Raw genomic sequence first — 134,475 nt, forward strand, 5'->3', positions numbered from 1 at the left:
CTCCTCTAGAAAGCTAAAGAGCAAAGTCTATCCTCCAGGGATGGAAATACATGATTCCAAAGAGGTTAGCCATTTAAAGCTAAGACGGTGCTGTGGAGGACTGGTAAGTGTAAAGAGATGGACTCCTTTTACTTGAGAGTTCTGGGGGATGTTCTTCCCTTTCCCACTTCCTTTAAGAGCCTGTGAATGGAGCCTGACAGATGAACGTGGATGTTAAGAGGTTAGATGCTTCCGATGATGCACTTGCTGAGCTTCCATTAACACTTCAGGGAATTATGTGCAACTATCAGTGGGAGAATATACCCCTAATACTCCATTTAAATTTTTTTCAATTAACAATTATGTTTAGTCAATCCCCAGCAGGATCTGTGAGTGAGATTGCTGGCTCCCTGATGCAAGCTTCTTTGCAGTTAGCCGAGCTAATGCTGATGACCTGCTTTCACTCGACGGCGCGCTGTGAGATGTATCCAGTCTACCTAAATGCATTTGTGAATTAAATCTTGTCTGGGAACGCTGGCTCCTTCATCCTGGGGATTAGAAATTATATTGATCCGAGGAGCGAGACTTGCTATATTTAGTCTGGGATCAGTGCCAAACATGCACAGCCAGACCAAGGAATTAGGGGACCCGGACATCGTTTTTTATTCCAATGATATATAAGGCATCTAAGGTTAACAATTATGCCCCATCATTTGAACAATACAATTCCCAGGTTTCAAATTATTTAACTTTTTTTGTGGGGAACCTCATTTTCACATCAATGGTATTCAGTGCCGAAAGGGAAAGGAAGAGGCTAAAAGGGGAAAGAATCAGCTTTTTGCAAGAGCCAACTGATATTTTAGTCCCATTTTGTAATGGGGAAACCAGTCCACAAAGAGGCTAATTATGGAAATTACGGAACAGTACAGTTGCATTGGTAGCAGGATTAGCACCCTAGCCCAACCCTGACTCCAGAAACCATGCTCTTATCTTGTTACTATGCATCCATCTTGGTGGGAGAGAAAAGGGGTGTATATGTTTCATTTCAGTTGGAGAAGTGAGACCATTTTAATAATGAAATGAGTTCAGACTCTCCCAAGAAAAACCTGAATAATAGCTTCTGACTCAAGCTTCCATCCCTTTTTAGACAATCATTTTCCTCCTCTCTGCCTATTCTTCCTAATAAAAGCACGAATGAAATTAAACATTAAAACTCCAAGAGGAAAAAATCTCCAGGAGGGCACAGATGGTCATTTATCTTTGTACCTCCAGTGCCTTGTGCATTACCTGGCTCAGATTAGGTGCTTGTCACTGATTTGTCATAGGTACTAAAGAATGAATTAAGATTGTTTTATTTATAATGCTTATTGAAGCTGCTGTTTCACTTTCAAAGGTAGGAAAGTATTTTGTTATTATTTTAATCCAGCTGTTTTGATTATGTTAAATATTCCAAATTTCTGAAATGTGTTACTAAAGACTGATTCTGGACATGGATCTATTTTTCTCTCTTACTGTACACACACACACACATATACATATATATATTTAGTATTATATTCTTATCATGCTTCTAAAAATGATTTGAAACAGCTTATATTCAGAGTTGTACGCACTCTGAGATCCCCAGTAGCAATCTTGGGAAGGGCCTTCTAAATTTTCATTAATTAAAAATAAGATCGCTAAAAATTAGGGCATTCATAGGTCTCTCTAAAATTAGGCAACTCTTGGATAGGGTTTATAAATTGTCCAACTGTAATGTAAAATAGTTACAGAAGCTTGGTACATAGGGATGGTGTTACCATTAACAAGAAAATGGGGGGGGGGGGGGGAACAATAGTTCATATGTAAAATCTGGCTACATTTGAAGCAGTGGTTATAACTAGTGTCTATACAACCTCAGCAGCAGCCAAAATTTTCTGAAAGTAATATGTAATGATCCTCTGAGAATTCTTCTCAAGATGTATACCTAATGTTTCCCACATTAGACTTTACGTTAGAAGAAAGTGTAGCATTGTAAATGTCTTTCCAGCAAAAAAGCAAATTTTAGAAATGTTCTTATATAGCATTTCATGAAATGCCTTGTTTCCAAGTGAAAAATATCCTAAGAACTTGTAATTAAGTATGTTTTGCTACATTTCCAGAGCTTTATTTCTATTAAAAGTGGGATATTTTTTTATGAAAGACCGTAGTTCATATCCTAAAGAATAAAGGTGTTTTTTTTTTCATAATATCACCTTTGGAGGATGAATTGATATAATGAAAATATCAATACACTTAGGTCATACATGAGCTGTGTTTGGATTGATTATGTGTTCTAATAGCCTGAAATCTAAATGAAGAGGTTTTTTAATAAGTAGGTTATAAGACTATATAGAGATCCTTGTATGGCATAAAAATACATAGGGAGGTGTGTTGTAATGTGAATAAGACTAATTGATCATCCTATTGGAGAAACACTTATCTCAAGATGAAAAATGGCCACATTGTTATTTGACATTTGGCTTGTCGATGGCTTGACCAAAAGAAACCTTAGTCAAACACTCCAGAGACATAAGCAGTTCAAGAGAGCAGTTGCTTGCCAAAGGTCACTGATAGAATAATAAGGTTTTTCTTTGCAATCTTAAGAAAGTCATTTGATTCTGCTATATCCCAGTGTGTGTGTGTGTGTGTGTGTGTGTGTGTGTGTGTGTGTGTGTGTGTGGGGGGGAGGAGTAATTTAGGGACAAAAGTCACACTTTTATTAAAAATAATACCATTCATGTAACAACCAATATGACAGGACAAACTCCAAAATCTTTCCATAATAGAATCCCTAAATGGCATAGTTAGGCATATAACCTATATTTTGCTCATTTGATATACATCAAAAGTAAAGCCTTTAATTCTTTTTGAGAAAACATAAGCTAAGGAAATATCCAAGTTGAATCACTAGTTTTCCTTGAAAATCATCCAAATGAATAGAATTCTCAAGATAAGGTTTTACCCTAGCTGGTTTGGCTCAGTGGATCGAGTGTAGGCCTGGGGACTGAAGGGTCCCAGGTTTGATTCCAGTCAAGGGCACATACCCAGGTTGTGGGCTTGATCCCCAGTAGGGTGCGTGCAGGAGGCAGCCAATCAATGATTCTCTTTCATCATTGATGTTTCTATCTCTCCCTTCCTCTCTGAAATCAATAAAAATATATATTTTAACAAATACACACTCCTTCCTTCCTATCTTGTTCACTCTAACAAACAAACAAAAAAAGACTCTCCAAGCAACATTACCCAATTCATGCTGCGTCTGTGGACTGTTCTGAAAATTATCTGCTGGTGCTTGTGAGTACCTAAATTGACCACCAATTTTTTTTTCTGCTCACAGCAATGTGAAATAAATTTTGAGTTCTCTAAGAACAGCCTTATCTTTCCTATAATGGAATTATTTATTAGTAGGCTATAACAAGCAGTGCGGTTTGAATCAAAGGTTGAACTAATAACAAAACACTGTGAGACTCAAATTCTCACTAGCATTTTCTTCATCCACGTGTGTAGGTCATCCCCACATAGCCCGAAGAGCATGGAAGAAGTTCAAAAACATCTCATTTGTCTTCTTCAGGAGACCATGCTTTTAAGTCCCAGAGGAAAATGCATGACCTCTGAAATACCCTTTCTTACATAGCTACCTGTTCCATGAATTCAGTATAATTAGTTTTTTGCCAACATTGTTTTTACAAGATTCTCTGCAGATCAAGATTTTATTTGCAGCCAGAGATTGTCAAAACCTCATAGCTTCTTACAGTCCATATATGGGAGATAGCCACAGGGTCCTCTGCCACTCCAGAAAGAGTCCAGGCAGCCTGCAATGTTTGGGAAGCTGAAATTCAACTTGAAACCAAAGTATCATGAAGTACCAAGCTCAATTACTGATCTATAGAAAGATTGTAGCATCCAATCCTCTGAGTTTGAAGTTGAGTTGTATCCCAATAGAACCACTCAAGTGCTTGAACAGTTTTATCATTGTCCCCTCTGAATCGTAAGCCTTAAGCTAAAAATGGCAAACCAGAAGGCACCCTGTCCACCAGTGTGACCTTTGTCACTGACTTCTGTGATGTTTCTGACTACTCTTTAGATGTCCTTAGAAAGAAGTCCATGTATATCGTTCTAAAGAGCGCTCTCTCTTTCTCTTTCTCTTGTTTCCTACTTTTTAAGGTTCATAATAGTCACATTACTTAATAACTGAGTCTTCAATAATGGATATCTTATTAGAAAAAAAGACATGCTTAAATTTGTCTCAGATCTTTATGCTGCTGAATAAGGTAAAAATCCTGAACCTATCATGTCCTAGCTATGTGATCTGAAAAATTATTTAACCTCTCTCAACCTATTTTTTGATCATTTGTAAATGGAGCCAATAAAACATGCCTCACTGAATATACTACTAGGATTAAAGAACATATAGAGTAACTAGACTGTCAAAGGCAGTGAGAGATGTTAAATTCTTTTTTAAACATCTAAATTTATTTTATTTATTTAAATCTATTACTTAAAAATATCTAATTTTATTTAAAAACATCTAGAAACTTGTAGATAGATGTATTTTTCTTTCTTTTTTTTCTTCTTTCTTAACCCTCACCTGAGGATATTTCTTCCAGTGCTTTTCAGAGAGTGGAAGAGAGGGAGGAAGAGGAAGAGAGAGGGAAACATCGATGTGAGAGAGACACATTGACGGGTTACTTCCTGCACTCACCTCAACCGGAGAAGGGGGGAAGGGGGAAGGGGGGAGGGGGAGGGGGGGAGGCAGGGAGAGAACCCACAACCCAGGCAAGTGCCCTTGACTGGAATCAAACCCTCCACCCTTTGATGTGTGGGTTGACGCTCCAACCACGGAGCTGCACGAGCCAGGTTGATGTGTTTTTCTTTTGTCAGTGAAGTCTTTTAGTGTTAAATCATCTCTCTTTTTTTTTTTTTTTTTTTTTTTACCATTTAAAAAAAAAAGAATTGATCAAGCTTGTTTAAAATTTTCATATTAAGGCTTGATTTAAAACATTCATATACATACAACATTTCATCCTGCTTCTCCTGTTTAGTTAGCTTTGTATTTTAAAGAAACATTTCACATAATTACATAGTCTTTATAATATCCATGTGTGCACATGAAATTTCCATAGAGTGATATATAATTATTTAGTTTTCTTATTAGATATATCATTTGTTTCCAGTTCTTCAATATTATCATCAATAATGCTGTGTAGGAGAGAAAACTTTGTGCCCAGGAGCTTTTTCTAATTTGTTAAGCATTAATTTCTTAAGCTATAGGTCTAAAGATGGTATTAGTGAGTCAAAGAAAGTAGACACAATTTTATGATTTTGAACTGTTTTTATTGGTTTTAAGTGGAGGAGGAAAGTTACTCTAAGGTCCAGTTATCTGTAGTCAAAATGTGGAGATTTGGACAGTGAGAAAAGGAATCTTTTAGGAAGAAAAAAAAATGCCTTAAAAATAAACAGAAGCAAGTAAGAGCTTTATAAGACTAAAAGACAAAAGGAAGCTAATCTAACTGAAGTACAAGTAGAGGTGTTTGGGGCAATAGTGGGAAACCAGGCAGGATGAGTTAAGTAGATTTTTTTTAAGGTGGCTCTTAAAAGTGAGATAAAATAGTTTTTCCAGAGCCCAGGCCAATAGCACAATTTGGGGAGTGGGGGGAAAAGGGGCGGAGATGGTTTGTGAAGTATCACTGGTGACAGGATTGAGGCTGAATTAGATGGAAAAGACACTGGAGTCATGGGAAATAGCTATAATCAATCGAAAGCGAATCCAAACACCTGAAGAGAAAAATGAATGAAGAGATTTACAAAGAGGTTAGTGCAGGAAAAGAAAGAAAATTGCATTTCCCAAGAGCTTTCACCTGAGAGCCTGGAAGTGAAGAGAGCTGGGTGTCACTAAAGCAGTCAGGTCACTGGAAAGGGGATATTGATTTCAAGTTGAGAGCAAGAGGGACATTCAGGTAGAAAGTCCAAGAACAGGCAATTGGGAGCCCTTACATTCTTCAGGACTTTAGAGGATTAAGTTGGATACATATAAAACAAGGAGTTCAGCACGGCAGGAATGGCTAAGTGGTTGAACGCTGACCCATGAACCAAGCGGTCACCAGTTCAATTCCTGGTCCGTACACATCCCGGGGTTGCAGGCTTAATCCCCAGTAGGGAGCATGCTGGAGGCAGCTGATACATGTTTCTCTCACGGATGCTTCTGTCTCTCTAAAATCAATTTAGAAAACATATTTAAAAGGCACAGTGGAGACCCTGAAACTCAGAAAATCTCTGAAGAGCAGTATGAATAGCTTTCAAGAAATAACACAATAGTGAAAGCTTGGTAGACTTCACACCTGCAAAAACTTACTTACAGATGAGCTCCAATGTCCACACCAAACAGTCAGAATTCCGGATTCATCTTTTAACTACAGAAAATTCCACAAGAAGAATCTAATAATCCCCTGTGTTATCCAGAACCACTGAGCACATACCCTATAGTCTAAATATAACTCTTTGCATTTTTCCTTAGAGAAACATTAATCACATGTGTGGGCCATATGTTATAGTCTAATATCTCCCCAATCAGCAAGGAATTTCCTTGGATTTTTCATGGGATCCCCGAGGAACCAGAAATAGACAGCAGGAGGATCCAGTTTGAAGTAATCAACTTCGATTGAATTAAATATAATCATATAAGTAATGGTACCAGAATCTAATAGATAAATTTGGGATGTATTAAATATCCTTGAATTTGTGGGTTTTGTCTTTATTGTTTTACTCTCACCCAAAGATATATTCATTGATTTTAAAGATGGGGGGGAGACAGACAAACAGACAGACAGATAGTCAGAGAGAAATATCCATGTGAGAGAGTAACATCGATTGACTATTTCCAGTCTGCACTTCAATGGGGGATCAAACCTGCAACCTTTTGGTGTATGAGATGATGTTCCAATCAATTAAGCCACCTGTCTAGGGCTTATCTATTTTCAATTATTTCTTTTAAACTTATGGGGGAAATCTCTTATCAGAATATTTTATAATTCAAGAATCATAAATAAGACCATTGGTGTAAGGCCATAATTAGTCACCTCAAAAATACTCTATTTTCACAATGGAATACTATGTGCTATAACAAAGGAATTCTTTAAGACAGCATGGATGGCCCTGGAGATTATTATGCTAACTGAAATAAGCAAGACAAAGATAAATATCAAATGATCTCTCTTATATGTGAAATCTAACAAACAAAACAGGTCCACAGGCATGGATGCATAGAACAGACTGACATACCTCAGAGGGGAGTGGATGGGAAGAGATTAACCAAAGAAAATATATGCATATATGCATAGCCCATGGACACAGAGAACAATGTTCTTGAAGGACTGGGAAGAAGGGGGGTCTGGCTAGAAGCAGGCAAAGAGGGGGTGTCTTTAATACTCTCAACAATAAATTTTTTTTATAAAAATATTTTATTGATTTTGTACAGAGAGGAAGGGAGAGAGATACAGAGTTAGAAACATCAATGAGAGAGTCATCGATCAGCTGCCTCTTGCACACCCCCTACTGGGGACATGCCCGCAACCAAGGTACATGCCCTTGACCGGAATCGAACCCGGGACCTTTCAGTCCCCAAGCCGACGCTCCATCCATTGAGCCAAACCGGTCTCGGCTCAACAATGATTTTTTTTAAAAAAAACCAACACTTTATCTTCAAGGTGAGTAGGGAATGCACCAGAATAACTCATAGAGAGTGGGACCACTTGTGGCTCAAAGGTCCCCCAGGGCAATCTGTCTGCTGAGCATTCGTAGAGGAGGAAAGCTTTGGAAGTGGCAGTTGTTGAGTCCAAGCCCTGCATCAGAATCAAACAAGGAGCGCGCAGGGTGCATCCATCTCCCTGAGTTCTAAGCCACAAGTTTTTAGCTTCAAGGCCTTTGGAGCATAGAAAATATCCCGGCCCAGGGCCTCCTTCTGTCTCAAGGTCAGTGGAACTGGAGTGAAAGGTGGCGGAAGGGAGAGGGGTGAGGGAGCATACAAGGAAGCACTTTCTTGCCTATTACCAGAGGTTATTTTGATTCTTTTAAATTGATAGTTGACAGAATTATATTTTGTGTTCTTTTCTGTAACTCCAGAAAATATGTTCGTTGCAATTAAATAAGATTTTGCAGTCCATTACCTTATAATGGATGTAGCCTTTGGGTATTTTTGAAAACTAAAATAAAAATAAAAATGAGCAAGTAAATATGTTGATTAATGCATCTATGAGGATCTTCCTACTATCTTTTAAACAGACTAATGAACATTTTGAAGCAAAATAATAACATGAAAATAAGTATACTATGTCTTTGTAATGATAAACCTGTTTTTCAAAACAACCACCAATGAGTGAATAGTCAAATCCATTCCAAAGCTGAAGACAGTGAGACAGGAACAGACCAACTTGCTGTCTCACACAGCTGGTAGCAGCTGCTATCAAAAACTGCTGACTTCGCCAGGTGACAGGGATTACCAGGATATTTGTCGAAAGTGTCAAAGTTGTAGTCAATTTGCTTTAAAAAGGAATGGCTTTGCCAGAACCGGTTTGGCTCAGTAGATAGAGGGTCAGCCTGCGGACTGAAGGGTCCCAGGTTAGATTCCGGTCAAGGGCATGTACTATGGTTGCTGGCACATCCTCAGGAGGCAGTGTGCAAGAGGCAGCTGGTCAATGTTTCTAACTCTCTATCCCTCTCCCTTCCTCTCTGTAAAAAATAAATTATATATATATATATATATATATATATATATATATATATATATATAAAGGAATGGCTTTATTTCTTTTTACCAGTCTGTACCTTCTCCAGAGGTGTGCCTTGCTGATTCAGGATGCTTTTCAAGCCCTCTGTTAGGGCCAGGAAAGGCAGGCGAAGCTTGCTTGCGTGTCTTCCTGCTCGCCCGCTCAGGGCCTGTTTAAGGCCTTTCTCTAGTTCCCATGTTTCTCCATGTTTCTCCTTGCTCACAACTTGAATTGCAGCTCAAGAGGGGTATGGCAGCCAGCCTCTGAGATCCTCACTGCCTGGTCCTCAGCCTCGCATACTGTGTGAGAAATGGCCAAGTGTTCGAATTTCAAATGATGGATTAGGAAGCAGAAGCATGCTGAAAATGAGACTTAATAACACTCGAGAGAGCTATTTATTTAGACCCTCCTCCAGTTCCTCACTGGCTGAGTACTATTTCATCACCTATTTCCTAATAGGTTGCCTAGGTCTCACTGTCTCCCATTGGGTTATTTTTTTTTTTAAGTATATTTTATTGATTTTTTTACAGCGAAGAAGAGAGAGGGATAGAGAGTTAGAAACATCAGTAAGAGAGAAACATTAATTAGCTGCCTCCTGCATACTCCCCACTGGGGATGTGCCCGCAAAAAAGGTATATGCCCTTGACCAGAATCGAACCTGGGACCCTTCAGTCCGCAGGCAGACGCTCTTTCCACTGAGCCAAACCGGTCTTGGCTCCCATTGGGTTATTTTTTTAAAAAGTGAGGTGGGGCCTTTTCTAGTCTCCTCCGGAATCCTCCTAGGACATGAGCTATCAGCCACGTGTACGGCTCTCATCCTCTCTCCCCACCCTCTCCTCCTGTTTGTTCTGGGAACTTCAGCAGCAGCCTCCTGGCCACATGCTGTTTCTTTTCTAAGAAGATAAACCAGAGTCATATTTCTTACAACTGAATCGTGATTGGTGTCATTTCAGAGGTTAGATCAGAAAGGCATTGTGGCTTCCACTTGTGTTTTCTTTATTATTATTTCTTGTTTTGGAGGACTCAGTAGCTATGTCGTGAGGGCATTCAAGCAGCTGCACAGAGAAGCCCACTTGGAGGGGAGTGAGCCATGTCAGTGAGCCCCCTTGGGAGTGACTCCCCAGGCCCAGTCAAGCCATCAGACTGCTGCAGCCTGGGTGACATCTGGCTCAGCAACTACCTACCCAGCGCTACCCAGCCCAAGCCACTCCAGAATTCCAGGCCCATGAAACTGTGAAGTTTAGTAAGTGATTATTGTTGTTTTGAGCCACTAAGTCTGGGGGTGATTTGTTACATTGCAATGGGTAACTAATGCAGGAAGTTAATCTATAACCCCTCCTGAGGGGCATTTATACTTTAACCAGAGTCTTTTACTAAAGGAGAAAAAAATGGTGAAATGACAGCCCCTCCATCACCAGGCAGCCCCTCCCCTGCTCTGCCTTCCCAGGGAGCCTGTCCTTCTTTCTCTTGTGAGAAAATAAAATGTAGGGGTTTGGGTATCAAGTTACATTTTCCCCCTCAGGCCTGGGCAGAGAGATTCTTGATTGTAACCTAGTGTTCTCCCTTCATCCTGGTTTCAAGAAAACCAGAGAGCTAATGGGCATATAAAGGATCTGATTATTATAGCTCCAACCCTGGCTCTACAATTGAGCCCTCAGTGCATATCTCTGGGCCTCAGTTGTTTAAGAGTAGAATGAGGGATAGCAAACTTAGGGTTAGCGCTTACTACATACCAAAAAGCACCCTTAAATACTTTGATGTTTTATTTAATCCTTACAACAGGTAATACCATTTTGCTCATTTCCCTGTAAGGAAACTGAAACACAAAAGAGATCAAATGATTTGCCCAAGGTCAAACAGTAAGTACTAGAGTCAGAATTTGAATCCAGGACCGATGATTTCCCAAGCCCAAACAGGAATCTGTGCTGTGAAAAGCTAGCTGCTCCTAAACCACTATCCCCCTTTAGCCAGATTGCTGGAGCCATAGAGCCATCTTAGGCCTCACCTGTCCTGGCCACAAGGCTCACCTCCTCCATCTGCTTGCTGCTCTCTTGAAGTTTCTATTTTCACATTGACTCGGACTCCTTAGGGTTTATATAAAATAATCCCTGGCTAAAATGTAAACATGTTATCTGGGATGTGCACAACCTTTTGTCATCAACCCTGGCCTAGGAGCAAATAACAGGGCCCAAAAGGAACAGGAAACAGGGCAGATACGTTTGAATCCGTCTGGAATTTGGAAAAGACCTAAACATGTAGCATTTCTGGGTGTTGGAAGGTCACTTGAACAGTGGAGGAGTGTGAAGTAGGTGAGCGGAGCGTACCACCCCTGCACACCCCGCCCCCCAGCCGCACTTACACCCCAGACACGGAGAGAAAACGTTAACTTCAATTATCCAGAAGCGTACAATCAGAAAACCCAGAAATATGCTTTTTTAATTTAAGCATATACATAATTTAGTGTCATTTTGAACAATACAATTTTATCATAAATTACTTACAATGAAGGTGAGGTACAGAAAAATCATTTATATTGAAAACATTATGCTAATGAACTAAGCCATATACAAATATTATATTATTTCATTTACTTGAAGTATTTAGAATAGTTCAATTTATAGAGCTAGAAAGTGGAAGAATGGTTACCAGTGTCTGAGCCGGGGGGAATGGGTGTTTAATGTGTGCATAATTTCAGTTTGGGAAGATGAATGTGTTTCACACCACTGAGTTGTACATTTAACAATAGGTGAAATGGTAAACTTGAATTTATGTACATTTTACCATTTCTCTTTCTAGAGCTCTAACGTCTATATCTGGTCTTACATCATCTCTTTTGCATTAGTTACTAACCCCTTCACATTTTTCCTCCAAAGTGTCTGTTTGATGTTTGATGTTTCTTCACTGCCTCCAGCCTTCGTCATCTCTCATCAAGTCTATTGAAACGAATCCTTAAGTGGCCTCTCTGACTGCCTCTTTTCATCTAATCCATCTTACAACACTGCTTTTAGGTCATCTCAGTGTTTAATACTTTCAGTGTCTCTCATTCTTGCCTCTAGAAGAAGCTTAAGATACATTAAAACAGGCTTATCTCCTGTTCAGAGGGAAACCCAGTACTAGATGTAGTGGTGGACACATGTTTTTAACATGCATTGTTTCACTTTTTTATTGTGAAATACAGTGTATATCCAGAGCAGTACATGGACTTTTGGGTGGGGCTTTAAAAAAAACCATCATAGGAGACCACTTGTGCAACCAGGTTAAGATAGAACATTGCCAGTTAGTACATTAGAGCTGACTTAATCCACTCCTGACTGGAAGGTGTGGGTTGACCTACAGGGTGGGCAATGGCAGAAAACCTTCAGAAGAAGAAAATACAGAGACAAACGTCTCTTCCTTTATCATTTAACCCAAGCAAGGGAGGCAGCACCTTCTAGAAGAATCAGAGTGAGGCACATAAGCAACTCTTCTTTTTTTATTTTTTAATCTCTTCAAAAATTACGGCATATATTGCCAAAACTGGTTTGACTCAGTGGATAAAGCGTCGGCTTGAGGACTAAAGGTCCCAGGTTTGATTCCGGTCAAGGGCATGTACCTTTGTTTCAGACACGTCCCCAGTAGGGAGTATGCAGGAGGCAGCTGGTCAATGTTTCTCTCTCATCGATGTTTCTAGCTTTCTATCCCTTTCCCTTCTTCTCTGTAAAAAATCAATAAAAAATATTTTTTAAAGAAAAGAACTATGGCATATAAAATCAGCACAACACTAAACATGGCAAAATGGATATGGTAGGGAACCCAGAGTTAGGGAGATGGTATATCCTGCTCCTGCCCTGGAGGAAACAGACACGGGTGCAGATCATTGCAATAAACAGCAGCCATCCTATAAGCAAGATGTGAACCGAGTGCAATGTAGAGCACAAAAAAGGACTTGGAAACAGAAGGAAATCAAAGTAACCCAACTATGAAACAAAGCAAGAAGCAACTGGTCATGGTTTCATGGTTCATCCTTTAGTCCAAAATGTCCACTTTGAGCTGAGAAAGTTCTTGGAAACCAAAAGACCTGCAGGAAAAAAACCGACTCCACTTCTTCAGTGCCAGAGTCTGTGGAGCAACTTAGAGTGAATTACCAGTGGAAGTTTTGGAGTCCCCTTCTCCGGAGATCTTTTGATTGACTCTGAAGGCTTATGCAGCCAACGGGCTGCCAAGTTTGTTAAAGCAACTGGGTGTGCGCCAGACTGCCACTTCGTTTTGTGCTGTGCAGACACAGTCCTGAGCACGTGAAGCTCCCATTAAGCACTTAACGTTATTTTTGGACTTGTCCAATCTCCCTTACTACTGAGTTTATAAGTTCCTTGAAGGCAGTGCATCACACAGGGTTTGAGAGACAATCACTGTTCCCCTCAAGCTAGTTTAAACAGGGAAGAAAAGGTTAACTTCAGTTATCTTCAGGGATGTGGAGCCACCTAGGCTTGGCAGTGTAAGCCAGGTACGTTGGCAGTGTAAGCCAGGTACGTTGGCATCCCCACCATGGGCACAAGACTCAGAAAAAAAGTGTGGAGAAGGGCTGTTAGAGGAAGGAGCTGATACAGGACAAGCCAAAACAAGAAAACAGCCCTGTAGTAGATGCTCCACAGAGTTTTAATAATTTCAGCTAAATGAAGATATATAATACAGTTACAAAAAATATACCCATTTATTTTAAGGTTTGTTTGTTTTTCCACACAGACCTAAAAGTATCAAGTTGCTAATGAAATAAAACCAGTAAAAGAATTAACACTTTCTCACTGTGTTTATCTAACTCTTAATTAGCCTCTAAGAGGCTGAATTAAACCTGTCTTGTATTGTTGTTTTTCTTTTTTCTTTTTTTTTTTTTTTTTTTTTTTTTTTTTTTTTTTTTTTTTTTTTTTTTTTTTTTTTTTTTTTTGGTGTGTTTATTTCACAGACCACTGAAATTTTATGTCTTCCACAACTGAAAGATAGAAATCAAAGAATGTTTTGGTGTTGCTCTCCAGAAAAAATGCAAAGCTTATTAAGAATGCACATTCTTGCCTGGCCAGTGTGGCCCAGTGGTTGAGCACTGACCTATGAACCTGGAGGTCAGGATTCAATTCCAGATCAGGGCACATGCTGGGGTTGTGGGCTTAATCCCCAGTAGGGGGCATGCAGGAGGTATCCAATCAATGATTCTCTCTCATTGATGTTTCTATTTCTCTCTGAAATTAATAAAAATATTTAAAAAGAATACACGGTCATATAAAAAGTTTGATTGTATCTGTATAAACTTGCTTTCACCATTAAAAGCAGCATTTCTTTTGTTTTATAAGTATTGCAAAAAATGGTACTCAGAAGTCTAGTTTTCCATGTTTCATGGCTCTCCACTTCACTTAAGCAAAAGGTATTCTTTTCTTATTCTTTTGCTAATCGTGAATTCTGCTTCTATCAGCACTATTTGGAGCTTGTTTCCAACTGGTAGGATGAAAATTGAACATATGTGGCAACCAAGTGCTAAATTCCCTGTTGAAGAAATGAATGATAGACCTTATCTATCATTTATTTGACTCATGTGTACATCCATGTATATTATAGACATTTTTATTTAATTATTCAAGAATTGGCACATGAGATGCATTATCTAATTCCTCTGAGGTCTCCAACTTGCAAAAATAAATGCAATGATTGTGACTACCAAATATATTTTTTCCTTTTTCACATATTTTAAGATAATGACTTTATTACCTCTACATTTAATGTTTTATTGTTTAAATATTTTTAAACAATGTAGAAGAAAAGCACTACAATAAAAAAAATCAACAAAATCTTATTATGTAGAAATAATCATCATCAACATTAAGTGAACATCTCAGTGTAGTCACAGATATGAAGAGTGATGAATAATACATGGAGAGATAGTTTGGTACCCAACAATAATTTTTAAATGGTACATTCCATGCATATTATTTTTAAAATAAAAATATTAAATTTAATAAATGAGAAAAACAGATGAAACTAACAGACAACAGTTTTTTCTTCACCAAGAGAGTAGCTTTTAACAGAGCCTTTTAACATTAAAAGGGAAAAATATTTTAAAAGTTTGAACTTTTTAGCAACCCAAATGTGATTTTGAATTTTATTAAAATGTCTCTAATAGTACATAATCTTAATTAAGAAAGCTGTAAGCTAACTCTACTTATTCTGAATTCAAAATGATAATTGTTTTATAACTAAAATTGGAAGGGGCAGAAATGGAAAACATGAACTTTTATTTACAAACTAGAGACCTGGTGCATGAATTCATGCATGGGTGGGGTCCCTCAGGGTGGCCTGTGGGGATCAGGTCCCAGCTGGCACCCCCAGCCTCACAGCCCTAAAGCCCCACCTGGCACCCTGCAGTGGCCTGGTGCTGCCCCCCTCACCTGCTCCACCATCCCACCTGCAGGGCAATTGATCAGTCTGGTCCCTTAGCCCCCACTTGCACTTGCCTTGGCCTGGCACCACCCACTCATCTGCACCACCATCCTGCTGTGGTCCCACTCTCATTGGGGCCGGCAGTGCCTCCATTGCTGCCTGCTGCCAGAGCTGCGTTGCCCATGTTCTGTGCCACTAGAGGCCTAGTGCACAGAATCTGTGCGTGGGGGGGGGGGGATGTCCCTCAGTCCAGCGTACACCCTCTCCAATCTGGGACCCCTCGGGGGATCCCTGTGGGATTGAGCCTAAACCGGCAGATAGACATCCCTCTAACAATCCAGGACTGCTGGCTCCTAACCACTCACCAGCCTGCCTGATTGACCTTAACCACTCTGCCTACCAGCCTGATAACCCCCTAACCAATCCCCTGCCAGCCTGATTGACGCCTAACTGCTTCCCTGCCAGCATGATCTGCTCTCCCCTGCCAGCCCAATCACCTCCAACTGCCCTCCCCTGCCAGCTTGATGATCCCCAACCGCCTTCCCCTGCAGGGCTGAGGAGACTGGGGGACCCCAGCTGGATAAGGTGGGGCTGAGGGGACTGGGCACCACCATCTTCTGGCTGTGAGAGCCACCATCTTTGTGAGGGTGTGGCAGTCAATTAGCATATTCCCTCTTTATTGGAAGGATATCTTTGTCTTTGATCATCCAGAATGAAATTTCTTCAGAATATGATGTATTAAAATATGTAACATACAATAGTTTGAGTTTATATGGGACCAGTTAAAAATCCTATGGCGTTTTCTTATAAAATATATAAATTTTCAAAATCCAGGGCCAAGCCAAAAATCACAAACCTTCGATAAAAGTGGTCTTAGACAGTTCTTGGATAGCATCACCACGTGACAAATTCCAAAGCATATTCAGAGATTCAAACACAACTGTTTTTGACGTTTACAAAGAAACCATATGCTGGTAGGAAGAAAAAAAAAAAGATTATTCTGATTGCATGTGGTATTTTATTCACAGTCAAAACAGAAGAATAAATTGGGCCTTTTGTCAGGTTAACCCAAGAAAGATTATATTGCTTTTAAAGTCAATTGAAGAGTGTTAGGAATAAGTAGTATGCTACTTTTGTCTGAAGGATAAATATTATAGTTTTAATTTGTCCATTGAAGCTTATTTTATTTATTTACATTGACTCTATCTTTTCTATAATTCTTTCACAGTAAAGCCAACACATTTCATGAATTTGAATTTTAGATCCAGTTTAAAATGTAAGAGGAGAAATGAACGTTTATATTTGATAGAATAATCACTCACTCAAGCAAGTAAATACTATTTGAACAATTGCTCATAGGCATTGAAGACAAATAAAATACTTTCTATTTTATTTAGGACTATCCTTTAGCAATTAATTATACCTCAAAGTGTCCTCTTTGTGGTAAGCCCTCCTCCCCCCAAATACACACACACACACACACACACACAATTTAACAATAGTTTTCATAAAACTACAATGAATATAGTTACAGATTATGCACATTGGGAAAATTCAGGATTCCCCACTTCCAGAGTCAGTAAAGGGGAAATTTTCTTCTTTCCACAGCAATAGAATCAAGACCATGGTTGATCCTATTTTAACTTTGATGTTAACAGAACACAGCAACCAGAGTCTCTGTTTTTGAGAATGATAAATTCAACCCGGGGAAGCACCACAATGTAGGAAACTCGTGGAAATCATCACTGCATTCTAATTTATGACATCTGACCCTCAAAATACCATGCATGCAAATTCACATGTCCTTTAGCATAGGGGGAAAAATGAGCAGAAGTACGATGAATTTCAGTTTTCTGCATTTCCCAAAATAATCCAGTAAACCAGAAGCAGTGTGTAAGGATCTGATGCCCCTCCTGTCCTTTATTTCTCCCCGGCTTCTTCTAAAGTCTTGGGCTCTTTTTTTATTTTTTTTAATATATTTTATTAATTTTTTACAGAGAGGAAGAGAGAGGGATAGAGAATTAGAAACGTCGATCAGCTGCCTTTCAGTTCGCAGGCCGACGCTCTATCCACTGTTGGGCTCTTTCTTAATTCAGTGAGTGCTCAACCATCAACTGCCATTTTATTTTCCAATGGCTTGCAAATTCTATCCATAATCCCAGGCCTTTACTTATTTTCTCCAACCTGATTTCCTGTGATTCTTGTTCCTTTCTCGGTATCTCTTTAATTCTAATAGTCTATACCTGGCACTTGGGAAATCAATAAATATTCGTTGTATATATAGTAAATACTTTTCTCCCTCAGCCCATATTTCCATCCTAGCTGCCTATTACAACACTTATAATCTATTCTGTCTTAACAGTAAATTTTTATTAAGCATCAGATATTGCACTATGCAACCTACATATATTATCTCTGTTTATCCTTGGATGTCAATGAAGTAAGGACATTATTACTCCCATTTTGAGAGAGGAATTTAGAGCTAAGTAACATGGTGTCCCTTGTCCCAGGATGTGCTCCCTAACCTACCAGCCACCTAGGCGCATGGCTATAACCACTACATTTAATTGTCTCCAGACCTTTCTTGAGAAACCCCACATTGGACCTTGTTTGGTTTCAACAGTCCTCCTCCTGTGATTTTTGTTCCATAAGGTACGTAAGTGACAGTAGCAAGTAGCAAATGCAACATATTAAAAAGCCTCAAACAACAACTAAAGAGCATTATAAATTATATTCTGTAAGGATAAAAGGGATCTTTTAGTTAGCATTCACACTCTTTGTTGGTTTACACTGTATTCAATCAAAAGAATGTGCCTTAAAGCTTAGGAGGGAAGTCTAGTTTTCCCTCCTGTATTTCTAGCCTTCGATTCATATTTTATTGTGTGATCAAGAATAGCTATGTTCCACTGTAAATAACGGAATCCAAAGAATACTTAGCAGTAAGTCACTATAACACTCTGCACCTAGTGGAAGAGGTGCTTGATGAGTAGCACTGTACCCTTTAATCTAATAAAACTATATTCAACATTCGGCAAATAGCGCTATATACAAGGTACTCAATGAGAGATAAAATATATACGGTACCCGTGGAGAGAGAACTAATGGGAAGGAGGAGAAGGAGACAGCAGCAAAGAGGGGGAGAGAGAGAGGGAGAGGAAGAGAGAAAGGAAAAAAAGAGATAATTTAATATGGCAGAAGATCGTAAGTGCTGAGTGAGTATTACAAACACTCACTATGCTATAGCAACTCAGAGGCGTTTGCTTTAGAATTGGATGGTGCAAAAAAATTCACAGAGGTGGTAGGACTTGAGATGTGCTATTAAAGAATGACTTTGAATAGGTAGGGGAAATGTACAAGATAATTGTGAGAGAGCAGAATGGCATGAGAAAAAGTTCCAATGCAAAAAGTATAAATTTCCTTGGGAGAGAATGAACAGACTATTCTAACTGGGGTGAAGTTTTTGTCAATAAATGGTATGAGCCCTGGCTTGTGTGTTCAATGGTTAGAACATCAGCCCAAACTAAAAAGAGTCCTGAGTTCAATTCCCAGTTAATGGCAGGGGCCTGGGTTGTAGGTTCAATCCCTGGCCCTGGTCGGGGTGCATGCAGGAGGCAACCAAATCAATCTGTCTCTCCCACATCAATGTTTCTCATTCTCCCTTTTTCTCTCTCCCCACCCCTCCCCCCCATTTTCCCTTTCTCCCTCCCTCCCTTCTACTCTATCTAAAATCAATGGGGAAATATCCTTGAGTGAGGATTATAAAAAGAGAGAAAGAAATGGTATGAGATTAACATGGAAAATACAGAGGTTGGGAAACTTGAATTTCAGGCTAAAAACATTTCAATTGCTCCCACTGGCAACCAGGAACTACAGAAAATTTAAAGTGGAACACGAACCAAAGCCGGTTTGGCTCAGTGGTAGAGCGTCGGTCTGCGGACTGAAGGGTCCCAGGTTCGATTCCGGTCAAGAGCATGTACATTGGTTGCGGGCACATCCCCGGTAGGGGGTGTGCAGGAGGCAGCCGGTCGATGTTTCTCTCTCATCGACGTTTCTAGCTCTCTATCCCTCTCTCTTCCTCTCTGTAAAAAATCAATAAAATATATATATTTTTTAAAAATAATAAATAAAGTGGAACACGATGAAGACAGGGCTTTACAATGGAATAGCTGGGAAGGATACCATAGGCAAGGAGACCAGTGAGGCACCCACTACATATCTGAATGAGAGAAGATAAAGCTGAAGCCCATGGAGAAGGGGGGAAAAGGCAGCACTTGGGAAAGGAGGAGTAATTTGGTTGTTTTTTTATCTCTTTTCTTCAACAAAAGAGAGGATTTATTTTGCAATTCTACATATTTTAAAGGAATAAAAATTCAAAATTATTTCTCTATTTTGAAAGTTGACAACTTTGAGGTATGGAATTAAGGACAAGGAGACTGAGAATCTGAACATGAAGTACTGACACCTATTTAAAAGGTTTCTTATTAGACCCTAATGTATCTGGTCAAGGAGAAGTGGTAACTTTGGGGTTGGTGGGATGGGGCAAGAGCATTGTTAGATTTTTTTTGTTGTTGTTGTTGTTGTTCATCAAGTCAAGACCAATGAGAAACATTACCTACCTCACATACACACACATACACTTCCTAAAGCTGGAGAGATGGAATTTTAAAGACCTCAGATATTACTCCAATCACAACAGTCTCTCATTGATGATAATCTTACAAAGCTTCAATATTGTTAAAAACACTTTTCAGTAATAAACAGCAGAGTAAAGGATTGAAAAAACAGAAGAATACTAAAGTGATAAGAAAACTTAGTGAACATCCAGACCAACTCCCCCTTCTTTATAGGAGAAACTGAGACCAGGAAAGTTATTTTTCCTTTTAATCAGAAAACACAGCTGGTGTGAAAAATCCATGTTTCCTAACTTAAGAGCAATTTTCTTAGTTACACAGTTCTTTACTTCAGTCTCAGTGATTCCATCCTTCTGAGAAATTTTTAGAAGCTAAGAGTGGGCTCTCTAACCCTATATCTCGCTTCTGCTTGTACCACTGAGAAGGAAACACACAGAAAAAGGCCCCCGAGGATGGGAAAGGGCTCCCATTCCAAGGAGTGAAGTACAGTAATTCAGCCAGACAGTAGCCCAAAGCAGAGGGGGATTGCGATGCTCAGATTATAGAACAAAGCTCCAACCTGCCCTTGTCCTCGCAACATATATTATTGAATGCACTTGATCGTTCAAACAGTAATTCTGGCTGGAAAGCAATTGTTGTTACCGTCTTATAGGCAGTGGCTGGATGGTGGGCAGTGGATGGAGCAATGGTTTCAGAAAGGGGCAGAGATGGATTTGCCATAAACCCACAAAAACTTAAGCTTCACTAACTTGGGCCCTTCTAGATCCTGGGATGTGGCCTAACAATTTTGTATTTATGATTTTGTGTGGGGTTTTTTTTTTCCTTAAAGAGGACCCCTCAAATTATAGGTTAGCTTCTACACAACCCATAAGAATGGGATGTGCTAATAGTCTAGCGCCCTCTAGAAAATGCCTCCAAAGTGTCTGCAACCTGCTTTATTAGCTATTATATGATACGTCCAAATGTCCACTCTCTGGCCACCCTGTCCAAATTATATCAATAACACTATTAGAAATGGAAGAGGTCGCCGAAACCGGTTTGGCTCAGCGGTAGAGCGTCGGTCTGCGGACTGAAAGGTCCCAGGTTCCATTCCGGTCAAGGGCATGTACATTGGTTGTGGGCACATCCCCCATAGGCGGTGTGCAAGAGGCAGATAGTCGATGTTTCTCTCTCATCGATGTTTCTGCCTCTCTATCTCTCTCCCTTCCTCTCTGTAAGAAAAATAAATAAAATAAAAATAAATAAATAAATAAATAATAAAGAAATGAAAGAGGTGATGTTTTAAATCTTTACAATCTAAGTCAGGGGTGGGGAACCTTTTCTCTGCCAAGGACCTTTTGGATATTTATAACATCATTCGTGGGCCATTCAAAATTATCAAGTTAAAAATTAGCCTGCTATATTTGGCCAAACATTAATTAACTAAACCCTAATGCCTTGGCAGAGCCAGGCCAAAAGATTCTGTGGGCCTTATCTGGCCCAAGGGCTGGACGTTCCCTGTTCCTGATCTAAGTAATAGAATTCCCTTTCATTCGATATTTAGGGTTTCTTTCTTCTTAATTCATTATGGAACTTAGCTGAACAGTTTCTATTGAGATTATATTTCTGAATAACAAGTATAACCTAAGCAGATATTTTAGATGTTTAATAGAACTCTTTTGTATATTTATTGCATGTTTATGCCCTGGAAATATGCTATAGAAGTCACAACCATGAAAATCTTGATTTCTAGTTAGGTGGAGATTTGTCATTATTTGTGAGATATGTCTAGTATGGTTTCACTTTAAAACCACAAATAAAGTTTTAACAATGGGCATTTTTCTTGTTGAGAGGTCTGTGGTCAGACTAAACACCTCACTGAAACTGATTAGGTGCTGAGGTTTTCAAATTCAATATTCAGCAAATATAGAGCATTTGTTTGTCCATAAGACATACCGTATTTTTCGGACCATAAGACGCACTTTTTTTCCCCCAGAAGTGGGGGGGAAAAGTCCCTGCGTCTTATGGTCCAAATATAGCCTACACATATACTTTAAAAAAAAAGTTTCTTTACTTGCCCGGCTCTGTGTGGTCTCTGTGTGCTTGCCCGGCTCTAAAATGGTTCTAAATGCTGCTGTTTACTTTACAGGGTTGATTACATGTGTTTATGACTGTGATGTTGGGTTTTAATGCACATAAAATATTTTAGGACACTATTTGTTTCAGAATCTTTTTTTCTTCATTTCCCTTCTCTAAAAACTGGTGCGTCTTATGGTCCAGTGCGTCTTATGGTCCGAAAAATACGGTAATTAAGAACATCAGAGCTAATGCAACTCTCCTGCCCTTCCTTTCTAATGACATGCTAATCGGACATAACCTCTTCTGGTCTTGGGCCTAGCCATATATGAGATTGAGGCAGAGTAAATTGTGTACAATTAATCTTTTGAGAAGCTAGGCGACATAGCTTTAGGATTTTACATCAGCAAGGCCTTCATTTGCTAGTATTCAAGCAATGGAAATTTTATATGCTATTCAATGCTTTATTTCTCTTTCCTCACTCCCAACTATCATGAATGCACAAAAACAGATACATGGTCATTCTGTGAAAACTAGCATTGAATATTTAATTATACAACAGCCAGACTGTCCATTGTGTATTCCTTCCTGTAATGGGTCACTGAAAGATGAATTAGCACATTTAATTTGAAATCTTGTTAAATAGAAATAGGATTGTTTTAGCAGTTGCACAATTTGAGTAGTAACTATCACACTTCATGGAAGATCTGACTCAAAATAATACAAGGTTCTGAATAATGAGAAGGGAACTGTTCTATAAATAATCCACATGGGCTAGTTACCTCCACTGATGAGATGTATTTGATAATTTCTAAAAATTCACTTTCCTTTTATAAACACAGTCTCATCATAATTCTGGAAAAGGTATTTGCTTTTTTAGAACTGAATTCTCTTTCATCCAGTGATAGACCTAAAATAAATAATGCAGAAGTCATTGAATTGTTTCTGTAGCATTTTCATGCTGAAAGGAACCTCCAGGACCTGGAGAATATTATGCTAAGCGAAATAAGCCAGTCAGGGAAAGGCAATTATCACATGACCTCACTTATATGTGGAACCTAATGAACAAAATAAACAAAAAAGATCTAGAGACATTAAAGCATTCAGAGGAAAGGAGGATTTGCAGGAAGAGATTAAGCAATGAATTTATATGCATAGCCCATGAAAATACTATATATATATATATATATATATATATATATATATATATATATATATATTTTGCAGGGAAGGCCTGGGGAGGGGACAGGAGCAGGGTGGAGGGGGTCAATAGAGGTGGAAAGGGGCATCTGTAATACTTTCAACCATAAATATATATATATATATATTTTTTTTTTTTTTTAAAGAAACAAACATTTTATTTTAGAATAAAAAAAGAAAGGGACCTTCAAAGGTCATATAGTTTGTCTCAATCTTCAGCCAGAGTTCTCTCTAATACTGAATATCCTTATAGTGATCTGCATTAAGAAAGTTTTTAAAGATCCCTCTGGTTGGTCAAAAAATAGCTGATATGGGCCTGATTCATAGAAGAGCATTATACATATGTCAAAATAGGCACCTTCATCAAGGGAGACATCTATCAGGGTTAAGTGCTAGTAGTGGCTAAAAACAAACAACAACAACAACAAAGTTTTATTTTCTCAAAGAAAAGGGTAGTAGATTAAGGAAATGACCAAGCCTCTTGGCGCTCTTTTGTTTAGGTGTACATTTGAACGCTTATCAAAAAGGAAACATTGTCTTGTCAAAGACCACTGTAGGGGAAACCGGAGGTGGCTGTAAGCAAGCTGATCACGACTCCTTTAACAAGTCCTTTCAAACAGCTTCAGAGCTCAGAGGGGAGGATGTTGTTTCAAACAAGATCTGATTCCATCAAGTTAGTGAAGGGCAGATGGCAAAACATAAGAATAATATTGACAGACCTGCTTTTTAAGTGATATCTTTTCCCGCTTATCAGCTGCGTTTGTTAGAGCTGACAATCTTATTTCTTCAACTCCGTTAAACTGTGAAAGAGTACAAAGGACAGGAATTTCATTATAATTTCAATATTCTGAGGCAATCACATTGCTGTTTTATAAGGAAAGTAATCCTCTACAATCATTAGTTCTCTGAATTATTGGATTTGAGGCGCTACTCTAAGAATCTAGAAATCCTAGGTAAAAAAGAAGAGCTTAAGTTCTTATCTGGATTATGTGGGCCTTTAAGCCTTTCAGTTGAATTACACAGAGAACTTAAAGATACAGCTACAGCTATCTATCCAGTGAGGGAAATGACCGGCCCTGACAATTGTCCTAAGTATCTACTGGATTTTGTGTATTAAAATTACATTTTTTTTCAAACAATATTTCCGTAAGGTTACATAAAAACTTGTGCCTTCAGGATTGGGAACTGGATGGAAATAAGGTTAGAGAGTTTGTTGTTGTTGTTGTTTACCACAGACCCTCTTGCCAAATTTCAAATTGTGCTTGTTCTTTTTCCTATGACTTCATTTGAAAGTATTTAATTTCAAAACCAGAAAGCACCTCTGTGCTATCTCTTGGAAGGCCAGATGCTCAGTCTGGGTTACAGAGAGTGGAAAGCTCTGACTACTGGCTTCTCCAAGCCTCTTTCTAATACTTGACTTTGGAAATGGCAATTTAGACATTGAGAACTTCTGATGAGCAGCTGGGTACACTAATCAACTAGCAAAGTCTTCATGTCACTTCTCCTCTTCCTTCTGTAAGACCAGGAGACGAAAGTACAGTAACCGCCCTGCCGTGTCTCCTTGGCTTTAGAACATTCCCATCGCGAGCACCTACTCTACAGGTTAATGTGCAGTCTACATGTCTGCCATCAATCTAAGGCATTTGAGGTAAGGAATTCCGAGGTTGGTTGATATTTGGCAGAGTAGTTTTTTTTTTCTCCCTTAACCTGTTCAGATAATTATCCCAAACTTGTTTGTGTACACAACCTTTAAGAAATGGGTTTTTTTTTTTTTTAATTATCAACCTAAACAAAATTCCATAGCAGAATCAAGAAATTCCAAATAGAAGAAACCGAATCAGCTTGAAAGAAAAGAAAAATGAGAGTAAGGAAAAGCAGAGAGCAGTATATTCTGTAATTTTTATTATAAAACAGTTCAAACCTTTTCACATGCTATGACGTTAAATGTCATATATGTTCGTTTCAAGCAAACCTTTTTAAAAATATACATATTGTATATATTTACATTCAAGTTTGAGTAACTGGAATCAAGGTTTAGTTCAGGTTCTGATCTTTACCCACCTTGTGGCTTTTTGTTCAGCTACTATCTAAACAGCGATTGTATCTTCACTCAGGCACATGGAGAGGTAGAAACTGCTTCTTAAAGAAAAGCAAACTGGAGTGCAAATGTCAAGATCATCATTGAAGCAGCTTAGCTATTTACATCAGGGAAGCTCTAACTAGCTTTGGTCATCTCAAGAAGCTGAATACAAGTAGCTCGTCTTTAAATTAAAACCAGAAAAACTTTGGGTGAACGCTCTTTGGAGCACATAGCGGGTTGCCAGAGCTCTGCACCCAGGAATTGCATATGACTAAGGCAACATAGCAGCAGGGTTGGGCTGGCAAGCTAGGCACCTTTTCCCTGATAAGACACAGATAAAACACATATGAGTGGCTTAAAGAGACCTCAAATTAGTATCTGTACACCCACAGCCTGGAACTCAGAAGTCAACTAAGATACTTCCTTTCCCAAATGAAACCTCTCTTCCCGCCCAGGCCCACTTCCATCCCCCAAACTGAGCCAGTTAAGTCTAGACAAGGATGGGCTGGCCTGTGACTCCTGCAGGCCAAGTTTCCTCAGCCTCAAGACTCAATCTCATGAGGGCTCTTGGGCCTGAGAAGGGCTCCCCAGGTTCTTGCGCGAGAGGGTAAGCTGGAGGGAAGCCACAGAGGTGGCCGCAGAGGGCAAAAGCCCTTCTCTTTCTCTTTTCTTCTGCTTCATCCTGCGGTTCTGGAACCAGATTTTGACTTGGGTGTCGTTCAGCTGCAAGGAGTTGGCTATCTCGATGCGTCTGGCTCGGGTCAAGTACTTATTGAAATGAAACTCCTTCTCCAGTTCTGTCAGCTGCTTGGTGCTGAAATTCGTGCGGATCGCGCTGGAGGGGCTAGCGGCTCCACACTCGGTGAGCTTGCCTGCAACATAAAGACAGATCAGATCGTCAGCAGGGGCTAGAGGACGTGGAGACCCAACACCAGGGCGCAGTGGGGCTACTGTTAGAATGAACGCACAGTTAGAATCAAAGTCCCAGCGCAGCCTTCCTGGGTCTGTGCGGACAGAGGGAGTTGTGCCCGGGGAAATGCCCCATGGAGAGAGCCTTCCTGCACTTTTCCCCAAGCCTGGCACACTCTGTGCTCAGAGCGCGCTCCTTAGGATGCTCCTGCTTTGGTAACACCTAGGAACGCGTTCCCTCCCTAGAACCCAAACCGCCGTCTAGAGGACCAGCTGCAAGGTGCTCCCAAGAGCAATTGCGCGGAGGGGGGCTCTGTCCCCACCCCAGGAGCGTCCATCCAAGACTCCAGTTAGTACTCACTTTTCTTGGGGGCGTTCCTCTTCACTTTCATCCACTCGAAGGTGCTGAGCGCGGCGGGGAGGCCGGACGCCGGGGAGGCGGACGTGGGGTAGGCGCCGGAGGCCGGGGACGCGATCTGGAAGGCCCCGGAGAGGCCGTCGGCGGGCTCCCGGAGACCCGCCGGGAAGGGGCCGGGCTCGCCGAAGGCCGCGCAGTCCACCTGGCCGCTGAGCAGCACGGAGCCGCCGCCCGAGAACACGGCCGAGGTGGCGTAGTGGACGCGCGCCCCGCCGTCGTCGGCCGGCCGCCCGAGCGCGCCCGGGAAGTCGAAGGCGGGCCCGGGCCCCAGGAAGGCGAGGTCGGCGGCCCCCGCGGCGGCAGGTGCGGCGCCCGGCTCGTAGGCCCCCTCCAGGCGGCACGGCGCGAACGGCGGGGCGGCGGGCGGCGGCGCGGGGGTGGCGGGCGGCGAAGGCGCGGGGCGGCGGGCGGCGGCCAGGGGCAGGCAGCCCACGAAAGCGCCGTCGCCGCTGCCCAGGGGGAAGGCGGGCTGCAGGGCCCCCGGCCGGGCGTCGGCGCGGCGGAACGTGGGCGCCAGGCTGAGCAGGTCGCCCCCGACCCCGGCGCGGCCGCAGGACACGTAGTCCAGGTAGGAGCTCATGGTGCCGGCGCTCCCCTCCGGAGCTGGGCTGCAGGCCCACCGGACCGGCCGCCGGGCTCCTGCCGCTCCTCCAGTGCACTCACTCTACTCGGGATGCCCTCGCGGAGCCATGGCGAGCGCGCCCGGGGCAAATAGTGGCTCATATAGCGGCCCGGGGGGCCACGTGGCGCCGGCCGGCCAATGGGCGCCCGCCCCGCACGGCCCGCCTGCCCCGCTGCCAACTTGGCCCCGAACCTGCGGGAGGCCGCCACCCAGTGGCCCCCCTCGGGGAGGGGGGGGAGAGCCGCACGGCCCGGGGGGAGGGCTGGGTGGGGCAGGCGGGACTGGCCTCTCGGGTGAGGGAGAGAGGATGGAGGGAGGAGGGGGCGAGAGCTTTTCTGGGTCCATGGGTGGCTGGTCGCTCAGGTGCAGATTGGACCATCTCGGAGCGGATGGGGTTAAAAGGGAGTGTGGGGCTTGGCCGGTGGGGACTGCTCTTAGCCTTTCTCCAGGGAAGGTAGTGATTCCTCCTACTCCTCCTCTTCTCTGAGACCTCTGCGTTTTTTGTTTTTCTTGGCACTATGTTATTTCTTTCCTAAACCTGGAGGGAAAGTTTAATTCCCTGTCCTCCCCCACTTTTCTGCGACTTAATGAAGGAACTACTACATGTTGTGCTGTGAGTGCTGGATACCTGGGCAGGCACAGCCTTTTCACGATCAGGCTAGATTCTCACGTTACTGCGCAGCTGTCCCTCCAGTGTCCTCACCCCTTCCATTCGGCGGGGGCCTGGGTGCGGCTGTTGGAGTGAGTGACACGTTTTGACTCGGACAGAAGATAAAGTTTCTGCCCTGTTCAGAAGTTTGGCTGCTTCTCCCCTCTGACTGGGTTGTCAAAATAAAGAATCCGCCCTTGTGATGGAGCGGCGGCGGCTGTGCTCCTAACGGAGAGGTTGGCGCTCGCAGGAGCGCTGGGCACGCTCTCTCCCGGCGCTTGGCTCAAGGGCGCAGAGGCTTCCCAGGGACCGGTCAGATCTCAAAGGTTTGGACGGGCTTGTACCTCGAAGCAATTAAAGCTTCTGTTCCATCAGATAAGTGCTGCGTCGTCTCTTGCGAGTGAAATCTGAGGGCTTACAATGTTAATGGGCTCACGTCTTTCCCTTGATAATATGGTTTTGTTTACTGAGTGTGGAGAGACGGGAAATAAAAGTGCAGTTGGCACAGGAAATGAAGAGTAGAAGGGCTTCAGAGACGCGATTTACATTGACAAACTTTCCGACTCCCTTGAATATTTCTTTTTAATATTCCCCTCTTTGTGGCTGTAGGAAAATAACCAATTAAACAAATAGATGTTATTTACACGCAGCAGTCATGAAAGAGAGTGGTTTCCTAAAAAAAACTCTGTGAATAAAGAGTCTACTCTTGGCTTCTCAAGTGCCCTTGAGCACTTGATCTATTACAGCCTCTGAGTTATGGTGACGGAGGTTTTATTATTGTTTTACTGATCCACTTGTCATGAAAGAGCCATTGAGCCCTTGCCTAAAATTGCACTCTGAGGAAGTCTGGAATATAGGAGCCACCAGCGTCTAGGGAGCCAGTTCCTTACAGGGATGTGAACTTGCGAATAAACAAAGCCACACCAGAAGTGTTACTGCTGGTGAGGCTGAAGTTGAGCCAAGAGGGGGGAGGGTTGAGCTGTGGTGCAGAGGGGGTAAATCGAGAGGAACCAGCACAAAGCTGAAGGAGCCTGGGATCCTGCACTGCTGGAGTGCTTGGATTTCATTGGGAAATAGAATCCTATGCTGAACTTGATCCCTTCAAACTTCCTTTCAAACTTGGTGTTGCTACTTCAGTTTTCTCGTGTAGCCAATCAAATGACAAAGGTCCTAACTAGTTTTTTATAAAAAGAAAAATAGGAGCTTTTCTCTAGCACCTGGGTCAAGAAATGATAGAGCTCTTCAGAGCTAGCTCAGGCTTCAAATGCAAATGTATTTTTTCACCGTTCTCCCTCTGCACCTTTAATGCAAAAGTATCAGCGAGTCACATGTTGCTGAGTTCATAGAGGCTCCTCTGGCTGGGCTCTTAACAGCCAGTTTTCAGCAACATAACGTCCCAGCTCTTACACTCCTATCTCAACACCAAAAGGCCCTCTCTCAAAAGGTACTCACCCAATGACAACACATAGGCCTAGAGGCCCCAGGGGGCCAAAAATGAAGAGTGGCCTCATAAACCTCTTTGAAGATGTCTAGCTGGCTGCAACCCAGGATGTAGGACAGAAAACCTGCCCTGACTGTCTGGCAAGTCTGACCAAAATCTATCAAATATAGGGCCCTTTCTCTGAGGTTTCAGAAAAAACAAATAGCCTAGATCCGAGGTCTGCAAACTGCAGCTTGCAAGCCATATGCGGCTCTTTGGCCCCTTGAGTGTGGCTCTTCCACAAAATACCACGGCCTGGGCGAGTCTATTTTGAAGAAGTGGCATTAGAAGAAGCTTAAGTATAAAAAATTTGGCTCTCAAAAGAAATTTCAATCGTTGTACTGTTGATATTTGGCTCTGGTGACTAATGAGTTTGCCGACCACTGGCCTAGCTGCTTTAGCAACCTTCACTGCAATGAGGACCAGGTTTTTGCTGCTAAGAACTTGGGGCAAAAGTTGGGTCCTTCCTATCACAATTAAACATTGAGTTTGATGCACTAATGAGCTGTCCACACTATTTCACTGAAGCAAAGTTTTGGAGATTGAACTTTTGCTGAGAGAAACGAGTATCCTAAAATCAGAATGAGATTTTTTAAATTGAGTTGTTTTGTTTTCACAGCTGTGGGTGAGGTTGTTCACTATTTGTTCAGACTCCCTGCTAATTGCATACAGGGGGATACATTTTGTTCATCCTTCCTTCTACCCCTTTCATCTCCCAGTCTTTGGCATACCTACACTTTGGGGTTCAGAATTGTCATCCCCACTCCTGAGATGCTCAGGTCAGCAGTCAAGACTCTGATCATCTCAGCCTCAAATTCAACAAACATTTGCCAAGGACGTACTATGTTAGAATATTTTGTTAGGGGAAGGTTAGGCTGCGGAGGCGGGGGAGGAAATATTCACAAACCAAAGGACCAAAGGATTCATCCCTGGCACAGGTCTACTCCAGAAGAATCTGTGTCTACAGTTCCTAAGGATAAATTGGGAGGGAATATTGAGGGCAGTGTATGTAGAAAGATGTGAATATAGGATATGGTTTGTGTTTTGTTTTGTTTAGAGCAGTTGTTCTCAACCTTTCTAATGCCACGACCCTCTAATACAGTTCCTCATGTTGTGGTGACCCCCAACCATAAAATTATTTTGTTGCTACTTCATAACTGTAATTTTGCTACTGTTATGAATTGTAATATAAACATCTGTGTTTTCTGATGGTCTTAGGCTCTACAGCAGTGGTTCTCAACCTGTGGGTCACATGATTCATAACAGTAGCAAAATTACAGTTATGAAGTAGCAACAAAAATAATTTTACGGTTGGAGGTCACCACAACATGAGGAACTGTATTAAAGGGTCGTGGCATTAGAAAGGTTGAGAACCACTCTTTTAGAGAGACAGAGGGGGAGAAAGGAAAGGAGACAGAGAGAGAGAAAGAGAGAGAGAGAAAGAGAGAGAGAGAGAGAGAGAGAGAGAGAGAGAGAGAGAGAGAGAGAGAGAGAGAGAGAGAATGAATGGGAGAAGAGGAGAGGAAGGGCTGGGAGGGCAGGGGAGAGATACATCAATCAGTTACCCAGACTGGGATCGAACCCACAACTCAGGTGTGTGCCCTGACTGGGAATGGAACCTTCAACTTCCTGATGCATGAGATAACACTCCAACCAACTGAGCCATACTGGCCAGGGAAATAGGGGTAATTTGAGTAACTTTTAAAGTTTGTTTCCTAGATGTTTTCAGGGTATGGGAGAAATGTCTTACAAATTTTATTGTTTGCTCAAGTCATGAATTCCCTAGGGTCACTTGCCCTCTGGGGTCCTGGTGCTGAGTTCTCAGCAGGAGGTATGGCAGAGGGTCCTGATGGCCAGGTTCTGTTCGATGTAGGAATGCTTTGAAATCTTTCCCATCTCACCACAGCAGCCACCCCTGCCCAACACACATGACTACTTTTCTCTCCCATTTGAACAAAGGACAAGCTTTTTCTCTGCAGACAGAAGTGATGGAGGGTGGCAGTCTGGTCTTCTGTGTGTTTACAGTTGTTTCTGAGAAACCTCTTGGCAAGCCCCACCATGTTATTCCTTGGAGACACTTGAGCACATGCAAACTGTTGGCTCCATAGCCCCAAAGCATAGGAAGACTCTTGCTTTAGGGGTAAAAGGATGGGGGCTTTTCCTAATGTGGAGATAGGGATGACAAAGATCCTAAGGACAGAAGTTCTAAATCTATCAGGAGTCTGGTAACATGCCCCTCCCCCTGGAAAACAGTATTGAGTTCTGTGCCATTCCCTAAGAGCTTTGTGAGTGAAAGGCTCATGGGTCAAACTTGTGCCTAGCACACAGTAGGACTTCAGTAAGTGTTTGTTGGACAGAAATGAAGAATAGACAGAATGGTATGCCTTCACAATGACTAATACTAGCTAAAATAGCCTTGGATTATTTGCTTTCAAAACCACTTCAGATGGTTAGGAATCACCATAGAAGCTTGTTTAAAAATGCAGGCCCCTTGGCCCACCCCTGGAGATTTTATTCTAATTTTTTAAATAAACCTTTTGGGTGGTTCTAAGGTAAGGTTTTTTGGAACCACATTTGGGAGAATTTCTGCTTTAGGAGCTGGGTTGAGGGAGCAGTGTGGGGAGAGAAAGTTTATTCTGTGAGAGGAGTTCTAGAACCAGCAAGGTGAGAACTCATGGCTAGTTGGAGTCAGTGAAGCTGAAAAGTGTCCAGTAGCATGTTGGACAGGTTCTAAGTGGAGGCGGCCAGGGATTGAGAAATAATAGAAATAAAGAGAGAAGACACAGAGATGGATTTAAAGCTGGGAACTGGGTGGGCCACCATCTTGTCCGCTGGAGAGCCACGAAGGGGAAGGGCGTTTATTTTTATATGCCTAGATTTACATATCTAGTCCCGCCCCTGCCAACACCTGGGCTGCTATGAAGTCAGAACTGATTAACATGTCCAGCCTTATTGGGGAAGCATGTTCCCAGGACATGGCTCTGCCTACTCCCTGAGTTCAGCTGATAATTTAAAAAAAAATTGCCCATGTGCTTTCCCAGGCGGCCCTCAACAGTTAATTTTCAATCTTTTGCTGTAACAAATACATGTTTAAGTTTTTGTCTATTAGAAAAATTCCTGGGTGTGAAATTAGTCAAAAGTTTGTATGCTGGCAGTTTTGATACGTATTGCCAAGCCTCTCTCCATAGAGATGAATCAGTTTACCCTTCTACCATCAACAAATGAGAATTCCTGTTTCCTCACACTTTTGCCAAGTCACTGGGAATTAGTCTTTTAATTTTGCCCATCTGATAAGTGAAAAATAATACTTTACTTACCCTTATAGCATTCCCAGAAATATCATTCTACTTGTCTTATTTGATCTTTTCATCCTTCTATTTTATAAATGGTACTACTGACACAGAGAAGATTGCTATAGTCACACCCCATGTAAAGGGCCAAGATCAGATGTTCAACTCTCCTTCATATACTATGCTGTGCCATAGGAAGCTTGAGGTGCAAAAAGAGTGGGTGGTTTCAAGCATTTCCTGAAAGATACATGATGTAAAAATAAAAATGTAGAAACTTTCCAGCATCTGCTAAGAGGACTCCTCTTTAAGTGGTCTAATAACAAGACCCTATTTCTGCATGTCTCCCCTGGAGAGTACCATTCCGAAGCAGTGGGGCTCTGATTAGCAATCTGATCTGACCTAGTCTTTTTTTATTTTATTTTTTTATTTTATTGATTTTTTTACAGAGAGGAAGAGAGAGGGATAGAGAGTTAGAAACATCGATGAAAGAGAAACATCGATCAGCTGCCTCTTGCACACCCCCTACTAGGTATGTGCCCGCAACCAGGGTACATGCCCTTGACCAGAAACGAACCCAGGACCCTTAAGTTCGCAGGCCAACGCTCTGTCCATTAAGCCAAACCGGTTTCGGCTGATCTGACCTAGTCTTAAATATTAGCTTGAATTCAATATCTGGGAAGCAGTAGGCTATGTCTTTAATTTTCCTGAGACTTCTCACTGGCCACCCAGGACCTAAATATTAATTAGCATGGATGGGAAAGAAAATCTTTCCTTAGGTTTTAGCTTTATATAATAGGACAGTCACTTAGACCTGATGAAGATCATAAAACACATACACACTCTGCTCTAGTTTTATCTACAGATAAACTTATGAGGTATCTTTATTGACTGTTTCATTGAAGGCCAGAAAGATTAAGTAAATTACTTAGGGTCATGCAATGTATCAGTTAACAAAGCAGAAAACACAATATAAACCTAAACTTGAACTAATTAGTTTCCCCTGCAAAGCCTTCTCTTCTCCCTCCTCTACTCATGTTGGTGAAATGACCTGACTACCCATGCAGATTCAAAATAGAATAAACTTAAGCATTAACACCCACCACTCTTTCAACTAGGTGATCACCAAGTCCTATGAATTCTTCCTCCTAAGTGACTCCCCTCTTCATCCTATTGCATTAGTTCCTCTCCAGGCTGGGTATTCTAGCAGCCTCCTTTTTTCTTCTTCCCTCCTTTCTCTCCTTTCTCTAATCAGACACAGTACCCCCAAGAGTTAGCTTTCCCCAGGCCAACATGGCTCAGTGGTTGAGCATCAACCTATGAACCAGGAGGTCAGGGTTCCATTCCAGGTTGTGGGCTCTATCCCAGGTAGAGACCCTGCAAGAGGCAGCCAATTAATTCTCTCTCATCATTGATGTTTCTATTTCTCTCTCCCTCTCCCTTCCTCTCTGAAATATATATACAATTTTTTTTAAAGAGTTAGCTTTCCGAACAGATGACCTCCCATTCTAGCTTATAACCTTCAGTGGCTCTCCATTGCCTATAGATTAAGTCTACATTCATTTCCATGGATCTTCTACAGCGTCTTTCCAGCCAGGTGGCCCACTCCAAACCACTCTCCTCATTCCAGGTCCAGACTTTGCACTTTCTTCTCTCCCTCCTTTTGTATGTGCTGCTCTTTCCACCTGATATGTCCCTCCTTCCTGGGCCCAAAAAGCTTCTATACTTTAAGGACCTAAATTCACTTCCTCTGAGAAGTTTCCCCATCCCCACCCCCCCCCCTATTTTTTTTTTTTTTTTTTGACACTATAGTACTGTTAGTGGTGCCTTCTCTTTATTCTAGGAACATTTTGGCCACACTCCAATGACAGCATTTGTCACTGTTTTAGGATTTGTTGTTGTGTGTTTTTTTCTCTCCCCCAGGAGATAGAAGAGTACTCAGCATTAATGGCTCATTTTTGTATCTCAGAGCCCAGGGCAGTGCATACAGGAACTGTTCAGTCAGTATTGGTGGGAAGACAAGGAGATGGGCAGGTTCTGAACAGAGAACATCAGGACCAAGTACTTTAATTGCTCAATGAGTTCAGGAAACTGCAAGGCTTAACATTTCAGCTTATATCTGAAGCAAAATGACAGTAGAACATTTCTCTAAAGCAAGTTAATTTCCACCCACAAGGATGAGGAGAGAGGTGAGGACTGAGGGGAGGGGAAAGCAAGCTGGGATTTTATGTCCTTCAGAGGCTCCTTGATGTAGGCTGAGGCAACACATTTAACTAACTTTAGAAAATTCTTACCTGATGTCACTCAGAAAAAAGGTAAAAGAGACGGTAGCCTGGAACTTTCTTTGAATTTACAAACTGGACATTATGTACCACTCAAGACTGGATAGAAGAATGCTTTGTCACCCACTCACCTAAGCCTCCTGCTGGGAGCAGCTCTAATGGCAGTGACTTGGAGTCTGTTCCTTTCTGGTGTTTCTAAAATGAACTAAAAGAGCTGAAATAAAAATACTCATGCAGCATGGTAACCATAGTTAACAGTGCTGTATTGTGTTGCTAAGAGAATAAATCTTAAAAGTTATCATCACAAGAAAAATGTGTAACTATATATGATGACATGTTAGCTAAACTTATTTGGTGATGATTTTGTGGTACATACAAATATCAAATCATTAAGTTGTACTCCTGAAACTAATACTAATATATAATACCTCCCTTAAAAATATTTTTAAATACTCAAATTCTGCACACACACACACACACACACACACACACACACAGGAGAGGCATATCATTGTGTTTGTTGTTTTAAGAATATTTTTATTGTTATTTTAAATGGCATTAAAGTTTAGTTCCAAGTTCAATAGGAGTCTTATTCTTCTTCCTCCCACATACACTGAGTGGCCAGATTATTATGCCACTCAGTATATATATATTATATATATATATTAGAGGCCCGGTGCATGAATTCATGCATGGGTAGGGTCTGGCCAACCTGGCCAGGGAGGTGGGGACATGGGCAGTTGGCCTGCCTGCCTGGTCTAATGCCTCATCAAGGGGACAATTTGCATATTATCCTTTTATTATATAGGATATACACTGAGTGGCCAGATTATTATGTGTTCAGAGATCATAATCTAGCCACTCGGTGTAAATACTCCTGCAGGTAAATATAACTAAACTAGTTCAGGCTTTCTCTTGAATTCTAGTCCCTGGGGACATCTTTCTTAAAACTCTTAAATGAAAAGTATCTGCAAGAACTTTCAGACCCATTGATTTTTGTTGTTGTTGTTGTTGTTTTGTCTATTATCTGAGATGGGTTTGGTCCTTCTGGGGATAGAGCCAGTGTTTAAGAGTGTCACTTGAACAAGCAGGAGGTCTGGGGGGAGAAGGGGATGAAGAATCACTGAGAGGCAGGTGTAGGGGCAGGCATGTTGGGCAGGTGCTGGGTACCCTGAGTGGTCCGCGGACAGAGCTGATGGGAAGCAGTGCTGGGCCTGTGGGAAGAGGTAAATGGCCAGTGCTTCCCTCCGCCCTGACCTAGCAGAGTGCTGGCCAGGCAGTGCTTGCTGCTCGGGTGCCCTGGTGACCGGTCTTGCCCTCCTTTGGCGCTCAATCGCAGTGTCTGTGTGCCTGCGTCTCATCCGCTTGCGGTTTATGGTCAGCTCCCAGCTGGCCCAGACTTGCTCTGAAGGAGGAGGAACCGCTGTCTGGCGGAAAAAGTGCACACCAGGTGATTGATGAACTCTTAATAGGACTAACCTCTCCCGCTTCCCCCACCCCACACTAGACACACACGGAGAAATCGTTCACCCCAGCCCCCTCCCCAGACCTCCTCGATGCTCTCGAGAGGGGGCTTGGCCACCAGCGGGTTGGGTGATTAACTCACCGTTTGTCTTTCCAAAGTGCTCCAGGTGGATTGGGGAACACCCATCCTCCCCCCAGCCGCAGCACCCTGCCGCGCCTGGTGGAAAGCTGGGAGAAGCGTCGCTTGGAGGCGCAGCCCAAACTGGCCTTTGTGCTGCCGAATGACTGGCCGCCTTGGCCGCCCAGGGGAGGCGGGGAGGCGGGGGCTATTGTTACCCACGCGGGAGGGAGGTGCTCAGACTCGCGGTCCACGCCAGCCTCCTCCCCAGAGTGTCTCGGGCTCCCAGGACGAGCGGGGGGCTTCCTTTGTGCGTTCTCTGCCTGCGTGGGGAAGGCGTCCTTGCTGCTCTAAGGGGCAACAGACTGGGGGAGGGGGAGGAGGTGCCAGCTCTGCCGCTGCCTGGAGCTCAGCTCCTGGGACCCAGCTGTTTGTAGGGCAACACTTTGAACAATAGATTCATAAGAAGGCCTTCTCCTTATAAGTCAGGGACTGCTCTTCCCTCCTTCAAAAAGGGCCTGGTCTAACAGGTTTTCTCTCTCTCTCTCTCTCTCTCTCTCTCTCTCTCTCTCTCTCTCTCTCTCTCTCTCTCTCCCTGGTTTGAAGCCTGCTTCCCCTGCAAAAAACACTTCATTTGTACCAGAGTTCTCCATGAATCCTGATTTGAATTAAGATCTTCTCCTTGGGCTCTTATTAATGTTAACACCCTATTTTCATAATTTTCCAGATACTACTCTTCCATGAAAACGATCCAGACGAGCTATGGGAACCAGTCAAGATATTTTGCCACAAGATCTAGGACAAGAGTGCTTAACCAACATCTCCCATCTGGCAGATCTCCCAGGGACCCTTCACCTGCTTCTGCTACTGCAAACAGTTGGACATGCATTTACCTTGGCCCTTTTTTCAAGTGTGGAAATCTTTTGTTCACTGGACATCCGGCTGCACTTGGCCTGAAAGTAGGTCTTTGGATTGTCTCTGACCTTTCCAACTTGCCAGTGTGAGTATGAGAACTGACGAGGTGTTTAGGTATAGGCTTTAAGCCGAGTATATAAATCCACTTGGTGCCAACTTAGGTCCCAAGACAAGGGCATTTGCAGCTGGAGCAGAAGACAAGGGAACAATGAGAACTAAGGTTTCATTCCCTGTGATGGGCCTCTCCACCACCAACTAGCACCACCAGTGCAGTAACTACAGAGGATTCATCTACCCAATCTTTTTTTCTCACCGGGGCCTTCTGCAAGAGAGACCTAAATGAGCCAGTCCTCAGAGATGGTGAGGGTGTGGCTGGTAACTCGGTCTTGGCTTCCCGTGCCCAAAGTGTCTAGGGATAGATATGTGGGAAGAGAGCAGGCTACAGGCCTGTGGGAACTAGAGCTTTCTGCCCCTCTTTATTTTTTATTTAATAATCACAAACTTCTGTTCATCCTATTCTCTTCTTACAGTTTCTGAAAGAAGGACCAAAGGAATGCCAAGAACTCCCAGAGGAAGAAGACCTTTCTAGATCTGTAACTGGGACGAACCAAGTCTTAACTTTGGGAGGAAGTTTCAACTCATTCTCAGGATATGTCAAAGCAGGCCTGGGACTGCCCTTTGAATCCTGAAGGTGGCAACAAGCTTCTGGCTTCCCCAGGTCAAGTAGAAGTTGGGTTCCTTCTTTGTTATTCAAACATACACCCACACACACAGCCCCTTCACCCTCCCTAATGGAAGCCTCAACAGATGGAGAGCCTGGGCTCCCCAGCCTGCTGGCTCCGAGGATGCACTTCGCTCAAGGGTCAGTCAGCTGGCACGGGGTGCAGGGAGTAGCTGGTAGAGGTAATCACTGTATTTTAAAACTCTCTTCAGCAAGGTTAGCAGCCTCTGCGGCCGAGGAAAACCATTGGGCTGATGTGTATCTGATAGGGACTAGGCTTGGGGCTGTATCAAGGGGAAAGTACTCTCTATGCTCCCCCTCTCCTTTGAAAGCCTGTGTAAAGAAACGGTATGAGCGGTTGGTCAACAGTGATTCCATCAAAGGCAGATTTTTCTCTGTCAGGTCCCCGGATGAGGCTGAGGTCTGAAAGCCAGAAGGTGGAATATGTACTTAATCACCCTTTCTTACTGCCTTCCCGGGGGCCAGAACTACCCTTCAGGCCTTTCCTCCTGCAACTTCCGCACCCCTCTGGCTAGCTCGGTTGGATCTCCTCCCCATCACTTCACGCTGGGGGGCCTGAGTGTCGCCTGGTAGCCAGGGCTAGCTCTGCCCGAGGCTCTTTCCCTCCCGTCACCTCCCGTTTTGCAGTGGGCTGTCCCTGCTGCCTCACCTCTACCTTGCTTTAGTTCACACTTTGATTGAAAGGAACGACTGCCACTCCCACCCGTGGGCGGAGGCTTGAGGCCCTAACCCTTTTCTTCTGGCCTCGGGAAGATTCCCCCACAGCCTGTCACATCACCTCCCCCCGACACCCCCACCCCGCAGCGGTCCCTACAGGAAAAAGCAGAGCTGGTCCAGGCCTGAGTCAAAGAGGCATTTCCTCCCCGTGGGCAAACCAAGTGAGCCTCCTAGAGACCCAGGCCCGGAGCGAGGCCGGGCCCTTCCCCACCTCCAGGGCCGGCCCGGCGCTGCCTTTGTGTGGCCTCCCCGCCTCCGCGGAGCTGCGGGGAGCTGCGCGCACAATGGGGCGGCCGCTCCGGAAGGCGGGCGGCCCTGGGCGCCCACAGCCCCGCTCCCAGCGGCCAGGACCTGCAGCCTCGAGGCCTGGGAGCGCTCCCTATTGTCCCCACTGCGCGCCCGGCCCGGGCGGTGGTGTGCCTTCCGGCCAGCTCGCCCCTTCCCGCCGCAGGCCCGCCCTGGAGCCAGGCCTGAGCCCTGCTCCCCTCCCCCACCCGCGCTCTGCCGCCGGCGGGGGGAGGGGCGCCGCTCCGATAGAGCCGCTATTGTGGCCTCCCTCCGGGCTGGGGAGCCGGCCCGGGGCGCGCCGCCGGCGGGGGCGGGGGCGGGGGCGGGGGCTGTGTGTGCAAACCTCGGGTGCGCAGGGGAAATAAATAAAACTTTGCAAACCTCGGGCCGTTGGGCCCTTCAGAGGGCGCGTTCGGTTGGGTTTAGACTCTGGCGCTTCCTAACACTAATTGCAGGCTCAAAGGGAGCAGAATTTATGGCGAGGGCCAGGGCAGCTTGTTTATAATTTATGAAGTTTTAAATGGCCGTGTCGCAGGGCCCACTCTCGCCCCGGCCTGTGGCCGCGCGGGAGGCGCCCTCCCCAGACTCCCCACCCGCGCCGGGAGCGACCTAGTGGTGCCCACCCGAGCCATTCTCGGAAGCTGCTTCGGGGAAGCTTTCTCCAAGAAGGAGCGGGAGCGGCACGTTTGTCCCTAGAGAACTCGTGCAGGGTGGGGGGGAGGGGGGAGAACAGGAGAAGGTGCCTCCGGGCGGCTGCCTGGAGAGGGGAGCCCCTAACCCCCGCGCTTCTTTGGAGTCCCAGCGTGAGAGGGAGCTGATGTCAGCCGGGCTAGACACCGTTTAAAGTCTAATCCATGAAACCCTAAGCCGCAGATGACACTTGGGGCCTCGCAGACACCCGCAGACTCAGCAGATACTCCTGCGGTAGCAGACCGCACTGGAAAATGCCTGGAGCCATGATGCATTATGTATTTTTATTATTACTTATGGTAGGAAGAGGAGATGAGGGAAAACCGGGCTGAATCTAAACAGCCTAACAATTCATCTATTTAATATTTAGCCAGTTAAGAAAGATTGTTATTCCTGCAAAAGCAGCAAGCTCTTCTTGGATTTCCCTACTAATTTTAGAAATAATTTCTTACAAGACAATTAGACATTCTGCCTATGGATGCAAATTTCATAGAAAACAATTTTAATCCTTGAAAGTGGGTAATCTGTCCTTCCGGTTGAAGTCATTTATTCTTGCTCATAACACTTGCACAACACGACTATTTTAAACCTGCTCGGAAAAGGGTGAAATTTGGCGAAAGGATAACCCACTCCTGCCCCCAATCTAACATGCCATTTTTTTTTAATGGCACAAAAAGAACAAGGGAACTAAATGGTTTTTTTAAGCCATCATTATTTAGCGAAACACAAACATCCAAATAGAAATGGTTGTTGCCCCACCAGAAGATTAGAAGTTAAATTATTTCCGCACAATAGGAATTTCACCTCGTGTCACCAGGGATGGAGTAGGAGTTGCATTATTTGTCAAACCAAATAGAGATGTGTGGGCCGACTTGGCTGAAATACAAAGAACGGAGCCTCATCTGAAGGCGTTTTCTAAGTGCCTCCTCCCAGAGAAGTGGGTGGAAGTTGTCCACCCCGAGCTAAAGCCACGCCGTTATTTACAAAATGGTTATAAGTCCTTGGAGACATTTTTTTTTCCCATTGAGTACAAAGGAACAGAACACAAGGTGTTTATACTTATGTTCCATTAATGAAACTTTTATTACTGTACATCATGGGGAATGCTTGTTTTCTTTAGAAATGAACCACCAACCACTATAAAGGAGAACGTCATGGCAGCATTTCCTAGAGAAGAGGCCTAGGTGCCTGTCTCCAAATGATCATTTCTCTTTCTGCACCTTAACTTTGTCGTAGCTCAATTCTTCTTACGACTTGTATCTTTTCTTTTGATTGTCTGTTTTCTTTCAAAGTACTTTTTTTTTTATTACTTAACACCGAAAAGTGAGCTCTGGCCTCCCCAATGTAAATGCAATCTAAAAAAAAAAAAGTGGATTTGTGTCTAGAAAGACGGATAGAAACAGCAAAGCAGGCACAGTACAAAGCTCTACCCAAGTCATCCCGCCTGGAACATTTATAGGTTTGTAACCTCAGATTCTTCCCCCTAATGTCAATAGCTGGAATGTAATCAAATATCCCAGAGCCAGTGTGTGTGCCCTACATTCCAAATGCAGGAGAAAATGTATTTCAGAGGTTCGGCCTATTTGGGGGTCTCCCAGTGAGATTGTGGGGGAAATAAAAGGCAGCGATCTACTTGCAAGTGTGTGTGTGATTAACACAGATACTCTTCCAACTGAGAAATTCTTTATTCTAAACATTTGTCCAAATAGTACCAGACAATTTGAAATCAATAAACTGTGTCGAGTCAGAGGGGCTGTGGCTGTTTGAGAAATGAGTAACGGGTGTGTCGTCTGACTCTACCCATGAAGGACAATTTGCGGTCTTAATCCTTTACATCAACTACAAACACCAGCCACGGTTACAACTGTTCAAAACTACTCTCTCAGCTAGTTCCGACCACGGGGACTAAAGAGATGAAATGTGGCCCCCGAGGCCCTGGGGAGCGCGTTCCTAAGCTGGCTGGAGAATTCTACAAGTATACACATAAATACATTAAGAACGAGGATAAATAATCAGAGAAACGAAATGACTCGCTTCAAATAATAAATACAGATTTGTTGAGTCCGATTCCACCCTTACAGGACGGGAAGGAGCGTATAAATTAAGGTCTCCGCAGCTAGGCTTAGACACGGGCCAGGCCCAGAGCCCTGCTCTCCGGGCTCTGGTCCTCCTGCCGCCGAGCGCGCTGCTGCCGCCAGCGAATCTCAGACTTACCTTCGGGACATCACTACCAGACCAGAGCCCCTCGGTCCGCAGTATTTGGCACTGTCAGGCTTACCGAGGAGAATCCTTGCGGTTGATTTATGGCGAGTCACCCAAAGGAGGATGGATGCGCCTGGAGGGGAGGAGGCCCAAGTCGCCTGCCCCTCGGCCGGCCGCTGCCGTTTGAACCGAAACCGGAGAGGCCGCGGCGGCCGAGGACAGGGCGAGGTAGGGTCCCCGGCGGCCCCGCCCGCCACCCGCCACCAAAGCCAAAGAGGTAATCGCGCCAGGAGTTCGTCGGGGCCATGGGCGGCCGCTACAGATGCGTCAGTTTGGGGGCCTCGGGCAGGCGTCCCTGAGAAGAGTGGTGGGCCGAGAGATCCGTGTAGGTGGGGTGCGGGTCGCACGGTCCGTGGTGGTGGTTGCCGGGGATCTGCGCGGCGCAGCTGTAGTCCACGCTGGCCGAAGACGGGTGCGAGAGGTGGCCCAGGTTGAAGACCGGCCCGGACGCGGGGGCCATGGAGTCGACGAAGTTCCCGCCCACGTACACGGGGCTGCCCTGCAGGTTGGCGCTGGCGAAGCCGCCGCCGTTGCTGGCCATCGGGTGGGGCTCGAACTCGGGCGGCGCCGGGTACCGCTTCTGCTGCGGCAGGCAGCTGCTGAGCGGCGCCGTGTAGGCGGCCAGGCCGTACATGTTGGGCTGGGATTTGGCGAAAGCCGGCGGCGACGGCGCGTCGTAGGCCAGGCCGGGCACCGGCGGCAGCTGGCCCGGGTAGGCCACGTGGCCCGCCGAGCCCCCGAGCGGCGGGCTGCGCTCCGGGGACTGGCCCGCGGGCGAGTGCAGGATGCCCTTGGCCTTCTGGTCCTTCTTGTACTTCATGCGCCGGTTCTGGAACCAGATCTTGATCTGACGCTCCGTGAGGTTCAGCAGGTTGGCCATCTCCACGCGGCGGGGCCGGCACAGGTAGCGGTTGAAGTGGAATTCCTTCTCCAGCTCCACCAGCTGCGCGCTCGTGTACGCTGTGCGCACCCGCTTGGACGCTGGGCCCGGCGGACTCTTGTCCTCACAGCTCTCTCCTGGGCAGGGAGGGAAAGAAGGGGGGGGGGGGACGCTGAGAGGGAGAGGTGGGGGCACCCAGGGCTGCAGAGAAGTGCTTCCCTGGTCCCCTCCTCTTCCCCCCACTTTAATCCTGGCTGGATTGGGGAGGGGCGTTTGAGAGGTGAGATTCTAAGGAGGAACTCACCAGCCCCTGGCCTACCAATCAGTCGCACCTGAAACACCCATCTGCCCTCAGAGGTTTGATTCCCTCTGCCCAACCCCTCCCCTCCAGCCTAGTCCATCATCCGGTCCCAAAGGCCTTGGAGGAGTTTAATGGGAGACCAGTAGCAGCTGGTAAAGCCTCCCCTCTGCCAAAGAACGGCCAGACTTCTTTGAACACTACCCTCTGCTAAGGGTGTGGGGGAGGGAACAGCCCCAGCCTGACTTGCAAAGCACCCAGGAAGCATGGGCCGAGGGTGGAGATCTTAGCACCTCATTCCAGCCCAGCTGCACCCAATTGCAGGGAGGTGATAAACCATAAAAATACTGCCCCAGGTTTTAGGGGACCCAAGACCAGGCTGGGAGCATTCTTAGTACTGCAGTGCTAGGACCAGCAGCCTCCACACTGTTTTCCACCACCCTTGCCACCTCTCAGCAGCTTGTCCACTCCCTCACTGGGAAGACAAATGGATTTCTCCTGGGAGGGAGGGCCTTCTCCTGCAGCTGGGAAGGAGGGGCGGGAGGGAGAAGGAGCTCAGGGCTGGAAGATACTTTTCCCTAGGAGCAGCAGTCCCAGAGAGCAGCAGGCAAACCAGAGACCTGGTTTGCTAACAAGCTAGCCACATTCTGGGCTTCACACTGGCCATGAATGGATAAGTAAGTTCATCTACCTGAAGATAAGCCTCATCAGAGAACACAAGGCCAAAAATTTTCAGGAACCAAGCCAGCTGAGAAGAGAGAGGAAGCAGGCCTCAGAGCTCCTGTCCCTGCCCATCTTTTCCACGCACCCCCACACCCCGAGTGGGCCTGCGGGAGATCTTTTCCGGGGAGAGGATCACACACAGGCTGTTCCTGTTCCAGAGCTTATCCTCTGGGGGAGGGGAGGATGGCTGGCCTGTGGGCCTGGCTGTATAAGGCCCACAAACTCAAAATCATTTGGTCTGGCCCTGCCAAGGCATTTGGGGTGAGTTAATTAAATGTTTAACCAACTATAGCAGGCTAACGTTTAAGTTGATAATTTTGTATGGCCTGAGAATGATGTTATAAATATCCAAACGGTGCTTAGCAGAAGGAAGTTTCCCCACCCCTGCCCTATATCATAGACTTGCTGGGTGGAGAGAATTGGGCAGAGGTGGGCCAAATAGATCCCTTGGTTATGCCTTGGAGGCCCTAGCTGGATTTAAGGGCACCACTTGGTTATTTTATGGTCTTGGGCAAGTCACTTACCATCTCTAATAGTTTCCTTACCTATAAAATGGGAATATTATCATATACCTGCCTCAAAGGGTTCTTTGAAAAATTAAATAAGATAATGCTTGTAAAGCACTTAGCATGTTCTTAACGTAGCACTCCACAGGTTTAGTTATTAATTTAAGAGACTGGGATTCATGTGATAGGGACTACATAATATCCTTAGCCAAGTTTTGAAGTGATATTGGGTGGAAATAAGAAGCTGAATTATGACCAGCAGCCTAGGAAAGCAGATACAAAAAGCTGTCTATTAATAACCATGAGACTTGCCCAGCCATGCCACCAACAGCCTGGAATGGAAGGGAGAGACCTCGTCACTGTAAGGGTAGAACCCCCAATCAGGGTCACTCTAAAGAAGGGACATTTCTGTGTCAGTAGGAGGTTAGACATATGGCCTCCCAGGTTACACCTCCAGCCCTGAGTCTCTTGGTTCCTGGGAGAGCTAGCTCCTTGGGGTGAGTGTGGAGGGGAGGTGGCCCAGGGGTAGGCACCCTCGAAGAGCTACCTGCAGTGGTGCAGCTGCTCTTCTGCTTGGAGTTCTGTCGGGACTCTTTCATCCAAGGGAAGATCTGCTTGCTGATGGTGGCTGAAGAGCCAGAAGCATTGGGCCCGCCCTTGACCTTCTTGGCAGGCACTCCACCTCCAGGGTTGGTGGGCGAGGAAGGTGGCAGGGTTGGTGGTGGAGGAGGGGGCTGTGGTGGCTGCTGCTCTGAGTTCAGGCCGGGAGGCTGGCTGCTACCCCCACCCTGGCTGTTCCCAGTGCCAGGCCGCATGCAGCTGCCGTTGAGTTCAGCCGCCTTGTGGGCTGGCGCTCGCAGAGGTGCAGAGCTCTGGATGGAGCAGGCAGAACCTGGGTACTCAGTGTCCAGAGAGTTGGCAGCAGGAGGGGGTGGAAAAGGCTGATGGGGGGCACTGTAGCCGTATGTGTCGGTGGCTTTGCTATAGCCATAGCCTCCAAAGAGTCCTGGGTTTTCATAGTAAGCAGCCTTCTGCATCGTGCACTCAGGAAGCTCCAGGGCCTGCTGACCCTGCTCAAATAACATTGACCACCACTGTCTCCGTCACTGCCACCTCCGATGTCTGCCAAATCCTGAGAGAGCTGGGGCAGCCCCAGGTTCCAGGTGACCTGCAGAGAAGAAAAGTGAGAGGCCCCAGCAGCTCTGTCATTGGCAAGACCCATCAATATAGAGGTACTAGATTAGGCTGTTGGCTTCTCACCCACTTAAAAGTGGGGGGTCTGGAATTTTATGAAGTTCAACTTATATGAACCCTTGGAAAAGTTAGAAGGAATTTCTCATAAACATGTGAAATGATTCCTTCTCTGTAGCATGTCTAAAGAAAGGGGCTTTTTTTTTTTTTCCAGATACAATTTTCCTTCTCCAAAGAGTATCAATTTAGCATTTGAAACTGCATGGAAAAGCTCTTGTGGCCTCATACAGTTTAATCGCTGGTTCTCCCACTTGACTTTGAGCTTCTTGTAGGCAGGGACTGTATCTTATTCATATATATAATATCTAGCCCCACATGTAGTAAGTGTAATAAATGCTTCTTGAATGACTGATTGAATGGATCAATCAACCATAGAACCATCTCAGGGTTTCAATGGGCAAAAGAAAACACACTCAGAACAGCCAGAGTTCTCAAAAAAGGTATCTCTCCCACCTGGTTTCAAAATCACAGCATCCTTCATGAAGAGCCAGATAGTCCACTTTCCGGTGACAGGGTACAGATCAGCCCAGTTAGCTCTGTGGTCAGCACTGTGAAATCCACTAGGAAATAAAAACCAAGAAGAGGACTTAAAGACTCCCAGACTTATTTTTGAGACTAGAAAATGTTTCTTCTTTTTCATCTACATTTTTTTTAGACTCTGAACTTGGCTTTCTGCTACTTTTAAATGGATACCACTGAGAATGGGTGAAGAGATTTAGAATTTGAAATGCATGGAGCACAGGTGAAAGGTGAATGCTTTATATTATTACTATTATTTTTATCCTGCATCTATTGTATAGATATTATTATAGACCTCTGCTCTGGATCATCCATTCCACCACCACCACCGAACTCACAACCAGTGAGAGAGCCTCCTTCTCGGCATGATGAATGGACCAAGAATTAGAAGCGGGGGAAACTAAGAAAAATTCTACCCCTTTTGTGTCTTCTGACTCTTGATGGGGGTTTCCCTTCTCCTGAAAGGCTCCTAAGGAGTTAAAGTCTAACTAATACCATTCAACCACTTTTGTCTGCTCCATAAAGAAAACTCGTAGGTCAGCTCCCTGGTCTTACTTCTTGATCTCTTCTTTCAGGAACTTTCCTACCCCTGGCTTACATCATGGTCACCATGATGGACCACACCATCTACACAACTTATGTGGCCTAGTTTCTGGATTTGACCACTAGTTCCAAAATTGCTCCTCTGGTCATTCGTCTCCTCTCCACTTTCACCAAAAAGCTAACCTGATTTAAAAAAAAAAATCATACCCTTCATTTGGTAGTATTATTGCCCATTTTTGTTTTAAAATGTAAGTGAATATGCCATTTATCTTGATAAAAGACAGGTCTTCCTCAATGGGATAATAGAATACTAGGATGTTATGTCTTAGGAATTGTTTCTACTATTGTTATTAAATGTATGCAATTAGGATATCTATCCAACAAAAGTGGTCTTAATTTTTCTTTCAGTTCATTTTCTATATCATCTTATGACTCTTAAAGTTACTGAGTACCAAGTAGACAGCTACCACCTCACCCTGTGATTAATACTTACATGTGTCTATGCCCAGGCAAAAGTGCAGCTACTTCAGGTTTCCTTAAGTTTTGGTACTTTTCTGGGATCCCGCTTCCAGTTTTAAACTTTGGGCCCTCTGGGTGTCAAAATTTGACACTGAGACCACCGGAATCACTGCTGCTTCTGTCATTCCATTTATAACTGTGGAAGCAAAACACCCCCCTCTTGCCTCCTAGGCTAAGTTCGTCTTGCTAGGTGGACCAGTCATATTAAAACCGCTTCTTCAAGAACTGACCAGGTCTTTGAAACAGACGCCTTTCATATATATCTTCTCCTATGGCATATTCCTAGAAAACGCTCTGTGTACAGACGTCAAAAGTGGGCAGCTCCATGAGCAAGCACGGAGTCTGTTCTCTGTTTTCATTGTATTAAGAAATTCCAAGGCCTACACAATGATGATTCGCCACCCTAAGGTCCATTTTCCCCAGAAGCTAGGGCAGTAGGCTTCTCATAAATGGGGAGGACTTTGCAGCTTCCCCTCCCCCCACCAAAAAAATATATAGTGCCCTAAAGAAACCACCTCTCCTAAAACAGAACCTGAGAATATTGTTACAAAACTGTTTAAAAAAAAAAAAAAAAAAAAAGCTCATTTCTTTCCAGAAATCCCTGCTCCTTGTGAACTCTGCTTGAACCTAAAAAGCAGGAATGGGTCATAAATCACTTGGACAATGGTCAACTGTTCAGTGGCTCATCTTTTCGATCACCCCCCCCCCTTTTTTTTTCCCCTTCTTTAAGGCTTTCTTTTCTCGCCCTTTGGTACCTCTGCTCATTTGGGCTCGGGACCCAAATGCCTTGGGGTGAAGACAAGCCCTGTAGGGGGAGGGGCAGTCTCCCAAGTCCTCAGCTGCCCTTTCCTCTCACTCCTCCTCCCCTTCACCCCCAGACCAGGGAGCCAGGCCAGGCAGCCTCGCCAGGACCCTGCCTGCGCCATCCCCGCCATCTCAGTCCCCCTCCGGTCAAAGGGGCGCCAAACAGGGGTCTGGCTTGTCCTTTCTCGAGGTCCCAGGGAATTGCCAACTGAGTCCAGAGGCCCAAGCACAGGCGGGGCTCCCGGGTCCCGGCGGGAAGGAAAGCAGCCTCTGAGCGGCCACCCCCGCTCCCCAGGCCCGGCCGCTTTGTCCCGCCGCACCCAGTGCGCCTCCGAGAAAAAAAAACGGCTGAATCCAGATACTCTGCTCCCTGCACTTAATTCTGCCCGAGATCAATACCTAATATGATACCGAATAAATAAAAGACGCTCACAGCGGCCAGGGGACGGGGTTATTAAGCAGCTGGAGCTCTCACGGTGCATATCAATGCACCTGTCATTGTGGTTTGCAGCAAAATTTATGACCGCGAGCGCTGCGGCAGTAAACGCCTCGGCCAGGGAAGAAAAGAAAAACACTTCCCCGAGCCCCGGCGCTTCTCAGAGGTGGGAAACGGCCTGCGCGTAGGAGGGAGCGCAGCAAAAGAATGCCCGGGTCCGCACTTTCCCCGCGGCCCGCGCCCCCGGAGCCCGCGGTTATATAAAGTGGCCGCTGCCGCCTCCAGGAGCAGCTCGGCGGCGGCGGGCGGAGGGGAGCGCGGCCTCCGCGGCCGGAGACCCGCCGCCGCCGCGGCCTGACGCCGGGAGGCTGCGGACCCACCGCGCGGAGGCCGGCCCGGCGCTCGCGGGCCCAGGGCGCCCGGGAAAGGCCGAGGGGCTCGGGAAGGGAGGGGCGGCCGCCTCCGGGCTGTGACTAGCGCTCAGCGGTCGTAAATCACGGATGGGTAGAGAGGGCCCGTGCAAGTTGAAAGAGAAGCGGGAGGTGATGGTGTGCTGGTTGCTTTTGTTAGTCTCAATGTTTTGTAGGTTCCAGTTGCGTCTTCTCTCCCCGTTTTGCCTAAACCAGGGCCTCGGGATCCCACAGATCTCACAGGGCTCTTGCTGGGTATCTGAGCGATGATTCTTCCTTCCTGTTGGCCTTGCTACTTCGGGGACTTTTTAACTATGGTACTCCTTTTCAGATTTGCTGGGGATGGGGATATATTTACCACAAAAGCTTTCTGCCCAAGTTCTCCTGATCTCTCAGCCCGAGCCTCTTCCGACCTATGGGGAGCCCTGGATGGACCTTCTAAACCATCTTGTTTAGCCCAGATAACTCGGTATGTAATGCACCCTGCATCTAAGGCATTGGGCTCACCCCATTAAAGCGCCATAAATTTGAGGGCCGATGATCGGTTATCATGTAACCGGCTGCAGTTCACACCGAGGTGATCCGCTTCAAAGTCGCCCTTTTGTTCTGCCGTGATGTATGAATCCTGCGATGGCTACTTTGAGTTGCTGGACAGATGGAAATGTAGTGGAAATTATTATTTTTTTAAGTCATGCCACTCACCACAATTGTGTGTGTGTGTGTTCTCAAATTTTGTCTCTCTTTTTGTAGGCTCTCTGGGTTTCGTTTGCTAGTCTGTTCAGGTGGATCTGGAACAAAATGGAAAACTCTCAGTGGCCCGTTGGTTCTTACATGTCCACTTCCATGTCCAGAGGCTCTACCCCCTTACGGGTGTCATACTCAATGTGACTATTGTGAAAGGTGCCTGCAGCCATTCCAGGTGCCTTCTATCGGGCAGAAAAAAAAAACTCGGGTGGCTCCTGGGGAGCGAGGAGCCTTGAACACTGAAATCCTTGGCTGGATGGGAGAAGGGGGACTGGGGCCTGAGGGGAGGATCACACCCGTGGGCAGGGGTGCAGCAAGTGGGTCAGAGGTTCAGGGAAACCAGTTCCTCTCCTCCCGCTCCAACCAAGCTCCAAATGCTCCAGGTTTCCCAGTCCCCCAGGCCAAGCCCACTTTCTAAGAGCAAAGGAGGGGGACTGGACAGAATTGGAGTGGAAGGGAAGCTACTACGATACAGAACCAGAAAAGGACTATGTAAATGGGCCCGGGTGAGTCCCAGTCAGCAGCGGCCACCGTGGCTCCAGTAAAGAGGGTACTGGACACTGGTTCTCAGGTTTATACGTTATACATGGATGCTTTCCCTGAGTTTATTATATTCCAGGAGGTACCAACCACCCTTCTGGTCTGGGCTGCAACCCAACTAAGAAACAAACATCCCTTCCACCCTCGCCCCCAAACCGCCTGTGCTGCACGCCACTGCCAGTCATTCGCCAAGTACCTGCCCAGGGCAGGTGAAAGTAGAGAGGATCCCCCCTCTTGCATATGCCCTGAGCAATTTGTCGACTCACCAGTTTGCAAACACTAAACCACGCTGGGAAAGCCCCACACAAAGCATCCCGGGCCCTTCTAAAGACCAGTGCGCAGAGCCGTAAGCCTTTGAAGTGACCTTTGGCTCACGCGGTAATAACTCACCCTTAATGGACACCCAACGGAAGCGCCTCGAAGAGATCCTGGCCCGGTAGAGATCCTAACATCACGCCCGGACTTCAGCTCCCCGGCCGGCCGGGATCCAGGGGGTCCTCTCCGCAGCGCTGGCCAGATGGAGGCGCGATGCACTGGGGCCCACCGACCCGACCGGACCAGGGAATCCCACGGCTGCTTTATATGATACATTCACGTGGGCAGACGTCAACTTTTACTGCTTGATTGTTTTTTTATTTTATTTTATTGTTCTTTTAAAAATCGTTCTTTAAAAGTAGGAGCTTCCCCTCAGAAGGAGAGCTAACTTGGGAGACCACCCAGGGCCGCGATCTCCGGAGGCAGGTAGCTAGATTTTGTTTCCCAGCCACGGAGGAATGGGGTAAGTTGGCTCCTGGGCGTTCAGGGGTGCGTTTTTGCTCTCTAGGTGCAAGAGGCTTGGGGAAAGTAAAGAGGACCCCAAGGCAGCCCAGAGCTTCCACTGCCTTCTCCTGCGCTCCCTCCCCGAACCACCCACCATTCAGCACCAGCAGACTTCAGACTCTGCTTGTCCAGAATTGCAGGCTTCACGGTGCTGGCTCTAGGCCATCAGCTCCAGTACCCTTTCCACAGCCAGAAACTGGGGGAGCAGGGGAGGGAACTCCTTCTGAGAGCTGTCACGGAGGAGCTAGTCCCAGGCAGCCCCGGCCCTATACCCCATCCCTCACCAGGACCACAGAAGAGTCTTTAGGATCAGGAGCCTTTACAGTAGGGTTCGGATTATTGAAATTTTCGGGAAGTTATAAGTGAGTGCTCCATGGGGCCAAATGAAATGCTGCTTGTAGTAATTGGATTCAGCTGACTAAGTTGGCAGGCGCACAGCTCCGAGGCAGCAAGCGAAGAAAAATGTCCAGTGACTTTAAGTTCTGATGGAGCCAACCACAGGCAATTGACAAAACAACTTTACGACTCTCCTTTCAAGGCAATGCCGCTAGAAGTTGGTCCCCCTCCCGCGGGTGTCCAGTCACAGCCTAGAGGAAGGGAGTGCTCCTTGCTCTCTGGGTCTCTTTCTCCAGAAGCCCGTCTGGGACCCGGGCCCGTGGCATGGAGCCCTTCTCTCAGACTCCGATTGCTGCCTACTCAGACCCTGGCCCCCCGGAAAGACCCCGGATGGATTGTCCTGTCCTCCCCCGGCCAGCAGCCACAGGGCATAGTAAACAAAGGGGTGGATGGGATGCTGGAGTCAAAATACAATTTAGCTTTCATTCCTGCTTCTTTGGGGAGGAGGACCCAGAAGCCCTAAACCTTTTCCTTGCCACTCCTGCAGTCAAAGCCTTAGATGAGTGAGGGGAAGGTGGAGGAGCCTCCCGAACTCTTCTGGGTAGTTTGGGGGAGTCTCTTGAATTTGGGGAGATAATCCTGAGTGACACTTTCACCTTCCAAGAAAAACAATAAGCCGAGAGCAGAAGATAGAGGCGTCTGTATGTGGAGCTAGCTCCCAGAACAATGCAGGGAGCTGGCTGGCCACAGAGTTTATTTTAAATACATATAAATCAACCTGCCTGCGCCCAACCGGGCAGCCCAAGACACGGAATTAATATGATGCTTCATCTTACTTTGGCAGTGACAGTGTAAAAAAAAAAAGTTTCTTTTTATGCATTTTCAGCCCATTCTCATAACTGCACTTTTACCCCCAAAATACTTGCTTCGACCCCAAGCCCCTCACTGAACCTCTCTCCAAACCGCTACTTTCCTTTCCCCCACCCCACGCCGCCACCGCCACCCTCCAAGTCTGTCAAGGTAGCGTGTCCTCCTAACCTTTGGGTAGGCGGGGAGCGTTCCCACAAAGCGCGCCTTGTTACAATTAATCACCCGTCCTCGATGTATATGTAGAAGCGTATCTAGGTCTACTCGGGCTGCCTCACCCATTGGCAATAATCAAGACCACAGATTACACAAAATAAATCATATTTAGTATCCCGTTCGGGGCAGCAAGCAGCCCGGTGCCCAAAGATTTTCATTCTGCCATGCAATTGCTTACCTGGATCCCAATTTATCATAAACCCGGTGTCCTCGGCCTCAGAGCGGGCGCCAGTGGGGGGCAGAGCTTGCCTTCCCCCTTTGTCTGCAGACAACACTGTCCCAACCCTGGTCTTGCGTGCTCGCTGACGCGGCCATATACCCAGGCACACGGAATTCCCGGTAGAACGGAACCAGGCTGAGGTTCAACTACCAATAAACGCAGGAGGAACGAGTTCTGAGTCCCCGAGCCGGCTTCGCTTGCGCTGCGCACCCGCAGGTCCACCCGCCAGCTTGTGGGCTCCCAGGCCCAGAGCAGTGGCTACCCGCGCCTCCACCCACTCCTGGGTTCCTGCCCAGCCCTCCCAGACCCCCCAGAGTTGGGGGTTTGTTTTGCTTTCAGAATATAGTCCTTTCTGTATTTGGAGAGAGAGCCCCGGAAACCCCCTCATAGTCCACAAATACAGACGCTGCCTTCAAATGCGAGCATATTTGTTCACGTGACCCAGAGAGAAGATTGTACTGATTGAGGCTGAAACTTTCACACCATCCCGCCCCGGAGCGGAACGCAGCCAGGCCGGGGTCTGGGAGGAGGGGCAGGAGGCGTGGGATCCGGGCGCCTTCCCTGGGGCAGACATGGGTGGGTTAGAGTTTGAAGGAAAGCTCCCACCCATCTGGCTGGCTGCTCTCGGAAGAGACCTAGTCCCAGCGTGGCTGATGACAGTGGATTGGGGCGCTGGGAGTCTCTCCTCCTACGACCTCTGACCCTGGGCTGGCCATCCACAAGGAGGGATGGAAATGTAGAGGCCTGGCTTAGAGACTCCTCAGAGGGCGGCTGTGGTGCATTCGATGATGCTCAGGGCTCCCCGTCTGGTCTGTGCCTGGTTTCCCCCGCATTCCCACGCTCCCACGGCTCTCCCCTTTCCTGGGAGAGGCCGTTAGGTTGTGGTCCAGTGTAGGGTCAGGCCTTAAGGTAGAAGCCTCTAGCTCACAGATGGGCCCGCCAGGGCACCACAACCACCACATCACCACTGGGGGCCTTGGCTCAGCTCGCAGACGCGGCAGAGGAGCCGGCCAGGACCCGGCGCAGCCCCCACGTTACACCTTGCTCTCTCCACCAGCTCCTGCGCCGCCAGAGCAGGCCCAGGTGCCGGGCTGCCGTTACCGTGGTCTCCGCGCCTCCCGATCCGGGCAGGGCCAGCGGGCTCCGCAGGAACGGCGACTGTCAGGCCCAGCCTCCCCGCTTCCTGCAGCACCTCCAGGAAGGTGCGGGTCAGATGGGAGAGGAGGGCCCTCAGGTTTTAGAAATACTAAATCAGGACAGGTTCCCAGTGCGCCTAGCAGTCGAGTGACATTTATGGAAACAAGGCTGCCTGTGGTCAGAAGAATTTAGCTCCCCGCTGGCCAGGCGCCTGCGGCTGGCTTCTAGCTCCTGCCTTCCCGCGCGCCCCCACGCCGTCCCGCCATCCCGTCCCCCAGCCTGGCCTGCACCACCGAATCCCACCCTCACGGGGGTCTCCAGCCATTTCTTGAAGTCTCGCTTTCGCGTCCAACTCTGCTTCTCGGCGGCGATGGGCACCGCCGCCGCCGTTTGCAAGATCTCCGAAGAGCCAGACATAAAGGGGGTAAGGTCCTCCACATCCCCATTCCCGAGGCCTGGGAAAGTCGCAGAGGGCAGGTCGAGGCTCCAGCCTTTTGTTCACCTGGCCCGGCCTGGCTGGAGGCCCACCCCGACCAACCCCTTTTGGAGCCAGACTGTGGGTGCCCCAATTCCACCCCCACCCCCACCCCCGGCCTGGAGGACCCCGCCCCCCTAGCCTTCCACCAGGGCGTGCAGCCGGCTGGCTGAAGCAAGTGTTAATCTCCAGCCAAAGAAGGGGGCCCCTTTGCGGGGAATTTGTCTCCAGGAAAGGATCTAAGCCTTCTTCAATCGGAGCATATGTTCATAGAGCAATAAACCGGAAAGATTTACAGTCCTCGCCCGGCCCCCAACAGCCTCGCACCCTTTCAGGAATTACTTACGATGATTTATCACACCAACCCGGGCAATTGTCACACTGATAAAATAGCCCGGGCCGGTGCCCGCCAAGCCGGGGCCTTGGGAGGCTGTTGGCTGCCAGGCTGCCAGCGGGACTAGGGAGGGTGTGTGTGTGTGTGTGTGTGTGTGTGTGTGTGGTGGGGGAGAGTTCCTCTCCCGGCCTACCAGGAGAGGTGGAGGTGGGTTAGAGTGGGTGGGGTTGGGGTGGGAGGGTTGCCAATTCTCATTGATAAAAAAAAGTGAGCCACTCTCGGAGAAAGCACTCGGAATCCGCGCTGGAGTCACTTGCAAAGCACATAAACATTTGTCATCTCTGAATAATTGAATTAATGTGTTATTGTTTGAATGTATAATTCATAAGGGAGGAAACTTTGTCTCTGTCTGAGGGGGAAATATACACACACCAAAAAAAGAAATCAAAACACACTCAATCCCCAAACAACCACCAAACACAGCCAGCCTCTCCTCATGGAGATTATCCTCAAAGCCAAGGAGAGGGAAGGAGGTCAATAAGGAGGCTGTCCTCCCGGGCATCCTGGCGGGATCTGGGGAATTTTCGAGCCCACAGCCCGAATACCCCGCAAGCGGGAGGTGGGATGGGAGCGGCCTGGGTCTGGAAGCTCGAATCTCCTCGGTGTGGTGTGCCGAAGGAAAAGGGCTGAAATGGGAGCCAGTAGGAGCTCCAGCCTTTGCATCTGCCCTGGCCTCTCCTGCACATCCCTCTCCCCAGATTTCCACTCACCCCGGGATATCCCACTTCTGAGGCAAAGACTCCCCCCACACACACAATCGGCTTTATTTTGTATCTTTCCCCAAACGTATCCACACAAAAATAAAGGGGAAGAAGGGGAAACTCCTTGCTGGGATGACAGAAGCAGCAGCGCCTCGGTGGGAGGGAGGGCAGTGGGAGAAGCAACTCGGAAATCATTATCTGTTGGTTAAAACCTGCCTGGGGTAAAATTTCAACTCGATTTTATAGCCTCCTATTATGACGCAAAGAAAAAAATTTACGACCCTCGCTTGAAAAGAGGGCTGGGGCCTTTTCTCACCGGTTTAAGAATAGGCGGCAGATGCCGTGACAGCGACTATTGTTCCCCGTAGACACAGGCGACCGGGCAACGCCGGCCCCGCGCGCGCCGGGCGCATCCCCCAGCCGGGGGCTCTCCGGTCCCGCTGTCCCCGCCAGCACCCTCGCCCCCAGGTCCTCTCTCTCTCTCTCTCTCTCTCTCTCTCTCTCTCTCTCTCTCTCTCTCTCTCTCTCTCTCTCTCTCTCTCATTTTTCATACGTGCAAACCTTTGCTGCACCAAAGGTCACCATCCAAGAAGCCACTAACAACTCGCCAGCGCGCAGTTCAGAGCCGGGCAGCAAAGGGAGCTATTTGTCAGCGGCCCTGACAGCCACCTTCATTAAGGATTCAAATCCAGAGAAATAAAAAGTCGCCAAAATATTTACCTGCCGGCCGCGCTCCCGCGCGCTCCGCGGGGCCGGGCGGAGGCCGGGGCGCCGGGCCGGGCGGGCGGTGTCCGCGGGTGGGATCCCTGCGCGTCCCGAGTCGGAGGAGCCCTGTGCGCGGCAGATTAATGACGGCTCCGTGTTCCTTAAGGGGCGCGCTGAATTAATTATTTCGCCAATCACGTGGCCGGGGACTTGTAGAAATCTATTCTTATCATCTTCCTCGCACTTTGAAAATTCTCCGGGTTATGCGCGGCCCTCCCCCAGCCGCCAGCGAGCCGGGGCCGCCAGCCCGGCGCGGGGGGCAGGGAGGGCTCCCCAACATGGCGGGCGGCGGGAGGCGCCTCTGCCGCCTCCGAGGGGCCGCTCCACGGGCCTGGGCTCCGGCGGGCCCGGCGGTGGCCTCGCTTCCTCCCCGGCCCGGCCCGCGGCCCCACACACGGCCCTCCTGATGGATGGGTGCGCACAGGAGGAGCCGTTAGCCGGGAGCCAGGCACAGGACAATCCTAGGATGTGTCTGAATATTTAAACTTCTGTCTGCGCGCTTATAAATACACATGTCCACGCGTCCGGGGCGAGCGCTTCCATATATTAAGGACACATGTCTGATTTTACGCATTCTGCTCATTTCCTGTCTCGAGCAAGCGCCCCCCCCATTCCCACCCCCATCTACTTTGCAACTGCTGTCTTCGCCCCTTTTCTAGGAGAGGCACACACACACAAAAAAAAGCCCTCGTGATAAAAAATAGCGCAGGCCACTTGGATACTGGGGAGTGTTTATTGTCGTCTGGAAAGCAGAGGGGGCGCTAGGGTTGAGGAGGGGCAGTGCTAGAGGCCCCACGAGGGTTGAGTCCCACCAGAAAAGTAGAAAGAGCCCAAGATTGCTGGCCAGAGGGGTCAGGTCGGAGCAGCCACCGGTCAGTCCCAGCCTGGCCCAGAACCCAACACCGTACAGCCTCTCTTGGAGTTGGGGGTGGGGTGGGGAGACCTCCCACCCACCGTGGTACAAACAGAGGCTGGGGTCTAGGGCTGATTGGGGCCACGGAAGAAAGCCAACCTGGAGCCTTCTTTTAGGCCAGTGACTTATTTTCCTAAAAAAAAAAAAAAAAAAAAAAAAAAAAAAAAAAAATGATGCCCACCACCCAGCAGCCTGATTTCAACCCCAGACTTCCCAATGCTCACAAAATAACAGGGTGGCCAAATTGGCAGTATGTATTGTATGTGTGTATGGGGGAGGGTATAATGATAGAATTGTGAAGCCTTACACAGGTTAACCTTCATATGCCAAGCACATTTCAGAAAATAAAAATAAAAAAGTTTATATTGAATGTTAGCTGTCAGAAGACTTAATGAAGAATGCTTCTGTGGAGGCACCACCAAACAGGAGGGAGATTTCGCTATACCTTTTATTTCAAATATAGATCAATGAATTACATCAAAACTACAGGCAACAATTAGTATAAATAATACTTTAATCAGTGGCAGCAGAACATTGGTCAATTCTATTTAAAAAGCATCTTGTGTGAACAAACACCACGGGCTGACTGACAATGTCATCTCCCGACAAAAGGCTGCGATGGACAGAGTGAGATGGGAGTTCGGGAAGCAATGTCCTCAGCAAATACTTCATCCCCCACCCCCTAGTCACAACCCCAACACAGCTTTAAAAAACACCACCACCAAAACAAACACTTCTGGCTCATATTTGGGGGAACAGAGTGGAAACAAATAAAAGCAAATGGGCACTGAGCCTTTCCACATCCAGCTTTCTCTAGAGCACGTTCCCAGATGGAAGCTCATTTCCTCCCCTGCCCTAGGTGGCTTGGGGGTGGTTGCGGGGTGGGGGTGGGGGGCACTGCTCTTCCCTGCCCCGCCCCTGTGGGCCCAAATGGATTCTGAGGTCCAGTTAGGACCTCAGGGTCCTGGGCTGCCCTCTGGGCCATCCAGGCTAAATTAACATTTCAAAAGGCAATTCCTGGAAGCTGAGAGGGAGAGCTGAGGACTTATAAACAAAGAAGTTTTTTCTCTGATGAAGTTACTTTCCTAAGCCATGGGGCTAGGTTTGAGAATGAGCCTGGATTTTCTCCATCCAAACTTTCCTCTTGGCTTTCTGTTGGGACAGGGGTGAAGGTGTTGAAGTAGTTTTGGCATTTGGCCCAAAGCTGGGTTCAGTGACCTGAACTTTTGGGGATGGGGGGGTGGGATCTATAAACAATCTCTATCATATATATGGGGTGGGCAAAAGTAGGTTTACAGTTGTAAGTATGCGAAATAGGATTTATTCTTCTATTAGTATTTATTAATTATTGTATCACTTATTTGTATCACACTGTGAACCTACTTTTGCCCACCCCTGTATAGCAGTTGGTTGTTGTGAAAACATACTAACTCCCCCCCCCCTCCCCAAACCCAGGAGAAGTTAAATGTATTCACAGATCTGGGTTTTAAGAAAGAATTTTAGCAACTTTCCAACTTGTCCAAGGATAACTGCTCTTTTCAAATGTTACATCCAAAGACCGCTCTCCATGTTAGAAGGGAGGAAAAAAAAGAAGAGAAGGGTAGTTAGAGTCCAAAAGGTTAAGGGTTTAGAGGTCAGTCCTCCCGGCTGAAATACAGCTAATCGAATAGAAAATTTGTCCTCTGGATGAACCTGATTCTGTAATTTAGCCCCGAACTTCAGTAAAATACCTTTTCAGCTTCTCAACGTGAGGGTGTCAGAAAAAAGACATCTTGACTATGTATGAACTCTGTGCTTTTTGTCATAGAAACAATGATGTGAATAATGCAGGAATATCCATCTTTAATATCCCGACGTGCCGATATTCAAGTATTGCCATGTGCAAGTCTGAGAGCCAGGCTCACCCCAAAGAGAAACAAAGAGCTGTCCCCAGGGTCTAATACAAAAGACCAAGGCTTGGGAGATACTTTAGAGAAGTGGAATTTCAGCCGAGGGACTCCAGTGAATACCTGCCCTCAACTCTCAGGAGACACTGAGCCAAAGAACGTGGCTGCAGAGAAAATCTTTTCTTTTCCCTACACTTAAATGCATTTTTAATTACCACTGAAATCTTCTAGAAAGTTCAGAAGCACTGAAAAAAATAAAATAACTCCAATTCTGAGTCTCTCTTTCAAGCTCGCCCTTTATCCCTCCCCGCTTTTTGTCACTTTTTGATAGCTACAACCTGGGGCTTCTTTTTGGTGCCTGAGGCTTTGGGGTTTAAACTTTCCAAGCCTTGTTTCATTTGAGTCTATAGACTCTGGCCATTACCTTTGACTCTTTCCCCCTTATCCCTAAGGGTCAACATTTTAGAAAAATGAGCTTTGAACCCTTCCCAGGCAAGGGAAAATGACTTAAAAATCTCTCTCCTGTTGTTTGAGAGCGATTGTTTTAAACCACTGTTCTCAAAACAAGGAAGAGGGCCTGAAAACTTTTGTACTTTTACCATTTCTGCCCCTAACTAATGGATTGAGAAAACACCTCCTTAAGGTTTGTTTTAAAAATAAAAACTTCAGGGGGGAAAAAAACCCAAGACCAACTTTCGTGGATTTCCAGATTCAATTAAGTTGGGGTTTTTTTTCTTTTCCTTTTTAAATTAAGACTTCCTCTACTTCCCACTTTCTTCCCACTGCACACCTCCTTCTCCCAAATAGGCCATACACCAGTTCCTATAAAATACTGCTCTGTGGGCTGTTTGGGCATTTGGAATCCAGTTGGAACAGAAAATTCGGTCATTATCAAATGACCCAGAACAGAGGTTTTGTTTTCTTTCCCCAGAAGGAAAATGTTGGACCATTTGTTTCTTTCTTTTCCCCCCTTTCCTTTAACAACCTTTAATACTGGTTGTAGCACAGTGCTGGGGGGAAAAAAAGCACATGTGGAGATATATTTTCAAGAATGCAACTCAGAGTGGACTCTTTGCTTCCCTCTAGAAGGGTTAAGGGCCCCTCCACACATTTCCGGGGAATGGGGAGGGGGTGGGGTTCAGAATGCCAGTTACAGCCTGAAGTAAGTCCACGTCTCTGATTCCGTCCCCTGAAATTTGGCCCCTTTCACCATCTTAAGGCTTTTGGCATTAAGATGTCAGTTATTTCTGCACCCCATTCCCCAACAAATAAATATTTAAGCAAATATCATCTAAACACAAAATAACCCGTTTCCACTTCCTTCTTAGACTCATTTCTTTGGGCATGGGCCAGTGGGAACGATATATATATATATAATTTCACCCTGGAAATTATATAGACAACCTAGAAAGTTCAGAAATCCTGGCACAGCTCTCCTGCTTCCACTGAAAGCACCTCGCACAGGGGTGGCTAACCTGCTGCCTCAACTCCCCCACATTATAAACCACAGCGATCCCTGGAGAGGTGGGGGTGGGGGAGGATGTTCAAATTCACACTGGGGTAAAGCATTCAACCTTCATTTGTAAATTCAAAATCCAACAGCGGAGATTTTCATGAGTTTAATGACTGGCCAAGGTTTTACTGTTCTCAGTAGCTCCTGCCATATGATAATATACTTAGAGAGAGAGAGAGAGAGAATCCCATCCTCCTCCCACCCCCACACCCGCTCCGGGTAGGGGGCTGCCCTCGGGCAGGATGCTAACCTAGTCCAAGGACGGCCTGCACGTCCCAGGTCCACCCTACAGTACCTTAGAGCCCAGCGAGGTGGCAGCAGGCCGGGCCTGCCCCCGCGGCTTCGGCTCAGCCGGGAGCGCAGGCAAGGATGGGCCCAGGGTCCCTGCTTCTATAAGGCCGTCAGGTCCGTGTGGTGGTCCTTGGGCAGCGGCTGCAAATGCTGGGCTGGGGCAGCCGAGGAGGAGGAGGAGCAGGAGGACGAGGAGGAGGATGAGGACCTGCCTTTGGTGTTGGGCAGCTTGTGGTCCTTTTTCCACTTCATCCTCCGGTTCTGGAACCAGATCTTGATCTGGCGCTCGGACAGACACAAGGTGTGAGCGATTTCGATCCGACGGCGCCGCGTCAGATACCTGTTAAAATGGAATTCCTTTTCCAGTTCTAGGACTTGCTGCCGGGTGTAGGCCGTCCGGGACCGCTTGGGCTCCCCGCCCGTGTAGTTGGGGTTCACTGGGAGACAAAACAGGCAGCACGGTCAGGTCAGCGCCCGGCCACCAGTTAGGCCCCTGGCCAGCGCGCACACTTCCTGGCGCGCCCAGGCCCTCCCAGCGCTCCCAGCCGCTCGCCCTCCCTCCCTCCCGCCCTCTCTCCCAGCACACAGGCTCGCTCCTACCACCACCTCACACCAACCCACTCCCCCACGCTGGCAGGCGGGGATCCCCAACTGTGCTCCCACCTCCCCGGCCCACCGAAAGCTGCGGAATTCCCAAGCATTTTGGAAAGCCCCCATTCCTCTCCATCCTGGAGCTTCTGTTCTGGAAATGGAATCCTTCCCCCCCACACTCATCTCCACCCCCTTTTTGGCCCACAGACATGCAGCCAGCCACCACATGGCCCTGGCCTGCTCCCTCGGCTCTAAAAATGTATGGAGAGAATCACCGAGGTGCCCACTGAAGCCCCACGCGCCCACCCCACCCCCACCCCCACCCGCACCCCCTCCCAGGCCTCCCGGGTCCCAGGCCGCTGGGCTGGGCGAGGGCTGCGAGGTCGCTGGGCCCTGGGCCGGCGCCTTACCAGAATTCACGTGCACCTTCTTCATCCAGGGGTACACCACGGCCGGCTGCTTGAGCGCCGTCCCCGGGGGCGGCTGCTTGGGGCCGCCCGGCTGGCTGCAGGCCCGGGCGCCGGGCAGGGGCGCGGGCGGGGGCGCGGGGGGCGCGGGGCACGGCTCTCCCGGGGCGCCGTAGTGGCCCGCCGGCTCCTGCGCGGGACCCCTCGTGGGCAGCGCCGAGCCGGGCCCCGGGCCGCCGCCGCCGAAGGTCTGCTCCCCGAAGTCGGGCCGCGGGTAGAGCCCCGGGGGCTGGAAGTCAGAGCCCTGGGCGCCGCCGCCGCCGCCGCCGTAGTAGTCGGCTCCCTGCTCGCCTAGGTAGCCGCCCTGCAGATACTCCTCGCAGGGAGGGAACTTGGGGTCCACATACTTGGAGTTCACCATATACGAACTCATGGCCATTAATTTCGGAAGGTAGAAAATACTAATTTTTCTCGTGTTGTCTTTTTTTCTCCTGCCATAGGGCCCTCCTACTTGCTGTCAACTGAATAAAGTTGGCGGCCATGTGACCGGGCCAGCCAATGGCGAGGGAGCCAGTTTATCACCGGGTTGGTGAGCATCTCATAATTTTCGCAAATTTAACTAAATAACATACGTGTAATCAAGTGACTCGCTGCGGCACATCCGAGGGCCCTCAAGAGATGGGAATGTGCTTCTAACCCTCAGCACCCTCATTCCCTCCCCCCCGCAAAGTGATCCCAGCTTTTGTCTGCCCCAGACTTTGCTAACCTCCAGTGTGCCCTCTCCACTCAGCGACCCGCCAGAAAACAGCCCCCCAAAGTGGGCACAGCTCAAAGTGGACTGAATCCGGGTATCTGTGGGAGTGTAGGCACCAGAAGGCAGGTGGGTGAGGCGGCGGTGGCAGAGTTGGGCAGAATACCCCAGCAGGCAGAGCTCCCGCCAGCCCCTAGCCGCGGAACGGGGACTCTGCCATACATACAAAGGCTCAGTCCCGGCTTTGTCTTCGTCAGGGTCACCCAAAAGTTACTACGATCTGGCTGGCCTGCATCAATCTCGGCAATGAGTAACCGCCCAGCGTTCTGTGAGTGTCCACGCTGGGGCATTTCTAGCCAAAGCCAGGCCTCGCAGGTATGGCAGGAGGTTCCCATTGCCTCGGCCCCCTGAAGCGAAGAGGTGTGCCAGGAAGATGGCGAGGGTACCCCGCCATCCAAACGGACCCCAAAAGGACCCTGCACTCCTGCTTTCCAGCTCACCTCCTTCTCACGGGGCAGTCAAAGGCCAGTGAGCCCCTCAGTGGGCACCTTCCAACCTCACGCTCCTTGGGGGCAGAGCTGGGGCTACCTAGCCTCCCACCGCACTCCCCAGTCCTCCAAACCCTAGCCCTTCGGCTCCGAATTCCTGCAACCAATTAGGGGTTTCCAGGGAGCCTCTGTAGATAGGCGAGGTGCTTCGTGAAGAAAAGGGTGCTCTGTGTCACCAGGCTCAGTCAATCCTCTCATCATCCTGGGGTCCAACGTGATGAGAGAGAAAGAGGTGGTTGACCCGCCCCGACTGTTTCTGGCCTCTCCTTCTGACTCAGGCTATTTTTGGAGAAAAGTGAAGTTTTTGCATCGACCATATATTCCCCTAGAATCGAATCTGTGACTATGTGGACACCACACAAATTCGGTTCTACAGGGTATATATAGACAACGTTACTACGTCCAAGTTCCACCCAAACCGGGTGCCCAGACCGCTGCTAGCCTTGGCCTCTTCTTCGGAGCCACCACCAGCCGACACAGCCGCTGGCATTTTCAAGGACGGCTCAGGTACCCCGAAGGGCTTGGGGGCAATTTGCAGCAATGGGTCCCCCGCCCTTTTCCTAGGGCCGGGCTCCCAAGCAGCCAGGGAGCCAGAACAGTTTTCCTAGGGAAGAAAAAATATTCATCCCAGAAATGGTGGTCTTATTATTATTCCTCTTTCTCCAATTCCAATACACACACACCCCCCACCTTATCAAGTGGTATTTTCCAGAAAGGAGCAAATGCCTTCAGTGGCAGAAGAAAGGCAAGAGAGGAATATCCTCCACCCATTATTTTTCTGAGCCAGGTCGGCTGACAAAGCTGGTTCTTCCAGAAGTCGCGCATTTACCTTCCTGGGCCCGGCTGGCCTCCATCCTGCTGCTGCTGTTGCTGCAGACCCCAGGCAGGCGCTGCTCGCAGGCACCAAGCTGCCCTGGGCCGGGGCCAGTGAGCTAATGGTGAAGGGCAGGGTGAGGGGTCATTCAAAATCATTTACAAACATATCACAAAGTTTCATTATTTTTGCTTTGCCGACAGCAGCACACAAGGGTACAAAAGTTCACGGATTGCGTGCCTGCCCCAGCGCTTCAGCCCAGGGCCCGGATGAATTTCAGGGGCAGAGGGATGCTCAGGCTTGCATGAGGCGTTGGGGTCCCTGACTGTAGGGCAGAGGCGTTAAAATGTTGATTGTTTTGTTTTTCCACTCACGTTTCAAAAATTTGTTTTTGGCCTGGTGGGGCGGAGCAGGGGGACTCCCCTCTGCCGCCCCCCCCCCAGCCTGGCAAAATTGGTTGCCTGCTTCTAGAATGCACTTTGCACACTCCCCCCACCCCAATCCGTTGGTTCCAGTGCTTTAGCGATTTTGTAGGGATTTCCTGGTGCTAATTCTAAGGAGAGCTCTGAGGCTGCCCCAGCCTACTTCCCTCGTCCCAGAGAGATTCCCCCCAACAACCCCTAATGCCAAATGCTCCCCCACACTCCCCATCTTGGGGACACTGGATCTAGGCTTTATCCAGGCAAATTGGGGGAGCCTGCTGGGTCGGGTGGGGAAACAGTGGTACACATTTTCATATTTGTTAGACGCTGTGACCTGCATTTCACCTTATTGCTCGACTTGTTCAGACAGGTCAAAGCCAATGAGTTATTGATGAACAAAAGCGTTAAATATTCACCTCCCGCACAACTGCTCATACAAATGCTTTGATCTACGGGGTTTTTGTGCTGTGTTTCGCTACAGGGTGCCAAATGTGGGTTTTTCAAGCAGGGGGTGGGGGGCGTCAGCAGAGATGAGCACCCAAGAGCCAGGGCAACGGGCAGAAAGGGGGCAAGACAAGAGGGTCCTGAGGATGTCAGTCTTTCCAGCCTGGAGTCAGAGCCATTTCACTCAAGCCAGTGTGGTTTGTACAGAGAAACTATGTACTGGTGAAATCTCCCCTTCTCCAGTTAGCATGTCTCTCCGCCCCCCTCCCCCCCAGGGAGCTGACTGAGCTGCCCAGCCTGGAGGCAAAGAAACCTGGCCCAGAGTCAAGTCCCAGCTTCTGGGACCCTGGAGAGAGGGAGGGTGCCTGGTTCCTATAGCCCTCACATATTCCATCTCTCATTAAAATAAACCACCTCCGTTTTGCAGTGAGGGAGGGGGCCGCTTTTCCCCTTGACTCTTGAACCACCACCTTGATGCTGGAACCACTACCTTGATCTTAATGAGGCACCCTTCCTGAAACTCCCAGGGCCTCCTCGGATAGGTACCTTTCTCCTGTGGCACATGCAACTCAGAAAGATCCAAATTCTGAGCCCAGGACCCCCAAAATCTATGCCCCCACCTCACCCCTCCCAATCACCTTCCCCCCTTGTTTTCCTGCAACACCAGCGGCTCTGGCGCAAAAATTTTCCAATTGCAGCTACAGAAGAATGAGAGGTGAAGGAGAAGGGCATATTCCTCCTTCCTTACTCAGCCCGTGACCCCAGCCCGGACCCCAAACGGCTGAGGCTGGGGCCGGGGGAGAGCTGAGGAGGGACTTGCATCTAACACTCAGAATCCGCAGCCCTACCTGGAGGAAGCTTGCCCACCCAACACAGCCGAAGAGTGGGTTTTGTTTGTTTGTTTGTTTCCTCTCTTTTTCTTTCTTTTATTTCATAAAAAAAAAAAGAGAGAGAGAGAGAAGGGTGGCCCTGGTGGGACCAGGTTAAGTTGGGCTGGGCTGCGGAGGCAGAGCGCGTTGCCTTGGTGCTTGGCAGGTTGGTTCTAGCAGAAGGCGATGAGCGGCAACTTAATAGGGCGGCTGCTAATGAGCTGCAAGCTCCCAACAGAGCAGAGGCGCCCTCCGGCCGGCCGGGCTGCACCTGTGCGGGCTGGGCCGCCGGGGAGGAAGGCCGGGAGGTCCAGGGAGGCCCAGGAAGATGCGGGGAAAGCCCGCGTGGCACGTTCCCTTGGTTAGGTAACGGGGAGCTAGGCCCCAGAAATCTTTCCCCGGGAGCTCCACGGAGAGCCTCCACCTCCAAAGCGAGCTCCCCTCCCCTGGGCAGGCAGGGGAGGCAGGGCCGGCCCTCCACCCGCCCACTCCCCGCCGCGGCCCTCGCCCACCACCTCCCCAGCCAGCAACACCGCCCTGCGGGTTCGGAGAAAACGGGAAGGTACTTACAGCGCCGCCGGTCTCCCCTGGTCCCGAACCTGTTGCAGTGAAAACGGGGGTCACTTAAATGCCACAGGATAATAAAGCAGGCATAGATGATACACAGGGAAATGACAAGGCCCCGACACCCCACCGATACCCAGACCTTCCCGCTGCGGGTGCCCGCCCCCGGGAACAGCGCCAAGTTCTCCGCGGAGGGGAGACCGCGGTCCTCAAGGGCAGATCCACGGAGGACGAGAGTGTGGCCCCCATCACCTCCCCCTCCATGCACCCTTGGGCAAAGCCACACTGGTTGTCTGGCCTGACCCAGGCTGCTGGTGACAGGGTTTCCCCGGTGGGAACACGGGAAGCGAGGAGAAATGGGCCTTTGTGTGTTTCCTGATGCAGAATAGGCTGGGTGGGCGCAGGTCCACTGGGGAGGGGGCAGCCGCTGCCTCCGTCCCCAGCCTCCAGTCTATCTGGTGCTGAGAGCAATTCAGCCCCCCTTTCCAGTTTCAGACTGGTTCTCAAACTCCCAAACTAGTAGCCCCCAAACCTGTCTTCCCCTTCCCAAAGGACCAGGCAATACTGGAACTTGCCTTCCCACTTACGCTCCAATTCAAAACAAAGAGCAATTTCCAAGGGAGATGAAGACCCCCACCCAGGAGGAGGAAAATCAATGGGTTACAAAGTAAATGGCAATCCTTCAGATTGTTATCCAGCCCTGTGGATGTGGCATCGTTTTGTCAGCATTGCTGCTGGAGAAACCACAAAGCAATCTTACAAAGCAGTGGTCCTCACAGGGACTGGGGTCCAGCTTTCCGTTTCCAGTAGTCCTATTCTAGGCTGGTAATCTTCTCTGAGAAACCCAAGCGTCAAAGCCATCCCCATCCTCATCCTTCCCACCTAGACTATCACTGTCTTATTCCACTTCTAAAACAAATGCTCCAGGTAGAGAAGAGAGAGGCAGCAAGACCCTCTTGGGAAGGTGGGAACGCTCAATTCCCAACTTTCTGTGTCCAGAGGGAGGGGAGAAAACAGGGATTGCCCTTCTATTTGTTACTTTAGGTTTAGGCTAAAATGAGAAACCACTTTAATGGGACTTCTTCCCACCCCAGGTGGAAAAGAGAGGCAGAGAAACCCCCACCCCTGGAGCTGTTCTGGAAAAAAGTAGCAAATGACTTACTGGTTCTCTCTCCTAGAGGGCAGGGGAGCTGAGAGTGGAACGGCCTCCTGTGCCCGGCGCTAGCTGGAGCCTCTCACTTTCCTATCGCTGCTCCAGGAACCAAGCATCTGCACTTGTATGCTCTTAACCTAATTTATGGTGGGAATTATATTTTGGCTTGTCAACTCTCGAGCCATAAAACAAAGTTTATTGGAATCACGTGCTCGTAAATAGCCATTCAGGTCCCATCTCTGTAGAACCATAAATAACCTTTGGCTTTAAACTTTTATTCACTAAATAAAGGTTCACTGCAACTGTTCCCTCACATTTAAATAGTCCCAAATATCCAGAAGGCAGGGGGGGTCAGATTCATAGCCATGCCCCAGGCTTTTCAAATGGCATCTTTTCAGAGAAGTCCCTTTAAGTTGGGAGATAGTGCTATTTGGAAAAGGCTGGTTGGTGGGCATGTCTTATGATTCTTGGCTGCATTCGCTGTGAGTACCTTCAACTCCTTTATTTCAATCACTTTCTAGCTCTAGATATGGTAAATAAATAAAGAGAAAAGTCAGAGGCCACTTTTTAACTTGCTTATACCAGAAATTATTTGAGATTTTTTGTTCAAGCTTCAATAGTAAAAAAAAAAAAGGGTGTTTTGGAGAAGTTGGGTGGGCTTGGGGGTGAGCGGCAGTTGGAGTTAACACTTGGCTCTGCATTGTTGTGGAGGGGTTCAGCGAAGTCTGAGGTAGCCACATGCCTAGAAGTTTCTATAATTTGCTTAGATCTGAGAGGAAAGCCTTTGCAAGTGACCAAACTGCTTAAAACAGCAAGACTTGGGGGGTTTGGTAAAGTGCGAAAGTAGAGAATAGCTCCGTCGGAATCTTTGGCAACTGAAGCTCTAAAGAAGGTTATAAAACAATAAAACAGCCCTGGTGTGAAGGGGAGAGGGTGTGAGGAAGCAAATGAGGCTCTGAAGGGACCCAAGCCCAGGAAGTCAGATGTCCCCACTCCCCCAGTGCCCCAATCACAGGGCTCAGTCCGGGGCCCAAACCTGGATGGGTCATCTCCCCCCAACTCCTGAACTGCCACTCCCACCAGGGAGAGAGCCTAAGAGAGCTGGGGGAGCATGCCTTCCTGCTGAGAAAGCCCAGGAAAGGAGCTTGGGCCAGAGGGCTGCTCTACTGGAGAGTGTGACATTCTATGCTTGGGGGAGGTGCGGGAGGGGGTGGGAAAGGTGCCCCCAGCTCCCACCACCAGCAGTAAATACGAAGAACTGATCCCCAGCATCCTCCCACAGCCTGCCAGAGTGCCCCCAAACAGGGTAAGAACATGTGCGATTTTTCCAACTCTGATGAAAAGGATGGATGTTCTGTGTAAATTTGTAGAGCACATACACGTATATAATTTCTTAGTCAAACTCAGTTGCAAAAGTTCTCATCAGCAAGTCCCATCAAGCGCATAAAAGAGACCCCTTTCTGCAAAGATCACTTTGCATTCTAATTTCCACCCATTCTCCATGCATTTCAAAACCCATTTCCTGATTTGACTTTCATTAGCTAGAAAGCAAGGGGTGGGGCTGTTAGCCTAGCCCTAGACTGTATAGCACCCACTTCTCCTCCCCCCACCATTAATTACTGAGGAGGATCTTCTCTTTCACATTTGGTGGTACCTGTTTTTAAAACGAGTAAAGATCAACCTTTTTAAAATTGGTTTCTGATTCTGTTAGGACTAAGTGAGCAGCTTCATACTTAGTCCCTCCCTGTTAAACTACTGTAAATGCAATCAAAGTTGGAAGGGACAGGAAAGCGTCTTTATTTTTAATTAAGTCAGTAAAACAGAATTAGTCAAAGGATGTATGACTTTCTAGGCAATTGTGGTGAACTTTTTATAGGGGTGGGAGGTGGTGTTTGAAACAATGCCTGGCTAGTTGCAGTTTAATAGATTTTATATTTTTTAATGTATGATGGTGAAAGATGGTGATTGGGACTTGCTTGCAATCTTCACTGTGGCATACAGAAAATGAATAAATAAACAGCCTGCTCTGTACATTCAGATAACAACAGGAAAGTAACTAGCTATGCATAGGGGGAGGGGAGAGAGGAAGACCGTGGAGCAGACACCTTCTATTACTTTTCTAATCTTAGAAGAGCCAGAAAACATGATTAAGGAGAAAGTGTCCACCTTTCTACAATATTCCTTTGCCCTCCCCTCCCCCAGCCCCCAATGTCCTGGGCTTCTGCAAATGAATGAGAGTGTGGGGATGAGGAAGAGCAAGCTCCACCTAGTAAGAACTTTGAGCACCGGGAGGGGACAGCAGACTAGCTTGGGCTAATTTGTTGGCATTTGCCCAAGGACTTTCAATGGTGGCGCTAGTGATGATGAAAGAGAAAGTAGGGGAGGAAAAGTTGAAGTTTGTGTAAAAACCTGTAAGGAATTTGTTTCTGGGCCAAGTGAGACTGTAGACTCTGTCCTTCCCCATTGGGCTGGAAAGATCCAATTCTGAATTCCTCCCAGAGAACTCCCATAAGGTCCCAACCTAGAAGCCAGAACAGCTCCCAGGAAGGAAGATGCACCAGCTACACTTCAAATATAATTCGGTCTGCCTTCTGCCCACCCTAAGGGCCCCTCCTACGTGGCCCCAGGAAAGAGTATTCTGATCTTGACTTTTAATAGGTTTCTTACCCAGATGTGATATTAAGGTCTCCCCTTAAACTAAATATCCATACAAGCAGGATACGGATGGGTTGAGGCTTTGGATGAACTCTCTGGGCCAGGGACAGAAGGAGAAAGGCCTGGCCCTTAGGGACACATGTGGGGGGTGGAGCCAAAGAAGGGCTGATTGGGGAGTCCCAAGCAGGAGAGAAATATGATTCCATATTCTTGGCACTGTGCTCTATCACTGAAAGAGGAATGTGCTATTGCCACCCTATTCTTACCCCCTACAATGGGGTCGATGCATTGGAGCTTTGCCGTGGTGTTCTCTGGGAAGAAAGGTGACTGCAGAAGAAAACTTCAATAGTGAGAGATGAGATCCAAAAGAATGGGCCTCGGGGCAGGATACCTGACAGTGGGGTCAGAGGCTGAAGAAGGCTCCAGTGGTCCCAAGAAGGGCAGGGCCTGGGTTGGCCATCTAAGTCCTTTGAGAACCAAAAATGGAGGTTATATGGCACAGGAGTTAGGATGGCTGGAGGGCTAAAGTGCTGCCCTGTGCCATGGATGAAACTCCACCTGACATGGTTGATAACAGGAGAGTGTGTGTGTTTTGAGAAAAAAATATGACCCAGGTGGACTCCTGGTTAAACCAAGAGAAGCATTGTAGCCAAGGATTGGGGAGGCCCTCACAGGAAAAGTCATGGAAGCCAGGGCTAAGGCAGGAACCTGAATGCAGTGTGTGTGTGTATGTGTGTGTGTGTGTGTGTGTGTGTTGTGTGTGTGTTGTAGCCTGAGGAAGCACTTACATAACTGTTTTTAAAAGATAGAAGGAATCTCAAAAATGTGGAAGGGCTGGAGATTTTTGAGGATAAGGCCTCTCAAAGACTTACCTGGGCACCCTATGGCCCAAGTTGGGAGCTATGGGTCAGCTATAGTCCTGGAGCCCAGGTCTTGGAACACAAGCAGATTAAGGAGGAGCAAGATACTCCTGGCCTCCCCTGCTGTTGCCCACTGGCCTTTGGCTTTTTCACCCTACCCAAGCTTATAAGAGACTGGAAAGAGACTATTTGCCCTAAGGCTGCAAAAGAGGTGTGACTGATAGGTGGTGGCAGAAAAGAGTGACTTCAGGAGCTGGAGAGTGGGACCTGCTCTCTGGAGAGGCCTGAAGCCCTCTGTCGGAGTTGAAGATGTGTCTATGTGGTTTTGAGGCTTCCCCCTATCTGGCATCTCCCCACTGAGGAACGAGGGGTACTTTCTTCCTCAGTGTGGCCCAGACAGGTGCTAGACACTGAGACCGGAGAGAGCAGGGCCTGAACTTGGGAAAGGAAGAGTCCCAGAACTATGTGCTCCTGGGTCTACCACTTCCTGTGATCAAGCCTAGGCCTGTCGTCTCCTCTGTATGATTCAAGGATTGGTGAGTGAATCAAGTCTCTTTCAGCTCTATAAGTCTAGGCCGGGATTGCTTAGCAGAAAAGAGAAAGTGATGATAAGGAACACATATTGAATGCTTGTTATGTGCTAAATCACTGTTTTAAGTACTTAACCAGTGAGTTCATATATACAAAGCAGTTGGAATAGTGTTTAACCATAGTAGTGACATGTAAGTAAAAATCTTTGTAACACTGGAAGGTTCGGTCATTATTCCTACTTTTCAAATGAGGAAATAGGTCCTATTTCCCTAAAGCCACACAGCAGGCAAGCGGTAAAGATCTGAAGCATGGTAGTCTGAACATACTCACTTCTTTGAAATCTCCAGGTTAGCAAAGGATCAATGTCCCTTTCCCTAAAAGTGAGCAATTATTCAACCTATGGGATAGTGACATTAGAAAACCCAATTAGGGAGTGAGCAACAAGAACTATGGGGATACCTGAGAGGTAAAGGGAATTTGACCCCTGGAGACATAATAATCATAAAAGAAGCAGGAGAACCCTTGATCAAGTAGCTCTCAGACATTAAGTGCATCTTAATTGCCCTGGGGGAAGAGTGTTTACAAAACGCAGGCCCCAGATAATATGATTTAATAAGAAATCTGGTGTGAGACCCAGGGACTTGTGTTATTAACAAGGTTTGAATGCAGGCCTTCATTAAGAACATGGCCCTAACACGGGAAAAGGGGGCGGGGGGGGGGTGAGGGGGGGATGAAAACTGCATTGCCAGGAGACAATGGAGTTGGATGAGAGCCCGTTTTTAAAGTTGGGAGCTGCCCCTGGTGCCATGCCTTGTGGAACCCGCCAAAGGCCTGAAATGGGAGCAATGATGAAAGAAGGGCCTGTGGGTGGTGTAGCAAAGGGTAGAGATAGGTATCTGCATAATTCTCAAGACAAAAAGTCAGTAAATTTTGCCCTGACTCTCAAAGGGAGACCCCGGGCAACCCCAAGACACAGGCCTTGCTCTAGGACTAGGTGAGCCAGGGCAAGGCTTGCAGGAGGCACAGCGCTGTGCTTTTCAAGGCTGCCCATTCTGGGTACCAGGGATGGTGGAAGGGGAAAGTGTAAAGCACAGGAGCCCAGCCAGCTCCTTGGGACCCCATGGATTGGGCGTGGCTTGCCCAACCACGGAGCCCAAGTATCATTCCTGCTCTCAGGAGCCAAGCGCGTGAAAATCACGCCCCCTCCAGGAAGGCCAAGATTGCCTGCCACCCCGGAACCGGCCTTCAGGCGCCCGGGCCTAGAGGCAATCTCAGCTTGCCGGCTCCGAGGAGCCTCTCCCTGGGAGCGGGTGCAGCGTCCCCGACCCGCCTCGGAGGGAGAAAGCACCCTGAGAGCCCAGGTGGAGAGCCGGCACCGGGAGGCGCGGGATCACGTGTCTTCCCTCCCCCACCTTCCCGGCCCGCTCCCGCCGGGGCCACTCCGGCGCCGCCGCAGCCGCGAGACGCTTGTCCTACAGCGCCTCCTGCTGGACACGGCGCCGACGACTGCGCCAGGGCGCTGCGCGGCCGGATGCTCCAGGCCGCAGCTTCTCCGAGTGCGGGAGGTGCCCCCGCGCGGGGAGCTCCCTCTGCGGTGTCTCCCGCGGCCGCCAACGGGGTTCCAGAGGCTCTGAGACTGCCTCCTGCCGCACCCTCTCCAGCACTGACAACGCCCCGAGCATGCGCCCCCATTCATTAGGCGAGCCCAGGCCGAAAATCCTCCAGTTTCCCCGTGTTATTTAATTTACCTATTTGACCGATTTCTGCCGAGCCGTTGGCCCCCCGCAGAGCCCTCGAATGTGTAGCGCTGGCGGCGTAACAAGATCCGGGGACGGTCAGGCTGAGGGATTGGCCTGAAGTTCGGTGGTTTGAACAGGCGCCAAAAGGAAAGGTTTTTTTTTTTTTTTTTTTTCCCCAAAGCAGAAGCATCAGGTTGGGGGGAAAAAAATCTATACACTTCCCTGATTTATAAAACCCTCTTTTAAGGTGTGTGTGTGTGTGTGTGTGTGTGTGTGTGTGTGTTTATTTTAACACCTTGGGAGAAGATTTGGTTTCCGTTTGGCCACCAGCTCTTATTTGCAGACTGCTCCTAAGCACAGATTTCAACTGGGGTGGGTGGTGAGTCAAGACGTTTGAAAATACCGAAGTCAAGGGCAATATGTCCAGCTATATTTAGACGGAAGGCTGGGATAAAGCAAAGAAGAGTAGCGAGTCCTGAGGGAGGGAGGGAGGGAGGAGTGGAGAGATCCGGTTCTACTTTCCTGTTCGGAGTCCACTCATCCCCTCCCCCCATCTGTGCTGGGCTGGTTGGACGCCGAGGCCGGGCTATTACAGTGCACATGCGCCAGGCGGTGGGGGAGCGTGCGTGGCGGCTCCTGGGCGCTGTGCGGGCGTGCGGGTGTGCAGTACTGTGCACTGCTTCTGCGCCAACTGCGGGGGCGCTTAGCCTCCCTCCATCAGGCAGGAAACATGCTTTTCCTTTTCCAGGAAAACCTGTATGAAAAGTGCCAGCCGTGCTTCCTGGTTTGCAAGTCCTGCTCTGCCCACCCAGCACAATGGCCGTGTGGCCAAGGATCACCTTCAAGGTGGTGTCACGAGGACCAGCAATGTCACATCTAGTGCAGGGGCATCTCCTGGTGTCCATCAAGGCGCGGGGGTGGGGGGAGAACCACCCTCCGTTCAGAGAGCACAACTTCTCCTCCCTTGTGTACAACCATCAAGCCTAAGGGACCAGAAAGTTCCTAGAAAGAGGGTATCTATTCACACCAATTCCGGAAAAGTGGCCCTAAATTGGACTTAAATCGGAATTCCGAGTTTTTGGTGGCTTCTCCCCAGCTTCCGGTGCCCCCGGGTGCCCTGCCCCGCGGCCACACTGCGGCAAGGCCGTAAATACCTCCAACAGCTGCCTGCCAGCCTGGAGTGAAATACTGTCTTTGTTCCCATTTCCCCCCAGCTTCTCGAGCCCAGAAAACAAAATTCTGGCCAAATATATTTACTGGGGAGAGCCTCTGACAGGAAACACGTTTGGTTTTCAGCCTCGGTGCTTGGCCGCATTTGTAATCGCAACCATAGCGAGCTTTGCCGCTTTTCCCGGTCCTGCAGGAGGGCACAAGCCCAGCTCGCAGCCCGCCCCAGGCCCAGGCGTGCCCTGGTGCCCCGGGCTCCGGCACGTGGAAGCGATAGAGATAGAGAGTCGGGCCCAGGACCCTGGGAGTTCCACTCCCCCAGCTTGTGAGCTCTGAGAGTCCAAGTGCTTTTTCTTTCGTTTAATTTTTTTTATTATTGCGTTAACAGGGACAATGGAGGGATTTCTGGCAGTGGCAAGAGAGTTAACTACTCTCCTCGTGGACTAAGTGGCCTGAGCTTGAATGGGATTTGTGATTATTTATTCCCTTGGACTCAATCGGCCGTGTAGTTCCTTAAATTCTTAACGTACCTGGGCTTACAAAGAGCCCTCCAGTCCTCCATGCCTAACTGCCCAGGACGTCCCCCTCTGCTGCATGATTGGACCTGCAGCCCGCCCAGGTTCCCAGTCACTTGGGCTCGCTCAGCCACCAAACCCAAAGAAAAGCGACTGCGGCCCTGAACACCAGGGCCTGGGCGCCCTGGACCAGCTCCTCCCCACCCGCTCAGCATCGCGGGAGGGCCTACGAGCCCTGAGCTGGGCCCTGGTTTCCAATATGCCATGCGTTTTACCGATATGAAAGGTTCATCTCAACAGCCATTGCACCACGGTAGAGAAATCAGTAGTTGCAAAACACGGATGTTGCAAATTTTTAAAATCACCCGGAGTTTCTTATTTGTGAGTGTTCATAGTGACTGATCCATGACAATGCGGCAGACCGTCCACTGGCCACACATCGTGGCCCTCCATTTTGAAACCAGTGTGATCCCACGGTTAATTACTAAAAATAACCTTTCTACAAAGATGCACATTTATTTTTAGAAATGCTTTTACGGCCAACACGGTCACACCGGAATATCTGGGGAAACACTAGGTCAGATTTTGTCTCTGGGTACTTTGAAGAGAAAAGATCGCACTCCCACGCCGCCATGCGCGGGTCTGCGCCATGCGCAATGCGGCAGATTGTGCAAAGGTTTCAGTATTTCACAAGGTGCCCGTGGGTAAAGAGGCGATGGGATTTGAGAACTACATTCTCAGGTACCGTTCGAAATTGGTGGGAGAAAATAGCATTCTTTTTTTTTTTTCCTGCAAGGATTTTCTTTGGACTCATAATGTTTCGGTTTAATAATTTTGAAGAGGGGAAATGTTGCTATAGAATATTGATTTCTAGGCAAACCCCCCAACCCCCACCCCAAAACACCACCACAACGACAGTACATCCAGAGAGCAAAATATGTACCCTTTCCTACCCTGGCAAATAAGAAACACACGCGATGTTTGAACATACACATGCTTCGCATTTCTGACATGTCTGATGGGTTTTCTACCCGAGCCCTGCACCAGATTTCCTGATACTGCGACCGCCCCCAAATGCATCCATTTTGTGACATAAAAGAATCCAAATTCACCTTTCAAATTATGAGCTGTGGGAAGAACCTTTCTTGAGTTGTTACAAGAGTTCACTAAGAACCGCAGTTTAAAATATTTAAAACTCCATCTCATACACAAGGCCCAATATAAACCACACACGCAGAAATCCGTCAGCATCGCCTACCAAAAACCTAGATGAACAACAAACCAAGCACATCCTACACAGAAGGCACCCCACTCCCCACCCCCATCCCCCCACCCTAAGCCCCAAACCTCAAAAAAACACCTGTTTGCCTCCCAGGTACCTCTGATCCCAGACAAACCGCAGAACGGTATCCTACACGGTGCTTTGGGGCCCCCAGCAAAGCCGTCCAGGAACCGTCTGCACCCTCTCCCCCGGGTGGGGACTGGGAGCTCTGGATCCAGGCACTGGGATCCAGTCTGCCACCCTCCACCTCTCCCGAGGAAATGGGGCTTCCCCTCCACTTCCGAGCTCAGCGGGACCCCCGCGGCGGCTCGGAGGCCAGTGATGTGGGATCAGGGGGCGCAGACCGCCTCCCCCAGGTCCTGGGGCGGCGCAGGAGGCCGGGCCGGGCTCACCGAGCTGCCCCAGGCGCCTCCAGCTTCCTCCTCGGGGCAGAGCTCGGGCGCCGGGAGCGGAGACTCTTACCCGGAGGCTGCGGGCTGGGGCGGGGGGCGGCCGGGGCGGCTGCTGTAATCCATCCGGCGCTGCCGGGCTCCGCGCTCTCGGGGCCGCATGGATCTGCGGGTTGGAGAAGAAGCCGGTCGGATCGGCGGCACTGCGGCCCCCGGAGCCGACCCGGGGCTCGGGGCGGGCGGTGCCGGCGCCGGCGGCGGGCGTTTCGGCGCCCGGGGCTCCTTCCGGGCTCTCCCCCCGCGGGCTCCCCGCGAGCAGCCGGCTCCCCCCGGCTCCGGAGGCCGCGGCGGCGGCGGCGGGTGGGAGCCCAGGCCCGCGGAGCCCGCACTCCCGCAGCCGCGACTGGAGCCCACCTCTGCGGAGACAAAGGTTACGGAAAGAGGGGGTGAGGCTCGGGAAGGCAGAATGCAGGGGGGAAATTCGCCTGGGAAATCAGGAAAAAGGCCGTGAAGGCGAGCGGCGCCTGCACATGACCAGCCGCAGCCAATGACGACCGCAAATAGGTCATAAAAAGGTCTATTACCAAGTTGTAAATTTTCTTCAAACAAAAAGGAATTTACTGCAATTCCTTGCGGATTTTGCACGTACAGCTCGCAAGCGCCATGTTTTTTCCCCTCTCTTTTTCTCTTCTCCCTTCTCTCTCTCTCCTCTCTCTCTTCCTCCCCTTCCCTTTCTCTCTTCCGCCCCTCTACTTTCTCTCTTCCTCCCCCACCTTCTCTCTTCCTCCCCCCACCTTCTCTCTTCCTCCCCCACCTTCTCTCTTCCTCCCCCACCTTCTCTCACCCCCTCTCCTTCATTCCATCCTTCCCTGCCTCCCTTCTCTCTCCGGTCTTCCTTCCTCCCTTCCTTGTCTGCATTTCTTCCTCTCTGTCCATTTCCTCTGCTCTTTTGCCTCCATGCTTCCTGACTCTCTCACCTTTTCTAGGAAATATATTTTTCGTTTTGGTTTTGCCTCTAAACAATCTGCCCAATTTGGCGCTGTGTCAGAGGAGGAAGGAGGGCGGGGTACAGACAGCCAAGACACTTGGTCATCCCGGCAGTGATCACCTCCCTCCAAAGCTCCTCTTCCCCTGGGGGGGGGGTGCACTCAGCTTTTCTTCCCCTCCCCTCACAAAAGGCCCGCACCGAAGGCAGCCAAGCACTTTCGGGGTTTGCCCCCTCACCTCCTGGCCAGCCAGCGCCAGCGATCCTGCGCAGAAAATCTGAAGGCCAAGAAATCGCACTCTCCTCCCTCCCCTTCTCCATCATAAATTGGGGTCTATCCTACTCCTTGGGGTTTGTGTGGTAGGAAAGTCACCAACCAGCTCAAAGACTGGAAATGGTTTTAGATACCTGTCAACTCCAAAATAATAGTTTGAGCTCCCCATGCCTGACCTTTATCTCAGCAGAAACATCCTCCTGGTGAGTTCTGGGTTAGAGGAGACGCAATCCTTCTGGCTCCCCTCAGAAACCTCTTCCTTGAAGCCTCCCCTCAGTGCAGTTCTAATTTCTATGGAATTTAATTCTAGCTCCTCTCCTCTTCCCTTGCCCCCTCCCCCAATGTTTGTCCACTGAAAAGCTTGCTCAATATATTATCAGGGAGGAGAGGCCTCATTTATTCAGGAAAAGAGTGACTCCCAGTTTCAGCCTTGGAGGGGGGGGGGGTCATTTTCATTCAAAGGCAGGAATCACATTCCTTTTGCACTTCTGATGGGAGCTGCTCCGGTGAACCTCGGTGAAAGTAAACGTCCTTGGCCAGTTCTAGCATTCTCTCCCCCTCCTCCCTCATCCTTAATGCATGGGCATGGCCATCCGGCTTCAGAACCTGCCTGAAAGAGGTAACTCCTTCCTCTTCCTTTCAAGGACACTGTCTTTGGGCCTCTAGTAATATACATTTGTAAATATTTGCACTGGATGATTGTGTAAGTTCTCTGCTATTAACACCTCCACACACACAGTAAGTACCTAAGTGGATGTGCCCCTAAGCAGGAAGAGCACAGCCCCTCTGGAGCAGGCCATTTGTATTTCTTGAAAAAGTTCCGATGACCTTGGGTGTTTCTGATTAAAGGTCTTATGTTGCCATCTATCAGCAAAAGTCATATTCTTTCTAGAAAAAAATCAGTGGGGTTTAACTTTTTTGGAGGGACCTGTAACAGCAGCCAGACTCCTTTAAAATGCTCTCCCCGCCACCCCCCTTCTCTCCCCAGATGCCCAAGGATTCAGCAGATACTGGAGAAGCACAGGACACAAGCTTGGATGCGAAATAGCAGCACCTTCTCCACTGAAGAATAATAAAACGATGCTTTTAATTATACAAGAAAATGGGGCAAGTTGTTGGGCCCTCCCAAGCATGAACACGTTCCGCCACTCCATTCATGTGGAACCGAACAGATTGTCCAATCATAAAATTTTCTGATAAATAATCTCAACTGACAATTTTACTCTCCCTCTCTCATCAAAAACTGTGCTTTATGACCCTCCTTTTCACCTTGGGGAAGAAGGGCTGGAAAAAGACTCTACCCTGAAAAGGCAGCCATATTTGCACTTTTCCCTCAGTGCAGAGAGAAGGGTAGTGCTGGGTTTTGTGAAACATCACAAAATGGCAATCCCTGAACGGACTTTTCTCTAGGAACCATTGAGACCTACACCCTCTTTTGTTTATTTCTGCTCCTCGCAAACAAAGAACCTAAATCACTGCGAAGGCTTGGCTCTTTCATTTAATGTTAACGTCAGAGTGTCCTGTTCTTCTCTGAACGTTTCACAGACCTCTCTCAACAGATTCCCTGAGCAGTACCGTGAAGAGAAGCAGCCGCCTGGGCTTGCAAAGGGTTTTCTGAAGGTTTATGCAAATTTCTGCAGCAAAACTGTTTGTTCAGTAGCCGCAGCCCTCGGATGTTAACAGATTTTAGCCAATTAGAAGGGCATCTTCTGCACTCGTCACTGCGAGTCTCTCGTAAAATACCACGATGGGCGGTTTCTAGCTACTATAAAAAAGAAGGTGGTGAGTGTGTGTGATGTGTAATTCCTAAGCTCTTTATTTGGAGACAAATCTATGGTTTTCTTAGCTACAAAAGGAAACATACAGACTGACATTTATTTATTACCAACATTTTATGCACATGTGTAATCTATGTCTATGTACAAATCCACCAAATATTTACCAAAAAATATCAAATCTATCTATGTACAATACTCTCAAACACACCAGTAATTGCAACAGTCTTTTTCTGTACATGAGCTACGAGTTTACCATGTGGTTAGGGGCACGATGGGGCCAGAAGGCACAGCACTTCCAGAGCAGCACAGACTACAGAGGAAATAAGGATGTTTTTTACTCCCCTTCCTTATTTCACACCCATCCGCACACAGGTTCCCCACCTCATAGAATCTTGTCTAAATCAGTGGCTCTAAAAGTGATATCTACGGAGCATTCCTGAGTGGGAGAAAACAAATTTTGCTAATGAAGGAGTCCCTTAACTGGAGGGCAGCTGGAGTTTAGCCAGTACCAGCCTCTGGCGAGCTTACCACCACCCCCACCACACATATGGGCTTCCAGGCACTTGGCATCCTTGCTCTTCACCAGCCAATAGCAGTCTCAGGCAGCACACAGCACAAAATGTTTCCAAATCCAGCATGCACGTTTGCAGCTGTCTCCTCTCCTGCAAATGTTTCTTAAGCCCTAAGCCACCCATGACTTAAAATTGTCTTTCCTGGCTCAGGTCAGCGAATGCCACAGCCATGGTCTCTTCCCTAGATAGAAAATCAGGCGGTGCTTTGCCTTTAGGCCAATCGGTGACATTTCCCTGGTCCTTGAAGTGGCAGGCACATAGCCCACCAATGCCGGAGGGGGTGATCCAGGCCTAAAACTATAGGATTCTATTTCCTTACCTGTGCAATAAATGCCACTTGGAAATTAAAATGTACCTCTTTAATAAGGCATCTAGGAAAAGCAAGCTGCTTTCCCTTTTGGGGGAGAGAAATGTCAGTTTACTTGAATTTCCTCTCTTCTCTCCCACCTCTTTCCCCCCCACCCCCTCTCCTCTCATAAAATGGCAGCTGCAGAGGCGGCCTCAAACGGAAAATGGATATCTTGTTAATAACAGAGCCCAAACCCCAGCATCAGCTCGGGCTCAGCAGAATAAGCTGTGGTGTAACCTGGAGGCTGGGTCATCCCCCACTGGGCCTACAACTTGAATCCTTTGTGAAGTTCAAAGCTTCCACGCTATCTTAGCAAGGTTATTTAGAGCAAGACGAAGCTACAGTAGCCTAGTCAGCCCTCTGGAATGAAGGAGACTGCCCCCAACTGCATTTACTTATTTTTATAGCATGTAACCCCCGCCTCTTTTTTTTTTTTTTTAATCAAATAGGAGCTTTAGCTGGACATTGCCTTCCTGTGAGTAAAGGAAAAAAGCGTTATTCGCGGCGCTCAAAGACACTAGCTCTAGAAAAGATTCATTTCTTTATTAAGGAGCTGTGTTCTGGAGCGGTTGTTTACACGCGGATTGTTCTGCCTTGGCTCCCAGGGCTTGTTTCAGACAGGTGAGGCCATCCTGGAGAACAACAGAGGACGTACCAACTGACATCTGAGACGCACATAGTAAGTTGGCTCAAAATGGGCATTCGAATGGCGAGAAGAGAATACAAATAAATATGGCACCGACTCAGAAAACAAATCACAGTGGTGGCGACAGCACTGAGGCCAGAATTTCAGTTGATACCAAATGCAGTTCAAAACAAAAGCAAGTTTTGGAAGGAGAGGCATTCCACAAAGTGACTTGCTAGAGTGAAAAATTAATGAATGAAAATGTTATCATTGGCTTTTCAAGTATTCATTCACTCTAGATTAAACTGCCATATTTGTATAGTCTATAGAAAAATTATTAAATGTCAACACTGACATTGCCCTGAAACTTTTGTCACTGGCCCAACATTCTCCCTGAGTTTAGGAAGCTGCAGAGCCGGGACTACACATTACACTCTTCAATTAACATGTGCTTTTCAAATATTTGGCCCACACTAGTCCCAGAGATACTATGTTTACAAAATAAAGAATCCTCTTAGGAGTAAACAAAAGGCACCTGAACCCACTATTACAAAAGCAAAAAGAAAAATACATAAATAATACATTTTAATCAAATAAAATAAAGTAAATATTCTGCAGGCATAATTTTTTTTAAAAAATTATAATAGATTTCTTTTAATTTACTCACCATAAAGAAAAGATTTAAAATTCAAGTGCACTTGTTTGATTAATAAAGCATTTTATATTCAATTATTTAGTGCTAGTTATTAGGAAGTTTACGTTGTTGAGGCAAATCACCAGCTCAGACATTAAAAACTACCATTATAAAAATTTTGCTATAGTTAGTATCAAATTACCCTTACATAGGACAGCTCAAGAGCTGTTTCTATACGATACAAGAAACTTTTTAAAAACACCCAAATCCCTCTCAAAAACCAGAAACCTCAAGAGCAGTGACATGAAGGTAGCTTGAAATACAGGTAAAGTCCTTCCAACCAAGAAAATAGGTGGTATCCACCAGCATATGTTGATCATTAGCTTTAATAGTCTGTGGTAAAATTTTAAAGGTAGAAGTTAATCCGTGGGGCCTTCAGTTCTGTCTTCTTCCAGCTCTTGGGCTTCCTTTTTAGTTTTCCCATCCTTCACCTCTTGTAATGTTTCCTTGTTGTTCTCCTTTTTCCATTTCATTCTCCTGTTCTGGAACCAGATTTTTACCTGTCTTTCCGTGAGGGCTAGGGCGTGGGAAACCTCGATTCTTCTCTTTCTGGTCAGATAAGGATTAAAAAGGAATTCCTTTTCCAACTCTAGGGTTTGGAAACGACTATAGGTTTGTCTTCCTCGTCGTCGACCAGGAGCTGCTGATTTAAAAAAAAAAAAAAAAAGAGAGAGAGGAAAATGAACGTTTTAAAAAAATGTAATGGTGTCTCTGCAGGTTGCTGGAGGTTTCTGGAGTGGGTTTAAGGGATGAAATATACACAACTCTCTCGCTCTAATATTAATATATATATATATAGTGTGTGTGTGTGTGTGTGCGCGCGCGCGCACACACACGCAAAAGAGAGAGGTCTTCACAATTATTCTGTTCCCTTCGTCGTTTCATGGTTTCTACTTTAAGGGGAAAAGTCAGTATTATTTTATGAATAAGAGCCACGGTAGCAATAAAAGACGGAAAAGGAGAGGGGGAGAGGGAGAGGGATTTTAAAACTAGAACGTGAGTTGAAAGCAGATTTCTCCCCGTCTCCCCGCTTAAAAAAAAAAAAAAAAAAGAAAATAATAATGCATCCCAACCTTGTGGTCTCATCCAGGCAAACATTTGAGAAGGAGACGAGCTCTGATTTAAGTGGTCTGGGTCCTCGCCAATATGACCACTGGACGATTTACAGTCAGGATATTGTACCAGCTCGGCTTCTTGCTGGGTCGTAAAAATCGGCTGTCTCTGTAAGTTATCGTATCCGTAAAACTTCGCGGGCTCCCCGTGACAGGCAATCCCGCCGCAGGGGGGAGGCGGCGGCGGCGGCGGCGGGCGCGGGGGAGGCGGGGGCACGGCCTGGTAGGCTGCGGCCGGGCTGCCCCCGCCGCCGCCGCCGCCGAGGTGGTAGAAGTCCTGGCCGAGGCCCAGGCCGCCCCCGCCCCCGCCGCAGCCGGGCCCCGCGGGCCTGGGCGGAGGGTGCGGGTGCGGGTGCGGATGCGCCTGCGGGGGCGCGTGCGGGAAGCCGGCGGCGCCGTTGCCATAGAGCTGCAGGGCGGCTGCGGCGTGGCGGCCGCCGACCTCGGGCGCGAAGTGACAGTCGTAGTAAGTGGGATGGATGGCCTCGCCCGCCGCCTTGTACTTGGCGTACGGCGACGACGGGTTCACGAAGTACGAGCTCATCGGAGCGGCGGCGGCTGCGATCCGGGGCCGGAGGAGGGCGGCGCGGGGCGGGCGGGCGGGCAGAAGCGCGCCTCGGCCCGGCCGCACCGCCGCGGGGACCTCTGCTCGCCGAGTGAACGCTGCTGCCGCCGCCGCCGCTGCCACCGCCGCTGCCACCCGCCCGCGCGTCGCCTCTGAGGCTCGGCCGCCGCGGGCGATCGCTTGGCTACTGGGCGCTCATGCCCGGCCGCGGCCCCCGCCGCCTCGGCCTCTGGCCGCCTCCCCTGCGGGCCGCGGGGCCTCCCCCCAACCCCCGCGCTCGCCGCCCACCCGGCCTCGCCCTGCGCGCGCCGGCCCGGCCGCAATATAATCGCCGCCGCCGCAGCCGCCCCGGGTGACCTGCCCCGCTGCCTCCACTGTTTCCTCTCTGCGCCCGGCGGCCCTCTCTCTGCGCACCGGGACCCGGAAAAAAAAAAAAAAAAAAAAAAAAAAAGTGCGCCCGGCCCACGGGAAAACTCTTTTTGGCTTCGACTTCCAAACCCCCGCGCTGGAGGGGAAAAAAGAAAGAAAACAACCCTCTGCCCGTCGCCGCCACCTCTCACCTCGCCCCCCCCGCGGCCCCCTCCCACCACCGCTGCCGCCGCCGCCGCCGCCGAGGCTGCCGCCCCGGTGCGCCCCGGCGGGGCATTTTCGCACCACGCACCACGCCGCCGCGCAGAGCGAGCGAGATGGAGGCGAGATAACCCCGCGGAGGGATCCGCGCGGAGGCGAGGCCGCCGCCGCCGCTCTCACGGGACTCCTCACGCCGCCCGGGAGATGCCTCCGCCGGCCTTAAAGGGGGCCCATAAAGCCGCACTGCCAAGGGCTCGCGGTGCCCCTGGGGGCCGGGGGAATGTGGCCTGCGGCCAGCGGGGCGGGGGCGCACAGAACCTTACACTTGGGGGTGGGGGGGAGAGGAGGGAGGCCACTCCCAGGAGCCTGTAGAGCAAAGGACTCTCTCTCTCCCGGCCCCTGGAGCCACCCCGCAGAAGTTGGCCGAGGCTTCTGCACCTTTGGACACGTGGGCGCAGCCCAGGGAACATGGGCAGGGAATGTGGACGGACCGGACCTTACTTTTCTGGGTTAGGTCCTATCCAAGTAGCTTAATTAAAAAGGCCACAAGGGTGACCCCACCCCCAAAAACCTGGTGTTATCAAAGCGAATCTAAGTCCTTTTTTTTTTTTTTTCCAGGTGAACAGGCCTGGTGGAAATGAGATGTACATTTACCCTTGACGCACTGCACGCCTGGCTGAGGCTCCCAGGTTAATTGATATTTAATAGAAATCATGCCCATGAATATAGTTTCCATCATTTCACCCTTGATAGACGTCAGCACCAGGCGCAGGGGGGGAGGCTGAAGAATGCGGGGAGGGAGGCATTAGCATGGCTGAGGGAGTAAATAGGAAAGCGAGCAGCAATGTTCCGAGGCGGGAAGAGGGATTCGAGCTGGGGTGCTTGGTATTTCCTCGGGCAGGACGGGCGGCTCCCTGGTCTCTGCCGGGCGTGGAGCGGACCAGGGCAGACTGAGGCCCCCGGCGGATTATGGGGGCGTCGGGGGGCGGGGAGGACTCCCAGGAGTCTCTCCCCCGCCCAGCCCCCAAAGTGACTGGGAGCTGGCCTTGAGATTGTGCTGGTCCCAGGCAGCTGCGGGCAGCGCTCGTCTCCTGCTGACGATTCTAGTTCACCCGCCCAGCCTGTGCGATGACTGCCGGGAGCGGGCGCCCTGCTCAGCTTTAAAAGTTACGGGTTTTTTTCCAAAAGGAAAGAAAAAGGGGGAAAAAAAAAAAAAGGCTCATCCTAACTTGTGAGTGACGAGGAAGACAAACGTCCTGACTCATGTGGGCAAGTCGAATGTGAATCACAAATATGAAGGTGGCTCTAAAGCTGCTTGGAGTTGCACCATCAACCACCTTCTCTCCCCCACATTCTCCCTCCCAATAAATGTGATAGGTCTCTGTTGAGTGAGTTTTCTTCCCTCGCCAACTCGGCTTTGTGTGTGTGTGTGTGGGGGGGGGGGGAATGTCTTTGGGTGACCCAGCCCCTTCCCCTTGCGGATAACCCATTGTTATGTAAGGGCGCCAGGCCCACCGGCCTTGGGACCAACCTCCCGCTAATACTGAAACACACCTCGTTGACTTTTCACGCCAAACGCAAAGCTCTAAAATCCCCAGGTAACCCAAAGGCGCAGCAGGCCAGTGATTTCAACTACCCCACTACTTGGGGGTTGCCCCGACCTGTGAGCGCTATCCCGAGGTCAGTCCGGGTGGACTAAATATCCTATTTTGCAAATGGAAGGGGAAAAGGTCGAAGAGAGGCATAGCAAGATGATGTCTAAGACTCTCAATTGTTTGTACAGGGAATGGCTGGAAATAGCCTAGGTAAACGGATTGCTAATAAATCTCCAGATGATAAAGTCATCCTTTAGTTTTTAAATTAGCAAACTGCAGGGGACTTTTGTTGCGGGGAAGTGGAAGGGTTGGGGTTTGTGTTTGTTTTCCATTGGTTATCACCAGGTAAAATCTACTATAAATTCTAAGGCGAAGCAACGGAGGGATGGATGGTGACAGTTAATTTGTATTTCAGCCTTGCAAATATCCAATAAACATAGTATTATTTCCCACAAAACCTTGGAACTAATCTTGTAACTGTGCCTTTTTTAATTTCGCTGTTTGGAGTGCATGTGTTTGCATCTTTAAACACGGTATAAAAGAGTGGGTTTGGGATGGAATGGGGGGAAAAGAAGAGCAAGCCCAGATCTCAGTAATGCAGGGCATCTTCTAGAACTGTGTGGTTCCTCGGAGTGAGAAAAAAAAAAAAGAAACACAAATACCGCAAAAATAATTTCTACACATTCTGGCCTAATTAAGAAAACATTGCAACACAACATTTTCTCCTAGGGCAAGACATTTTTTTTTCTTTCAAGCATTTTGTTTATAATCTGAGTGGAAAAAGAACTAACTTCATAAATAAAGATCTATGCCTTTACACACTTCTGTTTTGATCGGATGCATTAACTTACCATAGCATTTAAAGTTTTAGCAGTGGCATAGTCCAATTTTTCTGAAATCCAGACTGAGCCAAAATTTTATCCCTAACAACACGATTGCAGAACTTAGTGGTGCACATTGTTTCTTTTTTTAAAAATAAATTTATCCTAATTTGGAATCTAAAATAATATTGTAAATATTTTTAATCAAAACCTTCCTTCACCACCACTCCAGCTTTACGAGATCACAAAGTGGAGCGACGGCGCTCTCTAGTGGCCAAATACCACCTCGAGCAGAGCTTAACTTCTCTTTTTTAGACTCCAACCTATTTCAATCTAGTTCTTCAGTTTGGGACTTGGATCGCTGAGGCTAATAATGCTTCATCCCTTTGATTGTCAACAAATCAAGCCCAGCAAACAGCGGCTCCTAGATGCCAAACATTTTCGCGCTCCCAAGAACTTCCAGTAGTGTCTTTCAAAAGTTTCCAGCCCTTCTTTTGCCAGACACAGTAGGTTCTCAATTTGTAATCACCTACAGTGATAGGATGGACTAGATTTAACAAAAATTGCAACTTTCTAACTATCAACTGCAACAGGATTTTTTTCCCCCAGAGAAGCCAGGAATTTCAAAAACCAAACATGTATAAATTAATTTAGCAATCTTTTAAAGTGGTTTCTCTTAGCGTTACACCGTGAGTATTTGCTGTTTTAATTTTGTAATTTTAATACTTCAGGTCCATTTCGCTGGGCAATGGGATAGAGAAACCAAATTAAAAACTTTGTGCTAGATCTCTCAATGGTTGTCTGGGAAGGCCTTCTTGGGCCCGGGTTCATGGAAACACGTATAAACAATAAATGGGAATTTAAGTGTATACCGAAAGTCACTGAATGAAATGAATTGACTAAGCATTCCACTTCAAAAATTTTTAAAAAGTAAAGAATTTAATCAGCTTAGGTGTTTCCTGCAAGATTAATCTTTTTTCCCCTCAATTTTCAAAAACCCTTTCCTCCAACTCAGCAGGAACCGTTATTTTCTATAATCAAATATATATAATTTCCAACAATATTTTCACGGTGAAATTTGGAGTGGGGGGCCAGCTATTTTTGTAAAAAAGCATTTAAGTAACTTCATTTTTTCCCCCAAGCACCATTTGGCTGGGAGACCCTCAGCTTGAGCAAATGACCCAAGATCACTAATTCTCCCACCTCTGAATAAAAGGCCGCTTTTAAGACAAACAAAAAGAGCAAACTAGACCTCGACCATAGTCAAATATTATAAAGAGCCATCCACCGTAGGCTAATTCTAATACCCAGACGATTTAAAAAATCAGGAATTCATCATCTCCTCCTTCCTCTCCACACACCCTCGTTTTTATTTCCTAGGTGCTCACGACCAAACCGGGAGCTCCCAAGGCCCTGCCTTGTTGGTCCAACGCAGTCTTGTTTATATTTTATTGTCCAGATTTTAAGACCCAGTTTTTGTCTGCATTTTTCCTTTTCTCCTACAAACACAAACATCAAAATGAGACGGTTTCAAAGCGAAGCGCCGGGCCTATCGTAAACCCATTACCTCCAGACGTCTCGCCGGCTGGATGGCTTTATGACACCTTGGCTCTTCCTGTTTTCAAAGGGCCCTAGGTACCGGGCTGGCCGCAGGGGCGGGGGTACGCAGCACCTTCGGCCGGATCTGGGCCTTGGCTTTCCCTCCCAGCCCCCCTCTGCTTTTCCTTCAAGTCCCCTCTTTCATCAGGGACCCCCCCCCCCCTCAACTTTGCCATTGCCCCTGCCTTCCGCCCAGCCCAGGCCACCCGGCGCCTCAGCCTCTGGGGCCTGCAAAAGCTGAGGGCCCGAACCCTCGCTTACAATGACCTTCATTTTAGCCCCTGAATGCGGCCCTCAGAGGGCCTAGCTGGGAGCTAAATGCACACTGAAACTGGGCTGGGGGAGGGCGGGGGTAGCTGTGGAAGAGAGCCTTGACCATTTTGATCTGCTAAGGTCACTTTGGGGCTCTGGTGGGGAGGGGTGGAAGCTTACAGCCCTACCGGTTCAGGCCTCCTGGGGCCAGCCAGCCCGCCCTGCGGAGCAGGAGGAGTTGCTCCCCCGTGCAGAATTGGCCTTTCCCTTGTTTGTAGGAAGGGGTGGGGGTAAATCGATGGCTGGGACCCCATGAGCAGAGGGAGACATGGGATAGGGTGTGCCAAAGCCCCCTACAGCGAATGTCTGGCTTCTGGGGCTCTTCCGCTGCTCTGGGCGCGGAGGAGAGACTGTCACTGGGTCCGGGGCACAGAGTTCCAGGAGGTGCTGGAACCACACTGGGGGAGAGATAAGCCGCCGAGAGCCACCCAGGTGCTGGGTTCTAGGCTGGGTCTTACTCACACAAAGGGAGACTGGGAAGCACCTCAGAGAGACCCCTGAGGCGGAAGGTCCCGGATTTTTTTTTTAGCAGTGTCTCCCTCCCAGGGATGGGGGAGGCGTCCGTGAGGGTGACATTTTGCAGAGAGACAGAGAAAGCAGACACACACAGCGTCCAGGGCCGGTATCTGGGCTCCGTTTAATCAGGTCAGCATTTATTGGTAGGAAGCGGTAACATTTACAACTGGTCCTCAGGCAGGAACGGGGAGGGCCGACCCCCGCAGCCGCCCACGCGAGGGGAGCCCTCCCGTGACAGCGACCCCTCCAGTGCACCGACAATGCCCCCCTCCGCCCCACCGGAGGCCCTGGGCTCCTCTTTCGGCTCCCCAGGAAAGAGGGCTTTCAGTAACCGTTGGGCTACCCGGCCGGGCCTCGGGCCGGGCCTCGTTGGGCCTCCTCCTCGGGCGTCCACGCTGCAGTCCTCCGCCTTCATGCTCCCCAGTGAGGCGCGTGTGGCTCCTGCCTGAGCAGCGCTGGGGGCTACACTGCAGCGCTTTTCAGAAACACGGAGGGCTTTTACAAAGGAGAGAGCTGTTCGGGCCAGCGTGCACTCACAAAACACAGCATTTCCTAAGGAACCAACGGGGCAGGAAACGGAGGGCGCGGGGCAGGGCGAAAACCCCAAAGCCACTTGGTTTTCTCCAACACAGAAGCGAGCAAATACAGAGCCCCCCCAATACCTCACAGAGACCAACCACACAGTCACTTCTACCTAAAAACGGGGTAACATGTCCGGAATCACGGGAGAGTTTCTGGAAATCAAGCACCCACAAAGAAAAGAAAAAAAAAACAACACAAAAAATCCCCACTGCCTTTGCAAAGCAGAGCGGTCCTGCCAGCGGCTCCTCGCCGGCCGGGTCAGTCTCCTTTGGGGCATTTCTCCTTGCTCATCTTTTTCATTTTCATCCTACGATTCTGGAACCAGATTTTGACTTGTCTCTCTGTGAGGTTTAGAATCCTGGCCACCTCGTAGCGCCGGTCCCGGGTGAGGTACATGTTGAAGAGGAATTCCTTCTCTAGCTCCAGCGTCTGGTATTTGGTGTAGGGACAGCGTTTTTTCCGGGTGGAGCGAGCGTGGATCCAGTTGGCAGCGGGGTTGTCTGCAAAGAGGGGGATTGAGAGAAGCAGAGGGAAGGGGAGGTAGGGAGAGAGACGACAGGGGGGGGTGGGGGAAGAGGTCGTTAAATTAATTTCACCAAGGATGGTCGCTTTTCACAACTTGGGGGAATTATCATAAAAAGCCTCCATGCCCGCGCTCTGTTTGCCCTGCACACGGCGCACCCAGGGTAGGCTGTTATGGGAAGCTTTTTTTTTATGGGTGCGTGTTGCTCGCCGCGGCTAGGGTAGGCGGCTTAGACGTTTTTATAGGTTAGTAAAACTATCAGTTTTGCACATTCGAGCCTTACAGGTTTCAGCAATAAATCAGGGGGCAATTTCTTTTGCACTTACTTGGGTCAAGTTGCTGCGGTGGCGGCTGCGGATGCTGCTGCTGCTTCTCCTCCTCCTTCAGCGGGCAGCCCGGGCTCGGATGGTCGTTGCTGCAAGCCGAGGGCTCCGAGGAGCCGCCTGCCCCGGGCCCGATGCCTGTCCCCGGCGGCCGCGTTCCCCCAGCCGCCGCCGCCGCCTTGTCCCGGAGGAACGAGTTGCATGGGAACTCGGGGTCGCCGCTCCCCTGGGACTCCCGGGCCGCGGAGCACTCAGTCTGTTTGGAGGAGGAAGACGAGGAAGTGGAGGAGGAGGAGGCGGCGGCGGCGGCGGCCGCTGGGGTCGGGGCCGCTCCGGTTTCAGGCTTAATCCCGTAGTGGCGCCTGTTGGGTGGGCCGCTGGGGCCGGGGCTGGGGCCGGGGCCCGGGCCGCCGCCGCCGCCGCCGCCGCCGCCCGCGCCGCCCGGGAAGCCGGGCAGCGGCTCCATCCAGGAGCGCATGTAGCGGCCGGGCTCGGCGGCGGCGGCGGCGGCCAGGGCCGGCGGGGGCACGTACGGGTGGTAGAGGCCGCTCATCGCCGCCGCCGTCGGGGGCTGGGCGGGCACCGCGGACCACGAGGCGGAGAACACGGTCGATTTGGGGGCAAAACTACACGAGGCGAACTCGGCGGCGGCGGCGGCCGGGCCGTCGGCCACACCTGCGGGCCGGCCCTGCGCGCCCGCGGGCCCGGGCGGCCCGAAGCGCGCGGCGAACACCTCGTCGCCCTCATGGCCTATGAGCGAGTCCACGTAGTAGTTGCTGAGGGCGCCGCTGGAGGACATGCTGCGGCGGCGCCGCGCTCCCAGCCAAGGTTACACTGCCCGCCGCGCGCCGCGCCGCTCCCCGCCGGCGCCCGCGCCGCCGACTAGCTCGCAGCCTGCCGCCTCCACCATTGGTCGCGCGGCCCACGTGATCATATTTACCAATACCGGGAGTAAATCAGTCCGCTAAACTGGGGGCTGCTGTGATTAAAAAAAAAATCATCATCATCAACATAAGCGCCGCAATTAGAGCCTGCGGGGCCCGGGCCGGTGCGCCCAGCTCGGCCCCACGGCGCGCGGCCAGCCCTCGGACGGCCGGGACCGCACGCCGGGCCGCGGCCGCAGGAGGCGGCGCCGGGACTATTTGTTCGCCTCCTCCGGCCGCCCTGGGCCTTCCAGTCCGTCCCGGCGCTGCCTCCCCGGCTCCCGGGCTCCGCCGCGCTGCCAGCCGCGCGTCCTGGGCTTCACCGAGCCCTTGGCCGGAGCCGGGACCCGCCGGTCGCGACGCGCGGGGCCCGCAGGGCGGCCTTCGGAGGCGGCCCCCTGGCGCCGGAGGGAGTCCTTCTTCTCCCCGCGCCTCTCTCCCTCCCCAAACCCACCCCTCCCCACACATACCCACACACACTCACACACACGCTCTCACAGCTTGTCGTGTTGTTTAAAACAGGTGGAAGACCTTTGTAATGATATTATGCCTTTCAATAAAAATTTTATGAGGTGTATTTGATTATAGATTAATGTGTCCCTAATAAAACGGACGGATGGAGCGGCTCGGAGGGCCTCCTCCCCCTGCCACACTCAAACACACACACACGCCCCGTGCACCCCCAACGGGAGGCCGAGCGCGCGCCGGGCGGCCGGAGGGGTGAGCTGGGGTGGCCCATGGGCTGGGCGCAGGCTGCTGTCTGCCCTCAGAAGGGCTGGCAGAAAGGCCAGTCGGACCCGAGGCCAGCCGGTGGCGGCCAGGGCGCCTGGTCTTCTCCAGAGCTGCTGCAAATGCCCTGGAAGAGAACACGCCATAGGGCAGAACCCAAATCTTAGCGCGAGACCCGCTCCCGCCCGCCACCCGACCCAGAGGCCAGGGGAGCCGCATCTCCCTGCCAAAGCAGGGCGTCTTCGCGTGGTTCCCACCGAGAGGGCTCCAAGTGGATGCCCGAGATGTCTTTAAAACGGCCCTGGTTCTTGGGCCACTCTCCTCCGATTTTTCCCCCCTTTCTTTCCCTCCAGAGGTAAGGCTGGGCAGCCTTGAATCTGAGGGAAATGCCCATTGTCACTCCCAAATCCATGGTACAAAGCCTCGGGGCTGGGAGCTGAAACAAAAGCAGCTGGATGCAGGCGGCGAGGCTGTGCTCCTCACTCTGCCCCTTGCCCAGCGCACCCGGGAAGTCTCCCAGCCCACCTGGAGCCCCGGAAAGGAAGCGGGTAAATGGCTCAGGGCCTGATTGTCTTTGCCAATGGCTTTCTGATTTTGTTCCGAGGAGCTGCCTTTGCCTGCAGCACGGTTTTCCTCCCAGACATGGCCCCCTGTCAACAACTATGGTGCTCCCCACATCGTGAGGGGAAACGGAAAAGGTAAAATTCCCCTCCTCCTGCCCAACCAATGGAGGTCTGGGGCAAATTGATTCCAGTGTTCCTAACCTGGCATTCACTCAGACCCACTCGCTCTCAAATAGCTCCCTTGAAAGGGTTCTGTCTTAGAACGGGGAAGGTTCTTGGTTTTGAGAAGGAAGTTTAAAACTCTGAATAAATACAGAGTCTGCCAGACTCCCTGAGTGAGGGCTCTAACGCTTAGAGGCCCCCCCCCCAAAAGTTGTTTTTTAGGGGGGAAAACTGGCAGGGATGAAAAGAACATGTTTTTGTGGAGCTGCTTGAAGCTGTTGGGAGACCCTTTGAAACTGGAGCACAACCTGGAGTAACGGATTCTCTGTCAGCAATTCTCCCCAAGGCCTCTCTTTCCTTCTCCCTGGCAGGAATAGATGAAGTCCGGGCTCTCTTAGGCTACGGATCCTCCAGTATGTATACTAGTGAAAGCTGGGGGTTTTCAAACCATGGCGGCAGCTGGAACATTGGACTTCATGGGAAGTCATGTTCATTTGCAGATTCTCTTTCAGTCACCCTTTGTACATTTTCTTGCCTCCCAGATAAAGTGGTTCCAACTAGCATTTTGTAATTAAATAGAGGGAGAATGGGGGGGGGATTTCTGCCTTTAAAACAATTTCATGTGGACCTCTAAAAGATAATGACTGAGCATAAAATCCTTCCACAAGGAAACTAGGACAAAGTGGATGGGAAAACTCACCCATCCTCTGCTTCACTGTGGCCTGGCTGTCTTGTGCTTGGGATGGGGGTGAGCATGAGGGAATGGGGGGCAGAACTGGATCCGATGCAATGGCTTCCAGGCGGGCAAGACTGGTTTCAACCCAGCCCCTGATGATGGCACGCCAGCCAGAAATTGCCAAGACCCACTGAAAGCATTAAAAGTAACACAACCAAAACCAAAGAGAAAGACACATAAGCGGGGAACGTTGAGGAAAAAGCAGCTTGGGCACAAGCTTACTTACCAGGCTCCAGCTAGAGGGAAACTGAGAATTCAATTCAATTAATGAGGGGCTAGGAACAAAAGACTTCCCTTCTTCCCAACTATGGAAATAACACTCCACCTCCCCCTTATACCCACACTGCCAAATTTCAGGACCCTAGGCCTCCTCCAGCTTCTCTCTACATCCCTTTCCTCCTCTCAACCCCCCCAAATTTCCCCAAACAAGAAGATTATCAGGAAGATAATCCCATCAGAGGCTTTCATTTCCACTGTAACACATTTTCATTTTAGAAAGCAGAGGGAGCGAACTTGTTTCCAGAATTTATTGCATTATACATGCGACCAGAACATGCACAGAATGGACAGGTTGCTGTTATATTCTACCAAACCACAGATGCACCACAAGGGATAGGCTACAAGGCATAAGTCATCAATATTCCATCTCACCAAGGACAATTGCTAAATTCATTTGTGAAAGGATACATTGTAATGTGCTTTTTAGTCCCCCTCCCCGCCCCCAAAGCTTGTGGATTTTCTTAATCTTTTTTTTTAAATATATATGTAATTTAAGTACTTTTAAGTACTGATGTATTCAAAACGCCATGGGCTCATGGACTAACCACACACAGACCTTTTGTGTTAGGAAAAACATGAAAAAGTCACATTGCTGAATAGATGAATGGATGGATTGATCAATACTCTACAGTTCCAATAAGTTAAGACCCAAATGAAAATGCGCATTAACAGTTACCCTGCATTACGATGAACAAAATAATACATTACACGTGCTAGTTTTATATATATATATATATGTATATATATACTCATGGGGATTACAGATCACTTGCAGCACGAACAGAATAACCCCAAAGTCACATTCTAGCAGGAAAACAAAACAAAAAACAAAGAGCAAAGAAGGTTTTTGTTTCCGCCTTCCCGGTCTTCCAGCACTGGGCCCCGGAATTGGGGGCCCCCCTCTCTGATCCTGGCCTCCCACGGGCCCGGCCGGGGACCTAAGAGAAGGTGAGGTTGGCGGTCAGTTCTCGGATCCGGTTCTCTCGGCTCATCTTCTTGAGTTTCATTCGGCGGTTTTGAAACCAAATCTTGACCTGCCTGTCGGTGAGGTTAACGCTCTTACTGATCTCTAGGCGGCGCTCGCGGGTGAGGTACATATTGAACAAGAACTCTTTTTCCAATTCCAGCGTTTGGTGCTTAGTGTAAGGGCACCTCTTCTTTCTGCCACTCTTTGCAGTGAGCCAATTGCTGGTTGGAGTATCAGACTTGATTTCCTCTAACAAAATTAAAGGGAGAAGAAGGGGGGGGAAAAATCAAGATTTTTTTTCTTTTTTTTCTTTTTTTTGTCTCTCAGTCTGTTCAAATGTACCCTTGGCCATGACCCTGCAGGCAGCCAGGTCGCTTTGGGAAATGCTGGTATTAAACATTACACACACGAGGTGGGCCTTGGAAGGGATTAGTAAATGATACCAGATTACTTTAAATGCCCCAAATGATAGGATGGGCGGGGACCTGGCCTTCTGTGTCAGGGTCCTCTCTCAGCTTTCTGACCTGCACCGAACATTAGTACAATAGTAAACTTTTGGGGTCTCCCCAGCAACATGCTAAGCGGTCAGCTCCTAACAGGGCTGGAGTGGAAGAAGCAAGCCACAGGCTGGACAAGGCTCCAAACCCCACTGCTGCCTCAGGTCTCCGTCTGCCACTTCTCCCCCACTTTCCCTAGGCAGGTGGGGGGCCACGCAGCCAGGTCCCATTTTCCTTTAAAACATAACTGACTACACCTTCTCCACCCTGCCTGGGCACTCAGAATTTCCTGGATGCTCATGCCTTCTCACCCCCACACAAAAGCATTGCCCAGAAATGTAGCTCCTTAACGTGGCCCACCTTTAGGCACTGGAAGAGAGGCTCAGGGGCAGGGTTCCTTCTCCAAAAAACCCCGAGTCCCTGGCTCTTTGCCCTGGCCCAGCCCTAAGGCTGGCTCTGCCGGGTTGGCCAAGCAGGCTATTCTCCTCCCTTCCCCCTTTGCCCCCTTTGCAAATGAATTGCAAAGCTCGAGGCACTTTCCCCAGACAAAGCCAAGGTTACCTAGCCCCGCAGAGGCAGAGAGCCCTTGTTTCCCCGCTCAAGCGCCAAGCAACCAAGCCATCTCGTTCTCCTGGCCGCCCCCAAGCTCGCAGGATGCGGGGTGCACACACTTAAACGCGAACACGGTGTCTTGGACCACCTTGAAATCATAACTGGGTCAAAGTTGGGGCTGCAGATCTGAGCAGGAGAAGGCAGGGTCTGGGGCTGTGTTTATGAGCTGCAGGTCATTTGCACTCTTTTGTTGCATTTCAGATCTAGCTCAGGAAAAATAAACCCAGCAAGCCCTTCCTCTGGCCAGACGCCATCAGCGTGGGGCCAGGACTAGCCAGGAGGGCCAGGGCAGCGGGGGAGAAGCGGGGGTGATCTGGGGATGGAGAAAGCCCCCTCTAAAAGCTGGGAGGAGCCGCACCGGCCCATCGGCCCCGCCTGAGCAGCCAGGGCCCTGCGCCCCGGCACCCAGGTGCTCCCTCTTTGCCGGGTTCCCGGGCTGCGCGCCCCGCTGGGGTAGCAACCCTGCTCATACCGACCTTTGCTCTCCTTCTCCTGCACTTCGGGGCTGGACACGGAGACCTCGGCCAAGCAGCTCCTTTCTTCCGGAAGGCCGCCCTTGGCGTCCGGGCTCTCCACCTGGGAGACTTTGCTGGGCTCCTGGCCGCTTGCAGGCTCGTTCATCTTCTTTTCCATCTGCAGCTGGGCGGCCGAAAGCTGTGGCTTGGCCGCGCCGCGAGGGTTGAGCTGGAGCATGACTGTGGAGCTGCCTTCGGGGCTGTTATTGTACTCTTGGGTTTTCCCGGTGGCGTAGGTCTGACTCAGTCTAAAATATCCAGGGACAGGAACCTCGGGGTTCTCAACGGGACAGGACTCGGGGACCAGCCTCTGGTACGAAGGGACCTCGGCAGAAATGAGTTTGTTGCGCTTATCGGAATACATGCAGCAGTTGGATTCTTCCTTAATGTTGGTGGTGAAGGAGCAAGCGGGGACTTGCTGTGTAACAGGTTGCTCTATTCGACAGGATCTGTTCGGGTCTGTCCAACTGTCTACTTGAGGTATATAAGGATGCACATTCATACCCATATTTTGGTGGTTCACTTCTCTTTTGGCCAGAGACGGGAGCAGTCCACAGGTTTGCATTCCATAGGTCCCCATGTCTGCGCTAGGTGGTGGCATGTACATGCTGGCGCTGCTCGAATAAAAACTGTCACTCCTGCAGGCACTGATCAAGGAATCTACTAAAAAAGTATTAGCAGCAGGAGAGCTGTTGGGAAAGGACATTTTGGGGAGGAATTTGAAGAAGAGAGATTGTGTCCTTTGTAGGCTGACATCTCTAGGAAAACATTCCCCGTGTAATTGTGGATGCCTCTGCCGACCACATGACAACCAAGCCAATGAGATTTGAAAATGGCCTTGAGCCGCAGCCTCCTCGCAGGTCACGTGTTCCAGAGCCAGGCCGGCCGGCCGCGTAAGCGCGGACAACAGCGACATCTACTCTGCGCCCGAGATAGTGCGCGCCGGAGACGCCGGCCCGCGCTCCCCGCCGCCCGCCGGCCTCCCCGCCGCGGCCGGCCCGCCCGCCCCTTGCCGTCCCCCACTCGGGCCTCTGGGCCACGAAGGCGGAAGGAAAGGCTCCGCCGGACGGGCCTCGGGAGGACACGCGCGGGCAGGGAAGCCGGAGCGCCGTGGCGCCTGCACACAGAAGCATTCCACGCACACACCCAGGCAGAACGCTCCCGCGCGGGCCGGGGCCGGGGCCGGGCGGGGGTGGGGGTCCAGGCTGGGTAATTGTGTCCCGGGCAGCCTGGGAAGGTGAGTCGCTTCCCTGGGGCCTGCGACATTCCACCCTAGGAGTCCACGGAAGAGATCTCCCGCGCAAAGACGCGGCCAAGGTATCCCGGGGGCGCAGAGGCAAGAGGCCACGTAGCCGGCCGGCCCCTGAGGCTGAGGAGCGCTCGCCCCAGCGCTGCCCTCTCTCTCCTTCGGCCTGCCCGCCCCGGCTCCAGGTTCCTCCGCCGAGCCGTGTGCTTTCCGAAGAACCACACCCCGACCTTTAGGGCTGGCGCTGGGAGCTTTCAAACCGAAGACAATCCCTCGCCGCAGTTCTGTTATCCGCAAAAACGTTCCCATCGGGAGAACTAAACCGCTGTTTCCCTCCCCACACACCCTGATAATAGAGGGCAAAGAGGAAGAAAGGAAATATTTTTTTTCAAAGAAAGAGGAAAACTCTCGCCCTCAGACTCTTAGAAGTTTTAGAAAACTGACTGGGCCAAACAGGAGAGAGAGAGAGAGAGATGCAAAGGTGTCATTTGGTTCTTCTGCAAAGAAAAATGTTTTCCTTTTATGGATTTTTGTAAAAGCATTGGTTTTTGACAAGTGCAAGGTACAAAAGGTTGTGGAATTTATTAATACATATTAAGAAGAATAAGGGCGATCAATAAAATTCTCATCTACATTCTTGGGCTACTTGGTAATTTTCTTGCTTCTGAAGGTTTTTAAAGAGTTATACCCGCTGTTGCCACACACGGGAAGATATTTTATTAACAAATCAATCGAGACTTTGTAAAGGATAAGATTAATAGTTGGGATTTAGCATAATGGCGTTCGCTTTATGAATTATTGAAAATTATACTATTGATTTTTCCCCTTCAGTACCAACCAAGAAGGTCAATTTTTGTTTTAACACAAATTGTCAAATATTAAAAGCTATACTTTTGTCAGAAGTCGAGTTTTGTAATTTTGGACAACTCCTCAAATTATCTGACACGGTTCTGTTTGGGTAAGAGGAGGGAGAGAAGGGGAGGTGGGTAAGGACCTCCGTCCCCTGTTTCCTTTGTGAGGTAAAGTTCTATAAAGAGGATTTGGTCTGGGCATGTGGTTGAACTCATTAAAGAGCACCACCATCACCGCCATGGAAACTCAGAGTTTTATGAGAAACTTCTCCCGAGACTTCCTCTCTCCTTCTCTAGCTGTAGGCGGGTGAGCAACGCTATGGGAGCTTCGGCCTCCGGCAGTAGCAGGGAGCTTTAACCTTGATTTCTTCCCAAAGGCTTGCCCTGGCCAGCCCAGGTCGCTGGGGCTGTCCTCTGGCTTCCGGATCCCCTTCACTGCATCCGAGAGAAGAAAAGGGCCCCTAGCTCTGATGGCGACCCAGTTCTCTCTCCAGACATCCGTGCTTGCTTCTCCCCGCATCGCCCTGTCAGGGGCTGGCCTTGGAGTTCAGGCCCAGAGACTGAACTTGTGGGCAATTTGGGTTTCCACCTCAGCAGAACAGTTCTTTGGAGCCTGATGCTAAATAAAGCACGTCAGCATTCTGGGGGGACCCACTCGCCCACTTGCTCCTTCCCCAGAAACCTTTTCCAACAAACGCTCTGTCAGCCCCTCCCCAAAAGGAACGGCCCCTGGCCTGGTGGGAAAACAGGGGTTGGACATTATTTTCGGCCTTGGGACGGCTTCGCCTGTCCCCTCGAATTGCCCTCACCCAAACAATAACCCCTTTTAAAAAACTCTGCGGTGGCAATGAGACAGACCTTTCAAACCTTTAAGCAGCTGTTCAAATACAACATCATTGTCAGGTTAAAAGCCTGGAGCCTCTTACTGCTCGGACTTCAGGATGCCCTGCCAGGGAAGCCGCAGGGTTAAACATTACATTACATTTTCACAGGGTTGTCTGATTTTAAGCATGGGGAGGCGGGGAGAGGGAAGAGGATGAGGAAGGCAGAAAAAAAAACAAAACACCAACTTTTTGCTCTAGTCTGCTAAGGTCCTATTCCCAGCGAACAGCCACTGATCAGCACACTGAAAATTGCTTTCTTCAAAGGCGGAGGTTATCATCCCAGCCACGGCAAAACGTGCCCAGGGCTGGACAAAATGCCCGCTGCACGCACTCTCGGCAGGCGCCCTGACGCCAGCCTGGCGCTCCAACACCGTCCCTTTCCCTCTCCTCCAGGAACTGGGTTGTCCAATTCTCCCTATCCCACGCAGAAGGCAAGACTGTTCAATCCAACTGGGAATAAAATGCCCTTTCATAATATTTGTTTACACACGAAAAAAACAGCCAAGCTAAAGAACAGCGATTCCTCATGGAGCGCAGCCTACCAGGGCAGGCAGAATCTGCCTTCCGATTTGAGAGCCTTTCTGTTTCAGCTCCCGGTGGCTTGGAGTTCAAAGTCACCCCCACATTGGATTTGGTTTTGAATGAATCTATTTCATGCACAGAAATGAAAAAAGTGTATCAGATATAATTTTGAATGACCACAAAATTTGATTTTATTATTTTTCAAATTTCTGCCTTCAGACCAGCTCCTGGAGGCCGGAGAACTGCCAATATTTCAAAGAGATTTTATCATAAAAATCAAGTAAAAATAGTTTTAATAAGAGAGAACCATCCGGGCAGAGGAGGATGGAAAGTTTGTCTAAGACCCTAAGGCTGAGATGAAGCGAATGGAAGGAAAAGGCAGTGGCTTTCAAGGCCAGCCTTTATTTTGCTTACGACTATTTAATATAGCCGCATTGCCACTGTTCTCGATCATCTTTAGATCAGTGGGAGCAGTTACCATTAATAATAAATCAATATTGTACCATAAAGGAGATGAATATCCACGTTTCTACCAAAACATCCTTCTCCCTGGCACAGTTCTTTCCGGAGGAAAATTAAAAGGGTCGCTTTGTCAAGAAATTAGCATTTGCAATCAAAAACTGGTTTGCATCTGTGCTTTCTTGTCCCTGGGAAGAAGAGCAGGAGCCTTGGGCCTGAGTGACCTTGGGGGCCTCTAGGTTTGCCCTGAAGTTTGGGCCCTGTGTGGCCTCAGGGCTGGGCCACCCTTAGGGGTACAGAGTGGATGGAGACAAATTTAAATGGCTGCTTCCTCAAGGCGCCTCTTGGGGCTGTGCTGTGCACCTCCCAACCAATGTGAACAGAAATCAGGGGAGCAAATGGGGAGACTGGGGAAGCCACCACCAACCGGATGAGGGGGTCTACGAAAACAGGTAAAAGGGCCTGGGCCAGGGCACACCTCTCCCTTGCAGACACAAAAGATTCCTTATTTAGCGCATTTCCCCTCCACTTCAAGATCTGAGACCCCAGAGACTCTCAAGACACATGACCAACCTCCAGGAGCCCCATAACCCTGATGGATCAGCAGAGGTCAGGTCCACAGCCCTCAGAAATCCTGATCCAATCCCCTGGCCTTTTCCAAGTCCGTCCTGGGAGTTACCAGGAGGGAAGGAATTGCAAACCGATGAGCATCCGTGATCTTAAGGAAGGCTGCTGGCCAAGGCCCAGGCCGCCCTTCCACAAAGCCATATGCACCCCCCCTCCCCAGTCACTTAAAGAAGAACACAATGACATTTGGGGAGGAGAGTTCTCACCCCAAGTGAACTGAGGCCCCAGGAGAGGCCCTGGGAAATATCACTTCAAAATATCTAAGCTGGACCCACAGTCTGACAGGCTGGAGCCCGGGTGTCCGCAGGGAACACCCATGCCTCTGGCTGGCGCCTCTCAGGGTGCTGTGGTGCCCCAGCCACCCTGGAGCCACTGAAGCCGGCTCCCAGGGGTGGACCCAGGGCCTTTGGTCCAGGGTCTGGAGGGAGGAGACAGAGACAGCGGAGCCTGCACTCATTCCGGGGTTTCATGAGCTTCACAATGAACTTCGAGGAAGAAGGGACAGTTATACCCATCCTTAGAAACCCACGTCCTAGAGAACTCTCCTTTGGAACCACCCTTTAGGCCCAAGGCTGGTAACACAGACCCTCCCCAACGTCAGGGGCTTTACAAAGGGGGTGGGGTGGGTGGTGGAGAACAACAGGAGACAGGAAAATCAAATTCTGTCCTCAAGGCCTGCAGGCGGCTTGGAAGGGTGACCAGGAGTCTGTCAAATGCAAAGCCCGTTTGCTTCCAATGCACTACCCATTCCCTGCCGCCTAGGAGTATAAATGTTAACCAGGACAGTCTGCCGCTTCCCGAAGCCGCATCAGCTAGCCGGCGCCCCAACTCACAGTCCGGCTTGTGCTTCCCGCTTGCTACCCCATAGACCCTGAAGCTATGCTCTACCTGGGGGACAGGGGGACTTTCCTTGCCCAGAACGACCTCCCTCCTTAGTCCCCTTTTTTTCCTGGGACCACACTCAGCTACCTTGCTGACGCCCCATCTGTCTTAAACAAAGCCTTTTAATCTCAGGGGGTCGAAGAGCGCTCAAGACGGATACGGTTTTGGGGAAGGGGTGGTCCTATCCTCATATTGCTCTCTGCACGCAGACTAACAGGAATATTGATTCCCCCTGATTTAATTAACACGCAGTGGCATGACCTATTTCGAAATGCACATATCAGTCTTTTCAAAATCTCAACTAAACTCCACCGGTTATAACAGGGTGCTCCTTGCGACATCTTTATCTTTAAAGAGATCGCTATTTTCAGAAATAGGGGCGGTTCCCTTTTCTCTGTCTTTATACAACTGCCAACATCGCATAGCTGCTCAGGACAAACAAATAGCAAACGAATGCCTTAGCGGCCTTCTGTTTCTAACGGGGCTGAGATTGCCTATTAGAATCCAGTAATGGACAGACAGGGTACCGCGGCCCCTCCGCCAACCGCGGCTTCTGGAACGTGAGCACGCCCCCGTGTGGCTCTCCAAGGCCATACAAATGGAAAATGCTATTTCTTGCCTAAGGTGGTGGACATACAAGCTTGCTACATTTAGCCGCAATAAAAAAAAAAAAAAAGAAAGAAAAAAAAAAGAAAAAAAAGATAGATGGAGAGAGAAAGAAATAAACCAGTTTTAAGCTCCTGGAACGATCATACTAATACTACTAGGGCACTGACATTTTAACGCACGCCCATAATTCCAAACAAAGGAATCCCTTTCCAAACGAAATTACTCAACTGTAGACTTTGTTTCTATTGCATCTTTCACCAAAGATTGTAGGACGCTTTTGAAAACAATATATTTTCTTTTGTTCCATGTCATAGAAAGTGCAATAATTTATTTGACAAGGCGACAATTTTTAAAATACATAACGAAGGTGTAAGTCTAAATAAAACTTCCTTTTTCAAATGCCTGCATTTAAAACGGAGGTTCATTATTAGAGCAAAGGGGACAGCTATCTATGACTCCCCTTAAACCCCCCACCATTTTGTAGCTGTATTAAAAACATGCTAGTAGACCTTTTAATCTAACTAGTGTTGTGTGTGTGTGTGTGTGTGTGTGTGTGTGTGTGTTTTAAGTCAGTTGCTATTGAATTACACAAATGCTTGAAGGGAAATTAAGATTATTGATCCTGAAATTGGGAATTTGCTTAGATTTATGGTGAGCCTCCATATGATTCTGTGTGGTCATAAATGTGTGTGGGGATCTGGATGTGTGAGCATGTGTGTGAGAGTGGGTGGCGGATGAATATCACAGAAGAACCTTAAGGCGCCTAATTATTCAGAAAGGTTAAAGGTGATGACCTTGACATTTTGGAAGTTCAAAGGCGTACACTTATGCACTTATGTTTTTCCTTGCCCCCTAAAGCTTTGGCAATTAAAAATATTTTTGCATTTGGAAATGCGTGCTTCCTCCGAAGAGGCATGTGGTGCAGTATATCTTATGGATTTTTTTTTTTTTTTTTTTTTTTTTTTTTACTTTGGGCTTATGAGAGGTTAAAAGTCACAAGATTCACTTTACTCCTTTTCAGAGAAAGAGAAGCTTTTCTCACTCCTCCAGTTTATTGCACATTGCGGAAATCTCTTTTGGGCCCACCAGAAGGTGTATAATATAACCCAATTAAGCTGTTTAGAACTTTGGCTTTTATGGTGTTGTCTAGACAGTTCAAGGTTTTGTAAACAGCTTGGCCTGGTCCTGCCACATAAAGTGCAGTACGACCCACCCACCCCCCAACACACATTCTTTAACTTGAAGCGATAAATGTGGACAAAGCTGGATCTGCAGCCCTGGGCCCTATTTTAGGAAGACGAAGCGGCTTATCTTCCCTGTTCCAAACCCGATGTGACACCAGCAAGCGCCTTGAGACCTCTCTGCCCCCTCTGCCCACTTATAATTTCCTTTCTGCAACCCCCCCCCCCAAGTGCTCTGATATTGGTTTCTTCTTTTAAGGGACCTTGTCTCCTTGACACTTTGTTAAGAGTGACTTTGGGTTTTCTAACCAGTTTTTAAAAAATGTTTTTTTGTTTCGTTTGTCCCCCCCCCCTCGCCTCCTCCCAAATTCCAAGTTCACTAGACTAAGGCGGAGGGAGGGTTGCTACTTCCGTTCCTGCCGCCCCAGCTCATCCTCTGGAGAAGTCAGCACCAGGGTCACATCCTCAATTCAGAAAGTCATCCCTAAAGTGCTTTTAAAAACCAATGCCCAGTACCAGTGGGGGGCAGGGGAGAGGACAACTCTCACTTTAACTGAATTAAAAAGCATTTCACTTGAATTTCAGTTGCACGGTGGGCGGGGGAGAAGATTTCGGCCACTAAAACATCCTAACCAGACACTAAAATTATTCAAAGAGGAAATTCCATACAGTGTATTGAAGCTGTAACCTCCGTTTTACTAGAAACCATTTATTCACACAAAAGACAGTGACTCGTGCCTTGATCCGACAAACCAAACGTACATTTCCCAGAGTTTAAATAATCTGCGTTCACCGAGGGGGAAGGACAGGGTCCCTTAAACTCAGAACAAAAACAAGTGCCTTGGCAGCCCAGGCCTAACTCTCTACAGATCCCACAGCGTCCGCCCTGGGACCTGGAGGGAGAGAGAGGGTAAACAACAGCACACTGGCGGTAAAATTGTAAAGGGACGTTTGCATTACCATTTTCCCCATATTAGGATCCATTCGGCCAAGTCCCCGGCCTCGTCCGCAGGCAGCAGTGGTCGCTGGGAGGTCCCGAGTTGACCGCGGGAAGGAATGGTGGAGTTCCACAGAGAAGAGGCGTCATTAAACCCAAGGACATTGGGCCTACCGAAAGCAGGCTGGTGGGGAGGAGGGTGAGTGCGTGGGGCTTGGGGCAGAGGGGTGCTTCCTGGAGCTCTCAAAACAAGGGGTTTCCAGTGAAATACTGCAGACGGTCTCTGTTCAGTTTCTTTTCCTTCATCCTGCGATTCTGGAACCAGATTTTGACTTGCCGGTCAGTGAGGTTGAGCATCCGAGAGAGCTGGAGTCTTTTCTCTTTGTTTATGTACACGTTAAAGAAAAACTCGCGTTCCAGTTCGCGGATCTGGTACTTGGTGTAGGGACAGCGCTTTTTCCGGGACCGCTGGGGGGCTGCTGCAAGGCAAAGAGACCGAGGGGTGAGAGAGGCCGCCGCCTGCCAACCTCCGCCCACCCATCCTCCCGCCCAGGCCTTGGCCAGGGCCAGGCCTGGGCCCTGCTGGGGACGTCCCCTGCGGCTGTTGAAAGGCCCTGCCTTCGTCGCGGGGGGGATGATATATGGGCGGGCACAGGAGAGAGTGCGGGGCGAGGACGTGTGTTCACACCCTGACACACCCTCACACACACACACACACACACACACACACACACACACACACACACACAGCCTGGCACCCAGGTGGGGGAGCAGGGCTCCGGGCAGGCTCTGCGCTGGAGCCCGAAGCCCGAAGGAAGGGAGAGAGACACGAGCGCGCCGGGCATCTGCTTGGACCCGGCCAGCAGCGCGCTCGGGCCAGAGACTTGGAGAAAGTCCAGTCCAAGGACCAGCACCCCCACCCGCCGCCAGCCCCTCCACCAGCACCTCCGCCAGCACCTTAGCGCAGGAGGCGCGAGTGTCCACACTAACACATGGGCCTGGGATCTTCCCTCCTTCGCGCCTCCCTCCGCGGTCTCCAGCACAGACACACCCCAAACTGTGGGCAAAGCTCTCCGTGGCGATTAATGTGCTCCTCCAAGTCCACCTTAAGCCCACCTAAATTGGTTTCCTATCGTAAACACGCTTTACAACGGCCCGGGAAATCTTATAGGATGTATAAACCTCTTCGAACGCTTATAAAGTAGCACATAAAACGGCGCAAGCAGAGGGAGGCCCCCGCGTCCCCCCCCCCCCCGCCCCGCGCCCCGCGCCTACCTGTGCCGCCGCTCTTCTCGGCCCCCGCCTCCCCCGGGGGTCCCTCGCCGTCACCCCCGCCGCTGCCTTCCGCCGCCCCCTTGGGCTCCGAGGCGGCGGGGGTCGCCTTGGCGCAGGGGCTGCCCCCGCCGCCGCCGCCGGCCCCCGCCTTGGGGTCGCCCTTGTCCGCGGCGGCGGCGCCCTCGGGCTGCGGGGGCGCGGGCGGCGGCGGCGGGGGCTGCGGCCCGGAGAACGGGGGCCCGGGCGCGGCCTCGTAGAACTGGTCGAAGCCCTGCGGCAGGATGCCGTTGCGGCCCACGGCGCTGTAGAAGTTGGGAGCGGGGCCCGCGGGGCCGTGCGGCGGCCCCGGCGCGGCGCACACCGGCTCGGGCGCCTTGAAGAGCACGTCCGGCCGGCGGCCCGCGGGCGGGAGCAGCTCGCGCTGCATGGCCGCCTCCTCGGCCGCCGCCGCTGCCGCCGCCGCCGCCGCCGCCGCCGCGTAGTAGGGCGCGTAGCCCCCCGCGCCGCCGCCGCCGCCCCCGCCGGGGCCGCCCCCGCCGCCGGCTCCCGAGCCCCCGCCGCCGCCGCCGCCGCCGCGGTACGGCCACTTGGCGCGCTCCAGGCCGTAGTCGCGGAAGGCCACCTCGCGCACGGGCTGGACGTGCGGCGCCAGGTTGGAGGAGTACGGGAAAGCCATCTGGCAGGACGACGGCTGCGACAGGAACGACGGCTTGCTGGCGAAGTCCGACGGGGCCACGTAGTAGGCGCAGCCGGGCAGGTACATGCTGGCTGCTGCGCTCGGGCCGCACTCGTCAAAGTCGTTCATGGCTCCGCGGCGGCGTGCGCGCCGGCCAGCCCCGGGCCGCTCCCCGCGCCGCCAACCTGAGCCATGGATTGCACAAGAGGCTCGGGCCAGGATCAACTAAGCAAAAATCCCCACCGGGCGCTGACGTGCAATTCATCTTGATTGATTCTGGTGGTAATTATGTCACGTGACGCCATGGAGAGAGAAATGTCCTTATATCTATATCAGCGCTCGCCAACACGCCCCGGGACGGCTCCTGGCGCCGAGGCACGCGCGTTGGGGGGCGGATCGACCTCCCTCTCCAGCCAGATCTCCTTGGGCGCCCCCGGCTAGGCTAGGCGGCTCCGCGGGCCGGTCACCTGTGCGCCGCCGGTGGCTGCCACTGCCGGGTGCATCTGCCACCGCCCGCCCGGGCCGCCCGCCCGCGCCGCTTAAGTACGCGGACCGAGGCTGGCGGGGAGGAGGAGGGAGGAGGAGGAAGGGGGAGGAAGGGGGAAGGGAAAGGAGCGGAGAGCAGAGGGGGGAGCCCCGGGCCCGGGGCACTGGGGACTAGGTGTGAGGGTGTGAGGTTCCCACTCTCCACACCCCTCCCAGCAGCCGATCCCTCCCCCGCGACGCCACCACCCCAGCCAGCGTGCCAGCGAGGAGCTTGTTGCTTCTCCTTCAAGGGGCGTGATTGCGCAGCTCTCAGGCGCAAGGAGTCTGATTTACATATTTCTCTGCCAAGCGCTTTCGCTGCGGAGGAACTTGGCTCTCTTCACTCCTGACCTCGGGAGCCCAAGTGCCAGCCTCGGAAAAACCCACTCCAAACAGCCTACCAGGAGCTCACCGGGGCTAGGGCCTCGGTGCCTACTCCGACCTGTCGCCCTCTTTTCTCCTCTCTCTGCTCCTGTCTCTCTTTCATCTTCTCTCTTGCAGCCTTCTCAGTTCTTGCTCTCCTGGTCCTGATTTCTGTTCCCTTCTCTTGTTTCTTCCTTTCCCCTTCTCCTACTTTTCTATCTCCTCCTCTCTGCTCCGTCTCCTGATATTCTCTCCTCCTTTCCCCTAGATGTGTGTCACAGCCTCTATCTGGATCCCTGTCGCCCCTGCCTTTTTCCCTTTCAGCGTTAAAGTAAGGGGGACATCCTGATGGCCCCTCTAGAAGCTGGGGGGTCTGATGAACAAAAGGACCTGGAGTCCTTCTCTCAGGGTGCCTGGCCTTCAGCTCCCCCCCCAACCAGAGACAAGCCACCCGGCCTCTGCCCTTCTCCCCTTCTCTGCTTTCTGGCAGGAGGTGGGACCAGCCGGCCTCACAGACAGCCCAGGCCCTGTGTGGGAACCCATCAAGGCCTGCTTATCTGCCATTATCTCCCCCTGGTCTCCTTTCTGCCCTTGGGCCTACACAGTCACTGCCCCCCCTCTCCCCAAGTCTGTTGATTTGGGGGGTGTCTCTCAGCAGCTCTTGCCTCCTTGCTTGGCTCAGCTCTGAGGACCTCCCATCCGCTTGCCCCAAGGCCTCGCTCTCCTTGGTGGCCACGTCCTCCCTGTTTCCTAGCCTAAGGGATCTAGGCAAGGCCTGGGCTCCCGCCTCCCTCCGGAAGGGCCAGCACTTTCCAAAGGTAAAACCAGCCTCTCAGAAAGATGCTCCCCCAAACCCAAATCCCAGAATCCAGGGTGGGAAGTTGCTCCTTTCCCCAGGATTCCTCTGCCCAAGCAGTCAGAAACACTGAGTCCTGGGGCTCAGCCCTCCACTCAGGGCAGGCACAGGCTGTGCAGGGGTTCCCTCCCTGGCTCCGGCCACTGCGGTGCCCCCGAAGTGAGCTCTGCCCACAGTGCCGACACACAGAGAGAAAAGGCGGGTGATCCGAGCTCCTATCTATTTTCTGGCCAATGTCCCCTCTCTTCCTCTTTCTCTCCTCCCTTCCCTTTTCCCTCCCACCCACCCCTCTCCGCCCCCACCTTCCTACCTCTGCTTTCCTCCGAATGAACACAGCACAAACTGGTCCGTGGCGACTGGAAGACAAGGAACCTCCCCCGTCTTCAACCCCCCCCCCCCCAACTGCCCATCCTTTTGTGCACCTCCTCAGAGCTGGCACCTTTACCCAGATCCCAGCTCCAGCCCCTTCTCCTCAGCCCGCCCGCCCGCCTGCCCGAACAGTTATCCATCCGCCTTCCCACCCGCATCCCCGGCCTAAGCCTCCTTTTGGGCTCTTGTTGACGCCCCTGGATCCTTCTCCTAAAATGGCTCCCGGGACACCGCTCACTAGCCCCGCGGCAGCTCAGGACCTGGGCCACCGCGGGCGGGGCCCCGGGCCGGGCCGGGTCTGTCTGTGCCTGGGGGCACACACAATTCTCGCGCCTTCTCCTCTCTGCATGGGGTGGGGTGCAGGCATCCCTCTGCCCCCCACATGAAGCCTGCTGGCTGCCTAAGAGGGAAATGGGGAGGACGAGCCATTCAAGTTCAACGACATGGCGATGGCGGCTCGGGCTGGAGCCGCGCTCTGGCGGGGGAGGGTTCGCCATCGGCGGCGGCTCGCGGGTGGAAAGAGAAAAGGGGCCGGCAGGCCCCCTCCGCGCGTTTGCCCCGACCCCCGCCCCCACCCACACCCAAGCCAGGGCTTTCGTTCTGGGACCAGCCCGCTTCGTCCTTTGGCCCCAGCTCCCTTTCTCAATCTTTATCCCAACCCCAAAGAAAACCGGCACCTCCCAACCCGCGCGTCCCGCTCGCTGGAGAACCTACCGTGCAGACCCCGGTGCGGTGGCCTCGTCCTTCCCTGCTCGACCCCACTCGAGGCGCAGGGAGCGCCCCGCACCCTCCCCGCACAGCCCGCAGCTCCGCGAGTGGCAGCTTTCCGAGCAGCGCCCGGACGCTCTGCGGTAATGTGGAGCCACCCAAGATAAGACACTAACTTGACCTTAACTTTGTCAGGGCGCCCCTGGTATCTGGAGAACGTGAACAGACACTGTCTGGCAGCTCTCGTAAAAGCTGCCTGGGGAAGGGATTCTGAGTCATTTCATTTATTGCCACTACAGTTCTGCAAGAAAGCTTTTCCTCCCTGCCAAACTTTAATTATTTATGCTCTTTTAGGAAACGAAAGAAGAGGAGAAACGAGGGGAAAACACCCAGAGCCAGTCCCTTCCTGCAGAGCCTTGGGAATGAGCTCCATAAGTCAAGAGACTGGAGAACAACAACAACAACAACAAAATGTGGGGAGATCACCTTAGTCCAAGGACGATCAGACGGGCGCCCAGCACCCCCACCCTCACCCCCACCGCCACTAAGGTGGGTGGATACAGCTGGGAGAGGCGGGGTGAAAGGGCACCCCCTTCCAGGCACACACATGAATATTTACAACAGTTCTGGATTTCTCCTCCACCCTACCCCCCCTGCCTCCCGGAAGCTTCCCCAGCCCGCCTCCTGGGAGGGAGCCCCGGGCCTTAAAAGCGTCCCGTAGGCTCCCGTGGGTTCCCAGTCCATTGAATGCCAGAAGAAGCAGTTTTGGGGGTTTGTTTGTTTTTTCTTCCTCTCGTTTAAAAACCATTTTCTTGGTAAAGAGGCCTGCCTGTACTGCAGCATTTCCGAGTACCTATTTGTCTTTGTGCGAGGGAATGTCGAGCCCTCAGACTGCAGCATCCTTTCTCCTGGGCGTTTGTTCCTCATGAATTTCATCGTGGTTCCAAATCCCCGCCCGGATTTCAGCTACGGCTACTACAGGAGAGAGGACACCGCCACACCGCCGCCTTTGTGTTTGTGCAGCTCAGTAAAGGGAATAGATTTGAAAAACATCGCCCAAGCCATACGCCACAGACAAGATCTTACAGTTAGGATAATTTCAGTCTGTTTGGGGAGTGGTCTCCACGAATATCTCCTCCCACCCTACCTATGGGCTAAAGAGAAAGAACAGGATGCTTTAATGATGTATATTGGAAAGAAATGGCCTCCTGCATGCTGTCTCAGGTCTTCGGTTTAAGTCCGGCTTCCTGTTCCTTTACCCAGCGCCCGAACCTGGGGTCTGAGTATGGGAGTATGGTCTCCTCTTTTGTTTGGATGTTTTGGGAACCAGCTCCAGGTACCAGTGCCTCCCTGACCCCACAAGATGGGGAAACATTTCCAAAGAAAGGGCCTCCACAGCCCCTTGGCTCCTTCTTCCTCCCTTGTGTTTTTTAAAGGAGCTGCTTCACAAATATTTTTAAAGTACTCATCAAATTCGATTGTGGAAAGGGGAAATGGAACCATTACATAGTCAGTATTGGAGATTAGGCAGTTTTGTTCATTGTCCCACTTGCTAAAAACTAGAAACCCTTTACCTTCCGTCTCCAAGCTCGCTGGAGCTGGGGTCTGTAAGAGGACAGTGAACACAGCAGGCCTTTCCTTGCTTTCCCTGGCTGAGCTACAGGCTCGGGGAACCTAGCAGTGCAGAGGCCCCATTTCCCAAGGGTGTTCGCTGGGCTGAAGACGAAGGTGCCACAGGGCAGAGCCTCTTCTAGAGAAGCCTGACCAAAACATGGCAGGGTGAGAGGTTTGTATTGAAATATGTGGAACCTCATATCTTGGTAGCCTCTTCCCAACCAACCCCCCCCCCCCCAACAATAGCAAGCTTTCAAGTTTGAGGATTTAGGCAAAATACAGAAGCCCTGCCTGCAATAAGCTGAGGGTTTGCTCAGTGTGTGAGACACACTCAAATCTGTCCACGAATCCCCCTCTTTGGTCATTTCACACACATTTTGTTCGTACATCATTCCCTGACTGACTTAGAAGACATTTTCACATTTCATGAACAATCAAGTCAATACCTACAGTGAAGCGGCAACCGCTCTGAAATTTCATGGCCTGAAAAACATTAGGAGGGAATCCGAAACGTTTTGATAAATCAACAGCAGTCCCTTGACAACTTGGCTGGGACCTGGATATTTATTTCCGCTCCAAACATGTCTATGTGCCTGATATATACAAGCTATTGTTTTTGACAAAATCAAAACAAAATAAAACATGCATGACAACTCTTAGATAGCAGAGAAAATGCAATTCATCTAAATATCAACTAAAGCCAGTGCGGCTGTGGCTCGGGGGCTCCTTGTGAGGTGCCCACTCTAGATCCAGGGCCTGGTCCTCCACTGAAAATAAATCATGGGAAGGAGTGTTCAAGCTTTTAGGCTGTTGTGCATCTTGCTAGGAGTTGGGGGCGCTCATCCACAGAAGGAGAGGGCAAAGAAGCAGGGACGGTAAAAGGAGTTTAGGGGGCCCGCGGGGTCAATGAGGTTAAGACAGGATACCCCAGTACATGCGGAACAACTCCCTTCGGCATCCTGGAACCCCAGCCTCCACAAAGTAAGCCTCGCAAAGCCCAGAGCCTTTCAGACTCCATCGGGGAGGCCAGACATGGCCTCAGAAAGGGCTTGGTGTTTGGGTCCCTCATGGATTCGGAGGGGGGTGAGCTGCTTTGAGGGGCCCAGGATCTGAGGAAACTCCTTCCTTGCCTGCCCCGACTGATAGATGGAAGGAGGAGCTTTCGCTTCTCCTCACAGTGGCCCGTTACTGTCATTTAAGGAAGAAAGACACATGGACACCTTTTCCCACCTTGACAGGAAAGTCATGTTTACATTCGGAATGTAGGACGCCCCTCTCCCTTGCTCACTCCATTCTCCTGCCCCTGGACATCTCCCCCTCCTTTTAGTGCAGCCCAGCCTCCAAGCAGACTGGCAGCTCCTCATCAGAGCTCCCCTCTGGGGGTCCAGTTACAAAGCGCAGGGCTTTGGCCTAGGCGTGTGTGAGGGGTGAGAGAAGCAGGGGAAGTTTACCAGTCTTGGCCATGAGGTGCAGTTCTCCATGGAGCCCAGCCTCCCTTGTCCCATTCACGGGAAGGGAAGGGAATATCCAGTCCATGCCTCGGAGCTGGAGGGGCCAATCCAGCCTGAACTCCCAGGTGTCTCTGAGTTTGTGGGGCCACACTCCTGCCCCCTTCCTCCCCAAGTCTGGAGATCTAGGGCACTCTTGTCCTCCCAAACCATCCAGGGCAGAGAGGAGGGAGTGGTGGTGGCGGCACCCTTTCCTTTCCCCAAAATCAAGATTCCTGGCTCTCCCACAAGGGACTTTGGCTGCAAAGAGACACCGTTATGCCCACAGCCCTTTCCACTCTGCCCCGCAGGCCTTCCTAAAGTCCATCGCCAGCTAAACGTAGAAGGAATTAGGGAGGAGGGAGAAGGGAGAATAGCTACGTGAAAGCAGAAATCCGAGTAAAAGGGAGACGGAGTGAGCCCAGGTTTGACCGCTGCAGTCAAAAGCTAAGACAGGTGCGCCCAGCCCCCCACTGGGGAAGCCTCAAGGCCAAGGTTGTGCTGCAACTTCCACAGCCCCTCCGGGAAAGGGGAGAGCCTGGAGGTCTCCAAATCTGACCAGGTCTCCAAATCTCCTGCTGGCTTTCAGGGCTGCAGACAGCGGAGCGGGAGAGTACCCAGGACCAGCTGAGAAGGAGCAGAAGGAAAAGCCCCCGCCTCAGCTCTTCCTCCGCGGCGCCAGGCTTCAGCTCAGAAAGGAAGGCCCGGCCATGGCCAGGCCCCAGGCTAGTACAGCGCCAGCGCCTGCTCCCGAAGCACCACGCGCTTCTTCTTCATGCGACGGTTCTGGAACCAGATTTTAACCTGCTGGTCGCTGAGGTTCAGCCTGTTGGACAACTCCTTGCGCTTCTGCCGGTTGATGAATTCGTTCAGGAGGAATTCGTTCTCCAGCTCCGCGATCTGCTGCTTGGTGTAGGGTTTCCGCTTCTTGCGGGCCCTCCCGGGGGCCGCCCCCCACGGCAGGCCTGCAACACAGCCCGAACCCTAGTCAGCCCAGCCTGCCCCCTGCAGCCTGCCCGCCCCCGGAGGCTCCCTCCCCCTGCGCACGCTCCCCTGCTGCACCCCACCTCCCCATTCCTGCCCGTCCTGGCCCGGGGAGGACGGCCGACCGGCCAATGTTTACCGTCGGGCAGCGAAGGTCGCAGGCAAGATGCGACGCCCGCTGCCTGCACTGTCATGTTCAAGTTGAGCGGGCCCTTGGTGTCGTCCTTGAAGCCGGCGGCGCAGGGGGTCCCCTCAAGCAGGGCCGCGGAGCCGGGCGCCGCACGGCCCACCCCCGTGTAGTCGTACTTGGCCGATTTGAGACCCGCGGCCGCGGGAGGCAGGCCGGGCTCGGGGGCAAAGGGCGGCCGCATTCGGCCGCGCTCCTCCGGCCCGGCGACCGCGTCGGGCGTATAGAACTTGGCCTGCTCTTCGGGCCGGTCCTTGGCGCCCAGGGGCTGCAGGCCCAGCGGCCCGGAGCCGGCCAGGTAGGGCTGCGAGAAGCCGCCGAAGGCCGTGGCCCCAGCGGGCTGCGCGGGGGCGCAGGAGGCGGGCGCGGTGGCCCAGGGCAGCGCGCCGCGCGGGTAGGAGATGGGGGGCAGCGCGGCCAGCTGGCCTCCATTCGGCCGCAGGCTGGAGAAGTAGAAGGAGTCCGGGGACTGCAGGTTCAGGAGCGAGCCCACATAGCCCGCTCTGTAGAGACTGCTGCGCTCGCACATCTCCAACAAAGGGCCTGGGCTGCGCTCGCAGCAGTATTTAGTTACAACCGGGAATAAGAGGACAAGGCTCCGACGATTGGACGAAACTTTGCCTGCAGGTTCTTCAAAGCCGGTCATTTCAGCACCGCCTACATCCCCCGACCCGGGTTCCCCCCCTTCGGGGTATTGTGATAACACCCGCAATATTTGATGGCGAAGGACCAGGCTGCCAGGCAGAGCCCAGGCACACTGAGGGGAGGGGAAGCCTGCGGGAGTTCCCAGGCCCAAGTGTAAGGAGCTGGGGGCATTGGGGAGCAGAGGGTGCTTTGCCCGAGTGTCCCTTGGGACCCTTCTTGGTCTTGATTGGCTTTGCGCTCCCGTCTCCTCCGCTTACCTGGGCCAGGCTTTGCTTCTCCCAGCTTTAAGCTGCAGCTGAGGCCTTTTCCAGCACCCGGCGACTCCCGGCTTGTCTCAGAAGATCCCGTGGTCCCTGTGCGGCCACCAGCTCTATCCCTGGGCCTAAGCAATGCTCCTCCCAACCCGTTCCTCCCCATCCGGTCTCCCTGGAGAGAACTCTTCACCGGGGACCTGGCAGTGAAGACCTTGCTCGAGGTCTGGGTCCAGGCTGCGGGCACCGTCCCAGAGTTTTGAGGATGGAGGAGAAGGGCATCACAAACTCTCCCAACTCTGGCGCCCCGGGAAGGAGGCTTCGCACCAATCCTGGGTGCTTCTTCATGGCCAAGCCCTCTGCATCGGAGGAGGCCCTGGCGGGGCAGCTCGATTGGCCAAGGCTACATTCCTTTTTTACCGCAAGGAGTCACCTTGGCGACTGCATCCTGCCAAGCAGAAGTCCAAGGTGTTTATCCCCTCTGCGGCGGCCCCCAGCCGGGTCAGGACGGAGAGAAGAGCCAGAACCGCCGGCCAGGCGTGGCGGGGCCCGCGGAGGGAGAGGGCGAGCAGCCTTCCTCCGCTCGGCGCCTCCGGGGGCCTGGGAGGCCGGCGGGTTCCGGGGACCCGCCAGCACGGAGGTGGGCGGGGCAGCCTCCTGTGCCCGGAGCCCTGGGTGCAGCCTGGCCAGAGGGCTGGGGGTCCTCCTCTCCTGCCCCCGGTCCTAGCACCCCCAGCGGCCCCTGCCCGGAGCCCGGCCCGGCCTGCAGCCGCCTCGCGGTCCCCGAGCCAAGCTGGAATTGGTTAGCCCGCCAGCCCGGCCCCGGACCACACAGGCGCCGCCGGAGGGCACGCTGACCACCGCGCTGCGACTTTATTGTGTGAGTTATGGCGACCAATTGGGCGGCTCTGGGGAACGCAACCGGCCTCTTCCTCCCGCTCCAGGGCGGGGGGTGGGGGTGGGGGTGGGGGTGGGCGAGTCGGGGGCTCCTCAGACTGTCGGTTGGTTTCCTTAGGCGCTCAGACACTGAAACGCGCTCCCATCTCTGTCCTTCCAGGGGGGAGGGGGAGGACACAGGCTGCAACCTCAGTTCCTTGGGACTTAGGGGGCCCAGGCTCTCATTTTTTGAGGAGCTACAGCCTCCCCAGGCTCAAAAGCTCCCGCTCCAGGGGGTTCCTACGGACTCCTCTCCTCCCATACCAGTGAGCAAGGATCCCCGTATTTCCAAGTGTACCCCAACACTTAGCAGCCTCACAGCTGCGGTTTGCGCGCCCCCCTTGCCCCAACTAAAGATAGAAAAGAACTAAGTGAGACACAGAAAAAAAAAAAAAAACATTAAAAAAAAAAACACCCAGAACAACTAGATTATTTTTTTCTCCTTGGCTCAGCCGCCCCGCCCCATCTCCTGAGTTTATGATTTCCGAGGGCCGGCAGGCTAAGCTGTGTGCTCGGAGCTGGGAGCTGGGTACCGGGAGGAGGGCGGCGCGCGGGGAGGAGGCAGGAGGCTGGGGTGAGCTGGAGAATGGGGAAGGAAATTTGGCCTTGGAGTGAAACGGCGAGCTCTGCCAATGCCACCAACTGCCCAGGAGATGGCGAGCGAGCTCCACGACTGGAGAGGCGCCGCCGCTCGGTCAAGATCAACAGTGAAGGGCGGCGCAGGCGGCCGGCGCCTCCAGCCGGTGCAGCCACCGCGCACCGCCCTCCCGGCGCGGCCCGGCGGCCGGAGCGCCGGGGGCCTGGGCGGCGGGGCGGGCCGCGACCGCGGAGCCAGAGCCACTCCGCCGGCTGCCGACCGGGGAAGCGTCGCGGCCGCCCCTTTGTCTGGCGGTGCGTCCCGGCTCCAAAGCCTCCTTCGCCTCTCGAACCCGGCGCAGACACGCGGGCCTCCATTCTCCCTGCACCCATGGAGCCGAAACCCGCCGGCCTCGGAGGCGCTCTCCGCGGGGCCTCCGTCTGCACCCCAAGGCGAGGCCTCTCCCCGAGCTCCCCGCGCTTCCCAGCCTCCTTTCCAGCCCTGAGCCCACCGGCCGGCTCCTCTCCTCCCTCCTCCCTCCGGAATATAAAAGGAATTCATATAAATAACCCAGTCTTCATCTGTTATTGATTTAGCCGTCAATTCAAATTCCGCCGGGAGAGCGTTTAAGCGCAGTTTTAATCTCCAGCAAACCTCTCATTTCTCTTAGGCGGAGGGAAACGGACGGGGAAACTACGGAGGAAAGGAAAACCTCAAAGCAACCCCCCCCCCCCCTTTCACTTATAGGAAACCTGAGAAATGGACCCAGGAAATGGAGGACGGGCCCCTGAAGCTGGAAGTTACAGACAGGAAGGTGAGGAAAACGATGATGGAGAAGGGAAAACAGGCCCGTTTCGGATGAAAACACATCTTATGAGAAAAACAGAAAATGTTGGTAATTCTTCCCCAAGTGGAAGGTCCGGCATGGTGTGGCCCATTTTCAGGGATTCTTTCTTCTCCAGAGACTGAATCCTGGTCTCTTCTCCTCCTCCTCTTCTTCCACCTCCTCCTCCCTCAGTGTGTGTGTGTGTGTGTGTGTGTGTGTGTGTGTGTGTGAGAGAGAGAGAGAGAGAGAGAGAGAGAGAGAGAGAGAGAGAGAGAGAGACTCATGATTAAAACCAAGTTGGCCACCCCACAATCAGTTGCAAGATATGAGAGAAACCAAGCCGTGCCAGAGAAAACGAAAGTAGCTAAGAACCTCGGATCTCTGCGCTTTCTCTGGCAGATGCCTAAAGGAGCCCTCCCACCAGAGGAGTTTACATACTGTGTGAGGTTTTAAACATCTGTATCGAGCTTACATTCCAAAAAGTTAGCAACCACTAAACTGATCGTGCCTGGGTGTTAACAATGATGAGGCACCCCATTCCTGAAGGGCCATTTCCCTGAGAGGCAAAAAGTCGGTTCTGAGTGCCTAAGCTTTGCGTCCAGAGGCTTAGGGTGTATAATTATGGTTCCAGTCTTCAACTGCTACGTGCAGGCAAGCCGAGAGTAGGCGATAAGGCAAAAGCTGAGATGTTTTTTTCAATTGCCAAATATGGGTATGTCTAATTTCAAGACCTTCCTCGAGGAGAGATAGATATTTATAACAACCTTTCTAAGAAGAAAACCTCCAAGTGAGCGTGTTTTCCTGTGCCCACATTTTTCAATCAAAATACCTATTGATTTTTAAAAATAAAACTGGATAAATTGATAATGTTCAAAGAGAAGTAAAATTTTATTGGAGATGTTTTTGAGGTGGTCTGGTAAAAAAAATTTATCATTTTAGACACCACAAGTTATATCCTCATTTAAAGTCATCACTATTTATATTAAAGCCATGGGGAAGGGGGGGAGGAGTGGCAGACTGGAGAGGAGGGGGTTTCCAGAAATGGCGTTGAGTTTTCATCACCCATAGGAAACATCATAGTGATTTGGATAACAAAATTTTATAATAAATAAGAATAGTTTCTAGAGGCAACATAAGCTTGGAAAAGAAAACAAATGTATAAAGACTCAGAGGAAATAAGAGAGTTCTGTTTATTTGCATCTCCCTAGGAGTAAAAAGTGATATTTAAATGCCTGAAGGACTGCTCCTGTATCCCAGCTCACAGACATTTCATCTACAAAAATAATCTCTCAGTCACATAAATATGCAGCACTTTAAAAGCAGTTATCACTTTCAGAAACATCTTCTTTTTCTTCTTCTTGAACCTTAAAGCTCCACAATTTTTGCATTTGTTAGATGTTATATAGCTCTGAGAGAGGCCCAATACATTTGTTCAGGTAGTCAAATTCTTCAATGGGTTCTGGTAAAAGTTTCCACTCTTGGTCATATTCATTCAGCCTTTCTTCTGAGGATGCAGGCGATGGCCTCAATTCTAGTCCCACAGACTGGGAGCCAAGGAAAGGGTTGCATTTTGATACCTCTGACAATTGCAGCCATTGAAATATTTGCATCAAGAGCTGGGGTAATAAAGGTATCCACAAGGACACATTATTTTCAAATCAAAGATTATAAAAGCACATGTCTACAAGGTGTATTAAACACATACAACTACAACAGCAAGTGAAAGACCCAAAGTCGAATAGATTGTCTTCATCACAATACAAACACTATTTAATAAGGTAGCTGCTTTTAAAGCCATCACAGTGCCTCCAGCCTCCTGTTTTTAGACACTTCCAGTGACCCTGGAACACTGCCGGCCCAGAGCTGTTTTCACTTGCTTCAGGGCAATTGCTGAGAGGTAATTATTCAATTACCCAGTCACAGGATATGAATGACTGCAAACGTTTTGCCCTAATGGATTATGAAGATATTCAGTGCTGGAAATAGGCATTTAAAGTGATTAAAAAAAAATAAATCCCTAACATCAGAATGGCACTTTTGAAATTCATTGGGGGTGAGGGGAGGGTATTAAAAAATACTTCAAGTCCTTTATACTGGCCTGGAGGGAGAAACAGAACATCAAAAAGTCATAAAAAAATAAACCTAGAAAAGAACAAAATCAATAATAAACAAGTAAGAAACAGAAACAGAACTACAAAGTCAGGTGGGATAGCAAAAAGTTTTAGAGCAAGATAAGGGGAGAGAGAAAAAAACAATTCACAAAATGTGCCATTATTGGCAGGGGGTGGAGGGAATTAAATACATATTCAAGTCTTTCCAAAGGTCTTTTGGAGACAGCGGAAAGCATTTAAACGCTCTGTGGCCAATCCGGCCCATATCAGGAAACAGTGTCTTTGAGCTTGGAGACGATTTTCTTGTCTTTCACTCTCCGGTTCTGAAACCAAATGGTCACTTGTCTTTCGGATAGGTTCGTAGCAGCCGAGATCCGCCGCCTCTTGTCCTTGTTAATGAACTTGTTAATGGCATACTCGTTCTCCAGTTCTTTGAGCTGCAGTTTGGTGTAGGGCACCCTCTTCTTCCTCCCACGACGGTAGACACACATGTCTGGCTGATTTAGAGCCACATCCCCTGGTATAAAAACAAAACAGCACGGGAATCATTAAACCAGAATATCTGCAGAACCTAGTTGGGGACTGTGTGTGTGTGTGTGTGTGTGTTTGTGTGTGTGTGTAGGGGCAGCAGTGACTAAAGAAAGCCAGGCTGTTTACATTTTATCATTATTTACTCAGACATTATTTGCATGTTATTAAAGAAGGATTATTTACACTTCAAAGTGAAGGTCTACTTGATGGATCATCATGATTTCTCAAACCGGCATCTTAACAAGCCTGCGACTCTTTTTTATGGCGTAGTTATTGGGGATGTTCATAAGGACAGTTTCAGCAAACACCGGTTGTGCACATACAAACCATACAAAGACTTAAAAAAAAAAAAAAAAAAAAAAAAAGACAGGCAGGCTATTTGTCCAGGCTTCGATTTCTGGTGTACCTGTGTTTGAAACTGGTGAGCTTTAGTGGTTACTCTGGGGCATTCATGTCCTTGAAAAGTAGGGCCCAACTTTGGCTGTGACACCTCTTTGGGGAAGGGGAACCTCGGCCCGACTGAGCAAAGGGCACGCAAAGACGTTTGACTTTAGGAGAGAAAAAGGCCTGTATCCGTTACATAAAATGAAAAGGGCTGTGAGAACGCTTAAATCCAAGGAGGAATCTACAGATTTCACACTAACTGGGTTAACCCTGGTTGGGCAAGGACAGGAGCCCACTCCCAAGCAGGAGCATAAGACTCCAAGTCCTTTCTTTTCCTTCCCCCCTGTCCTCCCTTCACATCCCCCTCTCCCCACCCATGTCCTTACCTGGAAAGGATGATTTCCAAAAGTGGGAGCCCTGCGGCTGGTCCTTGGCGCAGTACACCTGGCTGTTCCACCCGTTGGCCAGCGTCCAGGACTGGTAGCCCTCCATGGAGATGTACGCCTCGTGCCGAGGCTCCCCGGAGCCGAAGGTGGACACCATGTCGATGTAGCCGGGCACGTGCTGGTAGGGGCTGGTGTAGCCCTGGTAGAAGGACACCTCCTTGGCCCGCGCCGGCACCTCGTTGGCCGGGACGCTGCCGCTCGCCAGGCCCGACACGTCCATGTACTTCTCCACCGGGAACCCCCCCAGCGAGGAGTGCGGCGACGACTTGAGGGCGTTCTGCTGCAAGCCCATGCCGTGCGACATGCGGCAGCTGTAGTAGCCGTTGCCGAAGTGGTAGCCGTAGCCCAGCGCCGGGGCGCCCGGGGGCGCTGCGGCGGCCGCCCCGGGCGCGGGGCACTCCTTGGCCGCGGGGGCCTCCGGGCGCGCCGAGACCGCGGCCGAGGACGAGGACGACGAGGCGGAGCCCGCGCGCTCCGAGGCCCCGGGGTAGGCGAAGCCGGACGCCGCTGCCGCCGCCGCAGCCGCCGCCGCCGCCGCCGCCGCCGCGCGCCCCGAGTGCGTCCCCGCGAACACCGGCGCCGAGAGGAAGCCGCGGCACTGGCCCGGCGCCGCCGCCACGGAGGAGGAGGAGGAGGAGGAGGAGGCCGAGGCCGCGCCGGCGGCCCCGCCGTCCGCCCGCAGCCCGTCCATGTCCCAGCTCCCGGCGCGGCTCATGGCCCGGCCCGGCCCGGCCCCGGCCCCGGCCCCGGCCCCGCGCAGGACACCATGGCGCAGCGCGCCTCCGCCCTCCTCTCCTTTCTCTCTCGCTCTCGCGCTCCCGCCCTCTTCCTCTCTCTCGCCCTCTCTCCCACTGCAAGCCGCCCGCCTCCCTCCCGCCCGCCTGCCCGCCCTCCAACAGGTTAGCTCATCGCGGGACGTTTATAAAAACGAAGTTCAGGTTGGGAGGGGGCCCGGGACGGCCGGGGGGCCGCCTCCCTCCCCGAGGGCTCCGGCTCGGGGCCGCGCCATTGGCTGCGCGGGGCCACGTGAGGGTGGGGGCGCGGGAGAGCCTGGCTCCGGGCCCGCGCCCCTCTGGACCCACCCACCCCGGCCCCCACCCCTCCGCAGCCCCCGGAGCAGCCCACCTCTCCTTCCCGCCCTCCCGGGGACCCTGGCGTTTGCGCCGCAGCCGCCCCCACGGGCTGATTGCGCGACCAACCACCCGAGGCCCTGTTTGCTTGCGACTGAGGCGGGCTCTGAGGCCTGCGCCTCGTCTCCGCTGAGGCTGCCTTTGCCACCTCTCCTTGGCTCCCGAGCTGCTCAACTAAATGAAGGGGAACGACAGAGATGGGCAGGATGATGGGAAAACAAACCGGTTTTTCATCCCGTTGCTTAATGACTCAAACTAGACCCTACACCGGAGAGAGCTAATTTTCACAACCTTGCAAGGGGGGTGGGGGTGGGCAAAGGCATTTCGCGCATATTATCTCAGGGGATCCTCCGAATTAAGACAGATTGGAGTAGAGACCCTACTTATACTCGTTGTCTGCCTGGATATGCTCACAAAGCGCCCATGGGGCCAAACGCGGAGACTTACGATCTGCCCCAGCGAGAAAAGTCCGTGCCTGGTCCCCTGGTCCACGCTTTTCGCCTCTACCCTTGGGCCAGCCGGGAGTCACCTCCTGGGCTGGACTCCCCAGGCCTGGCGCAGCCTCCCCACTGCCTTTCATTGAGGGCTCCGTGCGAACGCCACTTCACCGCGGGCGCAGGAGTCAAGCGCCCCGCCTGCAGCCACCCCCCACCCGCCGCCCCCGCCGGCCCGTCACTCACACCAATTAATTGAAAACTTCACTTTCCCAGGAACCTTTGTTTCACTTTCTTTTCCAAGCTGCCAACTGCAGAGACCTAAGAGGGGCAAATTAAGCAGGCGGGCGTGTTCCCCTCCCCCGCGCCCCCCAAGCAAAGTTGGGGCTGGTGATAGAAGCAGCCCAGAGCAACTGGTTCTGGCTTCGAGGGGTTAGAGTGGGCTGCCCGCAGCCCTGGGAGTGTGCCAGGAATCACAGCCCTGACCCCTCCTCATCTCTTTGTGCCAGTCCTCAGCCACTGAGCACCCTACACCATCTCAATCATTAAAAGTGAGTCTTTCGGGGACTCTAGGGTTCTACTTTAGGACCGACATCCGAATAGCTGAGGATTCTGGGACGGGTGTGGGAGCCCTCCAAACGAGTCCATTTGAGTTCTTACTGTCAACTCCGCAGGCCAGCCCATCTCCAAGAAAATCACTCCCCTGAGCCTGTGATTGGTGAAGCCGGCTTGTCACCTAGACCCGCTGTTCCTGGACCCAAGACAGAACCTGGATGGGGCAGGATGTAAGAGCCGGGCCTTTTACTGGGGCAGAGTCAGAGAGCCCTCCTGGGCCTGGCCTGGCACTGCAGGGTGGGCTGCTGGTGTTGAGAGTGTTGACACGCAAAACCCAGTAACCATAAAAGGCTCAAATAAAGGGGAAAGTTATGAGAGGGTGCTGGAAAGGAAAAGCGGGAGAATTTGACCTTTTTGAAGTCCCTGACATGTTCTTGATCAAATTGAGACTGAAGGAGTCTAAGGACTTGCAGAAAATCCTAGGGAATAGGAATTTGCTGATGAAAACAATTTTGAGAGGATGCAAAAGCTAACAATGGAAGCTGCAAAGGCGTTAAAGAAAATGCCAGTCAGGGTTAGGCGATAGTGACTGACTTTTTAGAAGTATATGGCTAGGTTCTCTTTACCCAACAAACCAATCATGAGATGCTACTCTGAAACGCTCTCGCTTTCCCTTTGTCTCCCTTTCTTTTTTCCTCACAGAGAGAAGACAAAGGTACTCAGGATTTTTTTCTGTGACCTCAAAAAAAATTTTGTTGAAATATTTCTAAGACATAATTGGAACCAATGAACTTTCAGTCTCTTAAAACCAAAAAGCCTGTGATTTTGTACTCCGGGACATCTGTGTGATTTTCTATCTGATAAATACCCCTTAAAACTAGTTATATGCTAAAGAATGAAGAAAGTGATATTACAATAGGAAGCAAGGACTTGTCAAGGTTTGCTGTTTCAGACAACACTTCACTTCTGGCTGAATTACCTAGGCAGCAAGCTAAGCCCTGCAGGACTGGAAGGAAAGTCTGAATGGATGCCCTGGTTGAAAGACATTTCTCAATGGTGGCCCTGCCTTCCGTTGCCCTCTGGGTCTCCCACAGGACTTGGGGTTTCTCTGACTAATCTTGAGAGTATTCAGAGACCAGGAAAACTGAACACTAAAGAACATCGCCTCTTGCTATCCTGCTACCGACCTTGCCTCCACTGTAGCCTTACATCCTAGGAGAGGGAATTCCCCATAGAGAAGTGTCTCTGCCTGGACCCTATAAGGGCCCCTACACCCAGCACCCGGGTCAGCTGCTGCTGCTGGATTATAGGGCTGTGGCTGAGTACCAGACAAAGTCAGGGCTGATCTTTTTATGAACCAATAAGACACAGAGTTTTACAAGCAGGGGGTGGTAGTTAGGGAAGGAATTTTGAGGCTGAATTTGCAGAAACATTTCATGTAGCTTGTATACCCTATGTCCACGCGGATCTCAGGTTTAAAGTTAATAGGAATAATTTTCTCAAACTGGCCAGGAGTACAGACTGTGCGTGGGTGTATTAGTTGGGGCTTTAACAACAGACATAAATAGACTTTGTTAAATGAAAATCTTTTGCGGCCATAAGTGTGTCCAAACACTGATGTGTTATTCAGGGAAGCCAGTGTTGCCACCTTTCCTGATTTTGGTGAAAAACTCAGTGTAGCCCCTCATTGTCCTAAGTCCCACTCCACCAGGTAGAGAGAAAGTCAGATTAGCTCTGCCCTCTCCTCCAGTTTACTGCCCTTCCTTCTTTCTTTCCACAAGCACCCCTTTTGGGAATCAGTCATGTTCTGAAAGGAGCATTCTCTTTTTCCTCCTTACAGATGATCTTTCAAACCATGTCCCTGTCATTGGGCTGGAGCAGGTAGGTGCAGGCTGCGAGTTAGATTTATTGAAGAACATAAGCTTCTCTGCTTGCCAAGACAGCAGTGAGCTATATCGATTAGCCACGTAATCTGTGACCATTGGCGCCAGGGCAACAATTACCTTACCAAGTCCTGTCAGAGTGGGACACCCTCCTAATTAACTTGTAAGATGCCAGAAATTCAGCATAGGAATAGAGTCCTCATTCCAAAGTGAAGTCTTAAATCCAGTGAGTGTGGCTGGACAGTGTTCTCAACCAAGTCTGTGCCCTGACAACTTTGGAACGAATCTTCCCTCTGCAGACAAGACCCAGTTTCACTCAGGCTGGAAATATCCAAAGGAATTCACACAACAACAGCAACAAACCAAAGGCGAAGAAAAGGGTCTCTAGCGAAAGCCAGACAGTGGAATCCTGCGCTGAGCATTTTTTAGGTCTGAGAAGTATTCCATTTGTATTTAGCAGCAGAATTAGAATTTATTTAATGTAAATTGTTTGCAACTAAGAAAACCCTCTCCAAACCCAAAGCGCATTTTGGTGAGACCAGGTTTGCCTCCCACAAGGCAGCTGGCCCTTGTTGGGATGGAGAGAACCCCTGCGTTTCCTGTGGGAATTAAACTCCGGGAGCATCGTCGCCCTCAGAGAAGCACTAATCTCCTTGAGGAGGAGGCGCCAGAGGGTGGGACCAGAATTGGGACCCTGGGTTACTTTTGCTTTTTTTTTTTTTTTTTTTTTTTTTTTTTTTTTTTTTTGGCAAAACAAAAGCTGGGACCACAACAGTTTTCTGCTGTTCTGTCCATATCTCAAGGTGTGGGATTGCCCTCGGAATACACTTGTCTAGCAATATTACTAACTGAAGTCCAGAAAGTGCAAACTCTGTCGGCCCTTTTGGATGACAGAGCATCTCTCTCTCTCCCTTTCTCTCTCCCTCTTTTTCTCCCTCTCTCTCTCCTCTTCCCTCCTCCCACCCCAGCCCCATTCCGCTGTCTCTACCAGAAATGCAAGTGCGGTGTGGTCAGCGGTCAGCGACACCGCAATGGGATGAAGGTTAGGGAAACGCCTAAGGACCAAGGGGCGCGAGGTGAGGTGGAGTTGGGGGGCGCAGGGAGGGAGGACAAGGGGCGAGCAGTCCGGCTTAGCTTCCCTGACGGCGGCGCGCAGTTCCCCAGGCCTGGCGCTAGATGTCCCTGCAAGTTTTCCTGTCACGGCTCAGGGCGCACAAGTTTCAGACAGGCAGTGTGCCTAGGTAGCTCCGAGTTCATGGACAAAGTACTCCTCCATCCTCCACTCAGGTGAGGTGCGGGATTCTAGGGGGAAGAAGGAAGAAAATAGAGGCAGCTAGAAAGACCTGAGAGAGGCAAAAACTCAAGGCTGATTTGCAAATGTTGCCAGTAAGACAGGCCTGAATTCCCTAATCCAGCGTCTTTCCTCATAAACTGAAACTTCCAAGAAACCTCCAAGCCGTGGGGACTCACTCAGCCTAAAGAAAATGTGCCCGGGGTTCGCAGCTCAGACTCTAACCAGGCTGCTGTTCCATCGCATCCCACGCCCAGGCCCAGCTAGCTTGCGGCCCAAAGCGGACGCGGGGATTTTCGCCCCATGGTCCCAGACGTACCCTTGCCCTCTTCTCCTGCAGCACGGACACATTTTTATTATCTTCAATCCATCCCAAGTGGAGAGCCTGCCGCTCCCCAAGAAACAAATATTTGGTCCAAAGGCCCACCCGTTCCCCAAATTAGGCCTCTTTCCTGTAACTCCTTCTTTTGAGCAAAAATTGCTTTTCAATCCATTTGGAGAAACCCTCACCCTCAATGCGCATGAAAAGTTCCGGTCAAACCGGAGCACATGGGGGGGATCCTTGCCTTGTTTTATTGAGTCCTGCACCTCCGTAGTGTGTAGAAGGCCTTGATAGCCCTGAAGTGATGTCGTTTAGAAGTGGGGACATTTCCAGTTCTAGCCAATCTTCTGAGAGAAGTGCAAGGAAGGTTTGGGCATTTCATTAATAAACACCAGCAGAACCGTGTCAATCTTCTCACTACCTGCCCTGCACACACAGGCTCAATGCTTTCGATGTAGGCCTGAATTTTAAGGAGATAGGTGCAAAAGGAGAAGAGCCACCAAAAATGCTGCCCCAAGTTTTTAGACTTTATAACGTGGATATTATCCAAGGTAAGTCTGCATCAGGAGCAAACCCTCCAGCCTCTCTGTGTGAAAGGTTTCTCACCTCTGAGAAAGGGCTAATCATACCGTCCATTTTTAGGGTTGCTGTGAGGTGTGGAGGAGATAATGTATGCAAAAGGCACCTGTACTTTCAGAGTAAAAGCTACATACAAGCTGACCAATATTGCTGTTACTTCTAAGTGTGGAATCTAAATAAACGAAGGGACATTAAATACTGTAATGGAATCTTCGCTGCCTCCTATGAAACATTGTCTGCTAAACGCAGTTTAGTGAAAAATAAAAGGTGCCTTCTAGGGTGAGCAGTTTCCCTGACGTGTACTTTTCATAACAGACATGCTAAAATGCAAAATGCTATGGTTTCAGAACCCTAATGGACGAAGGTGTGCCCGAGAAACGGTGTTTCTTCTTTCCAGCAGACCGAGGTAGGTTTGGCGCAGACATTGGGACCAGAGGCGAGGGGTCCCTGAGGACGGGAGGCAGTGGGGGGCCTGCTGGCTGGGTGAAAGAAGAAGAAGGGTCAGTGTAGCCGCCCTAGAACTCAGCGGCGGCTTCTGCTATTGAAAGCGGCTCCCAGCCGCCAAAACCTTGAGGAAAACAGATGGGGGCGCCAAACGACAGCAATAAAGGCGTCCACGATTTCCGCCCTGGTAGCGCCTCCGCCCGAACACCCCCCCCCCCCTCCTCGCATCTGCCCCCCGCCCCTCTCTGCGCCAGGGCCCTGGTCCCCGGTCCCCACCACGAATCCGCGCCTGGACGGAGGTGTCCCATTTAGTCTCCAAAGCATGTGGGGCTGGGAGAGGGGTACCCTCTGCGTTTCCTGCTCAGCGACTCCCCTCCTCCCTCCGCTGGGCAGGCCTGCCGGGGTGGCGGAGGGGGCGCTCGGGCTGTGGAGCAGGGAGGGTGGCGGCATCCTGACTGCGCGCAGGGCCGGGGAGCCGGCTGGAGAGGGCTGGTGGTTTTCTGAGTCTGGTGGCCTCTGGGGCAGGGGCGGGGGTGCCTGCGAGCCAAGTCCTCTGAATACCCCAAGCCTTACTCCGCGCCCCCACCCCACCCCCTGCCCCCCAGCCACAGCGCCTATCCAGCCTTCCCTGTCTCACCTGGGGGAGAACTCCGTTTATTTCCTTAAAGAGGTGTAATTGATTTTCTAAGCAAAGCTCGCGCCGTTGGAATAAGTTGGCGCCGAGGGGAAAAGGAGAGAAACTTTTGGCATTGACTAACGTATATAAATGTATATAAATATACTTCACACCTCGCCTCCCCTCACATTCCTGACGCGCCCCCAACGGGGCCAAGGTTAAAAGGAAAGCGCCAACGCAGAGATGGACACAAACAGATCCCGGGTTTGCCCCTCGCGCACCCCGATGTGCTGCTGGGTGTGGCGGCGGGGCGGGAGGGGGGCCCGGGTTGGGGTATGGGCTGGTGCCGGGGCGGGGATGCGGGACCCGCGCCCGGCGCCCAGACCGCCAGGGTCTCCCGGCCGCTCCGGGAGCTCACGGGCCGACCTCGGGGTCCCCTCCCCATCGTCCCTCATCCCCGCCCGCCCGGGGCCGCGGGTCTCTCTCCCTTCGGGCTGCGGACTGGCACCGTGTATTTGGGGTCTCCGGGCAGGGTGGGGTGTAAGCACGGGAGGAGCCGTGCAAGGGCCTTGAGTAAAGATCGATCTTCGTAAAAATGGTTGCCACCGGCGTCGTTATGGCCATCAGAGCTATCGCCCAGAGGCTCCGCCGCGGGGCCCCGGCGGTGAGGAGCAGCGGCGGCGAGGCTGGTCCCCGACTCTCCGCGCCGGGAGCCAGCGCGGGGAGCACCCGGGGCTGCAGGTAAGGGGCTGGGGTGGGGAAGGGAGGAGGGAGGAAAGGAGAGCTGAGTGGGAAAGAGAGGGCAGCGGAGTGGTAGGGGGGGAAAGGCCCTCTTCTTGGCCCCGATTGACCTCGTGAAAACCCGGCAACTTAGCCACAAACGATTTGGTTTGAAGAGGGAAGGGGAGAGCTGGCGACGTAAAGAGTGGATGTGGGGCGGCCCATATGGCGCTGTAAATCGCGACTGCGTTTTAAGTTAGCTGTCGGATTCTGCTATGAAACCGTCCAGCAGAGTTCATTTCCCCCAGGGAAAACCTGCAGGCGAGAAGCCTATCCATCAGCGAGATTATAAAAGTAAAAAACCTGGGACTTCAAGTTCAGGACTCGCTCTGCACACCCGTGTTAAAAAATCAGAGAGGACCTAATGATTTCCGTTTGGAGGCGCGGGCCCAGCGTACCTCCCCAGCCACGTAGCACTAAACTGCTTTCAAAAGTCTACAACCTCTCTCTCTCTCTCTCTCTCTCTCTCTCTCTCTCTCTCTCTCTCTCTCTCTCTCTTTCTCTCTCTCCTGGGAAGGAGAAGAGCAGCCGGGCTGAGGTGAAGTGCGGGGGAGAGAGAGAAGTCGGCGGCGTCCTATTTGTTAAATAAAATAACATATTTCGTTCTGAAATTCAAAAGATAAGTAATCCAGACAGGAGCGCAAGGTCTGCTCCTTACGCAACTCTTCCTCCATCCTCCCCCTCGTCCACCCCTCACCCCCTCCCAATTGTAAATGTTAAAAAAAAAAAAAAAAAGCTTAGCTTCCCTACGACGACGACGATCTACTCCGGAAAAATCAAAGCATTATCTATTATTTAACACGTATCTGTGTCCGAGGAAAAATGAGGAAGGCGCTGCATGATTAGGACCTAAGGGGCAGCCCAGCAAACTGAGAGCGTAATGATGCCCCTAAATGAAGGGGGAAATGTGCCGCGGAGCGCTCTATTAATCAGACTGTCAATTTCACCCCCGAGGCCAAACCCCCGGGCGAGCAGAGCCGGCTCGGAACGGGCTCAGGACCGGAGCCTTCCTCCTCACTGCTTGTCTCCTCAAGCCTCCTACCTGGATCTATTTGTCTGCTCCGAAGCCGCCTTCATTACCCACTGACAGCAGCGTGTATTTATTTGCTTATAAACCTGTTACAATAAATGATTATTCGAACGGCGTCATTCGTACCTTAATGACGAGCGAGCGCTACTTTTTGATGAATGACATCTCGGGCTCGGAAGGATGTATGGGTCATTTTGACCAGTCATTCCCTCGCTCTGGCATTCCACAATTTTTTTCTCTGCCTCCCTCCAAAAGAGATAATAATATTTAGAGGCGCGCGCTGGGGCTGAATGAGAATTAGCCCGAGGCGCAGCCCATCATTAGGACACGGGACAGCCGGACCGCTGTGACATTTTTTTTTTTTTTTTTTTAGAAAGCTGAGATGATGGAAAGAATAAGAAAAGAGATGATTCTGATGGAGAGAGGGCTGCACAGCCCCACGGCCGCCGGCAAGAGGTTCTCCAATCTGTCCGACTCGGCTGGCAATGCTGTCCTCGAGGCCCTGGAAAATTCGCAGCACCCGGCTCGCCTCAGCCCGCGCCTGCCGTCCGCCCCCCTGCACAGCTCACTGGGAGACCTCCCCGCCAAGGGCAAATTCGAAATAGACTCTCTGTTCAACCTGCAGCACCCGGGCGGCGAAAGCACCGTCTCCTCCGAAATCGCCTCGGCCTCGGAGGGCCGCAAAAAGCCGGGCCCCTATTCCGAGGCGGCCGGCGAGGACATGAGCAGCGACGTGGAGGTGGGCTGCTCTGCGCCGCTCAAGGAAAACAATGGCAAAGGTAACCGCGCCGCGCTCTCCGCCCTGTCCTCCCCGTCCTCCCCGTCCTCCGGGGCTGCTGCCCGCCCTTCCCAGGGACTTTGCTCCTTTGCTACTACCCCCGCTGCAAGCTGCAGCCTGCCCGCTCCAGCAGGGGCGGGATGCCTGCGGGAGACCGTGCCCTCGGGCTCTGGTCCTTGAGTCTCTCCAAGAGGCGCAGGCCCGAGGCTCCAGGCCCGCCTGACGGCCTGCCCGGCTCCTGAGCCCGAGAAAAGGTTTCTGCGCCCGGTTCTAGAAGCCGGTGCGAGCCGACCGACCCCTGGCTAGCCAGCGGCAGAGTCGCGCTTAGGGGGAAAGCGCCCTGAGCAGCTGCTCTGGGCTCCTCTGCTGCTGAGCTCCCAAGGCCGAGTGGAGGGGGCATCTGAGTAAGTCGGGGGGTGCCTTTGGGAGCCCCGCTTGGGTCAGCGGGAGAAAAAGAGTTGAAAAGTAAGGTCCACCCCCTAATGGTTCCGGTTTGAGCGGCTGCTGGCTTTCAAGTCTTTAAATTTTTAAACAAAAACCCGTCCAAGAAGGGTTAGAGGCCGTGCAGAAAGCTGCCCGGTGGTCTCCAGACCATGGCAAACCCAGAGCTGCCCAAACTGCGCCCAGAGGTGGGCATTTTCCCTTGGTCAATTTCCCCAGAGTTGAACATTTCCAATTATTATTTAAAAAAAAACACACACACACAACACCCTAATTGAGTTCTTATTATTTGGTTATGAAGGGCTCCCCAAACTTTATTGATTCCATTAACGGCAGCAATTTGTAAGCGTGACAGACCCCATCAATTCAGGCAGCGCCTCGCCTTGCTCTCCGGGCTGGCTTCCCCCATCCGCGCGCAGCAGCCCGGGCGGCGAGCGGCTCCGGGCCACCCCGTGACTCAGGGCCGCCGGCCTTCCTTTGCCAGGGTACGCCGAGGGCGGCTCCGCCGCGGGCACCACGGCGCCTTCGTCGGGTTCCGGCCTGGGCAGCCTGCATGGAGGCGGCGGCGGCGGCGGCGGGGGCGCGGCGCTGGGCAGCTCGGGCGCCGGTGCCGATCAGGTGCGGCGCTACCGCACGGCGTTCACCCGCGAGCAGATCGCGCGCCTGGAGAAGGAGTTCTACCGGGAGAACTACGTGTCGCGGCCCCGCCGGTGCGAGCTGGCCGCCGCGCTCAACCTGCCCGAAACCACCATCAAGGTACCGATTCCCGCGCGCGCCTGGGTCTGGCCTCCCGGGGAGGGGGGTGGTGGTCTGGGTTGATTTTTGTTTCTCCTTTCTGGGCGGCTAGATGGAGCTGGGCCTGAAAACCCGCGAGCGAGCGAGAGTCGCCAAAGGAATTGGCGTGTTTGTTTCCGAGCTGCCCAGGCTGATGGGGGTTGGTGGGCCCGGCCGGCCCGGGAAGGCCTGGCACAGCGGAGCCGCAGCCGCACACGGTCGCCCCGGTCCAGCTGCCCGTGCCCGCGGCCCCGCTTCCCCCTAGGCGGCGGCGGAGCAGGCTGCTCTTTGTTCCTCTGGTGTGGACCAGCCGGGAACTTTTCATTTGCTTTTGATCTCGGAGATTAATTTTCCACATAAATCGTTACAACACAGAGAAAAGGATGCTGTATTTGTCAAACCGATGGGTTAAAAAAAAAGTATGTTCTAAATATTATTTTTTCCCGGGGCAACAGGAAAAGGACAACCCCCTGGAGAGACAACGCAATGAAATTGTCCTTATTTACACATTTTAGGTGACTGATTTTATTATAGGGCCCAGACACACACACACACACACACACACACACACACACACACACACGGGAGATTGGGCGACTTGGGTGGATACTTCAGAGAGGATCCGACACTCGAAAAAGGAACCGGGAAACTCCACGGGACAGCGGAGGGGGTGTGGAGCTCTCCCTTCCGTTTCCTCGGACTTTCTCTTCTTTGGGGGATACCGTCTTCATTAGAAACCGGGTTGGGAGGGCGTAGAAAGATCCCCTTTCCCAGTTTAAGAGGAAGTTATTCCCACCATTCCTTTGAGGCAAACGCTCCCAACAAAAATCATCCATTCAATATCAAAATCCAGCCAGTGACAGGTCCTCGTAGCTCAGAGGACTCAGCACCTGGAGCGGCGACCTTTTACCAAAGCTGCTGCCGCCGCCGCCTCTCTTCCAGGTGCAAATGCTGGGGCTGAGAGCCAGGTGCCCGGGAGCGGTGGGAAGGGTGCGTGGGGGCGAGAAAACGCCCCCAAAAGGAAGGGATTAGAAGCCCCCCCGCGGGCTGCAGCAGCGGGGCCCAGAGCGGACGAGTCATTTTGCAGAGAAGGGTGTGCCTGGCGGCCCACACCGCCGCCGGGTCCGTCCCCGCGGGGAGGCAGGGCGCTGGGAGCTGGTTCCGGTCGGAAGGTCGGAGGGGAACAGGCCGGGTCCCTCGGAGGTCCCAGGGGGGCGGGGAGGCCCGGGGAGGCCCGGGGCCGGGGCGGGCGCGCTCCCTAACGCGGGCCGCCGCGCGGCTGTCCCCGCAGGTGTGGTTCCAGAACCGGCGCATGAAGGACAAGCGGCAGCGCCTGGCCATGTCGTGGCCGCACCCCGCCGACCCCAGCTTCTACACCTACATGATGACGCACGCGGCCGCCACCGGAAGCCTGCCCTACCCCTTCCACTCGCACGTGCCGCTGCACTACTACCCGCACGTGGGCGTCACGGCCGCCGCCGCCGCCGCCGCGGCCTCGGGAGCCGCGGCCGCCGCCTCGTCGCCCTTCGCCACCTCCATCCGCCCGCTGGACACCTTCCGCGCCCTCTCGCACCCCTACTCGCGGCCCGAGCTGCTGTGCAGCTTCCGCCACCCGGGCCTCTACCAGGCGCCCGCGGCCGCCGCGGGGCTCAACAGCGCGGCCTCGGCCGCCGCCGCTGCGGCCGCCGCGGCCGCCGCTGCTTCCTCGGCCGCGGCGGCGGGGGCGCCCCCCAGCGGCGGCTCGGCGCCCTGCTCGTGCCTCAGTTGCCACAGCAGCCAGTCCGCCGCGGCCGCCGCGGCCGCCGCCGCCGCGGCCCTGGGCTCCCGGGGGGCCGGCGGCGGGGCCGGCGGGGCCGGCGGGGCGGGCGCGGGGGCCGCGGGGGGCTCGGACTTCGGCTGCAGCGCCGCGGCGCCGCGCTCCGACAGCGGCTTCCTGCCCTACTCGGCCGCGGTGCTCAGCAAGACGGCCGTGAGCCCGCCGGACCAGCGGGACGAGGCGCCGCTCACCAGATAACTACGTCGGGGGCCGTGCCCCGGCGTCCCCTCCACGCCCCCCGCGCCCTCGGGGCGCCCGCGTGCCCTGGGCGCGCTGCCCTCTGAGAACGCTGCCGGCAGGGGGCGCCCCGGCGCGGGAGGGAGACTGGAGGGAACCTGCAGGAATTGGGGGGGAAAGAACGGGCGCGGAGCCCGGCGGGCGTCCCTCCTCCTCCCACCCCCCCCACAAAAATTATTTCTATTTTTATATTTGCTACCCAGCCGCCTCCCCTTCTCTAAGTCTGTTTCCCGCTGCCCAGGGCCTGCTTCCCGTCTCTGTCCCGAGCTCTTGGTCTCCCCAAGAGGATCCCCTCGTCCGAGGACCACCCCTCCGGGGTCTGGGCTCGCTGGGAGCCCGTAGGCCCGGGTTATGGGGCCGAACCACGTGGCCGGCGGCGACCGTGAACCACAACAAAGAGAGGGGAGTGGTGCGCGCGGGTGCTCCGTGCGGGAGGGAAAGTCACCCTCGAGGTCCCCGCTGCTGCTCTTTCCCCCTCATCCTTTCTTTTCTTTACACGAGGGTGAGGGTCGGTGGCAGTTTTCCTCTCGGCCTGAGCTTGTGAGGGGCCCCGTCCCAGGAGAGCGGAGGGATGGGGGGTCTGAGCAGAAGGCCGGAAGGGGGGGGCAGGGGGACAGCACGGAGGGCTGCGGGGAGGGGGTGTGTTGTGCGGTTGCTTACTGCGTGCGGGACCCAGGCCAGCGGGGCTGTGGCCGCCTTCCCCAGGAAGGACAAAGCAGAGGTGGGAAGGGGTGGCCTCTCGCCTCCTCTCCCTCCTCTCTCTCTCTGGGCCCACCACCACTTTCTCTTTTTTGGTTCGGGATGGAGGCATCTTGAATATTTTATGCAAAAACTAATGGCTAATGAGGTGTCCACAGCCAGGCCAGGGAAGAAGAGGGAAATGAAGGGGAGGGCAAGATTGACAGATCTCTGGAGTATTCCAAGAAGAAGCGTTTTCAGCTCAGTTTTTCAGCTGCTGGGTTCCATTCCATCTGGGAAATACTTGAATCTCTAGATGTACGCTATTATCCCGAAGCATTTCCTTAGACCCTTTTCTGAGTCCGAACTCTCTCTCCCCCTCATTCCTTTCGTTCTTCGCTTTCTCACTCCTCCGGTAAAATGGTTCTTGGCATGTTTCTCACGCACTTCCATTGCGCCTGCCTTCGCCGCTGCAAAGCAAGCCGCCGCTGGGTTGTGGAGACCCGCTCTGCCAACTCCGGCTACTGGAGGGGGGTTTCCTTGAACTTGAAGAAAGGCACATCAAAACCCACCAGTGTTA

The 134,475-nt window shown here is 50.7% G+C and overlaps 10 protein-coding genes and 1 long non-coding RNA gene across 18 annotated transcripts in view; 2 read left to right on the top strand and 9 right to left on the bottom strand.

Moving 5' to 3' along the window:
* Nucleotides 1-22,280: 22,280 nt before the first annotated feature.
* HOXD1 (homeobox D1) lies at nt 22,281-27,103 on the bottom strand. Of its 4 annotated transcripts, XR_006740489.1 has the most exons (4): nt 26,401-27,103; nt 25,112-26,002; nt 23,770-23,850; nt 22,281-22,760 (listed from the first exon to the last, which is right to left on the bottom strand). XR_006740489.1 is itself a non-coding variant. In XM_036422143.2 (2 exons), exons 1-2 carry the CDS (start codon nt 27,035-27,037, stop codon nt 25,686-25,688), a joined length of 954 nt encoding a protein of 317 aa, XP_036278036.1. In that variant the 5' UTR covers nt 27,038-27,103; the 3' UTR covers nt 24,930-25,685. The 4 variants fall into 4 exon arrangements, 1 of the variants encoding a protein (XP_036278036.1); XR_006740490.1 differs by lacking the exon at nt 23,770-23,850; XR_006740488.1 differs by lacking the exons at nt 22,281-22,760; nt 23,770-23,850 and having other exon boundaries at nt 24,930-25,553; nt 25,595-26,002.
* Nucleotides 25,865-38,068, top strand: LOC118709872. The gene is made up of 3 exons (XR_006740491.1): nt 25,865-25,992; nt 37,087-37,318; nt 37,805-38,068. It is a non-coding gene; the product is annotated as an uncharacterized LOC118709872 (long non-coding RNA).
* A 3,000-nt stretch (nt 38,069-41,068) lies between these two features.
* HOXD3 (homeobox D3) lies at nt 41,069-45,465 on the bottom strand. Of its 2 annotated transcripts, XR_006740548.1 has the most exons (3): nt 44,928-45,465; nt 42,109-42,990; nt 41,069-42,077 (listed from the first exon to the last, which is right to left on the bottom strand). XR_006740548.1 is itself a non-coding variant. In XM_036421280.2 (2 exons), the coding sequence occupies exons 1-2, from the start codon at nt 45,463-45,465 to the stop codon at nt 42,230-42,232; spliced, it is 1,299 nt and encodes a 432-aa protein (XP_036277173.1). In that variant the 3' UTR covers nt 41,069-42,229. The 2 variants fall into 2 exon arrangements, 1 of the variants encoding a protein (XP_036277173.1); XM_036421280.2 differs by having other exon boundaries at nt 41,069-42,990.
* A 14,150-nt stretch (nt 45,466-59,615) lies between these two features.
* On the bottom strand, nt 59,616-76,802 carry HOXD4 (homeobox D4). 2 transcript variants are annotated; one of them, XM_036421287.2, is made up of 5 exons: nt 76,454-76,802; nt 66,096-66,124; nt 63,806-63,908; nt 61,681-63,178; nt 59,616-61,116 (listed from the first exon to the last, which is right to left on the bottom strand). In XM_036421287.2, the coding sequence occupies exons 4-5, from the start codon at nt 62,114-62,116 to the stop codon at nt 60,779-60,781; spliced, it is 774 nt and encodes a 257-aa protein (XP_036277180.1). In that variant the 5' UTR covers nt 62,117-63,178; nt 63,806-63,908; nt 66,096-66,124; nt 76,454-76,802; the 3' UTR covers nt 59,616-60,778. The 2 variants fall into 2 exon arrangements, with proteins under 2 accessions (XP_036277180.1, XP_045431651.1); XM_045575695.1 differs by lacking the exons at nt 63,806-63,908; nt 66,096-66,124; nt 76,454-76,802 and having other exon boundaries at nt 61,681-63,781.
* Nucleotides 76,803-80,866: 4,064 nt separating this feature from the next.
* Nucleotides 80,867-83,811, bottom strand: HOXD8 (homeobox D8). Of its 2 annotated transcripts, none has more exons than XM_036421286.2 (2): nt 82,731-83,811; nt 80,867-82,297 (listed from the first exon to the last, which is right to left on the bottom strand). In XM_036421286.2, exons 1-2 carry the CDS (start codon nt 83,311-83,313, stop codon nt 82,017-82,019), a joined length of 864 nt encoding a protein of 287 aa, XP_036277179.1. In that variant the 5' UTR covers nt 83,314-83,811; the 3' UTR covers nt 80,867-82,016. The 2 variants fall into 2 exon arrangements, with proteins under 2 accessions (XP_036277179.1, XP_036277178.1); XM_036421285.2 differs by having other exon boundaries at nt 80,867-82,300; nt 82,731-83,785.
* Nucleotides 83,812-88,845: 5,034 nt separating this feature from the next.
* Nucleotides 88,846-91,477, bottom strand: HOXD9 (homeobox D9). Its single transcript, XM_036421284.2, has 2 exons — nt 90,179-91,477; nt 88,846-89,829 (listed from the first exon to the last, which is right to left on the bottom strand). Exons 1-2 carry the CDS (start codon nt 90,972-90,974, stop codon nt 89,588-89,590), a joined length of 1,038 nt encoding a protein of 345 aa, XP_036277177.1. The 5' UTR covers nt 90,975-91,477; the 3' UTR covers nt 88,846-89,587.
* Nucleotides 91,478-93,801: 2,324 nt separating this feature from the next.
* On the bottom strand, nt 93,802-97,808 carry HOXD10 (homeobox D10). The gene is made up of 2 exons (XM_036421282.2): nt 96,120-97,808; nt 93,802-94,783 (listed from the first exon to the last, which is right to left on the bottom strand). Exons 1-2 carry the CDS (start codon nt 97,072-97,074, stop codon nt 94,506-94,508), a joined length of 1,233 nt encoding a protein of 410 aa, XP_036277175.2. The 5' UTR covers nt 97,075-97,808; the 3' UTR covers nt 93,802-94,505.
* On the bottom strand, nt 94,687-108,268 carry HOXD11 (homeobox D11). Of its 2 annotated transcripts, XR_004984902.2 has the most exons (3): nt 105,632-108,268; nt 104,380-104,835; nt 94,687-94,783 (listed from the first exon to the last, which is right to left on the bottom strand). XR_004984902.2 is itself a non-coding variant. In XM_036421283.2 (2 exons), the coding sequence occupies exons 1-2, from the start codon at nt 106,434-106,436 to the stop codon at nt 104,600-104,602; spliced, it is 1,041 nt and encodes a 346-aa protein (XP_036277176.1). In that variant the 5' UTR covers nt 106,437-108,268; the 3' UTR covers nt 104,095-104,599. The 2 variants fall into 2 exon arrangements, 1 of the variants encoding a protein (XP_036277176.1); XM_036421283.2 differs by lacking the exon at nt 94,687-94,783 and having other exon boundaries at nt 104,095-104,835.
* Nucleotides 108,269-111,287: 3,019 nt separating this feature from the next.
* Nucleotides 111,288-114,804, bottom strand: HOXD12 (homeobox D12). The gene is made up of 2 exons (XM_036422126.2): nt 113,353-114,804; nt 111,288-113,194 (listed from the first exon to the last, which is right to left on the bottom strand). The coding sequence occupies exons 1-2, from the start codon at nt 114,044-114,046 to the stop codon at nt 112,956-112,958; spliced, it is 933 nt and encodes a 310-aa protein (XP_036278019.1). The 5' UTR covers nt 114,047-114,804; the 3' UTR covers nt 111,288-112,955.
* A 2,695-nt stretch (nt 114,805-117,499) lies between these two features.
* On the bottom strand, nt 117,500-121,138 carry HOXD13 (homeobox D13). The gene is made up of 2 exons (XM_036421978.2): nt 120,048-121,138; nt 117,500-119,263 (listed from the first exon to the last, which is right to left on the bottom strand). The coding sequence occupies exons 1-2, from the start codon at nt 120,820-120,822 to the stop codon at nt 119,013-119,015; spliced, it is 1,026 nt and encodes a 341-aa protein (XP_036277871.1). The 5' UTR covers nt 120,823-121,138; the 3' UTR covers nt 117,500-119,012.
* Nucleotides 121,139-127,363: 6,225 nt separating this feature from the next.
* EVX2 (even-skipped homeobox 2) overlaps nt 127,364-134,475 on the top strand; it is an 8,493-nt gene continuing 1,381 nt past the window's right edge. The window contains exons 1-4 of the mRNA XM_036421977.2: nt 127,364-128,102; nt 129,545-129,950; nt 130,875-131,146; nt 132,456-134,475. The exon at nt 132,456-134,475 is cut by the window's right edge and continues 1,381 nt beyond it. Coding sequence (XP_036277870.1) covers nt 129,554-129,950; nt 130,875-131,146; nt 132,456-133,178 — 1,392 coding nt within the window. The 5' untranslated portion in view covers nt 127,364-128,102; nt 129,545-129,553 and the 3' untranslated portion in view covers nt 133,179-134,475. The remainder of the gene's footprint in view (nt 128,103-129,544; nt 129,951-130,874; nt 131,147-132,455) is intronic.

The sequence above is a fragment of the Pipistrellus kuhlii genome, unplaced genomic scaffold (genome assembly GCF_014108245.1).
Source record: "Pipistrellus kuhlii isolate mPipKuh1 unplaced genomic scaffold, mPipKuh1.p scaffold_m20_p_7, whole genome shotgun sequence".
NCBI classification, from domain to species: Eukaryota; Metazoa; Chordata; class Mammalia; order Chiroptera; family Vespertilionidae; genus Pipistrellus; species Pipistrellus kuhlii.

Coding starts and splice junctions, on each gene's coding strand:
- HOXD9 (XM_036421284.2), bottom strand. CDS start 90,974: ATGTCCTCCAGCGGCGCCCTCAGCAACTACTACGTGGACTCGCTCATA. Junction 89,830..90,178: donor ACCGCAGCAACTTGACCCAA/GTAAGTGCAAAA, acceptor CCCTCTTTGCAG/ACAACCCCGCTGCCAACTGG.
- HOXD4 (XM_036421287.2), bottom strand. CDS start 62,116: ATGGCCATGAGTTCGTATATGGTGAACTCCAAGTATGTGGACCCCAAG. Junction 61,117..61,680: donor GAAGGTGCACGTGAATTCTG/GTAAGGCGCCGG, acceptor TTTGTCTCCCAG/TGAACCCCAACTACACGGGC.
- HOXD8 (XM_036421285.2), bottom strand. CDS start 83,313: ATGAGCTCGTACTTCGTGAACCCGTCGTCGCCGTACGCCAAGTACAAG. Junction 82,301..82,730: donor TGCCTGGATGAGACCACAAG/GTTGGGATGCAT, acceptor TTTTTAAATCAG/CAGCTCCTGGTCGACGACGA.
- HOXD13 (XM_036421978.2), bottom strand. CDS start 120,822: ATGAGCCGCGCCGGGAGCTGGGACATGGACGGGCTGCGGGCGGACGGC. Junction 119,264..120,047: donor TTGGAAATCATCCTTTCCAG/GTAAGGACATGG, acceptor TTTTTATACCAG/GGGATGTGGCTCTAAATCAG.
- HOXD1 (XM_036422143.2), bottom strand. CDS start 27,037: ATGAGCTCCTACCTGGACTACGTGTCCTGCGGCCGCGCCGGGGTCGGG. Junction 26,003..26,400: donor GAGGAACGCCCCCAAGAAAA/GTGAGTACTAAC, acceptor TTTATGTTGCAG/GCAAGCTCACCGAGTGTGGA.
- HOXD10 (XM_036421282.2), bottom strand. CDS start 97,074: ATGTCGCTGTTGTCCGCGCTTACGCGGCCGGCCGGCCTGGCTCTGGAA. Junction 94,784..96,119: donor GCAGGAGAAGGAGAGCAAAG/GTCGGTATGAGC, acceptor TAATTTTGTTAG/AGGAAATCAAGTCTGATACT.
- HOXD11 (XM_036421283.2), bottom strand. CDS start 106,436: ATGAACGACTTTGACGAGTGCGGCCCGAGCGCAGCAGCCAGCATGTAC. Junction 104,836..105,631: donor CGAGAAGAGCGGCGGCACAG/GTAGGCGCGGGG, acceptor TTTGCCTTGCAG/CAGCCCCCCAGCGGTCCCGG.
- HOXD12 (XM_036422126.2), bottom strand. CDS start 114,046: ATGACCGGCTTTGAAGAACCTGCAGGCAAAGTTTCGTCCAATCGTCGG. Junction 113,195..113,352: donor GCGACCTTCGCTGCCCGACG/GTAAACATTGGC, acceptor GCTGTGTTGCAG/GCCTGCCGTGGGGGGCGGCC.
- HOXD3 (XM_036421280.2), bottom strand. CDS start 45,465: ATGTTATTTGAGCAGGGTCAGCAGGCCCTGGAGCTTCCTGAGTGCACG. Junction 42,991..44,927: donor GAGCAGCTGCACCACTGCAG/GTAGCTCTTCGA, acceptor CTCCCTGCCCAG/GAGAGAGCTGTGAGGACAAG.